This window comes from Schistocerca piceifrons, chromosome 2, assembly GCF_021461385.2.
Source record: "Schistocerca piceifrons isolate TAMUIC-IGC-003096 chromosome 2, iqSchPice1.1, whole genome shotgun sequence".
Taxonomy (NCBI): Eukaryota; Metazoa; Arthropoda; class Insecta; order Orthoptera; family Acrididae; genus Schistocerca; species Schistocerca piceifrons.
Window position 1 is genome coordinate 1080864153 of NC_060139.1, and position 144179 is coordinate 1081008331.

General features: G+C 39.7%; 1 protein-coding gene across 1 annotated transcript; it reads left to right on the plus strand.

The window, feature by feature from the left end:
* Positions 1-238: 238 nt before the first annotated feature.
* Positions 239-112355, plus strand: LOC124777247 (acetyl-CoA acetyltransferase, mitochondrial). The gene is made up of 9 exons (XM_047252574.1): positions 239-387; positions 36324-36470; positions 51338-51452; positions 59040-59233; positions 81125-81329; positions 84192-84277; positions 86247-86435; positions 86724-86881; positions 111542-112355. The coding sequence occupies exons 1-9, from the start codon at positions 349-351 to the stop codon at positions 111660-111662; spliced, it is 1254 nt and encodes a 417-aa protein (XP_047108530.1). The 5' UTR covers positions 239-348; the 3' UTR covers positions 111663-112355.
* The last annotated feature ends 31824 nt before the right edge of the window (positions 112356-144179 follow it).

A 144179-nucleotide genomic window follows, 5' to 3' on the forward strand; every position in this document is an offset into this window, starting at 1 on the left:
CTAAGCGCTACACTATATGAATGTGCACAGTGCTAGTATTTTTCGCATTCTTGTGGTATAGTCTTTAAATATTACTTGAGCTTGTGGTATTATTAGTTTAATGTCAATCTTTTATCGAACGTAAATGGGGTTTGTTTATTATGATATATTATTTTGCTTCGAAAACATTTTCGTTCACGTCGTTTATTTGCGAAGGTAGTACGGTATAGTATTATGTAAACTTAATGATACAGCAGAATGTGTATCTGTATCGTAGTTGGTGAGAATGCTGTTAAGTAACACGTGTCAGATAACAGCTGTTGGCTGTTGTGCAGTGAGGTCGGGGTTCAGAAAGCGTCGCAGTCCGCAATGAGAAACATGGGAGTGTTTTTAAGGTTATCGCGTTTGGTAAGGAAAGAAGTTTTAAAGTACAACATTAAAGAAGAGAATATATTATTGTCATTAGGCTTTACGCTGAATGTGACTTGTGCACCTTCCCGCATGATCGTAGCCTATAGTTTCTTGAGGTAGAAAATACGTTGTTTACAAGTATCTTCCGAGTGTAACATTAGTACTGTTCGTTTGAGAGTGTCAAAGAATTGTATTGTACCTTCTCCTTGAAAACTCGTGTATTTACAAAAGAAAACAGTGGGAGTTGTCTGTATTCAGTCTCATTCAATTTCACGTACAGGGTTTCACAATCTGGTTCATTGACTCAGTTTCGTAAAGGGATTCACAATCTGATTCACTGGCTCAGTTTCGTAATTATTATGAAACCGTGTATTTTTTTCGTAAGAAACATGGGAAAACATTCTCCAACTGGATGCATCTCAGCGACATTGCTTTCTGTGATACTTGGAAATTGTAAACGACGTCCTTCCAGATTATCTACGTGCTGTGTTTTAAGTGAACTTTCGAGCAGATTGGGAAGTCAGACGTTTCGTACAAACCAATTTGTTCCGAAAGAACATAACGAATCAAAGGACTATGTTAATAAGAAAGTAGTAAAATTAACACGAATCTTTACTTCAGTTCTTGCACAGTAACGTTTATGTGATGGTGGCGAATTTTGGCTCTTTCCACTGCTTCCTAGTAGGTAAATGGAAGACAAAAAAGTGATAATATGAGCAGCAAATTTTTGACATTTTGGTAAACTTTTATGTGCTCTTTATTCTGTGGAGTCATTGCAGTGTCAGTGCTCTAATCCTTTTAATATATCTTAACAGTCACAGAATGCTTTGTCACGTCTTTGTTTCAATCTTCACCCTAGAAGTTATGTATTTGAGGAGTCCTCCAACACAGTGACATACAAATGGCTTTGACTGTAAGAGCAGTAATCCATAAATAAGAATTTTTCAACTATATGGTAACAGATAAGATGGAATCAGAATAATGTAATTAATATGTAGAAAACCTTGTCAGTCTCGGGCTGGTTCTTTGAGTGTATTTTGTAGGTACATCAATGAAATAAGTTAAACATGTGAAATGAAGAGAATTTAAATATTTGAGAAACATCCCAGGCATCTGTGAACAGCTCTGATGTTATCACTGTAATGCATTACAAAGAATACTGCAAAACATTGAAACAAGTAATCTAGAAGTCTAGGCAGTTTTATTATATGAAAAACGTAATTACATAAGGCAACAAAACAAAAACCATATGGGATGTGGTGAAGAGACAGACAGATGGGGCCAGAATGGAAGGGGAACATAGCACTAAAAATAAATGAGACATTGGTAACAAGTGCATGTAGCGTTCCAAACTTCTTAAACAAGTACTTTATTTCTGTTACTGACAACTTGGCATTATGAGATTCAGTAAACAGTGCAATGGAATATCTGAGATCATCTCTACAAATAACTTAAGTAAAATGGAAGTGACACACACTTCTTTCTGAGAAGTAGCATAAATCATAAAATCCTTAACATCGAAGTATTCTAATGGCTATGATAACACACCAACAAAGTTAGTGTTCACGTGATTTGAGTTCTGCCTTAAATTATTCGCATAACCAATCTCTTATCAGTGGAACATTTCCAGAATACAGAAGTTAAGCCTCTTTACAAGAAGGGCCGTAAAGAGGCACCGTCAGAATATTGACCAATTTCACTTCTTAAACATCTGACTGCTAATAATATATTGTCTAAGTCACAACTTGGGTTCCTTAAGTGTTCTGATATACAGAAGGCTATTTACGGTGAGAATGTACTTAAGTCATTGAGTAACAAATTACAGGCTACTGGCATTTTCTGTGACTTGTCAGAAGCCTTTAACTGTTTGAATCACAGCATTGTCTTAAGTAAATTAGAATATTATGGTGTCACTGGTAGTGGTGCAAAATGGTTCAAGTCTTACCCAACTAACAAGAAACAAATACCTGTGGAGTAAGCAATCAGTCTTCATCTGATTGGGAATTAATTACATGTTGTGTTTCTCAAGGTTCCGTCTTGGATCTATTGGTTTTTTTCTTGTGTACATTAATGACCTCTCGTCTGTCACACTGTTGGGTGCTAGGTTTGTTTTGTTTGCAAGTGATACAAACATAGCAATAAATAGCAAGTCAAATATAGATTTAGAAATATTTGCTAATCAAATTTTCACTGGCAGTAATAAATGGTGTAAAGCTAATTCACTGTGACTAAACTTTGAAAAGACCCACTAATGCAGTTCAGAGTCTGTAAGAGATTTCCTTCAAGCTTGCATATAACATGTGAAGACAGGCAGCTAGAAGAGGTTGACGGTGTTAAATTTCTGGGCTAGTAATAAATTCAGTTGGGAAGAGCATACTACAGAATTGCTGAAGCACTTAAACAAGTCTGTATTTGCAATGCGAATGCTGTTAGATATAGGAAATATAAAGGCAAAAACTTGCATACTTTGCTTGCTTTCATTCTGTTATGTCATATGGGATCATGTTTTGGGTAACTCATCAAGCTGAGCAAAATTTTTTAGCAGTGTAAAAGCATGTAATAAAACTCACTTTGGTGTAATTTCAAGAACACCACGTAGAAACATATTCAAAGAAGGTATTTTCATTGCTGCCTTCTTAATATATTTATTCCTTAATGTAATTTGTTGCAAATAATATGTGTCTATTTCCATCAAATTGCTTAATAGGTAGTATCAACACTAGAAATAAGAACAATTTACATTAAGATCTAAAATCACCAACCTTAGTACAAAACAGGTCCAATATTCAGTAACATACATTTTCAATAAATCGCCAACAATCTTTTTTAAATAAAGCACAGTTTAAAAAGAGTTTCAAAAACTTTTCTGATTGGCAGCTCCTTCTACTTTTAACAAATAAAAATAAAGTAATAATAATAATATGTTAGATATAGAAGAAAAATTTCAGCCAACATATATAGAATACAAAGACCATATATAGAATACAAAGACCATTCTTGCATAGACCACCAAATAACCCACAAGTCGAAACAACAATAAAAACTATCAACACAATCATTCACAACAGAATAAATGAAAATACAACTATGGAAGAGTTACAACTACTGGTTTATATAGGAGCACTCACTACACTAAATATACACACTAGGCAGAGATCAGATCAAACCAACACACAGAAGAAACCCACAAAACCAGCATGGCAACACAGGCTACAGATCAGAATAGAAAAACTGAGAAGAGACATCGGATAGCTAACACAGTTTATAAGAAATGAAATATCAGACAAAAAATGAAAAAGATTAGGTAAAATCTCACAACAAGAAGCGACAGAGCAATTAGATGAAAAGAAGCAGAAATTACAAGCATTGGCCAAACGACTTAGAGGATACAAAAAAAGTGAAAAGCGAAGGAAACAAAACCAAACATTCAACACAAACCAAAAGAAATTTTATCAGACAATAGATAACACACACATAAAAATAGACAACCCACCAAACATAACAGACATGGAACACTTCTGGAGCAACATATGGCCAAACCCGGTACAGCATAACAGGCATGCACGGTGGATACAAACAGAAACAGATGCATACAAGATGATACCACAAATGCCTGAAGTGATAATTTTGCAACATGAAGTCACCCAAGCAATTAATTCTGCTCACAATTGGAAAGCCCCTGGAATAGATAAAATAGCAAATTTCTGGCTAAAGAAGTTCACCTCAACACATTCACATCTAACTAAATTATTTAACAGTTACATTGCAGACCCATTCACATTCCCTGATACACTTACACATGGAATAACTTATCTGAAACCTAAAGATCAAGCAGACACAGCAAACCCAGCAAAATATCGCCCCATAACATGCCTACCAACAATATACAAAACATTAACTTCAGTCATTACGCAGAAATAAAACATGTATTCATTTCAACATATACATTACGATATGAACGACACTTACATAAAATTCTAGGTAAATAATTGCAGATAATTCACAGATCAGAGCGACTTATTAATTCTGCGCCTCTTTTCTGCAAATAAGTATCAATATTGCTAACTGTGGAGCCACACAAAATATTACATCCTTTTAGGACAACGAATGACATAAGAGTGCTGATACCTACTGGCTGCGACAAGAGAGTGGTGTTAATTCCTTTGTTTTGCTTTCTCTTCTCTTAAAAAATCGACACATGTAATCTAAGTTCAGTAAATTAAATATCTTCTGTGCTCGAGTGCAAATGGTTCCTTAAATACTCTATAGATGAATATCTTAACAGGGGCTGTTAGACCTGCTTATGTAAATATGTCTGTTAGATTGTTCTGACAGCACTTGGTCATAACAATCAAGATTGGGTATTTTGTGTATGATAAAATTATTAAAAGTGCATGAGCATATCTGCTTCTGATAGTGTATTAATTCTGTAAATATTAGCAGTTCCAGTTTACTGTAATGTATTCACATATCCTGACAACCTCCTGTGAAATGATCAGTTAAGTATTATATTCAAATGTTCTACGTTTTTTGTATCATACTTTCTGACATGCTCCACACCCACAAAAATCATCTCATTTTTGGATCTGTGGAATGAAGACTGGATCTGATCTGATCTAATCTAAGAAATAGGTAGCAATAATAAGTTTCAGAAGGTAAATGTTCTTGGGATACTTTACTGGTCAGGCTACCACCACAAGATTTCAAGATGTACATTGTAACTAGGTTTGTTTAAACATTGCAGTACAGTACTAAGCATGGTCCTATTCAAGCTAAGATCTTCCCTTCCTCCAACTTCTGAACTGGCATTAACCAATTATAGGTGACCTATAATTTAATGTAAACTCCAAACCCAAATTGGCATTTTTTTCAAAGACACATGTTGCCAGAGGTGAAACGAGAAGGGACAGAAAAAAAAATCCTAAAGAAGAACGAGATACATTTAGAGACAGAGCTCAAACTTGAGATGAACAAGGATGGGGAAGAAAATGAGCCATGTCCTTTTCAAAGAACCATCCCAATATTCATAAGAAGTGATTTAAGGAAGTACAGAAAATTAATTCTAAATAGCTGGTTAGGGATTTTAACCTGCTCCTTCCAAGTGTGTCTCCACTGTCTCGGCTATTGTCACTGTGCCAGGTGCCTGTTGATGTCAGAATACCTGAACCAAATGTCTTCACTCTTTTGAACTTAATACCATGGCTAATTGTGTGAGTTTACTGCCATTGTCATGTGTATTGCACCTGCACATGTCAGTAAGCACTCACAAATGGCTTTTTGAGCTCAAACTAGGTGTGTAACTAAGAAGAGGTGTAAATAAATATGGGCTAAGTAGAAAAATTACCCTTTCATTTAAGACTTATTTATTGCAAATTGCTATAGACATTTGCTGCTTCTATAATTTTTTCTGAGTTACAAGCCAGATGATTTAACAATATGAAAGTCTACAAACAAAAAGACAGTTTATGGAAACTGACTCCAGTTGTGAAAGCCTACAGACATACTAGAGCAAAGATCCGTGGTGTAAAAGGTCATTGTTTTCATTCTGACACTGAGCACAGGCTCAAGGGGAGGGGGAATCCTTAATCCTGCATGCAAGTATGGAAATTTTAGCTGTCATGTCCAAATCTGTAAGGTGTTTTCATTATCATTAGCAGTTTACTCATTGCCAAGTGTGACGACATGTCTCTCAATTCATTTCTTAGGTACCTGAATAGTCGACTAGATGTCCCCGCAGCCATCTTCAGCTCTTCTTAATATAAGTAGCTTTGACTGACATGGGAAGATCAACTTCTTGTGATTCTAATCTAATGAAATAATTTGTTCTCCTGTTTGTCCATGGTATCTAAAATATGCTCCTCCAACACCACTTCTCGAAGGCATCGATTCGGCCCTTGTTGCTAGCTTTCATGGTCCAGGTCTTGTAGCTGTACAAGAACAGAGGGAACACCAATGAGTCCACCAAGTGCATTTATGTTGTTTTGGATATTGCCTGTTCTGCTAGATTTTAGTGGGTTTAATCATTGAGACTTAGCCAAGAACAATTAATCTTTTTATTTCTTCATCACAATTTCCTGTGTCATTGATTAGAGGTTCTATGTATACATTTCACTTACTACCTACACATCTTGTAAGTAGCCTGTAAGTTGGATGTAATCTAAACTCTGTCAGTTAATAACCATTAGTTAGGTCGTCTTCATGTTTATCTCTAGACTGAAATTAAAGTAATAATCTTCACTCAGAAAACAGATCACGAACTTCTCGCTCACTTCCTGCAATAATAGTAGTATCATCAGCTAAACATAGAGTCTGCATCTACATTTATACTCCCCAAACCACCGCGAAATGTATGGCAGAGTAAATGTCCCGTTATACCAGTCATTAGGGTAACTTCCTATTCTATCATATATGTTTTAATTGCTCTGAGCATGCATTAGTTATTCTAATCTTATCCTCACGATCTCTATGTGAGTGATAGGGGTTGTAGTATATTCCTAGAGTCTTCCAGTTCAGTTCTGAATAATTTCATGTGAAATCACCCAGTGGCCATTGCCCTTATGTCACAGATTTTTCTGAAAATTTGGTGTAAGAATGTACATAATGAGTTAGGGTTAAAATATTTTTTCTGGAATTTTTTGACCAAAATTGTAATTAGGAGACCATTTTGAAATGTGGGTCCCTTCTACCAATTGGCATTGAGAAATGAAGTGCCTTATAAAATTGTAACCACTATAAATTTATTATTTATGAATCAATTTTATTCAATTTGGTGTCATTGGAAAGTAAAAGAATAGAGCTATAATAAAAAAAATTATTAAAGTGCTGTTTCTAAGCAATAAATGTTTGAAAATTTGTGATTTCAGCAGAATCACAAGTTTCACCATCTGAATTTTTGTTTCAAGTAATTCCTACTGCCATACTTTTCAACATATAAAAAAAAATTAGAAGGGTGTTTGTCCTCTGATGTTAGATCTTATACTTTTTCAATAATGCTGTAATAATTAATTGCTTCAAATAGCAAATCAACAATACATGAAACAACAATGGAAAATTCAGTCTAGCAGCAACACTCACATGCAACACAGGCTGCGTGTGTTAGGTTTTTGTGTGTCTGTGCACTTTATAAATCTGAAGGACTTTGTCTTGATTTTGTCCTTCTTACATAAGCAGCCATTCTGTCTGGTACTTAGAGAACAAGAAAAAAGTTTCAAACCAACCAGTTCTTTTCTGCAACATACACAGTTGATTAAAAATCGCAATGGAAAACAAATGTTCTTTAGGTTTTGGGTCAGCAGTTGTGTGTCTGAAGAAAAGCGGTAGCAGGGAAGAGCTCGATTTAATAGATATGTCAAGTCTGAATGAAGCTGATACTGAATTATTGAAGCAAAGAAGCACCTGTGAAAATATTAAGTGTGTTTGTTCTTCGCACAAAAGGCTATATTTGGGAACATTTGAAGACAAAGAATTTGCTGTGACCCTTTTATGAAGCTTGGTAAAAAGCCTGCTAAGAAATCTTTGAAACCTATTTCTTTAACCATGGCAATGAAATGTAAAACCCTTGGACTTATCCCAGGTACCAAGCTGTGCATAACATGCCGTAAGGACATTCTATCTCCTATGGGGGATAACCTTCCAGGAATGGATGAATGTGAAGTTGAAGATCAAGAATATACACCAGATCCATCCACAGCTCTTCAGAAACTTAACGAAAGTTGTGAACTACTTGAAATTCCACCATTTAAGGTTACCAAGAGAGCACAAGACAGGCGCCCAGAATACATTCGATCGAAGTCTCGTTGCTTAGCTTTAAAATTCCGGCAAACAGCATCAGAAGTGCTACATGTTCCAGTGAAAAAAGTGTCTGAGGAAACTGGCAGTGCTGAATATACAGACTGTAATATTTTAATGCAAAAACTTAAAGAGAAATTCAGCAGAAGTTCTGTTAAAGAAAAACTACAAATACTTACCTTAGCACCAGCTTCATGGAGTAAAGAAAAAATCCAAATGTTTTTTAACACTACTGAATACATGGTAAAGAAATTGAGGGTATTGCTAAAATAAGATGGTATTTTGTCAAAAGGGAGTTATAAAATGGGAAACAGAATATGTAAGGACGTGGAAAAACGTGTCCAGAATTTTTACTGTGAAGATGATATAAGTCGCATTTCTGCTAATAAAAAAGACTGTCTGGCAAAAGAGTGTATAAGATAAAAAGACTACTCAGCTTTCAGAGAAAAATACCCTGAAGATAAAATTGGTTTTACTAAATTTTGTGAACTTAGGCCAAAAGAATGTGTTACTGTAAACAGTCGTGTAATGCATAACATATGTGTATGCATGTATCACCAAAATGTAAAACTGTTAATGCATGCTACACATGTGAAAGAACCATACACTGAACTTCTACAGAAACTTGTTGTTCTCAGTGTCCTGACGAATATGAACTGCGCAATTTTTTAATGGAGCTGGAGTCCTTAAAAGATTTTGAAAATGTTGTATTCAAAGATGGATCCAAACTGATCGACCTTTACTGGAGACATTAATGAAGATGACCGATGAATTTGTTGAGTATCTCATGCAAAAACTTCAAAATTTAACACAACATCATTAAGTATCAAAATCTGAGTCACTACTTCAAATCAACCCTCTCTGATACTACATGCATCATCATAGTGGATTTTGCAGAGAACTATACCTGTTTGCTTCAGGATGCTGCACAAAGATTTCACTGGCAGAACATTCAAGTCACCCTTCATCCTTTTGTGGTGTACTTTAAAACAGATGATTGCATTAAGTCAATGTCATTGTGTTGTATAAGTGACTTGTTTGCAGCATGATACACACACATTCTATGTTTTCTCTAGAAAACTGCTCTCACTTATGTATTGGACAATTACCACACATCCAGCATGTTATGTACTTCAGTGATGGCAGTTCTGCACAATATAAAAACTTAAAGAACTTTTTAAGTTTGTGCCATCACAAACAAGATCATGGAGTAACTGCAGAATGGAATTTTTTTGCCACTACTCATGGCAAAAATGCATGTGATGGAGTTGGTGGTACTATTAAATGTTTAGCAACTAGAGCAAGTTTACAGTGTCCATATGACAGTAACATTTTAAGTCCAAAAGATCTGTTTACATTTGCCAAAACACATGTTCCAGGAATAGAAACATTTTATGTTACAACAGAGGAGGTAACAAAGTTCACAAACATGTTACAAAAACGATATGAGACTGGTTCTACCATTCCTGGGACAAGAGTGAATCATTTTTTCAAACCACTGAATGAAAACAAGTTGCTGATAAAGTGTGTTTCATCATTTAAGTTCCTCATGGAATTCAAAACACTGCCTCTAACACAATTAAAGAAGAAACATTTTTCACAGCTATCTATGATAATCAGTGGTAGCTTGGAAAAATTCTAGAGATAAGTGAAGAACACAGAGATGCAAAAGTCAAGTTCATGAGTCCAAGTGGCCCTTCATCAAGTTATTCATGGCCACTTCACACTGAAGTTGCCGGATACCTTATGAAAACATTTTAATGACATTGCCTGCTCCTAGTGCAAGCACAAGTACTGGTTGTTTATATACTTTTGAATCAGACATAATATTGTCCATTGAAAACTTGTTTGACAGAATCAATGCTTTTTGGAATTTTATGAATGTGTTTTATGAGAACTGATCATCATTTGTGACCACTAGGTAAGAGTCACAAAATGAAACATGTACGAGGTGTGGCTAGAAAAAAACCGGACTAGTACTGGTGAAACAATAAAACGAATGCAATAAGGCTGAAAGTCGCGTGGCCTGTCACGTGACTCTCGCTCCGCCTGCTGCTCGAGTTTCATCTGCCTCCTGCACTCAGTCTGCCCGTGGCGTCTGTTTTAAGTAGTTGACGTTTTGTCTGTGCGTCAGAAAATGTTGAGTGTACAGAAAGATCAGCGTGTTAACATCAAATTTTGTTTCAAACAAGGAAAATCTGCAAGTGAAACGTTTGTAATGTTACAACAAGTGTACGGCGATGATTGTTTATCGCGAACACAAGTGTTTGAGTGGTTTAAACGATTTAAAGATGGCCGTGAAGACACCAGTGATGACACTCGCACTGGCAGACCACTGTCAGCAAAAACTGATGCAAACATTGAAAAAATCGGTAAACCTGTTCGACAAGATCGCCGTTTAACAATCAGAGCAGTGTCTGAGTTAACAGGAGTTGACAAGGAAAGTGTTAGGCAGATTCTTCATGAAAGTTTCAACATGAAAAAAGTGTGTTCAAAAATGGTTCCAAAGTGTCTCACAATTGAACAGAAGGAACGCCGAAGAATGATTTGTTCTGACATCCTGGAAAACATTGAAAGTGATCCCACCTTCTTACAAAATGTTATTACTTGCGATGAATCGTGGTTTTTTACTTACGATCCCGAAACTAAACGCCAATCGATGCATTGGAAAACTCCTGGTTCTCCACGACAAAAAAAAAGCACGAATGTCAAAATCGAAATTCAAGGCAATGATGATTTTTTTTTTTTTTTTTTTTTTTTACATCAAAGGGATTGTGCACATTGATTGGGTACCAGTGGGACAAACAGTGAATCAGCATTACTACATTAGCGTCCTGGCTACCCTATGTGAGCGAGTACGGAGAAAACGGAACGATTTGTGGAGAAAAAAAGTCATGGATCCTTCACCAAGACAATGCCCCAGCTCACAGTGCGTTGTCAGTGAAGAAGTTTTTGGCAAAACACAACATTCCCATCTTAGATCATCCACCCTACTCACCTGATTTGGCCCCCTGTGACTTTTTTCTTTTCCCTAAAGTCAAGTCAGCTTTGAAAGGAACTAGATTTGAGACTGTTGAAGCAGTAAAAGAAAAAGCGACGGAAGTAATGTATGGACTTACCGAAAATGATCTGCAGCATTGCTATGAACAGTGGAAAATTCGTATGGAGCGGTGTAGAGACCGAGGAGGAGAGTACATTGAAGGAGATAACATGAAATTGTAAATAATTGTAAATAAATGTTTTTTCCAGCATCAGTCCGGTTTTTTTTCTAGTCGCACCTCGTATATTATTATTTATGTTCTTACTGTTTTAAATGATTAAGCAGAACAAACACCCTTCTGATTTTTTTTTGTAGAAATGTATGACAATAGGGATTCTGTGAGACAAAATTTATATTGGTGAAACTTGTGATTTTGAGGGAAAAAATTGCTGATTTTGAAAAAAAAAAATTGAAAAAGACATTAATTACAGATTTGCGCATATTTATATGCACAGTTGCAGCATTTTTGTAGTTTAGTGATATAGTTGGTCCTTTTATCTTTCTAATGACACCCAATTGAATAAAATTGATTTATAAATAAGGGAGTTATAGTAGTACAAAACTTTCAACCTACCTTTTGTACTGATGCCAGATGGAGAAAATGCTAGAGATTTCAAAATAGCCCCCATGACTACAGTTTTGATCTAAAAAATCTGAAAAAAATATTTTATCACTTTCTATTTATGTACTTACTTACACTAAATTTTTACAAATATCTGTGACATGATGGCAACGAGATTTCTTTATTTTGGGTGATTTTAAATGAAATGAACCTTCCTTCAATATTTCTGTGACGCACTCCCATAGATCAAACCAACGTGTGACCATTTGTACTGACAATCTCTGTAAATGTTCAATATCTCCTGTTAGTCCTGTTTGGTAAGGGTCTGCCAGTTCCTGTCTCATTTGTTAGGGGCGTGACACTAACTTTGGTGCCACTAACAACCTTTACATATGACCACAATTTCTTTAGGTTTTGTGAAATATCATTTAACAGTATTCTGCCATGGTAGTCATTGAAGGCGTCGCACATTTCTCTCTTGACAGCCAAACGCATTTCATTCAGCATGTTTCTACCTACAGCCTTACACTTTGTTTTACACCTATTACACAATAATCTCTGTTTCTTTACAGCCAATTATGAACTGTTGTACTGGTTTCATGTGTTGCAGTGTACGGTCAACTATTCTTTTAAACTTAAGCCATAGTTCCTGTGCATGCTCCTACCCTGTGCTGAAAGTTCCACATTGCTCACTGAGATATGACATTACTGATTTTTTATGTAGTTTGGTGAAAATATAAGTCTTTCTGCTTGTTTTAGTTGTCTTTTATACTTTGGTAATCACTCTTCCCACAGCTGTGTCAGGTAACTGATGCTAGTTTTGGTGTGGACATCCTTAAAGAAATCAGATCAATTTGTTGCTATAATATCCAATATATTTCCATTATGAGTCAGGTTCCTAACTATCTGTTCAAGGTAGTTTTCAGAGAAGGCACGTAGTAATATTTCGCAGAATGTCTTATCATATCCACCACTAACAAATCTGTAATTTTGCCAATTAATTGTCTCTGCCAATGATTACAGTATGATTGGAGAAGTTATGTACAAGTGAACTGAGCAGATTGTTGATTTACTTGCCACCAATTGAAATTCCACCATCCCAGCTATCCATTGTATCCCGAGTGACATACTCTGCATTGATGTTATAGAACTGAGGTAACAATATGTAAACATGTCTGTCTCCATGTGTCACACCACATATCATAGCAACATCAAAAGCCTAAAAAAACTATGCTAAAGTCACAATATTTAATGCACAACATGACAATTTTCTGACAGGCTGTATGAATTTTCAAATCTACCAATAGTGTCATTTAGACCTTAATCTAAACCCCAACCATAATAATATCCTCAACATAGGAGGAGGGAGGGAGAGACACAAACCTTGCTGTTAAACTCTAATGTACTAGGTGTACAACTTTGCTTTCGCCGTTTTTCCCCAACATTTGAGGCGTTAATGAAACAAATTGGTTACATATGTATCATTCAAATTATTTTCCATTGCTGGCCACTACTTTCTCCCATCTTTTGGGCAGTGTACGAATCCCGCATCGAAAAAATTGTTCGTCTTTTGAAGCGATCCACGAACCGATCCAATTTGTGACTCCTTCGTGAGTTCCGAAGTGTTGATCAGCCAGGCCATGTGCCATTGATCTAAACAGGTAATAGAGAGAGCAATGTCTGGAAAATATGGCTGGTGGGGTAGGACTTCCCATTTTAATGTTTCCAAGTATGTGTTGACCTCTTTTGCAACGTCGGGTCGAGCATTGTCATGCTGCAAAGTCACTTTATCATGCCTCTCGCTGTATTGTGGCCGTTTGTCTTTTAATGCTCTTCTCAAACACATTAATTGTGTTCGATAATGAGCACCTGTGATTGTTTCACTTGGTTTTAACACCTCATAGTACACGACACCGAGCTGGTCCCTCCAAATGCAGAGCATGATTTTGGAGCTGCGAATATGCGGTTTGGCCGTCGACGTGGAAGCATGGCCGGGATATCCCCATGATTTTTTGCATTTAGGGTTATTGCAATGAATCCGTTTTTCATCCCCACTCACAATGTGATGCAGGCATCCCTTCTGTTTTTGCCTCTGAAACAACTGTTCACAAACACACAAATGCCATTCAATGTCTCTTAGTTTCAGCTCAAACGGGACCCAAGTTCCCTTTTCTGAGTCATGCCCATAGCCTTGAGACTTTTTGAAATGGCTTGCTGTGTCACTCTCACTAATCGTGCCAATTCTTCTTGAGTTTGACACGAGTCTTCACTCAGCAGTATCTCCAATTCTGCTTCTTCGAAAACATTCTCTCTTCCACCACTATGCCAGTCTACAATGTTAAAATCAATGTTCTTGAAGCCTTGAAACCACTCACAACACATTCTTTCACTAATAGCGTCCTTACCATATGTACTTGAGAGCATTCGATGAGACAGCTGCTGTTTTCTTCATATTGAAACAAAACAGTAACACCTCCCACAAATGACGAGAATTAGGTTCATAAACTGACATTTTCAATCAAGAACAACTTTATGATGCAGACACAAATCGACTAATATTTGAATGAGGTTATGTTGACCGAGGTCCAAGATAACTGCCTGACTCTGTGATATGTTTCTTTCTACCACTACTTACCATTGTCGCCACCTATTGGCAGATGGTGGAAAGCAAAGTAGTACACTTCGTTCTTCAGCAAATCATTGTTGGATTGTGAACAAACCATTGTAATTACATCTACTTGAGACATATTTTAAACTTCCTGGTGCACTTCATATTAACAGTAATAAAATGCGGTGGGTGGCATGATGTCACAGGGCCAAAAGGATGGGATACCACACTATAACTGTCCCTCTCATGCATATATTCAAATAGGTGATGCAACAGAGAAAACTACAACTAAGGCTATAGTCTGTTTCCTTTAAATCTACATTCAAGAAACCTTTAATGTAAAGGCTCTCACTAATTTCATTTCACTACTCACTCAGCCATTTCTGCTTGTAACATGTTCATGATTTCTACGGCCTTTGGCCTAAGTGTACAGGTAGTTGAACTCATGTCATCAGAGCAGATAGGTCTCCTAAATTTGTGTGTTAACACATACTTCAGCACTGAAGGAGACAGAGCGAGAGAGAGAGCTCAATGAGAAAAGTTTGATTTGTGCTAAAGTGATCACCATTTCCTTCCAACTGACTACTTCCCCAAATAGAGCCAATAATCAGTGTAGTGTCACAGATCAACGTGCTAGCGTGATGTGTTACCCAGCTTCTAGCCAGACAATGAATGAGGACTATGATGTTAAGCAGTATAGTGATTTAATAGTTAAGAGCAAGGAAGTATTAATAGTTTTGTTACATATTTTTGCATGTAGTGAGTGTACAAAAGGATGTCATGTGTCCCCAAGGTGGGATGTAGATCACAATAACTACAAGAGATGAAGTACTTGCATGGGCCACCTGTCCTTCAAATCAATTTCTTTTAGTGTTATCCTTGTTTCCTGGTCAGATGAATAATGTTTCTTGTTGTCCCAGGTCTGTGGTACCTTCCAGGTATCCTGTCTCATAGACAAATGGTTGTTTTAAATGTGTACCCTGCCTCAGGCACTTCATCTGGGCTTCCATGGGACCTGTGGTAGTAATCAAAGGCACCATGACAGCTGTTGATGGTGCCAACTTTATTGTGGACCACCTGCATTCTTTCAAACTTGATGTCTTCCCAGTGAAAATGGCATTTTCCAGGAGGATAACTATTTGTGTTACCAGGCAAGAATTGTGCTACAGGTTGTTTGAGGAGCATGATAGTGAACTGATGTCTGGGCCACCAAATTTGCTCGATATGAACTCTGTGGAATGAAACACTTCTGGGATGCTATGGGATGCCAGCTCTGCACCCATTGGCCCATAATTTACAGGAATTTAGGAACTTCGTGATGTGTAGACATATGGTGACGCATATCTCTATAACCTATGAAGGACTTGGCAGATCCGCCCCACAGAATTGCTGTTGCATTACATTCCAAAATTGACCAACATGCTATTAAGTAAGTGGTTGTAATACTTTGTTTGAGTACCATATGAACAAAACTACTGAATAAACACCGATACTGTTTACATTTACCTCTCAACAACAAGCTTTCACATCATTCAAATTATTTAGGTTGCCTAAACCAACACTACTCGTTGTATAGATGTGTATTCTAGGCTAATACAATCCCTAGATCATTTTCTTGATTCGAAAAAGTATAAAGGAAATTTACTGTTCAGGCAAATTGTCTTGCAAGCTTTTCACTCTCAGGCATTGATGCACTGGAGGAGGGGAGAGAGGGAGAGGGAGGGGGGGGGGGGAGAGGGAGGGGGAGAGAGAGAGAGAGAGAGAGAGAGAGAGAGAGAGAGAGAGAGAGAGAGAGAGAGAGAGAGAGAACACTTTAAATAAAAACTTGGAATATCCATGAACATGACACAAATGACACTAGACTCTTATTGGAAATTGATTCATAGAATATGATGAATGAATAGCAAATTCTATGCTTGATCATAATGCCATTATCAGGTTATTTGAAAAGGGGGGAAAAACACTACTACACATTTTCCTTTAAATTTCAAGCTGTGTTTTGTTCTTACTGCTTAGTAAAACTAAATGTATTCACTACTTCAGTTTAGTTCAGTTATTTGTATGTCACAAGGATCATAAGTGCAATCTCTCTGTATGATGTGCAACAAATGAGTTTTACACTTGGCAACATGCTGACCAATTACCTGAATGCTGTAAGTTTTTCTTATGATGTATATGTTCAAAATCCCTCTGCCCAATCCCCCACCATGCACACACACAAAGTCAGATTATATTTACACACTCAGAAATTCTTTCTTCTAGAGAGTAAGAATTGTCAAACAGATATGATTTCACTTTTTATCTGTTAACTTCTTTACATCACTGGGTAGATGGTCAAAGATTTTTTTTACTGCTGAATACTTCTTCTAGTATTATGTTCACAAATTTTACTGTTGTTTTCAAGTTGTGACTGTTTGTTAACAACAAACTCCATAAGGCTGTACATGTTGTCATTATGCCTTACTATTCAAAAATCTGTCTGCTATAGGTTCTAGAGAGGACAACACACATTATGCTCAGCTTCAGGCTTCTGTGCAACCATCACTTTCTTCCTCAGTGATGAGTCATACCAAATAAGAATAAAAATATGAACTTGAAGAGCTACGACATTTGAGAAGATCTATAATATACGACTTTCTCTGTTCCAGTTTCATATCAATATAAACACCTAAGAATTTTGAATATTCTGTTCCATGTATTGATTTATCATTTTGTATTATTTCTAATAATGTACTGCGCCTTGTGCAGTAATAGAATTATGTGTATTGTCGTTTATCTAAGTTCAGTATAAGTCCATTTGCAGAAAACCAGGCATTAATTTTCAATAAAGTTTGATTTACATTTTCAAGTGTTGCATTTTCTCCATTAGGCTTGACTATAATACTTGAACTGTCAGCAAAGAGAACAATTTCTACTTCTTGTTTATATGACAGCAAACCATTCATATATAACAAAAAGAAGAGTGGGTCCAATATTGATCCCTATGATACATTTGTATTGACCGTCTACATCTACATGTACATCCATACTCTGCAAAGTACATGTCAGGGGGAACTTTTCATTGTACCATTTATTAGGGGTTCTTCCCATTCTATTCATGTACAGAGCACAGGTAGAACGACTGATTTAAATTCCTCTGTGTGTGCTGTAACTAATCTACTCGTGTCCTCACGAACTCTGTTCGAGTGACACCTAGGGGGTGCAGCATATTCCTAAATTGATCTTTTAAAGCTGTTTTTTTTTAAGTAGGCTTTCTCAGGATAGTTTGTTTCTATCTTCAAGTGTTTGCCAGTTCAGTTTCTTCAGCATCTCCATGATGCTCTCCCATGGGTCACACAAATTGTGACTATTCATGCTGCCCTTCTCTGTACACATTCAATATCCTCCATCAGTCCTAGCTGGTATGGGCACCACGCGCTAGAATAAATTGTTTATAAGCAATCCCCTTTGTAGACTGTTTGCAATTCTTAACGTTTTGCCAATGAACCACAGCCTGCCACCTGCTTTACCCACAGCTGAGCCTATGCAATCGTTCCACTTCATACCCTTACAAGGTGTTCCACCAAAGTATTTGTATGAGCTGACCATTTCTAATATGAACATGTTGATGCTGTAGCCATAGGATACATCTTTTTTGTGAAATGCAGAATTTTACAATTCTGAACATTTAAAGCAAGTTGCCAACCTTCACACACTTTCAAATCTTACTAAGATCCAACTGGATATTTCTACAGTTTTTTTTTCAGATGGTTCTTCATTTTAGATAACTGCATCTTCTGCGAATAGTATGGGGTTACGCAAAGCATTATCTGAAAGATCATTAATGTTAAACATGAACAGAAAGGGACCCAACACCCTTGCTTGTGGTGCACTCGAGGTCACATATGCTGATAATTCTCATCCAAGATAAAACGTTGTCATGGAGAACGCCATTCTGTTCAAAATACCGCATTACATTCTGCTATTGGTGCCCCTCTTGTAGGCGGGTGTTCTTTCTTTCCACTACCAGCCCTGTTTTTTTTTTTTTTTTGTATGATGGATCTACAGTATATTATAGTTAAAAGAGGAGTTAACCCCGCTGCAAATTCTATGTAGAATCTCATAGGGATTGTTTGGTTTTATCGATTTCATCCGTTTCTCAAACCCAGTGACACTGATATTTATGTTGCTCATTTTTGCAGCGGTGCGATAATTAAACTCATATTCTCTTGTATTGTTCTAATTGATGGTAAAAGCTGTACAGCACCCATGTGAAATGCAAGCAACTTAATTCGAGATTGTGCAGTAAAAAACTAGTACTGAAAGTGGAGACAAGTCTTTCGAATTGAAAAACAAAATTGATATATTTTGTTTATTAATCCCTAAAGCATTTCTGAATGCATGAAGGAACCAAATTTTCAATTCTATCGTATCTTTCAGATTGACGTGTAATTTTTTTTACCAACACAGCACGCATTTCAACACTGAAGTCTTTCTTGGATGTTATGCTCTGGATTACGTGTTACAACCGAACCTGATTTTACATTTTTAATCACAGATTTATGGGATACATTATACCGTATGTTCAGTCACCAACAGATTCCACTACGATTGCATTTTTTGTTCTTTGGCTATGTCTTTTTAGTACTGAGAATTTTCTACATTTACGAAATCTGTTTTGGTGTTCATACGAGAGTTGCCGGTAATCGTCAGTTTTGCTGACACTAGCCTTGAAACATACCCCCTGTCGAGCAGATTAATGTTCAAGGACGCGGTGCTGTTTTTAGTTTTCCGTTATCACTTCACACTGAACCAGACAGCTTTCCTTGGCGAAAGTATCCGTCTTTGAGTATACTAAACTGTATATATCGTCGTAGGCTTTGGTGTTTCTCTCCACGGCGTAAAATAAATCCGATACTGACCACTGAGTCATCTCTAAGTTCAGAACTGGCACTTGTGGTTTAAAAATCCGATTGTACTAGGACCTAAACGTCGGAACTAGTACTAGTTATATATTGTTACTGAGAAACAAATTACTATAAACCATTTATGTGGAAAGAAACTGTACGTTTGCTGTCATTTATTATAGACAATTTCATTTTGTACATTCTATATTTTAATTTCTGCGTATGACAAATCCAATTGTAGACAATTTCATTTTGTATATTCTATAGTGTTAATTTCTGCGTATGACAAGTCCAATATCGTTTGTACTATGACACGGTGATAAATAAATAAATATTTCCTTATAATATATAACTAACAAAGTTGGTACACTGATACTACTGTACCGGTACTCAAATGTACTTTTTTCCATTAAAAGTACTGTCTTAAGCTGAAAAATAAAACAACTTCTCACATTTCAGCATGAGTGAGCAAAGGATTGAAACATTAGTAAAAATCTTCTAATGTGCATACTGAAATTGGACTATACTCGCACAGTTGTCGCTACGAAATAGCTACGCGTATTTGAGCGACACGAAAACTGGTTTTTGCCAGACTACAGCCACGAAGTTAGCCACGTATTCTGGCGCTGGTATACTTCGGATGGATCAGTAGTGGTAGACTAAGTCCGTCAGAGGACCAGCGGCGGCGAAATTAAAGGAGGGCACCGGTCTCATTAGAAATTGATGTATTTGTAGTACACATTTTGTAAAAAAACAATTACATAATATAAATGTGACGGCTGAAAAAGTATTTATAGTGCGTGTGCTGTATGCTCTAGTAATTTTAATATAATTATGAAAACATATACCGTAAGAGAGAGACTTTGAGCACGAATCATCATTTAGCACAGTAACCATTAGGTAGAGAGCAAGAAATAATAAAGAACAGAATAAGAAAATATATATCTTCAAACGAAGCCTATACTATTATAATGTAAGCTAGTTTCATAACTTAGTACGGGATAGTGCCGGTATCACTCGCGAACTGTAACTTTTCATCAGGTAAGCAGCAATGTGCACGACGGCTGTAATCGTCAGTTGATTGCTTTGTGTTACAGAAGCTGAGATCACTGTTGGTATTGGCATGTGAATAAAAATATACTGATAATAGCGAAACAAGGCATAGATGGCGACAGCACAGGTCTGTGACAAAGCACACAATAGTCTAGTCAACACTGGCTAATAGCCTACTCTGCACACTTGGCAACTAGCGTCTGCAAATCGGTACAGCACGTAGTATTACCAGTTATTTTATTTATTTATTTTATTGGCTTCTAGCATACAAACTTTTTAGCCATCACAAATAAATGTACTGATACACATAACAAGGTAACATTTTTTTTCTTCGTCATAGGCATACATTCACATGTTTTCAGATCAAAATTATTGTAATCAGGTTACAAAACACAGTTAACCGCTAAAAATTTATTTGTTAATTAAGTTCTTTAGTTAAGTTCAATTCATTTTAGATTTTTATGTCTTCTTTCGCAAGAAACCGGGATATGACATCGTATCTACTCCTGGTGGTGTCTCCGAAAATTGGGATCGTGCAAAGCGGCTGGCAGTGACCAAGTCTTAAGAGCTCCTTTAAAAAGTTGACTCTGCCTTTCTCATAGCGTCTACACTGAAATAAGATGTGATTTACATCACCAATTGTTTCCTCTTCACATTGACAGTAGGGTGTCTCCGATACGCCGATTCTATGTAAGTTGACAGGGGAAGATCCTTGATTGAGACGCATACTCACAATGGACGCTATAATTTTCCTTGAATGTTTGAAGTTCGCAAACCATGTTTGTCTTGGTATGGATTCTGTATGCGTGCAAGGCTTTTACCTATTGTTTGTTGGCTTTCAGTCCATTCTCCTGCCAGGAGAGAATCGCTTGTTGTTTTACTTTTAGGAGGTATTCTGTATATGGCAGTTTAATGTCCATAGGTCTTCCACTGTAAATCGCATCTCTAGGTAGTTGATCTGCTTTGTCATTGTATAGAATGCCGGAATGTGATTTGTCCCATACAAATTCTATAATTTGGCCAGTCTTCTTAGCTTTGTGATAATGATCCAGTATGTCGGGATGTATTTACTAGTTATTTTGTCCCAATTCCTGTAACTAATGGATTTAAGAACGCTTTGAGAGTCAGTGATTATTACTGCCTTGGGTATTTTGAGAGATCTTGCATATTTCATTGCCTCTATAATAGCGAAAGTTTCAGCAAGAAATATGGAAGCATCACCTGGTAGTTGAAACTTCCTTTCTTCTGCAGATTCTGGACAGAAGAAAGCACATCCGGTATGACTTTCCGTCCCTATTTTTGAGCCATCTGTATATAGTTTAAGGTACCCTGCCCACTTTTCTGCCAGGTACGATGTAGGCGAAAACTGCCCATATCCTTTTCCTTTGCTGGAATAGTCGACATATGTTACAGGAATATCGTGATAAGAGCTATGTGATAGTCATATAGGAACATTGGAAGAACCTCACTTCGAAGAGAGCACCAAGAAACCTCGCATGGGATTTTAGTGGTATTTTATGACCAGAAAGTCTAGCACTGTTCAAGTACCCTGGCATACTTTGGTTCGTGAAAGGAACAAGTACTGATTTTTCTGCCGAAATCTGTAACCCACAGCTACGCAATGATTGATCCAGTGTGCCCGTCGCATTTGATAGCTCACACACAGCCTGATCCATTCCTTTGGTCGACACATATACACAAATATCATCTGCATACTGGAGGATTTTAACTGGGAAAGGGATAGTCCTCGCCAGCTCTTTAGTATATAGTGCAAAGGGTAGGGGGCTGAGGATAGCTCCTTGTGGAAGACCTGTTGTAAGGCAACGTGGTCCAACTAATTTATTTCAGAACCGAACCCATATGTGTCTTTGAGCAAGAAAGTGCTGATTCCATAAATCAGTTGTGGCGGGATTCCAATGGTTTCCAACTTCTGTAGCAACACAGGTATAAGAACATTATCATACGCTCCAACTATATCCAGGAATAGAGCTGTTACATTCTCTTTTCTTTTTGTTGCGTCATAGCTCTCTGACGTTTCTAAACCCATACTGACTCGATGACAGGGTCTGATTTGATTCCAACCACCATTCCAAGCTATTTTTTACCAGGCTTTCTAAAGTTTTGCCAATACAGGAAGAAAGAGAAATAGGTCTATATGATTTGCCCTGCTCTTCATCCTTATGTGGTTTCACTATGGGTACCACTACTTGAGTTGTCCAATCTTCTATTAGCGTGTCATTCATCAATATTTGGTTAAATATCTGTAACAGTTTTCTGGACGCTGTGTCTGGGAGATTTTCTATGATCTGACAGTGTATACCTTACTCACCGGGTGTGGAAGTTACGCTCTTTTTAATGCCATTCACCAGTTCTTCATACGAAAACGGTGCCAGAAGCGGATGATTGTAATCCGTAATCCCGTTGCTAGAGGGGGGGGGGGGGGGCATATGGCTGCGAAAGCTGGTGAGATTAAATTCACAAAGTCTTCAAGCCATGCGTCACTTAATGGCTGACGCTTAGTATTACTAGTTACTTGTACTGGCCACACAAACCGCAATCGGTCCTTGGCTTCACTCATTCCAGACTTCCACACTTTCCTGTCATCTGCGTCTTCACCTCCCAGACGCAGTATCTGCATGTCTCCCATGGTATTATCCTTGCATCTCATTCTCGGCCGTCCCAGTGGTCTCTTTTCTTCTGCTTCCCATCCATTACAACCTTTATTTCCGTGTTCTCCCTTCTCCTCCTCACATGTCCGTAACATCTTAGTTTCTTAATTTTCACACTCGTTACGACGTCAGGCAGTGTCTATAATTGAGTTCTCTGTTTTTCCTTATTCTCCACTGTTCATTTTCTTTCACTGGTCCATATATTTTCCTCCGTACTTTATTTTCAAAAGTGACGAGTTTTTTCTCTGTTTTCTTTGTCAGGGTCCATGCCTCACATCCATAGCACACTATTGGCTTGTGATGGTTTGATATATTCCTATTTTTGCCTGGCTAGATAGTAACTTCGATCTTATGATGATGTGCATAGCTCCTAGGCATCTTCCCCCAGCTTGAATTCTGGTTACTGGCTCTTGTTCTATAAGGTTTTGTTGGTTGATGTTGACACTGAGGTACGTGAATGTGTCTGTCTTCTGTATTGTTAGATTTCCGATTTTTAGATGGTTTGGTCCTAAATGAGCTCTTCTTCCTACTGCCATGAACTTTGTTTTACTTTCATTTATACTTAGTGTTAGTCCTACTTTCTTAAATTCTTCAATTGGCATAGTCCCCATTTTCTACAGGTCTTCCACGTTCTTTTCTATCAGCACAATATCATCCGCAAAAGCCAGGACATCCATCTTTTTTCCTGTGGTGACTCCTGCATTTTCACACGTTACCCTCCTCAGGGTGTTGTTGAGGGCCAAGTTGAATGGGGTTGGTGATACAATATCTCCCTGTCTCACTCATGTTTTTACTTCAAATGCTTCTGAGAAATCCCCCTGCACTTTCACTCTACACTTCGATCCCATCACACACATTTTAGTTAGCTTTACCAGCTTTTCAGGTGTCACATACTGTGCCATTATCCTCCACATTTCCTCTCTTACTATGCTCTCATATGCTTTGTTGAAATCTATAAACAGGCAAAAGGTTTCATGACTGTACTGCCATTTCTTATCTGACATTTGTCTTAGTGCGAATATTGGTCGATTGTTGATTTACCGTTTATGAACCCTGCTTGTGCTGTGTGTAATATTTCCTCAATGTATGGGTTTGAGCCCGTTCAGTAGATTTCTGGTATTACCTTATAGCATGTGTATACAAGAGATATCCCTCTGTAGTCCCGTGTCAGCGTTTTGTCTCCTCTCTTGTATATGGGACATATTGCAGCAGTTTCCCATTCCTCCAGCATTACTTCTTTTCTATATACGTCTTTTATCATATCGGCCAACCATTCATGTATCTTCTCTCCCCTTCTTTGATGAGCTCTGCTGGTGTCATGTATACGTCAGAGGCCTTCCCATATTTTTTTTAGTCATTTCGTTGCCTCCTTCACCTCCATCACAGTTAGTTCCTCGATTAATGGTTGTACGGTCTGATTTTCTGTCTTGTTTTCATTCTTGTAGGTATCTAGCGGGTTGTTGAGCAGTTTTTTGAAGTATTTCCTCCAGTTCTCTAAATTTCCTTCATTCGTAGTGATCAGTTTTCCTTTCTCGTCCTTCATTACCACAGACTAAGCTCTGTACTCTTTTCTATAGCTATTCATTGTCCTGTAAAACTTTTTACCATTGTTCTGGTTATAGTCCTCCTCAGCCTTCTCTATCTGTTTATATATATATGAATGCTCCTTTCTCTCGCCATATTATACTCTTCATTTCTCTCGTGACTTTCCTGTATGTTGCTTGGTTTTCATGGTTGTTATTGTTCATCATTGTCTGTCTGGCTCTCCTACTACTTTTCTACATGTTTCATTGAACCATAATTTGCGCTTTATATTGCTATTATTATTATCGCCTAGTAGTTCATGTGCTGTCTCCCTCATAACTGTTATCTTCTTCCATTTTGTGTTGATATCATCTTCTTTTGTTGTCATTCTCTAATTCAGCGAATCTATTTGTAAGTTTCCCCTTAAACTGTTTATTCATCTCCTTCTCCTGTTTTAGCCTATTCACAACTACTCCTTGGGTTCTTTTATCACTGATGTTCTTACTTGGTGGTTTTGGTAGTGATTTTTTCATCTTTATTAGCACAAAATAATGGTCTGATCCTATCTCAGCGCCTCTCATTGTCCTAATATCTGTTATAGCCTTTCTATGTTTTTTTCTATCAAATCATTGCCTATTTGGTTCCTAGTTAATCCATCCAGTGAGGCCCATGTCTTTATGGGGGAATGATGTACTTGCTATTTTTATGTTTCTAGCTGTTGCGAAGTTGATAAGCCTCATACCATTATCATCTGATTCAGTGTGAAGGCTGAACATGCCTATATATGCTTGTCATTGTTGTTCTTGTCCTATTTTGGCATTTAAGTCTCCCACCACAATTCTGATGTCGTACTGTGGTAATCTGGAGTACATCTGGTCTAAGGTGTCATAGAATTTGTCTTTTATGTCCTCCTCCTCCTCCTCAGTTTGGGCATGGACATTTATAAATGCCTTTGAATCGGATGTGGTATATTCTTTCATTGACATTTTTTAGCGTCATCACATTGGCCATTATATTGTTATGAACTGCAAATCCTGTCCCAAACATATGGTGACCATGCTTGTTACCACTGTAAATGATCAGATAGTTTTTCTCTCTGTGCATACTTTGTCCAGGCCATCTTATCTCTTGCAAGACTGTAATATCCATCTTGTACTCTGTCAGTTCTTCATCAAGTATCTTTGTCATGCAGCGTACAGTGTTTTTATGTTCCATGTACCTATTCGTAGTCCTTTATTCATAAGCTTGGATCGTTTTCCGTTATATCCATTCCAATTCAAGGCGGGCTATGAGTGTATAGGAACCTGTCAGTTTTTGTACAATGTTGGATGGTTAACTCAAAGATTAACCCTCCCACTTTATCTGGCCATGGGACTGGCTGGAACGCTAGTGTTACCAACGACCTAAAAATATATCCTATTTCATATGTGCAGTTTAATTAAGAACCTCCCCATGCACAAAACTAATAGCATCTTTCATGACTATGATACAAGATCAAAATACAACTTGAGTGTAGTACAAAATGGGGTACACAGCTGTAGCACAATGGCGTTTAAATGCTCTCCCATAGGACATAAAAATTATTACCAGTATAATGCCATAATTTAAGAGCAGCTAAACTGAAGAATTATCTTCTGGAAAACTCTTTTTTGCTCTCTTGATGAATTGTTAGATGTAAATATTTGCACAATGTCACTAAGATATGACGTCTTGTACTTGTAATATTTGCTATTACCACATTTTAACTGAACATAACCTATGTCAGCAGGAAATTTTCGCTCAGCCTAATGATGTAAAATTCTAGCAAATCTATAACATGTAATATGGAATAATTGTATTTTATTATTTAATTGCTTTATACCTCCGTTTCACTGTCGGAAATGCCGAAGCTGGTAATTACTAGCATATTTTGTTCCTATGCACGTATTATAATTTGTGTCTATTAGCATTTGAAATCTGTTACATATAATCACGACTGGTTCCATATCTGTTGTGCATTGGATCAATGGAACACGAAGAAATAAATGCCATAAATCTCCATACTGGTATCATCAAGAACTAGTAGTCCACGTGCCAAGTTACTACAGGCCTATAGTACCCACATAATAGTTATTATTCGTATTGTTATAGTAAATGTTTTTGTGCTTTTATTTTTCTGAAATTCTTAACGATGTCGCTGAAATCTATTGCATTTGAAACTTTCCCGCTGATAAAATGGAAAGATTGGCCAGTCCTTCTTGACTCACTGTAGAGCGAAAATAATTTTATTTTAGTTTAAAACTTCTCTCTCATGGTGCGACCAAGGCACGTTTACTCAAGAAGTACTGGGTTATAACTGATGCATGGTAATTATCCACTGACATCCCATTTAGTTACAAACTGAAGGATTTGTTGGACTCGCTCGTATCGGCTGCATGTAGATGCCTAAGATACCTTTTTGCAGCACCCGCACCTTAACAGACATATCATAAATTTCTATCAAATTCTCCACTGCCACAGCCAGAGGATCATCAGAATAAATTTTATTTAAACAGTCTAGAAACTTTTGGTGATTTACTTCACGACGATGGACTTCTTGAGTCGATAATCCAGCGCCATGAGCTAATTCATCCGGCATTTTTTTTTTTAAATTACTTTCCGTCTTCCTAGTCGGTAAGTATTAATGTCACTATCACTGCATTTTTTAGTGCCAAAAGTAATAACGTCATCAAAGACTCATTCAGGGCTTTTAATTTGGCGAGTCCTTCATCCAAAGTCAGTTTCGGAGACTGTAGACAGGCGCTATAGTTGGACTACGTCTACTTTCTCCAATACCGCGTGCAAAAAGTTGAGACAGGCCAAGAAGTTAGTCACATACAACTGGAAGGAGCAGGTTTGCTGCGGATTAGTATCAAGGTTTGCCTTGGATGGATCTCGCATACCCGTATTTTCCAAAGTGCTCACAATTGTTTCCACTTTCCTTTTTTGACTGACTGAATTGTAATGAGCACTCCAGCGAGTATCAGAAAAAACACGTTTCCAACTTCTTCCTTTTTGTTTTCTCTGCAAGTAATTCCCAGGTATATGTAGAAGACGAGAAGCATTGAACTTCTCGACAGTTCAAAAATAGTTGATGGTAGAGGAAACATTAGAATCCATGAGCTCCACATAGAGTTTGTGAATAATGATAACAGTTACTAAAGAGAAATTTTGAAAGACGTCTCGAATTTTTCGGTGTACTCATCTATGTACACCTGACAATGACTCGGCATTGTCATAACTAGTAATGCGGCGTAAGTGTGATAACAAGCAGAAGCAGAAACAGACATCAAAAGCCAATTTTAGTGGAAGTGTATATATTAAGAAAAATTAACAATTCTTTACCAGGCACCGTTTTTTATTATATTAATGCTTAACATTTATCAGTGGAAGATTGTGTGTAACAAAAAGTAATTTTGACGCTTTTTCACCTGCAATCAATTTCGATGTTCTTCGTATAATAGGTCAGCTCCACTGAATAACTGTTCACTAGCTACCCTGCTGGTAGACGCCTATAATGGCAACAGATGGTAGTGTTTGTGTCCTTTTGATTTCCACCACATTAGCGGACCAGCCTTTAGAGGAAGTTTCTTTTTCTTTTTTGTACTCTGATTTTGATGCTACAATCAAACCTATTAGCTTGTCGGTTTCGTTAGTCGTAGTCGGGTCTTGCTTACCTTCGATCATACGAATTCTAATGTTTGTAACGATGTTTCTAATTGAGACTCTGTGATTAAGCCACAACTTGTTGAAAGCCGATTTTTCAATTTCAAATCGCCACCTTTTAGTTAGTAGGAATGCAGTCATCTTGAGATGAGTTTGGGTCTCTGTCTTTCATCATCGTCATCATCATCATCAAATTTTGGACTCAACTTGGTATGTGACGATGCCACTGACTTGTATCGCGGATCTAAATACGTTGTAATGGTGTACTTACCGTTTTTGGTATGTTCTTCTAATCTCATGGTTGAATTCAATTAATCACCTGATTTTCTTGTAAAATTGTTCTGTAGTATCAGTTTTTGTTTTTTTGCTGTAAAGTCGTCACAAGAACTTGAATTAACGTGAAAAGCTCACTTGAAAATTGAGTTTCTAGTAATTCCTTCGAATAGTTTCGTTACTTCCAAAATTTTTTGAATATTTGTCCAGTCTTCAGTGGAGGTCATCGTGATTTGATTTGAAAATAAGTACAGAATTAACGAATCCTTGAGCTCTGAAAATCGTTGCATCATATCGAAAATGCTGTTCCAGCTGGAAATAGAAGAAATTAACAGGATTTTCGTAAAAACAGAACACTCAATACATATACTAAAGATTCACCATAAAATTAAAATTCATGTATATATATTTAACCATATTTACTGTGTTGGGCAATTCTGAATGACAGATGAAGCGCAATGATTAAGGCATTCCCTTTGAATTTTTGCCAGCTCGGTTTGTGCGACCAAGGAATGATTTAAAGGGATGGAATTTTCTTTTTTCAGTTTGGCAGTAAAGTAGTTGGAACCACCCCTGTGGTTCGAATACAGAGTTGTATCTGATGTATTGCACAATTCACATCATCAAAACCAGACAACTGCAGTGCTTCAATCATGTTAAATACACGATTACGAACAATACTATGCACTGCTTGATGATTTATGCTCTATTCTTGAAGTATCGTTTCAAATTTAGTCGATATTACGTTATCTATAAGACACCCAGTCGTGACTTAACATTTAAAAATTCGTTTGAAATGCCATGAGAAATCAAACTAAGTAATGAAATTCCGGAATGTAGATCAGACTATATGTCGGCTGCAAAAGATATTTTTTCAAATTCTTAAAGTAAATTTTTGACCTTTCTCGCCAGCTTATTGTAAAAGTTATCGCAGAAATAAGAACTAAAAAAATCACGACCTCTCAGTTTATACTTTGGAAGAGCAGCATTCATTACTCTACGAAAGCCACCCTCGACAAAATTAAACTATAAGTTCTGGAGGGCAATCATTTCAGCAAACACACGATCCGTTTGTTGACACCTTACGTGTGAGAAATCCCAATAATCATTTACTTGCAGACTTTGTTGCAATGTAAGTGGTTGTTGTTAAGCGTCTTTGGCCGGAGTAAAAGAAACCTATAACGACACAATAAAAATAGTAAACTACCACAAGAAATTAAATACGTTAAAAGTAAAAAAAAAAAAAATCAACGTTGTTAAGTGGAACACGTCAGTAATTCGCAGCGAGTCCAGTTATAGCGACAATTACAAATGAAACGCTTCTGAACCAACTTATAAATCACGCTGCAGTTTCTCAGTAGGGTGTTCATTTTTAAAATTGGATTTTATTCTCCATATTGGATACTAGGTTTTGATAACTGTACTTACAACCATTAGTGTTTATTTTAGAACTGATGTTGGTAAAGAAGTTACCGACACCTGGTGTGCAATATGGAGCATAAAATGCAGTAAATAAATTAACATCGTACTGAGTAAATGCAACGTGACTGGTGACTGGTTACGTGAGTGCCATCATTCTTCTATAGATAAATGGAAGTTGAAATTCTTAGACAAGTTTTTTTAATGGAGTGCGTTAACTTTTTTCAGTGCTCACCTCAGACTGGATGAGGACTGGGACGTAAAACGTGTTTAAATTTTGTGCAGTTCTGCCAACATACACTCCTGCGCAGCTCACGTAGTACAGTGATGTATTTATTCCGTGCCACACATTGTTAAATTCTTAAATCGTTAAGTGCTGGCAGCAACAAGAAAAGACATATTATCTGTCGACTTGTACCAACACGACCCGACCAGAATCGAGGGAAGGGTGAGATTTTTAAAATGTTATCGTATTGTGAATCATTCGGATTAAACAGTTTCGCAAAATCAGTGGACACAGCTCATCCTGCAATAATCGAACTATGTTATTCTTTATATTTATGTAATAACGTTATCGTATTATGAAATCATTTGGATAAAACAGTTTCGCAACAGTATTGGACACAGCTCACCCTGCAATAATCGAACCATGTTCGTTTTTATATTTATGTAATTATGTAGTCGGAACTATATTGTTAGTATCGACTACATTATTATATACATATTGACTAACCTTTTGTTTCTTCGCCTCCACTGAAAGTTTGATATTTTCATCTAACTTCTCAAACTCTGCAAATTTCTCGAATGTAATGATTTCCACCGGCCAGAGTGGCCGAGCGGTTCTGGGCGCTTCAGTCCGGAACCGTGCTGCTGCTACGGTCGCAAGTTAGAATCTTGCCTCGGGCATGGATGTGTGTGATGTCCTTAGGTTAGGTTTAAGTAGTTCTATGGGACTGATGACTTCAGATGTTAAGTCCCATAGTGCTCATAGCCATTTTTTGTAATGATTTAAGATGACTTCTGTGCGGTGGTCGTACGCCCTTTTCGTGAATATACTTTTTCACCGATTTTGCATTTGGCACTCAAATCAATAACCTCAACGAAATAGTCCCAAATAAGACTTATTTTTGGTTTCATTATTGCACTCCAACACGACCCGACCAGACCAGAACCTAGGGAAGGGTGAGATCTTTAAAATGTTATCGTATTGTGAATCATTCGGATAAAACAGTTTCGCAACAGCAGTTCTGCCAACATACACTCGTGGTCTCTCTGTTATACAGCAGTAGGGAAAGGCAACAACCTTGTCTAACACCTCGTCCAATGCTGCTTCCTTCTGACATTTCATTTCCAGTCCTTATCCTTACTTTCTGGTGTAAATATAGATTCTGTATAAGTCTCTTTCCAATCTGCTCCTTTCCTCTTCAAGATATCCATCAGCTTGTTCCACTGAACTCTGTCAAAAGCCTTTTCTAAATCTATAAAAACAGCAAAAATTTCTTTACCCCTTTCCATATATATTTTCCCCTATAGTTCTTAAAGGCAAATAGCATCTCTTGTTCCTTTTCCTCTTCTAAATCCGAACTGCTTCTCTGCAATCCCTCTAGCCAGCTTGCCATATAACCTTCTATTCAACACTCTCGGCAAGACTTTAGCTGCATGAGAAATTAGGCTGATGGTCCGGTGCTCTTCACATTTTTTAGTATTTCTATTTTTCTCTATTGGTATCATAACTGTTGCAGCGAAGTCCTCAGGCCATTCCCCTTTGTCATATATCTCATTACAGAGGTAGACTATATCTTTTCTTGCCTTGTTTCCCAGACTCTTCAACGGTTCTACTGGCAAATCATCTATTCCACATGCCTTCCTATTCTTCATCTCCTCCAGCGCCTTTTCTACTTCTGCTTCCAAGATGGTAAATCCCTTTCCATCTTCCAGCACATATTGCTCCTCTTCAACCTTAATTTCATTTTGCATTTTATCCCCCTTATACAGACATTCAATATATTCTTGCCATCTGTTCAAAACCTCCTGTGGTTCTTCTGTTAAGTACCATCCGCTCTTTCTATTTTCATGCTATTCCTCTTTGTTTTATATTCAAAAACTATCTCACTAGCCAGTCTGTACATCATTTCACACTTTCCCTCTCTCCATTTCGTCGCATTTCTGTTTCATCCATTTTTCTCTTGCTTCATTTTCTCTTCTTAATTCATTATTCAGTTTCCTGTACCTCTTTTTGCCTTCTTCAGTTTCTACATTTTTCCACTTTCTGCGCTCTTCCATCTTTTTCAACATGTTTTCTGTTATCCATTCTTTCCTGGTGCTTTGGGATACTCTAATTCCTAGTACTACTTTGGCAGAGTCCATGAGTCCTTCCCTCATTTTTATCCACTTGTCATTAACACTTCCATCAACACTACCTCTTTGCCATTTTTCCATAAATCTGTTATCCAAATCTGATGCCTTTCCTACCTCTTTGAGTCTTTCTATATTTAGTCTTTCCTTTGCTTTACCTCTCCAGACTTTTTTCAACTTCACTTGTATCTCTCCCACCACTAGGTTGTGGTCTGAATTTATATCCGCTCTTGGATAAGCTTCAGGATTCTTCAAACAGTTCCTAAACCTTTTTTGTATCAGGATGTAGTCCAGCTGATATCTTTCCCTATTCAAATTTGAATCCATGTGTAACGTCTCCTTTTGTGGTGTTCAAATAATGTGTTACCCACTGCTAATGAATTTTCTTTACAGAAACTAATTAGTCGTTCACCTCTCTCATTTCTTATTCCTAATCCAAATTTTCCTACTGAATCTTCATCTCTTCCTTCACCCACCACTGCATTCCAGTCCCCCATGATGATGATGCAGGCATTTCTATTTTCTTCCTCGATGAGTTCTTGTATTTTCTCATAATATTCTTCCACTTTCTCATCTCTGTGCTGGCTGGTTGCCATATATACCTGTATTAATACCAAATCTTTTGAACTACCCTTCAGTTGTATCATCATCCGTCTTCCATCAATATATTGTACCTTCATTACCTTATTTTTCAACTTTCGTCCTATCAGTATTCCTACTCCGTTTTCACTACTCGTGATTTCCCCTGAGTAAAAGAGTTTATAATCTCCACTTTCTATCTCCCCATTCTCTCTCCATCTCATTCCACACAAACCGAGGGCATCTAATATGTTCCATTTCATCTCCTGTTTTGCATTCTCTAGCTTTCCTGCTTGCAGAAGTGTCCTCACATTCCATGTTCCAATCCGTATCTTTCCTCCTTTCACTGTCCCTTTCTTCCTTTCAAATATGTCTACTCTCAATGTGTTCCCCTCCCGGAGATCTGAATGAGGGGAAGTTTTAACTCCAGAATCTTTCACATGGAGAGACATACCATGTACTTACGACAACATAGTTCAAATTGATTGCCCTCGTTGTTATTCTTCAATTCGTTTGATGTTCGATTTACGAAATAAATTACCACATAATTTCCCTATTGTACGGGTCTGTTATTTGTTTCGCGCTGAAGCCGCCATAGAACGAGCGTAGTGCATTCCTTTTAGGTGCTGAGTAACTGGATAAAAATTATTCGATAACGGGTACATTAAGCAGAAATAAACCTTGCAAAACTTTTTTCAATGGTTAGTTCCGGCTTGTAAGGTCTAGACAACTCTGGTATTGAGCTTGATGTCTACAATTGGTAAAACCATTTGCTTAAATCTAGTTGACTCTATTCTAGTTCATTTAATTCGATTTCCGTATTCAAGAAATAAACTGTATAATAATTATATGTAACCTTTGAAAATGTAATTTTTAGAGTGTAATCGTTTGGTTAAAAAATTAATAAATCACTTACATACTCATTTTTAAACTGTACTTGTAGCACACTCGTATAGATGTCATAGTATTAAAAACAGTTTCATGTAGAATAACTGCGTCTAGCAGACAGCTGATTATCATTCAACAGGTCTCAAGTTTCATACAATATTTACAAAAATTCTAAAAATTCTGAAGACATCCACTGATAATCGCCATGGCCTGATAAGAGGTATGTGTATTTCTTGCATACATATGGGGCCTCGAACTCCAAACTTGCTCTTATCTGCTGAACATATTTTGGCGATTAAAAGTGGTCTGGTTCTGAGGATCTCCAAATCTCGAAGCCCTCAATATTTGGAAGCTCCCCAAGGCCAGACAACCTGGGAGGCCATCCCCTCCATCTAGCCTGCCCACTTAATCAACCCCTGTGTATCCGGAAATCGTGGAATCACCTGCCTGTGATGGCCCAATGGGCTAACGCACCATGACAATTTGCCAGAGGTTACAGGTTCGAATCCTGTCTCGGGCATGGTTGTTTTGTCGTTGATCTAATATGTAACGTAGTACAGAAAACAGTGTGATGGTGGTGGTAATAGAACAATGAAAGGCACTAGCCTGAGTGTTTTCAAAACGTGTTGTTTGGGCATGTTCCACACTGTCGCCTGATAAACAAAGTAAGAGCCTACGGAATATCAGACCAGCTGTGTGGCTGGATTATAGAGTTTTTAGCAAACAGAACACAGCATGTTGTTATCAATGGAGAGACGTCTACAGACATTAAGGTAACCTCTGGCGTGCCACAGGGGAGTATTATGGGACCATTGTTTTTCACAATAGATATAAATGACCTAGTAGATAGTGTCGGAAGTTCCATGCGGCTTTTCGCGGATGATGCTGTAGTACACAGAGAAGTTACAGCATTAGAAAATTGTAGCGAAATGCAGGAAGATCTGCAGTGGATAGGCACTTGGTGCAGGGAGTGGCAACTGACCCTTAACATATACAAATGCAATGTATTGCGAATACATAGAAAGAAGGATCCTTTATTGTACGAATGCATGATAGCGGAACAAACACTGGTAGCTGTTAGTTCTGTAAAATATCTGGGAGTATGTGTGCGAAACGATTTGAAGTGGAATGATCACATAAAATTAATTGTTGGTAAGGCGGGTACCAGGTTGAGATTCATTGGGAAAGTCCTTAGAAGATGTAGTCCATCAACAAAGGAGGTGGCTTACAAAACACTCGTTCGACCTATACTTGAGTATTGCTCATCAGTGTGGGATCCGTACCAGATCCGGTTGACGGAGGAGATAGAGAAGATCCAAAGAAGAGCGGCGCGTTTCGGCACAGGGTTATTTGGTAACCGTAATAGCGTTACGGAGATGTTTAGCAAACTCAAGTGGCAGACTCTGTAAGAGAGGCGCTCTGCATCGCGGTGTAGCTTGCTGTCCAGGTTTCGAGAGGGTGCGTTTCTGGATGAGGTATCGAATATATTGCTTACCCGTACTTATACCTCCCGAGGAGATCACGAATGTAAAATTAGAGAGATTCGAGCGCGCACGGATGCTTTCCGGCACTCGCTCTTCCCGCGAACCATATGCGACTGGAACAGAGAAGGGAGTTAATGACAGTGGCAAAGTGTCCTCCGCCACGCACCGTTGGGTGGCTTGCAGAATATAAATGTAGATGTAGATGTGCTGAGGTGTCCATTTGGTTCGTCAGCTGATCTCGACCTCCAGGCACTCTGTGTTCCAACTTCCTCGGTTGCAGTCATCAACACGCTCATGAACACATTTTGGTCCTTTCGTGTAATGGACCATTTTTTAAGTGAATACATATTGTACTTTGAACTGTGAGTGTTGCTATAAAGTTGGGACATTTGGCATCCAATGTAAGCATTATGTTGGATGGGTCATAACACCCATTAAAATTGGTATGTTTTGTGAGAATTGGGACTAATAGCATAACTATTCCCCTCACTCGTCTTGCTATCGTTGTGTTCTTCTTCTTCTTCTTCTTCTTCTTCTTCTTCTTCTTCTTATTATTATTATTATTATTAATTTTTTTGTGTCTGCATTGATATTATACGGTGTCATTTCTTAATTAAAAACATGTGATAACACCATAACTTTTACTAGTTTAATATTAATCTGCTTATAGACAGAGATATGCAGCCTGTTACAGAATGTTTAAAAATATTTCCAGTCTTTAGTAAATCTGTATGTAATGTTCCTTGAAACATCTTTGCAGCAATGACTCACTGACTTGACTCAGAACTATGCTTCGAAGGTTTTTCTGTGTGATGGGATTTATGGAACAAGATAAGTGTGTGTGGACGAATGACTAAAAGACTAAAGTTTTTCTTTCTGTTTGTGTCTTTTATGAATGTGCATTGGCTTTCCCGGCTTAGTAATTGATGATATTCACATCGAGTCTCCAGTCGGAACATAATGTCATATTGACACAATATTGCATTGCTAGATAGTAATGCTCTTTAACAATGTATAAGTTTGTGATGCTTGTGGTTGATACCCAATGACTTATTCTTACTTTTGTAAATGTTGCTTTCTCTATGGAAGAAAAATAATACTTCTTTGACTGTTTCCAATAGGCTCAGCTGGAGAGCACCCGGCACTACTCATCAGCTGTAAAGCTGAATGAAGTGTTCATAGTTTCATCAGCAAGAACACCGATGGGTCCATTTCGAGGAAGTATGGCATCACTGACTGCTCCGAAACTTGGTTCAATTGCTGTACAGGTAAAAATAAATAAATTACATCTTTTACCCCCTACATACTAAATTAACAAAACTACTTTTGAAATTTAATATCTGAAAGATCCACACTTGACAGCAAATAAAGGGTTGAAGTTGAAATCTGAATTCTTTGCCATCCTATGTAGCAGCCAGTTGTGCCAGCAGGCATTGTGTGCTATTCTTAAAACATATACATTCTTCGTAACTGCAAGCATGTGATGTTTTATTTCTGGATGATTGAGCAGAATATATTGGGTGTGATGTATGCTAAAAGACAAACCTATGGTTGGAAATAATGACTGGTATAAATCTTGGCACATCAGTCCGAACAGTTAGTTGGTAAGTTGAAAATGTCTGTACATTGGTAGAATTAGACTTAAATCTCACCTTAGGGTTGCATAGCCAGTGTCATTTTGAATAAAATCATTTTGGGTATTGGTCCACGTCATTGTGAAACACTAAAACATCTAAAATGCCAACTGGTGACTACAGTAAACAGGTTCAAATTGCTGTAGGTTGCAGTACTTCTGCAGAAATGTAGAGGCTTGCACAAGATAGACTTTGTGGAGAGCTGCATCAAACCGGTCATTGGACCAAAGACAAGAACATGTGTATAGTACTGGGCAAAGTTTTTCTAATGGTTGGTTGGTTGGTCAATTTGGAGGAGTTGGCCAAATCATGAGGTCATCAGTCCCATCAGATTAGGGAAGGAGTGGGAAGGAAATCAGCCACATCTTTTTAGAGAAACCATCCTGGTATTTGCCTGAAGCAATTTAGGGAAATCGCAAAAAACCTAAATCAGGATGGCCTGACATTGGTTTGAACCATCACTCTCCAAGATGTGAGATCAGTGCGCTAACCACTGTGCCACCTCACTCGGTGGTTTTTCTAATGGGTAAGAAATCGTGTCCTGTTCTTTACTACTACTACTGCTGCTGCTGCTAAACATTATTACACTTGCTGTGGGAAGATTTGACTACTCATTTTTATATTGGATTCATGTATATCATATTGTACAATGTCAGTATGTATCGGAGCAATAATCACTCATTGTTTGAGCTGGAAGGATGTCTCTTACAGCAGGGTATTCCAACATGTGCTGATAGTGAGCATAGGTGATCTTAAAAGAAATCTGCAGTCCTGACTACACAATTAAAGAAGTTATCATTCACTTTCTTCTGCATTGTGTCTATGAGGGACTTAAAAAAAGCCGAAGGACTGTAAATAGAAACTTGTACCTTTATTTCAAAATTATTTCGAAAGTACTGCCGAGTGCTGTTGAGGCACTTGTCCCACTGTGACATAACCCAGTGAATGGCTATCTCGTAATATTTCTGGGGCTGTGTTGTGAACCAGTTCCAAACATAATGCTTGATGCCCTTGTCTGAGGTGACTTGTTTGCTTCTCAGAAAGGCTCTGCAAAAATAGCGTAATTGCAGGGAGGCATGTCCAAACTTTTATGTAAGTTGACTGAGGTCCTTCCATTTGAATGTCTGCAAGAGGTGCTCGGCTGTGTTTGCTGTATGAGACTATGTGTTGTTGTGGACCAGAATGACCCTGTGGTTGACCTGCACCAGTCGTTTCGATTTGATTGCTTTGAAAAGGGTGCCCAAACTTTATGAGTAATGTTACGCATTTGCTGTTGTCCCATTGCCTGTGGATAGCAGCAAACATTCATGCTTCAAGTGGAGACTGCAAATTTTTTTGACTTGGGTTCGTCGAAGTGGTAACACAGTGTCTCATCTGCAGTGACAGCTTGTGACTGTCACTCATTCTCTTGCTTGGCTTAATGCTGCAAGTGTTACTGAATAATCCGCCTGCTGGGCAATGAAATCAGTAATAGGGTTTGGTGTTCCAGATTGTGCATCATTGACGGAAGACATCCATCCTTCTGGGCATTGCTTGTGCCATGACTTGCAGTGTAGACATGCAGGGGTGTCCGTACACTTATGCCATTCTTCAATGACTTTTAATTCCTCATATTCCTTCCGCTGTTATGCTGCACTACACCCCATTGCTCTTATGCTGAAGCCTCCTTTTCACTGTTTTCAACATGACTGAATGCAGAAGACTGTCAACACATGTTTGAATGTGTGCTATTGCCCGTGTAGCAGTGAGTTTGGGATCTCATTGCTCTTGTAGGGACCCCACCTTCTTCCACAAGCAATGACATTTTTCTGTCCTTTCACCAGTTTTCATTTTAAAGCATCTGGCTCTTTTCTTTTTGAATGCATTTTGCATAAATCTACAAGGGCTATTCAGAAAGTAGGGAACATTTTGGCATTAAAAAAAAACTAAGTGCAAGAAATACATTTTATTATATACATCTGAAAGAGCAACTGACATACTACTTTTCCACATAGTCGCCAAACTCACTGAGGCACTTATCGTATTGGTGGACAAGCTTTGAAAGACCTTCATCATAAAATTCTGTCACCTGAGACTTCAGCCAGCGAGTCACGCCCGCCTGGAGTTCCACGTCGTCATCAAAGCTCTGCGTTGCAAGCCAGTGGAAGTTGCTTGGCACAAGATTGGGGCTGTAGGGCGGATGAGGGGAAAATTTCCCATATGAATGAATTAAGGAGTTCTTTAGTGCAGTTTGCTGTGTGAGGTTGAGCATTGTCGTGCAAAAACAAAATTTTGGACGTCAGCTTTCCTTGGCGTTTGTTTTGAACTGCTCTTCTAAGGCTGTGCGAAGTTTGACAGTACTAGGTAGAATTTACGGTTGCTCCATGTTCGAGAAAATCAATAAGAAGCACACCTTGCCTATCTCAAAACACTGTCGCCATCAACTTCCTTGCTGACAAGGTTTGCAAACATTTTCCTGGTTTTTTTTTTTGGGGGGGGAGGGAGGGGGGGTCCTTGTGTGCCCCCACTCCGTGGACTGTAATTTCGTCTTGCAATTGACGTGTTTCATCCAAGTCGTATCACTGGTTATGATTTGATCCAGTAATGAATTTCCACGTTTGTGATGGGCCTCCAGAAATGTCAACATTGCCTCCATTCGCTGTTCTTTATGGTGCTCTGTAAGCATTTTGGGCACCCGACATACACAAAATTTGTGGTAGCCTAGCTTTTGAGTGACAATTTGGAACAAAAAAGGTCTGTGAAACTTGTGGAAAAGAAAGCAAAAGCTCCGTTATTGTGAAGCGACAATTTTCAAGAATCATTTCATCAACTTTAGCGACAAGATCGTCAGTCACAATGCTCAGGTGTCCACTCTTCTCTTCATCATGAACGTTGGTTCGGCCATTTTGAAACCGAAAGCACAATTTCCGGGTGAAACATTCACTCATCATTGTTTCCGTACACTTCACACAGTTCATGATAAATTTGTATAGATTTTAGGTTTTTCGGCAACAAAAACCATATCACAGACTGCATCTCACAACTGGTGGGATATTTGATTGCAGCGCACATTTCAGATTCGAATATCGAAAAAACTGGACCTGCAGAGACGTTCCTGCTGTCACTGATGGATGCCAAGTGAGCATGCCCATACCAAAATATACGCGATCGGTCTGTGCACTTAGTGGTGTCAGATGGAAACATTCCCTATTTTCTGAATAGCCCTCGTATATGTATATCATTTCCAAAACAGATGCCGTTCGTGAGTTCTTGGATAAGTCTATGTGTTAGAGTAAGAACAAACGTGTTTTATGGAACATAGTACTTTATAGAGCAACACATAAGATACAGGTTGTATGCAGCACTGAACTCCTTGCCTGGACAATAGTAATACAGGATAAAGAACAGTTCGAACACTTGTTTGCAATTGCTGAAATTATACTGTTCCTTTGGCGGCTCTTCATAGTGCGCCAGTGGTTTGACCCAGGTGGCCTCCCCATAAGCGACTGTATGGACACACAACCTCTGAAATTGTGTGTGTGTGTGTGTGTGTGTGTGTGGGGGGGGGGGGGGGGGCATGAGAGAGAGATCGGGATAAATTAACCTTATTGCAACATACGTGCATGTGCACTAGAATCTGAGAATTCAGCAATGGGAAAATCAATAGCATAATAATTGTCAAAAGGCAAAAAATAGAACAGTGTCTGTGATATTACTTCTGAGTGTAGACACTTCATATCTTGCACACTTCTGCACATCAATGGACAACCACTACATTCACCCCCTCCCTCAAGTGCTAATGATATTGGTGATTGCATTTAACTTGGGGGTCTCAATTGTATGACAAGAAGCCTTGCTGCTGCGGAGCCATCACAGCACTCGATGTCCAGGTTGATGAGTGGTGGGGTGGCAGGTGACTCTGTCTTGTTCTTAGGTGGCACGGCAGGCGATTTGCGTACATCATTGGAGGAAGTACTGAAGGCAGGTTTTTAGATGGTTGATGGAGATTGTCTTGAGGGTACCCATAACATTGATCTTAAATGTTTTGCCATCTCTGCTGAATACTGGGTATGGCACATTGTACAGTGGCTTCAAAAACTTGTGGATAGCCTTGTTCCAAACAAATACTGGATTGCACTTCAGCAGGTCAATTGAAATGAAAGGGTGGTGAGTCTCTTGGTGCAATAAGACAGAGCTGCCATATCTGTGAGCGCAGCGTGCTAACAAAATTGGAAGCATCGATGAGCATTGGGCATATTGCAAGGAGTGCACTGTGCAGTCTGATTGGTTGCCCGTACAGAATGCTAGCTGCAGTTGCTTTCAAATAACATCTCAGTCTAACACTGGGACTCGTGCCATCGAAGGTATACTTTAAACTGCTGATATAAGTGTTGTGCCAAACCACTCACTGCCAGGCATGCCGATTGGGCTGCACTTACAGACAACAAACTTCGGGCCCTGAAACCTCTTCCCGTGGCTTGGACGTCCTCCTCACGCCCTTCTCGGCGGGAGGAGGTCGTCTTGGCCCGGTTACGAATTGGCCACTGCCGGTTCAGCCATCGCCATCTGCTGACGGCTGCGCCGGCGCCGTTCTGCCCCTGTGGGCAATTGCTGACGGTCTGCCATATTTTAACGGTCTGTCCGGATCTTAACACCCTGCGTCTTGATCTTGGCCTGCCATGTACTGTAGAAGCCATTTTAGCGGATGACCCACGAGCAGCTGCTCGCGTTCTTCATTTTATCAATTTGACAACCCTCTCAAAGGACATTTGATTCTGCTGTTTTCCTTTTTTTAATCCTATGCCTGTCAGTCTGTCTTTTATCGTGTTTTCCGTTTCGTTCCTGTTTTAAACTTGTGACTCGCGGTGCATTCCTCACGTTGTCTGGGCGCTAATGACCGTTGAAGTTGTGCGCCACAAAAAAAAAAAAAAAAACCACACACACACACACACACACACACACACACACACACACACACACACACACACACACACACACACACACACACACACACCTCACTGCCAGGTAATAAGCCATTGTCCTTATGTACTTCATACCTAACCGGGAAGCTTATGCCTTGAACAGATAGGCCCACAGCTCATGGTCTCGCAGTCACGTTCTCGCTTCCCAAGCAGGGGGTCCCACATTCGATTCCCAGTGGGGTCAGGGATTTTCATCTGCCTCAAGATGACTGGGTGTTTGTGTTATCCTCATCATTTCATCATTATTCATGAAAGTGGCGAGATTGGGCTAGGCAAAGGTTGGGAATTTGTACGGGTGCTGATAACTGCGCAGTTGAGCGCCCCACATCATCATCATTGAACAGATAGGATTCAAACTGTTGGTGGTAATATGCGATGGTATGCCAGTACAGGTGATCCATCCCCAAAAGAGGAAGAGCATGGTTGTGATTGTGACTGTCTCAGCTGTGATGTCAGACATACGAAAGACCTCAGGCCAGTTAATAAATTGGTTGATGGTAGTGACAGCAGGATATCCTTCAGATTAAGCAGTAGTCCAATGTTGTCTATATGGACATAGTCAAATCCCTGGTTAGTTGGAACAAATGTGCCAAGGGGTGAACAATATTGCGAGTGATTTTATTTCACTGACGGACCTTGCATTGGTGAAGAAATGCCTTACTGTCTCTGCTGGTGTTAGGCTACATGAAAGTTCGTTTGAGCAAGTGTGGTGTAGCACAGTCCCCAGGATGACATAGGTTGTGCAGGGACGTGATTGCCTACTGTTGAAAGCCAATGGTCACAAATGGCTATATCTTCGAGCTGGAGATGTCACAGTGCAACAGCACATTCATTGGCAGCACTTGGATACAGTGGGGCAGCAGACTGGATAGCCATGCCAATTAATCTTGATGCTCATTGTCAGATTGTTGCACCCAGGGTAGTGCCTCATAGTAGACAGCACCTGAAATCACATGTATGGAGGAGACAGCATCTGCTGGGACATTAAGTTCTCCCTTGATGTTGACAGAGTAGGTTGTGAACTGTTCAATGAAATCCAAGTGGTGATGCTTTGTCTGGACATTGACAGGAGGCATATGTCCCGTGGTATGTGGTTTGTGAAAAAGTAAAATTTGACCTTCAAGTATGTGCCTGATTTCCTAATTGAAGTGCCACATACAGCTGACAATCGTACATAGACCAGCTCTGTTGTGATGGGACAACATTTTGCTGTATAACAGCAAGGGTTGCCACTCTTGATCTATGTGTTATTGTAGCACAGCACCTATTGCTCTCGCCAACGTGTCAGTCATTAAGGCAAGCGGTGCTTGTGGGTCAGAGTGCAGTAACAAAGCAGCCTCGGTGATAGCAGTCTTCACATTGTTGAAAGCTGTCTCAGTTTCATTATTCCACAGCAATTTCTCACTTAGTCTAGGTGAGCTGCACGCAACGGCATTCAGCGCAGCAATAAACAATGCATGATTATGCACGCAGTGATGATGGAAATCCGTAATCTGTAAAAATGGTCATAATTCATTAACAGTCACAGGTTGCAGATAGTTGACTATGGCACCTAATTTCTACTATGCAGCCAAATTCCGTGGGCATTGATTGTGAAGCACAAGAAGCAGACTTCTGAAGCTCTGAAGATACATTTTGAGGAGTTAATAAGTCCATGTGAATGAAGGCATGTAAATATCTGATACAGATGTTCCAGATGTCTGGCATTGGGACTGAACATGATTAGTATGTTATTAGTGTATACATAGCAAAAATCTAGATCTTGTGTCACCTCATCCATAAAATGTTGAAATGTCTGTGCGGCATTGCATAAGCCATGCCGCATTCTTGTACATTTGAAGAGGCCAGAGTGGTGATCGATGTTTTAGCTATGTCTTGTAATGATACAGGTACCGGTTAGTATGCACACACAGTGTCTAAAGTGGAGAAGATGTGCTTGCTGCAGATGTTTTATGTCTCCAGTATGCTGAATGTTAGTGATCAGGGATTGTCCTGGCACTGAGCAGCCGGTAGTTACCACACAAACGCCATCCTTTCGTCTTTTTGGAAACAACATGTATCAGTGAGTCCTAGCTGCAGCTTGCTTGTCAGCAGATTCCCTGCACAAGCATGAAAGACAATTCTTATTAGCCACTTTCAGCTTCTGTGGTGTCAAGCGGCGAGGTTGAGTGTGGATGGTTGGTCTTGGAGTCCTCAGGATATAATGTATGTTGAATGGCATATTGCTGCTAGCATAGTTAGTTGCTGGGTTTTCTCTTGGAACTGTTTTAGAAGTTCTACATAAGGAGAGTCACCACAGGTCATCTACAGCGATATTATCACACAATGTAAAAATGTATCAAGGAGATGACGATATCGAAGGACTGGTAGCAGACAACAAAATGGCAAAGTCAGTTCTGAGTACAGAATTTGTCACATTTTTTATGATAAACTGCCATTCCAACTTACAACATAGACCTAGGTCAGTGAGCATGTCATGCAACCGTATGTCTGCATTGCAGATCCATTAGTGGCAAAGAGGAGACAATCATCTCTGCTGTGGTTAGGCAGATGAAAGGATGGGTATATCAACACATTCACAGCTGTGTCTACCAAGACTGAAGCTTTGTGTAAAGGTCGATGATTAACAGTTGACGACTGCTGATCAGTAAGCCAGTTGTTGTCATTACTGACTTTCTACTGCATTTCTTATTTCACTCAAAGGACTGAATTTCTGTGCTTGAGAATCAAACCACCTGTGGTACCATAAAACTTTTGTTGACAAATGTGATTGGCTGTGTTTCGTTGATGAGTGGTGTCACTGCTGTCAGCTATTGGAATGCTGTGTTTGTAGTGCAGAAACTTGGGCTGTGCCTCTATTGCTGTAATAACAGCGACTGACTGTGAGCCAACAGCTACTACCACTGAGGATGGGTACATCTCTGCTATGCAATCTGAGGTTTGCACTAGCACCTGTAGATCTCCAGCACATACTGTGAGAATATTCTGTGTGTCTGGAGAGAGATGTGACAACCAGATGTTTCTCAGGATGCCCTCATTAATGGCATTGCTTATTGCTATCCGTAACCAGCACAACAGCTGTGAGGGAGTGAGGTCTCATAACTAATCTGTCCGCAGCAACATGTCAAGATGCTTTGCCTCAGATTGTGAAAAGTGAGTGGTCAGGGCATTCATAAGAGTCATATATTGGTCAGTGATCATAGGTGAGGTCAGAATATCTTGCACCTTGATAGCCGTATCTTCATTTTATCACAGTGACAATATAGCCATGCATGAAACATTGAACTGTGTTTTGTTGCCAGAAAGGCATTGGATTAATAATGACTCAGTTAATCAAAGCATTCGGGAGGGCATGTTGATGGACAGTATTGAGTCTGAGAATGCTACCACTCAGTATGCAGACGGCATGTGGTGCATGGCATGGCTGGCACAGTAGACTGGTGCTTGATGTTCAAAACAAGTTAGTGATGTAGTACATGGATAGTGTGTGGCACAGCTGGTGTGGTTGGTTTGCTCTTGATGTTCAGAATGGAACAGATGTCACGTCAGTTGATGTCAGTTGTCACCTGAGATTACATCGATTAGCACGTAAGATCATGTCAGTATCACCAAAATGTTGCAGTTCAGGTTGAATGAACTTTATTGTGTACATTGCAGTCTAAGAATTCAGTAACAACAAGATCAATAATGGAAAAATTATCAAAAGGCAAAGAATAAAGCAATGTCAGCGGAAGTGTAAAACTTTACATCCTGCACGCTACTACACACTGCTGCACAACCACTACGGAGCTATTAGAAGCTAATTTCTACATTTCTGCATTATTAGAGACTCCTGCATTAGGCATAACTTGTTTTAAAACAGCCAGTTGTGGTTTTTCTCAGGCTATCTTCTCTTGTAATGTTCCTTCTCGAACTTTTACAAGGAATTGATTGTACCTTTTTTGGCAAATCTATTTGTGTCGTCTTTGCTATATTGTTCTCATAAATTACCTTTCTTCTCCAGTTATTTGCAGTACTATTGGGTTGGTGGTTTTGCTCCACTAATTCTTTGTTTTATGTCTTCTGTGGTTCTTCCATCTGCATTTAGCTTAGTTCTTAAATATTTATGTGATCTTGTTTGTTTCTTATTTTATTTTCTCTAATTTTGATGTTTCTTTCTTCCAGTTCCTTGGAGCACATGAGTATTTCCGTTTCTTTAATTTCCACTTTGTACTCATTCCTTAGTACTGTGTCCAAAAAATGTTTTGGGCATATCTTTCATCTGGAGCTACCACAGCTATGTCATCTACAATCTAAGCATCTGTATTCTTTATCCATTTTTTTCTGATGCTTGTACGGTAGTGTTTGCAGTCATTTATTGCATGTCCTATGTAGATGTTGAATAGGGATGAGCACAGATTGCTTCAGTGTCTAATGCCTGTAAGAATTCTAGCTTCTTTTTGTATACTTATCATCTTTACTGTTGCTATTTTTTCTTTGTATAGTATTTTAATTGTTCTTCTGCCTCTACATTCTTGTGTAATCATATTTAGAATTTCCATTAGTTTGTTCCAGTTGACAATGTTGGATGCTTTTCTGAGTAGCTGTGTAAATTCTTATGTTGACCCTAAAGCTTTCTTCAGTTATACTGCAAAGACAGGACAGCTTCTTTTGTGACTCTACCTTCTTGGAAGCCAGATTTATCTTCAGCTAGATTGGCTTCAGTATTGTTTTTAATACGTCTGTGTATTATTCTTGTTATGCTCAAAGTCCTGTGACCTTTCCATGTGGCTATTATGTTCTTCTTTGGGATCTTTATTATGATAATTTTCCTAAAGTCTTCTGGGGTAATACTAGTTTCATATATATCAGTGAATGAGCCCTATATCAACTGTTATTTAGTACTTTTTAAAAAATTCTTCTTTTGCAATTTCAGGCCCCATTTTCATTTTTTGTACTTTATTTCCCTCTTCTGTTTCACTTAATTGTTCTGGCTCGTACAAGACACATCCAGAAAGTAAGTTTCCCCAATGTTGTTTCCTATAAAGTAGAAGTATTTAGCTGGGAAAATTTTGCATGTGCAGCAGATCTATGATGTAACAATCAAGTGGCCATCGGGCAGGTCCTGCCTGGTGCCAGCACTGCAGCAGCAGTGCTCTGAAATGATGTCCCTTATTCGTTCTCCTGCCACCTGCCAGGTTCGATCGGTGATGAGGTTCCCTAATGCATGAAACAGAGCACTTATCGAAATTGTCAGCTCCGTCAGGTCTACAGCATGAGCTAACAGATGCTGCATCACTGGTGTAGGCTTTTTTCCAAAGGTTGTCAAAGTGTCATTGATGAAGAGCGCAGTGGATGACTGTCCATCATCAATGATCACATAGTCGAGCTAGTGTGGTGGCACATCTTGGAGAAACGTCACTTCATGACTACAGAGCTCAGCAGCAATTTTCTGCAGATATCATGATCCTTGTTGCACAAAACTGCCACTGTGCACTTGCTGTCCGAGAAATTGGGTGCCGAAAAACCTGACAGCCGAGCACGAAACGAAATGCTTTGGAGCAGCACTGACATTTCTGCAGCAGTTGCATTCCTTGACAGGATCATCACAAGCAGTGAGACAGGAACTTCTCACTTGACCCTGGAAACCAAACAGCAGTCAATGCATTGGCATGAAAATGGATCTCTGGTCGAGATGAAATTCAAACAGACTGTGTCGGTGCAGAAAGTGATGTCCACAGCATTCTGGTACATGAAGGGCATTCTGCTTATTGACTTCCTGTCCAGAGGTGAAACAGTGAATGCTGAGTGTTACTGTGAAACAATGCATAAACTGCAGCATGCCAAGAGGTGTGAAGTGCTTACTGCAGGTATTGTGCTGCTCCATGACAATGCTCATCCCCATACGGCTTGGCGTGCATCAAATGTTTTGCAGAAGCTTGGCTGGGAGCTGTTTGATCATCCAGCATACAATCCTGATGTTTCTCCCAGTGATTCCCATCTTTTCTTGCACTTCAAGAAATTCCAGTCCTCCGGCCAGCATTTTGACAATGGTGATGATCTGAAGGCAATTGCCACATGCTGGTTTCATTCACAGGTGGTAGACTTCTATGACTTACACGACAGAGGATAATATGACAAATATCTCAATTATTTTGGTGACTATATCGAAAAATAGCTCAAATATTGCTGTATCTGAAGTTTTTCATGTAACTATATTGTTTTAAAAAATAAGGAAACTTATTTTCTGGATGCAGCTTATTGTACACCTCAATATATTGTTCTCATCTGTTAGCTACATCCTCTTTTTCTATAAGAATCCTTCCCTCTTTGGAGAGGACTGAATTATTGTGTTTTCATTTTCCAAAATGATTTCTTATCTGGTTGTGTTCCTTTACTGCATTTCCTTTTTGTAGTTTTCATACATTTCCTGCAGATTTTGTGATCATTTATCCATGGTTTCCTGGGTACATTTTGCAAGAGACATATTATGCCCTTTGTTGCCACTTCAATTGCCTTTTAGATTTTTCCAAGAGTGGTTTGTAGTTTGACCTATGTCATCTTTGAGGAGTACTTTCACTGAATTTCTGTAGTTTTCTCTGGTACTCAATATTTTTAATATATCTGTTACCCTTCTCTCAGTTTTTACTTTGAATCTGCAATTTATTTTCAGTTGCAGTTTATACTGCATTGCTGTTAGATTAAGGTTGCTTCACATATCAGTTACAGGGTAAGATTTACTTCGTTTAATTTGATTTCTTTGATTCTTATTGACAATAATGTAATCAATTTGATAGTGCCCTGTATCCTCTGGTTTTGGTGATGTATAATGTGTTCTTGGATGGTTCTAAAATAATGTTTTTGTGGGCACCAGCTGTTTCTCTGTGCAGGAGTCAAGTTGTCTTTGTCCTCTCTTGTATATGGCTCCTGTACCTTCTTGCCACTTCGGCTTCTTGTATGTCTCTTATGAGACACCCATTAAATGAAATTCTCTTTGTATTCCACATTCCTGCATTTTATGTTTTCCCACTTTTCATGTCCATATTTGTCGGTTTCAACAGAAGTCCTATTCTCTCTATACAATGCTTTCCTGTCATTAACGATTCCATGTTACAACATTTCCTGCATTATAAGTTATTTTTTAACATTGATTTTCATGTAGATTTCTGCAAAAATGCATTGTCTTCTTGCTCAGTCAGTCTTAGAAAAAAGCAGAAAATGCATCATTGATCATGTAATGTAGCATTAGCACAGTAAGTGAGATATTCACTGTCATTGTGTTGGGTCAGAGCCACCAGTACTATATAGGGTCACAGTGTTTGGAATGGTGGGAAAGTATCCTGAGTCACAGCTTTAATGATGAACACAATCTGATGAAAGTGATGAAGAAAGGAAGAAAGGAACATGCATTTGTGTGTGTGTGTGTGTGTGTGTGTGTGTGTGTGTGTGTGTGTGTGTGTGTGTTGTGTTTGTGTTTTAGCACTCAACTGCTGCCTTCATGATAATCACACAGGCAGTGGCTGAGTGCTGACACACACAAACGCTTGCATGCAGGAAGATTTCCTCTTCATTCCGATCATGTCCAGAGGTGTAAATAAAACATGGAAGCAAAAGTCTTTTGCGAAACTATGTTACAAAGATATTCATCTTCCAGTGTGGGATGTGTTGATGAGCATTATAAAATCAAAGTAAATAAAACTTGTAACACAATATTTACTAAAACACTTGAGTTCACAATTCTTCACAAACAGAGAACAGTAGGCATGAAATCTACAACTTGTTGTGTTTCCTATGCTTTCCTTTATTTCACTCTTTCCTATATTTTACACTTTTTTGAGACATTCTGCAGAAAAGTGTAAAAAGCATGTTTTACTATATTGAAGTTGTTCATTCACTTCTTGTGTTTCATCATAACTGTATCCAGATGTTGGCTATGTTGTCATATTTAAATAGCTTCTTCAATTTAATTGTGTTCTTATCTTAGTTACTATGTGTCATTAACCCACCTCTGAGACTCACTCCACTTGGAGTACTATTTTACCTCCAGGAACTTTAGTACCAGAAGACTACATCACAAACAAAGGTGGTTTTCTGCATTGAGCTGGTTAAGAGGTACCTTTTCCTTGCTTTGCGCACCACAGTAAGGCAGCCAGGTTGATGGTTGCTGTCTTCCCTTGTCTGTCTTCATTTTGTTGCTGCACATACTTTGTCTCCTCCTGTAGTCAATATCGTTAGTGCTATTGCCTGACTGTAGGCTAGTTTATTTAAGGTTTACCCAAGTATTTAATTTCCTTTGTATCACCCATATCTGGAAAGCATTCCCCTATCTGCCATTTGGGCAAGTTTCTGATGGAGGAGAAAACTAGAAAAACCGCACAAGAGGTTTTGTACTGTCTACATTTCCATTCCTTTTTCTGTGTTGCTAGCCTCTGGTGTTCCCCTACTCTACTATGTGTGTCCTTCCCTCATCTCTGACTTGTTTAATGCACTCTCTACCACTTTCAACTGGTTGAGTTTTCGAGCGTCATAATGTTGTTAGTTTCCTTATCAGCCTACTCTGCAGTCTCACTCGACCCAGCGATTTGGGTTACTTTTATACTCAGTCCTTTTCCTCTTTCTTATCAGAAAATACCGTTTACAAAAGCTAGTATTTTGTTCTGTTATTTTCATGTTCATCTGCTTCTCACTTTCTCTTTTTTACTGTAATTTCTGCATGAATATCCTTGACACTGTACTGTGGCTCTGTTTAGTCTTGCATGTCTCTCGTATCTATATACATTGCTGTAGCTGTTGTCTTCTTCTTTTTCCTGTACATTTCAGTTCATTCCCCTGTTCGTTTATGGTTTAGCAGATTCCCTGTTTCCACAGTGTTCCTGTTTCTATTTCCTTTCTCTGTCGCGTTACCTTATTCAACCTTCCCTCCAGTCAAATATCTTCTCTAGTAACCTTCATTTATTTTAATCTGTTTATTTATCTTATTTCCTAACTCTTTGTCATCTTTTTCACTTATTTACTGTCCCTCTCCATTGCCCTTACTACTGCTCCTTGTATGTAGTATGTTCTTGTCAAGTGTGTACCTTTACTCTCACATGTGGTACCATAAGTTGGCCTTTCAAAACTGTTGCATATCCTGGTCATTTGAACTTTGTTGTCCTTTTGCATGATCCCAAGGGCCTAATATTAAATATTTTTGTAGCATGTTTTAGTAGTTTCTATACTTTGGTTTCATGTTTCCTGCATTCATTTATAATGTTTTGACAGTTAGCTCCCTTTGAGAAAGTATGACTTACACTTAATGTCTTATTTAAGATTGTTGTAATGTGCATGGGTATGAAAGATTAAGAAAATGTGAAGAACTCTCAGAACATGTTTAAGCAGTTATTTCATAATTGCGGGAGTAGATCTACAGCTGTTGATAACATAGTGGTTTAAAACGACAACTGTATCTATATTGATTTGGCCACAGTTTAATTGCAAAAACAATTTACTTCTCACATGTAAGTTGTTGTATAATGTACTACTTTTATTTACAGTTCATTATATAGCCCTACTATTTCACAGGCTGCAATAGAGAGAGCTGGAATTCAAAAGGACGAAGTGAAGGAAGTTTTCATGGGGAATGTTTGCCAAGGGGGAGTTGGCCAGGCTCCAGCAAGGCAAGCGGCTTTGTTTGCAGGTATGGTGTAAATTCTTGAACAGGACATAGTCTGTGTTTTGACTGAATGCTAAAGTTTGTGAATAGTTAAAAAAAAAATTGAGTAACACGATCAGTTGTTCTTTTATTTTCAATATTTTTGGTTTTGATCAAAAATAAAAATGTTGATGCTGTTATTTGGTTCCAAGTAATAACTAGGATTGTGGAACATGCCACATGATGATCACACTCGGGACTAGAAACTTAATGAAGAGTTATGCATTCACTAAAGGAGGTGTACCACAAATTAGGTGCATGACAATACACAAATAAATATAGTTGCAGAGCTGTACATGATATCTTTGTTGGAGATTTTATGATGACTTGAAGCCCTCGAATGCTGCAGCCAGTCTCTAAATATCATTATGCAGATGACTCGACATATTCCTGATAAACCTCCCATCATGTGATTTGCACCTGGAGGCAGTTCATCCATAGGGCACATGCTATGAGCCTGAGGCTGTCAGGGACCTCACAGGCACGCTGCCCAGTTTTTCAAGAGAAAATTCATCATTTGTAGTTTTAAACTGAAAATAGTAATATTGTTTAGGCTTATGTGTACATGATTGTGCAATGGTTTTAAAGCACTGGACATAATAGGTCAGTGGATAAATTTGTGTGTATTTTCAAATGTTTGAAGAATACCTGTCATAATTCTATGTATTACACCAGATTTTATGTTTTGTAAATTAGAACAAATGTTTCTTTTTATAGGTTCCATACCACTGTGACCTGCGGTCCATTATTACATATTATTGTGAGTTTGCACTACAGTATTGTTGACAAATTGATTGCTCCAACATTGTCAACAAAGCCCACCCAAAACACATTTTTTTATACAACCTCGCATCAAAAAGTGCAGGCTGCTAAGTTGAGAGTAGGACAACTAGAATATTCTATCTCATTTAGTGTTGCATGTGCAATCGTGTATTGTAATCCTTTCACAAATTTTGAGTTCATTCACAGTGTGCCCTTACAGTATGTCTGTCTGTCTGTCATGTTTCAAGACATTTTTTGGTTTCCATGTATGGTTCAAAGTTCATCCCATTCAGTTACACCATTGTGTTTATTCTCTCTTGCCAACTCTTGCAGTATGAGGTTTCCAACTTCTGCTGCCAAGCACAACATAGGTCAGGAATTTCTCCTATCAGTAATTTCTCCTAACATTATGTACCAATGTTTTACTGTGTTACATAGTGCTGTAGTGTATGCTGCAAAATATTTTTTTAATTGAAGACTGGAACTTTATGTATGTTTCTTTACCAGAAATTTTCGGCAGTCGATATATGTTTCAAAAAACTCGTAACACTGAACTGCATTAGCTCGATTTTGTTAGTTCTATTGGTTTCTGTCATAAGCCATCATCTGGTATAGAACTCACTTAAAACATTTATTTGTCATGAATATCGAAACACAAAGCTTTTAATATTTTAATCCATATGAACCACATTGTTGTCTCATATGAATAGGATGATAGCTGCCCTTGTAAATACTATCAATGAGTTTTTTATTATGTGTTTCATGTGGACTAAAATATTCAATGCTTTGTGTTTAAATATTCATGACAAATGAAATGTTTTAAGTGATTTTTGTACCAGATGATGGCCTACAGCTGAATCCGTTAGTACGAGGGTAATCCTAAAAGTAAGGTCTCCTATTTTTTTATAAGTACATATGTCTGTCTGTCATGTTTCAAGACATTTTTTGGTTTCCACGTATGGTTCAAAGTTCATCCCATTGTGTTTATTCTCTCTTGCCAACTCTTGCAGTATGAGGTTTCCAACTTCTACTGCCAAGCACAACATAGGTCAGGAATTTCTCCTATCAGTAATTTCTCCTAACATTATGTACCAATGTTTTACTGTGTTACATAGTGCTGTAGTGTATGCTGCAAAATATTTTTTTAATTGAAGACTTTATTTCTACAATGGTTTACACCAGTTTACAGCTTGACCATTTAGCTATTTTTCTACATAATCAGCATTTCTGTCGATGCATTTTTGTAGACACTGTGGCAGTTTTTGTATGCCCATGTCATACCAGCTCACCGCCATGCTGTTCAGAAAGTTATGAACCTCTTCTTTCACCTCGTCATCGGAGCTGAATTGCTGGTACCACAATTAATGCTGACAGATACTCTGAGTCTCTAAAAAGACTCAAATGGGCAATTCAGAACCAGAGAAAAGAAATATTGAGCAAGGGCGTATTTATTCTCCATGACAGCGCTTGCCCACACATTGCTCAGCAAACCGTTGCTCTCCTGCAGCAGTTTCAGCTCTGATGACGAGGTGAAAGAAGAGGTTCATAACTTTCTGAACAGCATGGCGGTGAGCTGGTATAACATGGGCATAGAGAAACTGTCTCAGTGTCTACAAAAATGCATCAACAGAAATGGTGAAAATAGCTAAATGTTCAAGCTGTAAACTGATGTAAACCATTGTAGAAATAAACATGTCCATATACTTATTTAAAAAAAAAAAAAGGGGGGGGGGGACCTTACTTTTGGGATTACCCCCACGGGGTCCTACTCTTTTGTGGATATTTGCATGGTGATCACGGGACCCCGAGCTAGTGTGGCTCTTGCCTTTCTGGGCTCCATACCTTCCTTTTCCACATCCCCCTCCCCATCTCTTCCCTTCCTCTTCTCCCTCTTGAGGAGTATGTTTCGTGCCTACATCCAGAGATGGATGCTTGTAAGACATAGTTTCTCTTCTTTGCTGGACAGTCTCTGTCCTCCCTTTGTCCTACTCTTTTCCTTGCCTCTTCTCTTTACCCTCTTCTCCACTGCAGCGTTAGACCCCTCGCTTCTTTCCTTTTATTTGTTCCTCCCTTTCTCTTCCTTTCCTCCCTGTCCTTGTCTGAAGGCCGACCCACATGTTCCCACGCGTAGCCGGTGACGGGGTAAAGCATAATTCCTCATCCCGGGTAGGGAGGTAGGACGTGTACTTAGCCCCTAGTAAAGGCCAAATCCAGGGAGGGGTGATTACCCAAGCTCGTACCTTCTGAACATGCCGATTGTCCGTTTCTCAGGAGGTGTGAACAATCACCTAAGCCAGGAGTGCCCTCAGAGAGGCTCCCCACGAGGAAGGAGCGCACCATCAGAGACGCCAGTAATCATGGGGGATTCTTCCGCAATGGTTTCCTCTACGTCTACAACTTCCGCTCACAAGTGAAAGATGAGTCTCAGCCCGCTCACAAGTGAAAGATGAGTCTCAGCCACAGACAATGCTCCCAACAGTACCACATTTCCTAGTTGCTTCTTGGTATGACGAAGGTCAAGACTTCTCCACAGTCAACTCTTTCATTATTCAGAAAGGTATCGACACAATTGCAGGTCCTGAAAAGTCTTGTTCCCGATTAAGAAATGGCATCTTGTTGTTAGAAACAGTCAGTGCCCTCCAGGCACAAAATTGCTGTGAACTCCACTGCTACACACCTTCCCTGTCCAGGTGGAATCACACCACACTTTAAATTCATCACGCGGGGTGGTTTATACACACTCACTTGACGGATCGTCCAATGAGGAAATTCAAAACTACCTGTCTGACCAGGGCGTAATGGCTGTTCATAGAGTTATGAAAAGGGTTGACACGAACCTCATTCCTACCCGCACTGTCTTCTTGACATTTGACAAAGTTCAACTTCCATCGAACTTTAAAGCAGGATATGATATAATTTCATTTCGCCCTTACATTCCCAACGCTACATGTTGATATCAGTGTCAACGGTTTAATCATACCAGCCAGTTGTGTTCCAATCCGGCCAATTGCGTTACATGTGGCAGGGATACCCGTGAGGGTGATTGTCCACCTCCATCCCCTCATTGCATCAACTGTATGGGTGACCGTGTCGCTTCCTCTAGAGATTGCCCTATTTTCAAAGATGAACGAATTATTCAGGAAATCTGAGTGAAGGAAAAGGTGTCTGCATTTGCTACTCATAAGTTATTCGCCAGTCAAAAGCCCACTGTGCCTCCAGCAGGTAAATATAGCACTGTCCTTGCATCTCCTCGGCCTACTAAGGAGGCAGCCACGCAGACTTGCGATCTCACCTTTAGTGCCATGGTCGTCAGATCGGCCAGTGCAAAGATCGCCCATTCAACCTCCGCACTATTACCTGCTCACTTTATGGCTCACCCGTCATTGGCTCCTGCTAAATCACGAGCCCCAAAATCAGACGCCCAGACTTCCAAAAAAGAGCCTACACGCGAAGACTTTTTATGTATCCCGACTTCACAACCATTGATTCCTCCCTCATCTCAACATTCTGTTTCCAAGAAGGCTCATAAGAAACAAAGTTCCTCTCCTCCTCCGCCATGGCATGTTTTCCCTCATTTCCAGTCAGTCCAGTTTGATCTCCCCTCTGTTGATGGCACTCCGGCATATGGGGGACTTCTGATTCTTCTCCATGATACTGTCCATTATCACCCAATCCCTTTAAATAGTTCCTTCCAAGCTGTTGCTGTCTGTCTTTCCCTTTCTGGATACACCTTCTCTCTTTTTACTGTATACATTCCATTGTCCACACTGATGGCAAGAGCTGATCTCCTTCATATCCTTGGTCAGCTCCCACCCCCCTATTTGCTGGTTGGGGACTTAAATGCCCACCATCTGCTTTGGGGATCTCCGCGTCCTTGTCCGCATGGCTCTCTATTGATTGACCTCTTCCATCAAGCAGATCTTTTTTGCCTCAACACTGGGGAACCTACATTTTTGTTTGCCCCACGACAAATTTCTCTCATTTGGACCTATCTGTTGGTACTGTTCAGCTAGCTTGGCACTTTGAATGGTTTGCTCTTGCTGATACACACTCGAGTGACCATTTTCCATGTGTCCTTCAATTACAGCCACAACTGCCATCTATGCACCCAAGACGCTTGAAGTTTTCCCAAGCCGATTGGACACTTTTCTCCTCTCTAGTGACATTCGATGACAGTCACTTTCCTAGCGTCGACGATCAAGTCTCTCATGTTACAGAAGTTATTCTTACAGTTGCGGAATGTTCAATACCTTGCACCTCCGATTTGCTCCAGGTGGCTGGAGTCCCGAAACCTTTTAACACTTGCCCAATGCGGTTTCCGAAAGCATCGTTCTGTAGTTGACCATCTTGTTGCTCTCTCCACTTATATCATGAACCATTTTCTCAGGAAATGCCAAACGGTAGCAATATTTTTTGATCTGGAGAGAGCATACGATATGTGTTGGAGGACAGACATCCTCCGCACACTGTTCTCTTGGGGGTTTCGAGGTCGGCTACCTCTTTTTATTCGTGAATTTATGACAGAGCACACATTTCAGGTGCGGGTGAACACTACTCTCTCTCGTACTTTCTCCCAAGAAAACAGGGTGCCCCAGGGCTCCGTGCCAAGTGTTGTACTGTTTGCCATCGCCATAAATCCAATTGTGGACTGTCTCCTTCCTGATGTCCTGGGCTCCTGCTTTGTCGACGATTTTGTGATCTACTACAGCTCTCAACAGACCAGCCTTCTTGAACAATGTCTTCAAGGATGTCTTGATCACCTCCACTCATGGAGCATCGGAACCGGTTTCCACTTTTCCCCCAGTAAGACTGCCTGTGTAAATTTTTGGCGACGTATGGAGCTTCCTCTGCCTTCCCTACATCTAGGCCCTGTCGACCTTCCGTTCATGGATGTAGCTAAATTCTTAGGACTTACATTTGACAGAAAACTGTGCTGGTCCTCCCACGTTTCATATCTGTCTGAGATCCATCAACACCCTCGGTGTTCTGAATGGTAGCTCCTGGGGAGCAGACCAAGTGGTCCTTCTCCACTCTATCGCACCTTAGTGTGCTCGAAATTGGACTATGGAAGCATAGTTTACTCCTCTGCTCAGCCGTCTATTCTTTGGTGTCCCAACTCTGTCTACCACCACAGATTGCATTTAGCATCTGGAGTTTTTTACACCAGCCACATGGACTGCCTTCATGCTGAGACTGCTGAACCTCCGCTGTCCAATCGGCGAGCTGTCGGTGAGTCGTCATGCTAGTCATCTGTCTTCTATGCTTGCTCATCTGGCCCATGTCCGTTTCTTCGACACCTCCTTGGATTTAGGGTATGCAGGCCACCCTTCCGCTCTGCTACCATCAGGAATCTGCTTACATGAACTGCTATGTTCTCTTTCCTTCCACTTTCCTAAAACTTTCTTGACAACTGGGGCTATGGTGCAACCTAGGCAATGCCCTCGGACCTGCCTGCTCCGTGACCTCTGTCAGCTTCCCAAAGATAGTACCCCTTCTCTCGTTTATCGTTGGGCATTTGCTGCTCTATGCGCACGAATGGAGGATGCCACATTCATTTACACTGATGGCTCAAAAACAACATTCGGCGTTGGGAGTGCCTATATTGTTGGCGACACTCCTAATAGATTTCGGCTTCCTGACCAGTGTTTGGTTTTTTCTGTGGATCTTTACGCTGTTCTCCAGCCTGTCCAATACATCCGTTGCCATAAGCGGATTCAGTATATTATATGCTTGGATTCGCTCAGTTCTCTCCTCGGCCTCCAACCTCTTTATCCTGTCCACCCTCTGGTTCACCGGATTCAGGACTGCCTCCACTTGCTCCACTCGGGGCGTCTCCGTGGCGTTCCTCTTGATCCCAGGACACGTTGGTACCCGTGGAAATGAGGTGGCCGATATAGCGGCCAAGGCTGCAGGCTCTCTCTTCAGCCTGCTGTTCGCTTGGTTCCCTTCACCGATCTACAGAGTGTTTTATGTTATTCTGTTGCTCTTTTATGGCACACACATTGGTCTACACTTCCCGATTGCAGGACGTGAAACCTTTTCCATGTGTTTGGACCTCGTCCTCCTGACTTCGTCATCGGGAGGAGGTAATTTTAACTGGTCTCCTGATAGGGCACTGTCTTTTTAGCCATCGGCATCTTTTAAGTGGTGATCCTCCCCCGCTTTGTCCCCACTGCTCTCAACTGTGGACAGTGAGACACCTTTTACTTCAGTGCCCCTATTTTACTCGGCTATGCACCCTTTTACAGTTGTCACCTGATATATCTTCCCTTTTAGCAGATGACACGCGCTCAGCCGATCGCATCCTCGAGTTTATCAGTGTTAGTGAGATGACATCGGTCATTTGAAGCTCTTCTGTTTTTAGTTGCTCCCATTTTTGAGTTTCACTCTCATTGCTGCTGTTTTCCCATTCAGTTTTTTACCCTGCCCTAAGCCACAGAACGGGTGCTTATGACCGTAGCAGTTTTGCGCCCTAAAACCATAACAAAAAAAAAAAAAAAAGTGTTTCAAACTGTATGCCAACCTGGGGCTGGGATTTTTCAAGGGCAGTTCTCATAACAGCTGAACTATCCGGGCAGTTACTCATGAGTCACCTTTTCAGAAATGTCTCATGTAGCATGGTTTGAAGAAACTATTGTTGGGGATGAACAAGATTAAATTTAAGCAATAATAATTTAATGAGAACTAAATTGCATTCACTACTGATGTCACTGTTTCTTTAGTGAAAACCATTTTCCTGTTCATTGGGCCATGAAGTTCGCATTGCTCTTTACCAAAATTTGTTTGAGTGTTGTAATTAAACTTTTACAGGTCTGCCCAAGTCTACAATATGCACAACAGTAAATAAGGTTTGTGCATCGGGAATGAAAGCTATAATGCTGGCAAGCCAAAGTTTGATGTGTGGCCATCAGGAAGTTGCCCTTGCAGGTGGCATGGAATCTATGTCAAATGTACCATTTTACATGAAGAGAGGAGAAACAAGTTATGGAGGTGTCAATCTTGTGGTAAGTGTACATTGTTTAAATTGTTTCAGAGAGTCACTTAATACATTACTTACAAACAACTGGCAATATTTTGTTTTTCCAGCAATGTGCTTCACCAGTAGATCAGTAGGCAGACTATCTGTAGCTTGAAAGAATACATATGATGAAAATCAGTAATCATCTGTATTGCCAAAACTGAATATATTCCAATTTGACAAAACCAGCTTTTTGTGAGAGCTGAAGATTAAAGAAAATATGACACCAAATGGCTCTATAGCTAATGGCTTAACATTTATGTACATTGAATATGTAGAAAAAATTAAAAAATTGTGCCAGATGGGACTTAGCTGGATGCATTTTCATGTCAGTCCATTTAATTCATTCCATTTATGTTGACCTTTATTGCAATACTTATTCAGTATCACTCCAAATACAAACTCTGGAGTAAATTCTTTCTTGTAATCTTATTTATAAGAGTTTTTGGCCTCTTGATCAAACCCAATAATAAGGATGGAGGGTTGTCATATTACCAGATGGCAGTTAGCTGCTCCTTGCAGAGATCCCCTATGATCTGTCATGAAGAGTGATTTATAAAATTTGCTACATTGTAGGTTGAACAATTTAGTGCATTGATGGAATCTGCAAATGAAAGCTATATAGAATGGTGATGATTGTAGAAAATACAAGAACTGGTGTTCTTGAGAGACTGTGAGGAGCTGTTGTGGAATGCCCCTCCCCTGTTACTTGCACTGTAATTAGTACAGATTGTGGGTATGGTGCTTGTCCTGTGAACCCCTGTGATCAGCTTAATCTATGTTTATATTTATATAATAGAGGGAAACGTTCCACGTGGGAATTCCCTCTTTCCTGATGAAGCAACCGTGGGTTGCGAAAGCTTGAAATTTGTGTGTGTGTGTTTGTGTTTGTTTGTTATTGTCTCTATCAATGTACCAACGTTTTCGTTTGGTAAGTTACAGAATCTTAGATATATGTTTATATTTACATATATATTTTTATCTGCAACTGTACAGTGCATAGCAGAAGCTGTTTTGTACTACATTGGCCTGTCCCTGTCTAGAGATAACAAAGTGAAGATCGTGGTGCATGATCCTCTGATTGTAGGACACTGTGATCCATACAGTTTGTGTACATAATCCAGTCAGAATCAAATGAATGATACTACATATGCATGCTCAGTCAGTTAGAAATCTACCCATGCAAACTAAGTTGACAAGGCACTAAATGAAACCTGTAGGATTATTACAATATGTTTGAAAACTAAGCCACTTGTAAAACTCTACCAGCTTGCAGGCATAGCAGCACCAAATACTCATCAGGAAGTTGCCACCAATGTGGAGAGAACTCTCCAGGCTTATCAGGAAAACCATATCAGCAACTTTGCTTCATTTACATACTGTACATTCTGCCAGCAGTGCAGCAGGTGACTCAGCTTTCAGCTTTCTGCTTTCCTTGAATCTAACCCACTTGTGATATGAGTCTTTGCATGGCAAAGTGAAGAAGTCTGCCATAAAAAGTCCACAACAAAGAACTGTGGCAGTGAGTCTCAACAATGCATCGCAGTGCGCACTAAGCTTAATAAGAAGAGTGTTGTAATGTGAGTTAAACATGTAGACCATTAATATTTTTTCCTGTTTTTTCTTTTGTTTGTGCCACATCAGCCAGCCTTCGTTTCATATTGAGACACACACACACACACACACACACACACACACACACACACACACGCACACACGCATATTTGCATACAGTATCTACATTGGTTTTAAACATTTAACTTACATCATGATGTGATCCCATCGTTGACATGAGATGTCATTCCAAATACCAGTTTAGTGTGGAACACACAACATTCATTCCTCCACACAACTTTCCTGATGTGCACTGCTTGTGTTGTGCAAGTTACATGAAAGTGACTATATTGACTTACTTAACATTGTTCTCTGAATTTTATTTGTTTGCAGTCAAGTCATTTGACTGTAGATACTTAATGATACTGATGAGAAGCTGGACTGTGCTGCTAGTTGCCTCATGAAATGCTTGTAAGGAGCAAGTTTTGTATAGATTTATGTTGTAGCATCATCAAAATATAGTTGGCATCGTAAGTTGTTACTTAAAATTAGAATGTTCATTTATAATATTATAAATCAGTCTCAACAAATTCCTTATGTATTGCACATTTAAACAGTCAGTTAATTCAATATCCTCCATGGAAAAAGATATTCGCTTTTATCTTGAGGAAAAGAGATCATATGAGCTGATAAGAAGATTCAGTTCAATGTTTTCAACTGTCTGAACCTTCAGTTTGTATTTTGTTTTGTTTGTTTATATCTGTTCTAGAGTTCTCATACAACTTCTGAAACAAGTAATGAGCTCTCAATTTATGTTTGCTGGAATGAGGACATATAATCATTAGCTTCAAAGATGTCAGCTGTACCTAGAGGTGCAGTACACATTTCAGAATTCCATTACTCTGTCATCTTCATTTCATTTAGTTTTGTTTCTTGTCTGTTTAGGGAGAGTTAAGGGAATACAGAGTGAACATCGGAACGCACTTTGGGATAATGCAGGTTAGAAATTAAAGTTAGTGTTTGTGATTGAAGAGCAGGAAGAGCAGAAAGGATCATAGATGTAGTAGTAGCAAAGTACTTTTTCGTGGGCAGATGAGAAGAAAATTGGGATTTTGTTGGAGATTTTAATTTGGTAATTGTTGCTGTAATTGGTAGTGGGCCACATAGTAGACGCTCTTGAGGTGGTTTGTCACAGTTGGTTAGCATAGAAGTAATTCACACATACTTTTTTAAAAGTAGATTTTTGTAAGAGCTGTTCATGTTGATATTTGAACCTTAGTGGTTGGGTAAAACATGCTTTTACAAAAAAAAAAAAAAAAAAAAAAAAAAAATGTTTGCAGTGAAACCAGATTGCATGGATATTGTCTAAGGCATGTGTAGTTAGACATACTGCAAGTTTGGGGCATTCCAGTTGGCTGTTTCATTATATCAGTTCCTTTTTTAAATTCCCAGATTTATCTGGTTATAAGATGAGGTTTTTTCCCAAATTTGGCATTAGAAAAATGCAGGATCATCTTACGTTTGTTGATTACATTATTGCTGCTGAGGTTAACATTTTTGTGTTGTATAATAGATTAATACAATGTTTGGCAACTGGGGTGACATGCAGATTTATTTGGAATATTTTGGATGGCTTAGAGGGAGAACAGTGACACTAGACTGATTGAGAACTAAGACAAATGTGAGAAAGACTGGTGAGCTGCTTGCATCATACTGCCAACCTTGGGAACGTACACCATGTACATTGGCTTTTCATGAACATCTGCCACAATTAAACTGCCTGAATCCATTTGTAGTCTGAACTGATTTGACTTTAAAATGGGACAGATAATGTGTAGATTTTGCGGGAGACAGTGAAAGTCTACTTAGAAGCTAGTGGCATGCTTACATGTTTTGCACAGCAATGATGTCAGTGCTTGCCATGAGGTATGATACGAACAAAAGGGGGTGTGTCATAGTCTGGTTCTTTGCAGCAAATGTAAGAGCAACGAGCAGACAAGCAAGAGACAAAGGAATATTGTTACATTATCACATCAGTATCGATACTAAATCTGCTTATATATACAGGATGTTACAAAAAGGTACGGCCAAACTTTCAGGAAACATTCCTCACACACAAAGAAAGGAAATATGTTATATGGACATGTGTCCGGAAACGCTTACTTTCCATGTTAGAGCTCATTTTATTACTTCTCTTCAAATCACATTAATCATGGAATGGAAACACACAGCAACAGAACGTACCAGCGTGACTTCAAACACTTTGTTACAGGAAATGTTCAAAATGTCCTCCGTTAGCGAGGATACATGCATCCACCCTCCGTCGCATGCAATCCCTGATGCGCTGATGCAGCCCTGGAGAATGGCGTATTATCACAGCCGTCCACAATATGAGCACGAAGAGTCTCTACATTTGGTACCATAGTTGCGTAGACAAGAGCTTTCAAAGGCCCCCGTAAATGAAAGTCAAGAGGGTTGAGGTCAGGAGAGCGTGGAGGCCATGGAATTGGCCATCGGTCACTGAATCTGTTGTTGAGAAGGGTACGAACACTTCGACTGAAATGTGCCGAAGCTCCATTGTGCATGAACCACACGTTGTGTTGTACTTGTAAAGGCACACGGTCTAGCAGGACAGGTAGAGTATCCTGTATGAAATCATGATAACATGCTCCATTGAGCGTAGGTGGATGAGACTAAAATGAGCTCTAACGTGGAAATTAAGCATTTCCGGACACATGTCCACATAACATCTTTTCTTTATTTGTGTGTGAGGATTGTTTCCTGAAAGTTTGGCCGTACCTTTTTGTAACACCCTGTATTTGGAAAAAACAGCTGCGTCCTCAGGTCCCACAGTAACCAGAACCCCAGAAATTACAACATATTGAGAAGAAACAGAAAAATATTTGTGACAACAGAGATTATAAATTTCATTGCTACTTATATGTGGAAATACATTGCCTCTTTTTCTCACCTCTCATTGATTAACTGAAACTGTCATGTCCTTGACAACACACAGTTGTCACATTGCTAGTCTGTGAATGTTAGATAGACATCATCGTCACTGATGGTGGCCCAATGTAGAATTTAGCACAGCATACAAATTAATGCTAATGGAAATATGTTCACACAGAATACGAACTGCAGCACATGAAATAAAATGTGAGCTTCAGTGAAGGTGCCAAAGTTGATACTGCTCTGCCATACTGTTATTTTTCAAGGCTGGCTGCTGTGTTAATCAGAGGTTGTAAGATTTCTGCTGATTCAGCTGTAGAGAACTGAGAGGACAATGTATTGTTGTCATTCAGTTTCCTTATATTGTAAATGCAGTAAGAATAGTAAATTGTAGCAACTGATAGTGGTTGATGATGACAGCTGTGACTCTGTTGAGGAACATGGATCTATGAGTTCACAGCTGGTTCATGCAGAAAATAGAATGCTAATTTAAAGTTAATGGTGAATCATGAGGCAGAGGCTACAAACAACTCTGCAGCAGGAAGGAAAATTTGAGACCGCATAAGTAAATTTTTGTAAGCGGTGTCAGATGAAGAACAAATTAAAGAATTGCAGATAATGAGGAGGGGACCGAAACTGGAAATGTTTCATGAATTGGAGTACCATGTTTTTCAGTACATGCAAGAGATATTTAGTGAAGGCTTCCCAATTACTCAATAAATCATCCAAACTGGAACAGAAGAATAATTTTGATAAGAAGAAGAATAAGAAGAAGGAGGAGGAGGAGGAGGGTTGGGCTTACATCTTACATTAAAATGCAGAAAAATGCTTGCTCAGCAATTTCCCTTGGCATAAGATGAGAGCCGGCTGGTGTGGCCAAGTGGTTCCAAGTGCTTCAGTCTGGAACCGTGCGACCACTACGGTCGCAGGTTTGAATCCTGCCTCGAGCATGGATGTGTGTGATGTCCTCAAGTTAGTTAGGTTTAAGTAGTTCTAAGTTCTAGGGGACTGATGATTTAAGATTTTATCTCCCATAGTGCTCAGATCCATTTGAACCATAAGATGAGTATCGTATAATCAATCTACAGAACTTTGCTAGGCCATATATGTTATCAAATGTTACTGTTGATGTGAAGGGTATTAATAGTGTTCCTGTAAGTTCTGGCAGTGAAAAGTCCAGAATAACAGTAATACTGGGCGCACTAGCAGATGGAAGATGGTTCCATCCACATGGCATACTTTGCAGGAAAAAGATACTGAAATAAAAACTGCCTGCAAGACTTATAGTTAGAAGCCAACAAAGAGGTTGATGACAAATGACTTGATGCTAGATTGATTGAAGGTTGTTTGGAGCAGAATACCAAGCTCTTTCCTAAACAGAAGGAAAACATTGGTGCTCACTTCTTTCAGGGAACACTACAGCCAGGAAGTTAAGGATCTGATACCAAAGTACCACACATTCATGGTAATAATTTTGTGCAGCCTGACTTTACAACTTCAAGTAATGGATATTGTTGTGAACAGACCTTTTAAAGCTCACATGTAACAGTTGAGTGACTTCTTGGAGACAGTGCCCATGCTACAGGGGGAAGTTAAAGAAATACTCAACATCCATGCTGAGCCAGTGGGCCCTTACTGCCTGGGTCAGAATCTCAAGTGAATCTGTTATAACAGTAGTCAAAGAGTGCTGCATAATCCAATGCTATGGATGGCTCAGATGACAATATACTATGGAAGGAGTGATGGAAAGAAAGAAATGCCAGTGGGCTTACAAATGGAGATACTGATACCAGTGACGATGATTAACTTTTGTAGGCAGGTTCTTTCTATCAGTAAATAGTTTGTAGTTTTGATTATTCAGAATATGTGAAAGATAAAATTTTTTCTAAAAGCTTCTGAAGAAAAAAAGAAAAATGTTATCGTATAATACTCCGGTAAATCATGGTTCCAAAGTTCAATGGATTTTTATGTAATTTAATAACAGACTGATCATACTTTTATTGTTTTTAACTGCAACATAATTATTCTTTGCGTATTATATTTTATATGAAATTAAAATTTTCTCCGTATCTAAAAAATATAATTTCTCTGTTGGATAGATCCATATTAATTCAAAACTTATTATGCATGTGATGGACTGGATGTCAGGGATGATTAAGGGAAAGATACTTTCATAATCTGGGTTAAGAGTAATTTCGTCTTTGGTTTCATTAATTTGTTTAATATGTTATGATAAAAAGCTAAATTCCCTTCTCCATTCTATTTTTAGAAATTATTTCCATCAACAAATCAAAACTATTTTCCATTTTCAAGTTGGATACTACTTCTTTGTTTCTTTCTTTAAAGGATTAAGCTATTGATGTTCCAAACTCTCAAACAAAAGTCCCTTCCTTTCCAACATCTTCCAATATCTGTCTGTCCCATTCAGGTTGTAGTTAAGGATCTTCTGGAAAAATTTTGAAATTTGTTACTAATAATAATCTGCACAAATCATTGCAATAAAGGCTCTTCCATCTTTTCACAGATGCTTACAAATCTCAGCAGTAAGTATCTTTTAGATTAGATTAATACTAGTTCCATGGATCATGAATACAATATTTCGTAATGATGTGGAACGAGTCGAATTTTCCAATACATGACATAATTAGATTAATTTAACAACATACTTAAGTTAATATAACAACTTTATTTTTTGTGTTTTTTGTTTTTCTTTATTTTTTATTTTATTTATTTTTTTTATTTTTTTATATATATTTTTTTTCTTAATTTATATCTAAAAATTCCTCTATGGAGTAGAAGGAGTTGTCATTCAGAAATTCTTTTAATTTCTTCTTAAATACTTGTTGGTTATCTGTCAGACTTTTGATACTATTTGGTAAGTGACCAAAGACTTTAGTGCCAGTATAATTCACCCCTTTCTGTGCCAAAGTTAGATTTAATCTTGAATAGTGAAGATCGTCCTTTCTCCTAGTATTGTAGTTATGCACACTGTTATTACTTTTGAATTGGGTTTGGTTGTTAATAACAAATTTCATAAGAGAGTATATATACTGAGAAGCTACTGTGAATATCCTTAAATAAATGTCTGCAGGATGATCTTGGGTGGACTCCAGCTATTATTCTGATTACACGCTTTTGTGCAATAAATACTTTATTCCTCAGTGATGAATTACCCCAAAATATGATGCCATATGAAAGCAGTGAGTGAAAATAGGCGTAGTAAGCTAATTTACTAAGATGTTTATCACCAAAATTTGCAATGACCCTTATTGCATAAGTAGCTGAACTCAAACGTTTCAGCAGATCATCAATGTGTTTCTTCCAATTTAATCTCTCAACAATGGACATACCTAAAAATTTGGAATATTCTACCTTAGCTATGTGCTTCTGATTAAGGTCTATATTTATTAATGGCGTCATACCATTCACTGTACGGAACTGTATGTACTGTGTCTTATCAAAATTCAGTGAGAGACCGTTTACAAGGAACCACTTAGTAATTTTCTGAAAGACAGTATTGACAATTTCATCAGTTAATTCTTGTTTCTCAGGTGTGATTACTATACTTGTATCATCAGCGAAGAGAACTAACTTTGCCTCTTCATGAATATAGAATGGCAAGTCATTAATATACAATAAGAACAACAAAGGACCAAGACTGACCCTTGTGGAACCCCATTCTTGATAGTTCCCCAGTTTGAGGAATGTGCTGATCTTTGCATGTTACGAGAACTACTTATTTCAACTTTCTGCACTCTTCCAGTTAGGTACAAATTAAACCATTTGTGCACTGTCCCACTCATGCCACAATACTTGAGCTTGTCTAGCAGAATTTCATGATTTACACAATCAAAAGCCTTTGAGAGATCACAAAAAATCCCAATGGGTGGTGTTCGGTTATTCAGATCATTCAAAATTTGACTGGTGAAAGCATATATGGCATTTTCTGTTGAAAAACCTTTCTGGAAACCAAACTGACATTTTGTTAGTACTTCATTTTTACAGATATGTGAAGCTACTCTTGAATACATTACTTTCTCAAAAATTTTGGATAAGGCTGTTAGAAGGGAGATTGGATGGTAATTGTTGACATCAGATCTATCCCCCTTTTTATGCAAAGGTATAACAATAGCATATTTCAGTCTATCAGGGAAAATGCCCTGTTCTAGAGAGCTGTTACACAGGTGGCTGAGAATCTTACTTATCTGTTGAGAACAAGCTTTTAGTATTTTGCTGGAAATGCCATCAATTCCATGTGAGTTTTTGCTTTTAAGCAAGTTTATTATTTTCCTAATTTCAGAGGGAGAAGTGGGTGAGATTTCAATTGTATCAAATTGCATAGGTATGGCCTCTTCCATTAACAGCCTAGCATCTTCTAATGAACACCTGGATCCTACTATATCCACAACATTTAGAAAATGATTATTAAAAATATTTTCAACTTCTGACTTTTTGTTCGTAAAGTTTTCATTCAATTTGATGGTAATACTGTCTTCCTGTGCTCTTGGTTGGCCTGTTTCTCTTTTAATAATATTCCAAATTGTTTTAATTTTATTATCAGAGTTGCTGATTTCAGACATGATACACATACTCCTGGATTTTTTAATAACTTTTATTAATATAACACAGTAGTTTTTATAATTTTTGATAGTTTCTGGGTCACTACTCTTTCTTGCTGTCAGATATATTTCCCTTTTCCGGTTACAAGATATTTTTATACCCTTAGTAAGCCATGGTTTGTTACAAGGTTTCTTACGAGTATATTTAACTATTTTCTTGGGGAAGCAGTTTTCAAATGCATTTACGAAAATGTCATGAAATAAATTATATTTTAAATTGGCATCAGGTTCACGGTACACCTCATCCCAGTCTAACTGCTGTAGGCTTTCCCTGAAATTTGCAATTGTTAAATTGTTGACTGAACGTACTACTTTGGAGGACTGTTTAGTATTGCTGAATGGAGCTATGTCATATATTGTAACTAGCTGTGCACCATGATCAGAAAGACCATTCTCAACAGGCTGAGCATTTATCTGGTTAAACTTATCTTGGTCTATAAAGAAGTTATCTATCAGTGAGCTGCTATCCTTTACCACCCGAGTAGGAAAATCAATAACGGGTGTCAAATTGAAAGAACCGAGTAATACTTCAAGGTCATTTTTCCTATTACCCTCTTTCAGAGAATCTACATTGAAGTCCCCACAAATAATAATTTGCTTCCCCCTGTCTGACAGATAGCACAACAAGGAGTCCAAATTTTTCAGAAATAGATGAAAATTTCCTGATGGGGACCTATATACAGCTACAATTATAAATGTGTCTTTATTTAATTTAAGCTCACAGGCACATGCTTCTATATGTTTCTCTACACAAAACTTTTTTGTTTCTATACTTTTTGCACAATGATAACTTTTGACATATATGGCAACTCCTCCTTTCTCCATATTTTCTCTCATTACATGTGCAGAGAGCTTATAACCACTTACATTTACCTTATCCATATCAGTAACAATGTGATGCTCAGACAGGCATAGTATATCTATTTCATTCTCAGCTTCTAAATCTTCTAAACAAACCAGAAGCTCATCTACTTTATTCTTTAAACTCCCAATATTTTGATGAAATATACTTACATTATTTTTAATTATACTTTTATGAGAACCTTTCCTTATTCTAACATTTGCAGTACTCTCCTGTCTGAGTTTCTCATTGTGCTTAGGCCTAGTTCCTATACCAGTGGTCACATGGTGTTCAGAGAGGCAGATTATGTCAATTGGGTTGGGTGACTTTAATTCATCAATGCAATTACCTAGGACTGAGATACAACTTGGTGGAGATAAAATTTCTGGCGATTGGTGAAAATTTATAATTGATAGCTGTGATTGGTGATCCAATGTGCTAGAATTGTGCTGTTTAATTTCTTTCCTAAACTGAAGATTTGTTTCAATCCTGACCTCTCATAGAACTTGACATCTTTCTGTCTTACCTATCCTAAAAAAGGTGCTGCTCCAACACCTGTAACCACTGGTATTTTACCATCCATGGCAGTGCCTCCCCCCCTTAAATTTCCTGCTATTACCCCAGCCGGTTTCCCCTTCCCTTTCCTGTTGAGATGTAGGCCGTGCCTGGTATAGTCCCACCTACTGAGATAATCAACAGGAACCACACCAATATGAGCCCCCGCACCCGACCCAAGCAGCCGTTCCAACTCCAAATTAACTCTCCCAACAGAAGAGTTCAAATGAGGCCGGTCATGGCGTCTCAGGACAGATACAAATTCAACATTGGTGTGTCTCGATGCCGACGCAATCTTTACCAGGTCACACTCTATACTGTACCCAGGATCTCTGTCGATGCTGTTCCCTGGCCCTCCCACAATAACCACGGTGTCTTCCCTGGTAAATCCTTTACAGAGTGAACCTAAATCCTCTGTCACCTGATCCAGACTAGCACTTGGTTTGAAAAAATTTGTGACCTGGTATTCTGGTCCTAATTCCTCCTGCAGAAGTTGGCCTACACCTCTGGCATGAGAACTGCCTAACAACAAAACTTTCTTCCTTTTCGATGACTTTCCTACATTCTTTTTCAATTTCCTATTGAAAGTTTGTTGTGTCCTGTCTACACCTACCTCTGCTTGAGGCTCATCAGTTTCTAACTGAAGCAACAGGTCAAACTTATTTTTGACATTCACCACAAAACTGTCAGACTTAGTTCTAGGCCTGTTCCTTCTGCTACCTGTTGCCACTTCCCACCTCTCTTTGCCCTTCTCTCTCCTTAACCTGTCCAGATCTTCCCTAGCCTGATCTAGCTCAGCCTGAAGGGCAGCAATTTTCCCCTCCTGTTCCACTATCTTCCTATCTCTGCTGCAAATCCTACATAACCACTGATGAGCCTGATCCACTTTCCCAACACCCACGCCACTGCAGTCCCCCCCAGTGAAAAAAACTACTGCATCCATCACACCAAACCCCGGAACTAACAATTCTACGGCAAGTCAGGCACTTTTCACTCATGGCAAAAATAATACTTTAACTAGAATAAATCAATTAAATTACCGAAAATCAAAAGAGACGTTACAAGAATTAAGCCTATTCACAAATGTATATAAGCAAGTTTCTGATTTAAAATTCCGCTGTTTTTCTGAGATCTGTATTAAAACAACGAAGGTATTCGCTATTTATTATATATTTCACTCGATGGAATGAAAAAAGGACAATTAATCGAGATACTTTAACTTTGATTCTCCAAAAACGTTACGAGAATTAGGCCTATAAACAAATGTACACTCCTGGAAATTGAAATAAGAACACCGTGAATTCATTGTCCCAGGAAGGGGAAACTTTATTGACACATTCCTGGGGTCAGATACATCACATGATCACACTGACAGAACCACAGGCACATAGACACAGGCAACAGAACATGCACAATGTCGGCACTAGTACAGTGTATATCCACCTTTCGCAGCAATGCAGGCTGCTATTCTCCCATGGAGACGATCGTAGAGATGCTGGATGTAGCCCTGTGGAACGGCTTGCCATGCCATTTCCACCTGGCGCCTCAGTTGGACCAGCGTTCGTGCTGGACGTGCAGACCGCGTGAGACGACGCTTCATCCAGTCCCAAACATGCTCAATGGGGGACAGATCCGGAGATCTTGCTGGCCAGGGTAGTTGACTTACACCTTCTAGAGCACGTTGGGTGGCACGGGATACATGCGGACGTGCATTGTCCTGTTGGAACAGCAAGTTCCCTTGCCGGTCTAGGAATGGTAGAACGATGGGTTCGATGACGGTTTGGATGTACCGTGCACTATTCAGTGTCCCCTCGACGATCACCAGTGGTGTACGGCCAGTGTAGGAGATCGCTCCCCACACCATGATGCCGGGTGTTGGCCCTGTGTGCCTCGGTCGTATGCAGTCCTGATTGTGGCGCTCACCTGCACGGCGCCAAACACACATACGACCATCATTGGCACCAAGGCAGAAGCGACTCTCATCGCTGAAGACGACACGTCTCCATTTGTCCCTCCATTCACGCCTGTCGCGACACCACTGGAGGCGGGCTGCACGATGTTGGGGCGTGAGCGGAAGACGGCCTAACGGTGTGCGGGACCGTAGCCCAGCTTCATGGAGACGGTTGCGAATGGTCCTCGCCGATACCCCAGGAGCAACAGTGTCCCTAATTTGCTGGGAAGTGGCGGTGCGGTCCCCTACGGCACTGCGTAGGATCCTACGGTCTTGGCGTGCATCCGTGCGTCGCTGCGGTCCGGTCCCAGGTCGACGGGCACATGCACCTTCCGCCGACCACTGGCGACAACATCGATGTACTGTGGAGACCTCACGCCCCACGTGTTGAGCAATTCGGCGGTACGTCCACCCGGCCTCCCACATGCCCACTATACGCCCTCACTCAAAGTCCGTCAACTGCACATACGGTTCACGTCCACGCTGTCGCGGCATGCTACCAGTGTTAAAGACTGCGATGGAGCACCGTATGCCACGGCAAACTGGCTGACACTGACGGCGGTGGTGCACAAATGCTGCGCAGCTAGCGCCATTCGACGGCCAACACCGCGGTTCCTGGTGTGTCCGCTGTGCCGTGCGTGTGATCATTGCTTGTACAGCCCTCTCGCAGTGTGCGGAGAAAGTATGGTGGGTCTGACACACCGGTGTCAATGTGTTCTTTTTTCCATTTCCAGGAGTGTATATAGGCAAGTTTCTGATATAAAGTTACGCTGTTTTTCTGAAATCTGTATTAAAACAATGAAGTTATACGCTATTTACGGTAGTTTACTTATTTGTTACCGAGAAACTAGTTAAATTACCTTGAAACAAGAAACAAACACGTTTACAAAATTTAAGCCTAAGAGCGACTTCGCGAAGTTACGATCTTTTCGTGTTTTCTGAAAAAATACGCAAAGAAAAGTCAAACCTTTAACGGCAAGACTAAACGATACACTAATGCACGTATTTAATTTGTTGTCAGCGTTAAACTAAATTATATTCCTGTCTAAATCACTTAACTTTCTGGAAATGGTTTCTGGCGTCACTTACTCGGCGGCCATCTTGGATCAACATGTGAAGGTACTGTTACTGCATTGCCATGTTGTTTGCATTCGACAGAGAAAGTTCAGTTGTGTCGGTAACTGAAGTACTATACACTATTAATAAACCTTATTCACATTTATGTATTAATTATAACTGCTGTTAGACAAAATATCTTACTTGTCATAGCTCAAGCAGAAGGGATACCAGTATCAGGCACAGGCATTTGGAATACTTCAGCATGAGGATACACTTCAGGTGAAAAATATGCACTTCAGGTGAAAAATATGTCTAGGATGATAACTGAAATGTCAATACCAATCTCTCTCTATTGGAGAAGCTTACAAAAAAGTGAGTGTATTCTGAGCCTTAAGTTTCCTTTCAACTGTAATACCATTTGTTGGACTTGAAGACTGACACTACAGTAAAACTGTTCTTTGGTCATCTTTATTTATGAATTAAAATTATATCAAGATGTCATTAATTAATCTGATTTGTGGCACAGTATGAGAAAATAAGGGTTGGTGAATAAAGCAGTAAAGAGTCAACAACCCAGAGGTTTGGAGTATGTTCCCTGGCTTCTTAAAGGATTCTCCTAGATTACTCTTACTTTCATGTGTGACAGTAGGGTGTGAATGGGAATGAGCCAGGTTGTACTGTGTTTAAGATATCATCTTCAAAAATAGGTTCTTCTAAACTGGCTGGATGAGCTCATTCTCATTCAGTATGCTGAAGCTGATTAATATGTGCTTTATCTTCATCATTTCATTAAAAAATCAAAATTTCTCTTCCAGAACAATTGATGCAAACAAAAATGCTCTTTTGTTAAATTTTTTAAAATTTTCCATTGATCTCTGCGTCTTAGCCTCTTCTTATCCAATTGCGTGCTGATGGAAAGCTATCCACGAAAGCAGAAATTCCTTAATGGTTTTGTTGCTACTTTCCATGTCTGATAAATGTGTCAATCTTCATTAATTTTAATTTGATTTTTAGCGTCAAAATTAAATTTCATACTACTTGGCGTGACTCACGGAAGCAGGGGGAAAGGAATGTGATCTGCTGAGTGACTTGAAGAAAAACTGTTCTCACTGGCAACAAATAGTGTATCAGGGAATCTTGGAATCTTTCTCAAACAGATTGAAGCAATGTTATCAAAATTGTACAGAAAAAAAAATTCAGCCATAATACTAGGCGACTTTAATGTAAATTTCCTGAATGAAAGTTATGACAGAATGGAGCTGGAGCAACTAATGAGCTGTTTATCTACCGCAAGTAGTTGAATTTCCCACTAGGATAACTGACCACTCCAGTACTCTAATTGATAATGTGTTTGTTGATAAGTCTAGGCACAGTAGCTTGACAGCCAGTCAAGTCGTAAATGGGCTGTCAGACTGTGATGCTATACTTCTGACAATCCCCCATTTAAATCTTAACAGAAAACCAAAAGCTATCTGGAAAAATGTGAGACCAATAAATAAAGAAACAATGGAGACATACAGGCAGAAGCTACAGTTAGTTGACTGGTCTGAAGTATTCAACTCAGCAGATGTCAACACAAAATTTAATGTATTTATTAATTTAACATCAAATCTTTTTGAGGAGGTGTTTCCAAATAAGAGTCAGAGAAAATCAATGTAACCCTGCATTTAAGCCATGGATTACCCAGGGCATCAAAATTTCATGTAAAACAAAAAGAGAATTGTATGCCTCAGCCAGACAGTCTAACAATACTGCAGTGATGGAGCAATATAAAGTGTACTCTAAGATATTAAGGAAGGTGATCCAGAAATCTAAAAGTATGTATCTAAAAAAGGAATTTGACAAATCAAATAACAAAATGAAAGCCATATGGAAATATGTTAAAAGCGAGACGGGGAAAAGCCTATCTGCCAAAGAAGTGATTAGCTTAAGAACTGGGAGCCTTTCGGTGGATGCTCCCGAAATGGTGGCTAATATCTTTAACAATCATTTCCTAACAGTCACCAACCAAATGGGATGCCAGGGTTCTGTAAAGAAAGCTACATAATACTTGCATAACACCTTAACTAACAAAATATATGAGATGCATCTTCTAAAAACTACAGTGATAGAATTAGAAAAAATAATTATGTCTTTAAAATGTAAAAATTCTGCTGGAGTTGACAACATTTCCAGCAAGTTACTGAAATACTGTTGTAAAGAAATAAGTACAGTCCTCTGATATTAGTAATACGTCATTGGAAGATGGTGTTTTTCCCGACAGGCTAAAATATGGGCTTATACGACCAATTTATAAAAAGGGAGAAAAGACTGAGGCTACAAACTATCGACCAATTTCATTACTCTCAGTTTTCTCCAAGGTACTAGATAAATAGATGCATAGTAGAATGGTTGAGCATCTTAGTAAATATAACATCCTCAGCAGTAGCCAGTTTGGCTTTCGGAAAGGGGTATCAACTGTGGATGCAATACATGCCTTTGTTGACAATGTTAGGGAAGCCATAAATAATAATATGATGACGGTTGGAATATTTTGTGACCTGTCAAAAGCTTTTGACGGTGTAAGTCACCTTATTCTCTTGAGTAAAGCCAAGACCCTAGGAATGGGTGGAACCGTAGGCACGTGGCTTGAATCCTATCTGTGTGGTAGAAAGTAGAAGTAATCATGGAAGGACTGCATGATGCCAGGTATCTTCAGAATGGGACTCCATTACTGCAGGAGTACCCCAAGGCTCAGTATTGGACCCACTGCTCTTTCTGATATTTATAAATGACTTATTAGCACTATGTACAGAATATGGGAAAATACTAGTGTTTGCTGACGACACCACTTTATCAGTTAATAATCTCTCAGGGAATGTGTCAAATGAGGCTGCAAATAAAGCTTTTGCAGATTTGACAAACTGGTTTGAAACCAATGGCCTTACAGTCAACCTAAAAAAGACAAATTACATTCATTTCTCTTCTAACACAAATGTTACTAATGAAATGAACCTAAAAATGGGTGAGCACGAGATTTTGAAGGTTGAGTCCTCCAAATTCTTGTGTCTGCATATAGATAGCAAAATGAAGTGGCACCACCATATTCAAGATCTGAGCAAAAGGCTAAGCTCAGCAACGTTTGCCTTAAGAATAATTTCAGACACTGGGGAAATGAGCACAATAAAAACTGCATATTTTGGCAGTTTTCACCAACTTATGGCCTATGGTATAATATTTTGGGGAAATCAACCAATAGCAAAAAAAGTGTTCCATGCACAGAAGCGAGCAATAAGAATTGTGTGTGGAGTACATCCTAGGCACTCGTGCAGGGATCTGTTTAGAGCTCTACAAATCCTTACAACACCTGGCCAATATATTTTTTCCCTGATGTGCTTTGTTTCAAAAAATAGCAACTTATTCAAAATCAATAGCTCATACCACAGTTATAACACCCGAAGGAAACTGGATATCCATTATGAGCTAAAAACGAAAAGCATGGTCCAGAAGGGGGTATTATACAGTGGCACCAAGATTTTTAATGCCCTCCCACTGCACATTAAAGAGCTGGTTGGAAAGATGGCCAAGTTTAAAGAAAATCTGAAGCAGTTCCTTTTAGATGAATCTTGTTACAGTATTGATGAATTTCTTAGCAAAAATGCATAGAATCTCTTGTTTGTGCTTAGACCTGACTGTGTGACCTCTAAAATTGATTAATCATACTCTGTAAGTACAGAGTAACTTAATACAATACCCAAATTTATGTATGACTGTATATTCTTTCAGATGTCCTGTATCTTAACTAATATGTAAGGGTAAATGCTAAACTTCACAGTTTCTTTAATCTAATGATAAGATCAATGCATCTGTGCACAAAACAATAATCTGTAAAAACCTTGACTCGTTCTATGTCCAGGGATATTTTCCCATATGGATCTATGGAACACGAAATAAATAAATAAATAAAAACAAATAAAAAGTATGTGCAGGATACTGTTAACTGTTCACCCACAGTATCAATGTAACTCTAATATTCATTCATATTTACTTGGAAAATGAATGGTGTCTGTATGCTACCTAATATAGCACATTTAGGCTCATTGTTTGTACTTCTAATTATCTAACAGAGCTCATAATTCATTGTTGTTGTTGTGGTCTTCAGTCCTGAGACTGGTTTGATGCAGCTCTCCATGCTACTCTATCCTGTGCAAGCTTCTTCATCTCCCAGTACCTACTGCAACCTACATCCTTCTGAATCTGCTTAGTGTATTGATATATTGGTCTCCCTCTACGATTTTTACCCTCCACGCTGCCCTCCAATGCTAAATTTGTGATCCCTTGATGCCTCAAAACATGTCCTACCAACTGATCCCTTCTTCTAGTCAAGTTGTGCCACAAACTTCTCTTCTCCCCAATCCTATTCAATACCTCCTCATTAGTTACGTGATCTACCCACCTTATCTTCAGCATTCTTCTGTAGCACCACATTTCGAAAGCTTCTATTCTCTTCTTGTCCAAACTGGTTATCGTCCATGTTTCACTTCCATACATGGCTACACTCCATACAAATACTTTCAGAAACGACTTCCTGACAATTAAATCTATACTCGATGTTAACAAATTTCTCTTCTTCAGAAACGATTTCCTTGCCATTGCTAGTCTACATTTTATATCCTCTCTACATCGACCATCATCAGTTATTTTACTCCCTAAATAGCAAAACTCCTTTACTACTTCAAGTGTCTCATTACCTAATCTAATCCCCTCAGCATCACCCGATTTAATTTGACTACATTCCATTATCCTCGTTTTGCTTTTGTTGATGTTCATCTTATGTCCTCCTTTCAAGACACTGTCCATTCCGTTCAACTGCTCTTCCAAGTCCTTTGCTGTCTCTGACAGAATTACAATGTCATCGGCGAACCTCAAAGTTTTTACTTCTTCTCCATGAATTTTAATACCTACTCCGAATTTTTCTTTTGTTTCCTTTACTGCTTGCTCAATATACAGATTGAATAACATCGGGGAGAGGCTACAACCCTGTCTCACTCCTTTCCCAACCACTGCTTCCCTCTCATGCACCTCGACTCTTATAACTGCCATCTGGTTTCTGTACAAATTGTAAATAGCCTTTCGCTCCCTGTATTTTACCCCTGCCACCTTCAGAATTTGAAAGAGAGTATTCCAGATAACGTTGTCAAAAGCTTTATCTAAGTCTACAAATGCTAGAAACGTAGGTTTGCCTTTTCTTAATCTTTCTTCTAAGATAAGTCGTAAGGTTAGCATTGCCTCACGTGTTCCAACATTTCTACGGAATCCAAACTGATCTTCCCCGAGGTCCGCTTCTACTAGTTTTTCCATTCGTCTGTAAAGAATTCGCATTAGTATTTTGCAGCTGTGACTTATTAAACTGATAGTTCGGTAATTTTCACATCTGTCAACACCTGCTTTCTTTGGGATTGGAATTATTATATTCTTCTTGAAGTCTGTGGGTATTTCGCCTGTCTCATACATCTTGCTCACCAGATGGTAGAGTTTTGTCATGACTGGCTCTCCCAAGGCCATCAGTAGTTCTAATGGAATGTTGTCTACTCCCGGGGCCTTGTTTCGACTCAGGTCTTTCAGTGCTCTGTCAAACTCTTCACGCAGTATCTTATCTCCCATTTCATCTTCATCTACATCCTCTTCCATTTCCATAATATTGTCCTCAAGTACATCGCCCCTGTATAAACCCTCTATATACTCCTTCCACCTTTCTGCCTTCCCTTCTTTGCTTAGAACTGGGTTGCCATCTGAGCTCTTGATATTCATACAAGTGGTTCTCTTCTCTCCAAAGGTCTCTTTAATTTTCCTGTAGGCAGTATCTATCTTACCTCTAGTGAGACAAGCCTCTACATCCTTACATTTGTCCTCTAGCCATCCCTGCTTAGCCATTTTGCACTTCCTGTCGATCTCATTTTTGAGACGTTTGTATTCCTTTTTGCCTGTTTCATTTACTGCATTTTTATATTTTCTCCTTTCATCAATTAAATTCAATATTTCTTCTGTTACCCAAGGATTTCTATTAGCCCTCGTCTTTTTACCTACTTGATTGTCTGCTGCCTTCACTACTTCATCCCTTAGACATACCCATTCTTCTTCTACTGTGTTTCTTTCCCCCATTCCTGTCAATTGTTCCCTTATGCTCTCCCTGAAACTCTCTACAACCTCTGGTTCTTTCAGTTTATCCAGGTCCCATCTCCTTAAATTCCCACCTTTTTGCAGTTTGTTCAGTTTCAATCTGCAGTTCATAACCAATATATTGTGGTCAGAATCCACATCTGCCCCTGGAAATGTCTTACAGTTTAAAACCTGGTTCCTAAATCTCTTTCTTACCATTATATAATCTATCTGATACCTTTTACTATCTCCAGGATTCTTCCAGGTATACAACCTTCTTTTATGATTCTTGAACCAGGTGTTAGCTATGATTAAGTTATGCTCTGTGCAAAATTCTACAAGGCGGCTTCCTCTTTCATTTCTTCCCCCCAATCCATATTCACCTACTATGTTTCCTTCTCTCCCTTTTCCTACTGACGAATTCCAGTCACCCATGACTATTAAATTTTCGTCTCCCTTCACTACCTGAATAATTTCTTTTATCTCGTCATACATTTCATCAATTTCTTCATCATCTGCAGAGCTAGTTGGCATATAAACTTGTACTACTGTAGTAGGCATGGGCTTTGTGTCTATCTTGGCCACAATAATGCGTTCACTATGCTGTTTGTAGTAGCTAACCCGCACTCCTATTTTTTTATTCATTATTAAACCTACTCCTGCATTACCCCTATTTGATTTTGTATTTATAAACCTGTAATCACCTGACCAAAAGTCTTGTTCCTCCTGCCACCAAACTTCACTAATTCCCACTATATCTAACTTTAACCTATCCATTTCCCTTTTTAAATTTTCTAACCTACCTGCCCGATTAAGGGATCTGACATTCCACACTCCGATCCGTAGAACGCCAGTTTTCTTTCTCCTGATAACGACGTCCTCTTGAGTAGTCCCCGCCCGGAGATCCGAATGGGGGACTATTTTACCTCCGGAATATTTTACCCAAGAGGACGCCATCATCATTTAATCATACAGTAAAGCTGCATGTCCTCGGGAAAAATTACGGCTGTAGTTTCCCCTTGCTTTCAGCCGTTCGCAGTACCAGCACAGCAAGGCCATTTTGGTTAATGTTACAAGGCCAGATCAGTCAATCATCCAGATTGTTGCCCCTGCAACTACTGAAAAGGCTGCTGCCCCTCTTCAGGAACCACATGTTTGTCTGGCCTCTCAACAGATACCCCTCCGTTATGGTTGCACCTACGGTACGGCCATCTGTATCGCTGAGGCATGCAAGCCTCCCCACCAATGGCAAGGTCCATGGTTCATGGGGGGAGGTCATAATTCATATAACTTTAATATCAACGAGATATTGAACCTAAACCATTCCTTCTTTCACTCATTCCATCTTTCCTTCTTTCTATGTCCTATATCCTGTAGTGTAGCCACAAAACAAAATTTCATTTATGAGGTACTGTAATTAGGTACAAATTATTCAGCTTTTCGTGACCATAATTTTCCATCATTTTCAAAACATATCGGCGAAGGATTCATCACTAAAAGGTCTGAATGCGGGTGTGTTTGAAACATTTTAAACAAGTGGACTTTGTGATTCATTTAAATTTCCTTCCATTTCAGAGTGAAAGGCCAATCATCAGTCAGCAAAATCTACCTGTTCCAGGCTACCTAATCCCTCCTTCCCCCCTTTTTGGAGGCTCAGCCAGTAATAGGCTGGTGAATTTGGCAATTAGCAATTATTATAATTGGTATATTTTGAAGAAATAATATAAATTCATTATGAAAATTGAGTAATACTCAAGGTAGCAGGAGGTGAACTACAAATCAGCAATATATTACCATCAAAATGACATAGATGATTGGGAAATTCTTGTTTTCTAACATAGTGAATTAGTGAGTTTAAGGTATAAGGATATGCCACATTCTTTAAAAAGAAAAATATATGAAAGAGTTCCAATCTGGATGTTAAGAAATATTGAAAGTGATCATTACTAGTATTCTGTGTAATTTAAAAAACGACTGCAATATTTATTTTTGAATACCTAGTTGTGCAACATTCAAGAGTTAAATGTAGAACTAACGGTATTGTGACTGTTTTGTTGAAGGCTTTTACTAAACAATAATTAGGAGTAAGGTACAAATGTTTTCATTCTTGTAAGTATATCATACTGCATTAAGTGGTATTTGTTTATTCCTATTGTATTTTTCAATACTTCAGTCTGTTTCAGAAGTTACATGTTTCTCGTCTTGCAGGACGGTGTTGTTTTTGACGGACTGCTTGATGTTTACCATCACATCCATATGGGAAACTGTGCTGAAAATACAGCTAAGAATTATGGGTTTTCTCGTGAAGATCAAGACCAATATGCATTAAACAGCTACAAGAAAAGTGCAGAGGCATACAAAACAGGGGCGTACAAAGATGAATTGGTACCTGTTAGTGTACCACAGAAGAAAGGTGAGTATTTAACTTTCACATGTCTGCAATTAGTTGACACAATGGTCCAATTATTTAGGTATTAAAAGAGCATAGACAGGAAATATGTGAAGGTGCAACTGATGGCTGTGAACGTATAGTATTTGAAAAAGTACACCTCACAGACCGCCCTGTCCATAGAAATCATAAGGGGGAGTTCTAAGCTGGATATTTAGAACCAATATTGATAATAGCTGGTTAAGAAGTGAGTAGAGAAAAGCAGTCGATGTCATTTTTCTTCTGTTTTAGGTTCCATGGAAAGATAGACAAGTTCTACTCTTGTATGTTTTCAGCCAGGATGTGACCTACCATTTGTAATTAGCCAGGCTTTGACCTACCACTTGTAATTTCACAGATTAAAGAAACTGTGCTGTATCATATTAGTGAAATCTTAATTTTGTAACCAAAAAGTAGTTTCTATATAATTTCCTGAAGTTTTCTGTGAAGGAGCTAATGACGAGAGCAAGTGATTTTTTCGTCAGCTATTCCCGAAGAAACACTGGATGTTGGCCTGCTATGTAAAAGTTTGTTGTTATTAGATAAGCTACAGTCATTCAACATATGAACTATTAAGAACTTCCAGTCACTGATTTTAAGCAACTATAGTCTCTGACTAGAGGGACTGATTGGCACTGTCCCACGTTGCCTCCATTGCCTTTTGAGTGTGCTGTGATGAGTACTAATTTTACTACAGCTTGTGGCTTTCAGAAATAGTAATTCCCCTTCAGTTTTTCATTGTTTTTCTTAAGATTCCCTACTACTTTCTTCCTCCCCTCCCTCTGTGTATGCACACATTTTCTGTCTCGCCCACGTGTCCTGGTAGACCTGACTGCGTTATATTTAAAGCTTTGTTTTTTGCTCTAAATTTTAGATTTTAGGTTATCACAAAATTGTAAATATATGATAGCTAAATATTAATTGTGAAATAAGGGAATAAAGAAAAAAATGGAACCTAAGACAACTAAATATCTCGAAAATGACACATCGCACAAAAAAAGTTTTGAGGTCAAAGTTGATATTCGTAAAGGGGATATCTGCCTGTGCTAAAACTGGCATCCTCCTGACCACTGCTCCTGCATGGGCAAGGTCAACTTTGTATTTTCGTATGGAAATTCCCCAGTTTTATTGCATATTTGGATTCTACACCAAAAAATATGTATGGTTCATTCAAACCATTGTTTCCCATTCTTGATAGATGTTCCTGTTTTTGCAACTAAGAACCATCACATGTGGTTCTACGTTTCATTTACAATGTAAATTTTACATTATGTAGGGCCTGCAGCATAGCATGTCATAATAAGACACAATGAAAATGAAAGCTTCAAAACTGGCTGCAGTAAGGTAATATATTTTTAATATTTTGCAGGATAGGCCTATTTAGGCTTATTGTCATTATCAAGTGACATCTAGTTGGAAGTGACAGCCATATGGCATCTATAGTAATTTTTTTCTCTGTTAAGTATAATATTTTTTGTAGTTACGAAATGTAAAAAATAAGTTTTTGGCAGATATTTTGGCATTTCAGTATTTTGACAGTTCTTTGGCATAATACTGTATACATGTATAGCATATAGCACATGTGGGATGTCAAAATATCTGTCAAAAACATATTTTTTTATGTTCTGTAATTACAAAAAATATTATACTTATCACTACTTGACAAAAAAAATACTACAAGTGCGATATGGTTGTCAATTCCAACTAGACATCCATTGATAATGGCAGTAAGCCAAAACACACCTGTCGTGTGAAATATTAAAAATATGTTACTTCATTGCAGCTAGTTTTGGAGCTTTCATTTGCATTATGATGTAAATGTGATATTTTGTGTTCTAATAGTTGATACTGGTTTTCAAGTGTTGTAAATATGATTGTACAGTAAAAATAATATGGCAAGACATTTACACATCTGGCAGATGAGCTACTTGCATGGTAACATAGTTATCTGTTCCCTATGAGGTTGATTATGGCAAGTCCCCAAACCATCAGAATGCATGATTTTGGTGGCTACCCTCAGAACCTGCCATCAGGATGACTAATTCCTGTATGTGTATTTTTCCATCCAGCTGCCATAACACTCGTGGTGGCTGTTTTGGCCATTGGTGGAATACAAACCACAGTCATTGTAATAGAATAAAATGTCCATGACATTATAGTAACAGGCACATCTGCCATGGATACTCACTGAAATCAACCACCTCAATGGTGAGGGCAAAGGGACTCAGAGATATCAAGCATCTCAGTGGGAACAGAAAAATATTATATCCAGGTTGTTGTTCCTGCACGACACTAAATGTAGTTTCTAACCAGACATTGAAACGGCTAACTGTATTGTTCTGTACACTCAAATTTGCAACATTAAAGTAAATTTCAAACATAAATATCAACCATTAGAACACCAAGGCTGACATTTACTTTGTATGAAACGTGGAATCAAATGTGTTGATTGCAAAAACAGGCACACTTGATATTTGTCGATTACAGCACCAGCTAGCATGAATCGGAAGCAATGGTCTGAATAAACCATACATAGTTTTTGGCATAGAAACCAAATAAACAGTAATAGGGGAAAAGGAGGGGGGGGGGGGGGGGGGGGAGGGCTTCCCATTTGAAAATACAGAGTTGACCTCACCCCATATAGAAAGGGTGGTTAGGAGGTGGCCAGTTGTAGCACTGACTGATGTCCCAGTTACTGATATTAACTTTTCACCTTAAACAGTCTTTTTGTATGCCGTGTCAATTTAGAGATATTTACTTGTCTCAAGTTAAAACATACACCCTGTATAGCAGTGGCATTGCATTTGTATTTTACTGTTTTTTGTTTTTTTTTTTGTCCTCTTGCAGGGAAGCCAGACCTAGTTATTTCTGAAGATGAAGAATTCAGAAGGGTCGACTTTGATAAGTTTACAAAACTTAAACCAGCATTTCAGGTAAGGCATTCATTAAATTTGTTCTTCCTCTCTGTAGTAATGTCACTTGATATATAAAAAGTGTTGCTTAAATGCTGGTATTCTGTTATCTAATAGTCCCAGGTTACTTTCAGTTCTTCAGGCCTTACACTTTTGTCATTTAACCATGTTTGCTTCTAGAAGAAAATCAGTTTAGGAGCAAAAAGAATTTATGTTCCTCAGGGCTCTCCCTCAGCTGTGTTATGATATTAAAGAATCCTTCATCTGCTTTAGTGTGGACCATTCAGCATTATTAAGCATATTTATTTCCTCTTCATGTGGAATTGAACATTGTCATTCTATTATTAATTTAAAACTCCCCACTGAAGTGGTTTTCCCCTCTTATGTTGTTGGAAGTGCCAGCTCTAGAAGCATGTTTGTGGTGCTCACTGGGCTACATGCCTGGCTATTATTCCAAAGGCCTGGGGGGTTTGATTGTCAGTTGACCCTAGGGGTTTTTGTTCCGTCACTTTACCACTTCTTTCACTTCTGAAGTGATTTCTATAAGTGAGAAATGTTGAGTTCAGCCACAATTCAGGGGCTACATCTAATTGTAGGTCCTCCAAAACCTGATTAAGTTTGTGTGAAGGTTATAAGAACTGTGGTGTTGGAACCACCCTTCAGATTGAAGACAGATTTACTTACATGCAGCTTTCCCATAATATTGAAATCTTCCAGCTTATTTCTGAGCATGTGCATCAGATTGATATATGAGGTGAAACTGCAGTTAGTCTCCTACAAATTTGTGACAGGGCAGGATTGCTTCTCTTATAGAATCAGTGATATGCTGATAATAAAAAAAATGTTTTGAAATTTGTGTTTATACAATATAAAAAGGAAAGAATCATGTGGCATTATTGACAGGGAGACCCTCAGAGGTAATTTCATCTGCGAGATTGGAAAGAGTTTTCTTCTTCTGCACACATTGGGCACTTTCTACATGGTGTATGAGACTTGTTTTCAGTGTATCTGTCGAGTGCAGGTGACTGTAGTGGCTCTGTGGTATCATGATTGTTTTTTTTTAATGATGATGAGAGCAGGAAAAGGTTGAGTCCCAAAGCTAGCACATAACAGCTCCCCTTGAATAGCATGAAGGGGCCTGTCAGGTGTAATGTTGTTATCAAATAGGTGAATCACCATTTAAAGTGTCAGGTGCTCTCACTTTATGATTTCTAAGACACTGCAGCTATGTTTGAAGCTGAATCCATGACACTGGTACCAAGTCTGGTAGTCTTGAATTTCACACCATCACCTCTCCTCCCCTTGCCATCCAAACAATTGTGGTTAAAATTTCTTCTACCATCAGCACTAAAAATGACTGCTTCATGGTCATAAACCACCACATATGCATGTCAGTTAACTCTGCTAAAGATATCCAACATAAATTCATAGTGTTGACATTTTGATTTCAATACGTCTTTCATAAGGACCTCTGGATGGCTGACTGACATCATGCACTCTTCTCCTTATTAAAATGTCCTTGAGCATCATACTAATTTAAATGTACTGGTTTGTAACTGCTTTGTATAAATATGTCAGATGGCATTACAATCAGACAAGGTGGCACCCTGTTTGTGGACATTATTTTGTTTTTCTTCTTTATTGTGAAAGCATGTGAGCGTTTGAATTATTACAACTCTTACTTAATGCAGTGAATATTATCAGTTGAGTTAAGATCTAGTTTGTGTGAGCTGGAATATGCTGAACATTTTTTAAAAGTCTCTTTATGCTGGTGTGTTTTCTGCTTATGTTCAAGAAAAGTATGTGGTTGTATCCATTATATTATATGTGGGAATATACTTTGTGACGAAAGCTAAATTGGATGATTTTGACATGTCTTGATTCAGATTTGACTTTGACTGGTTACCACAGAGTTCACTTGTGATATGAATAATAGCTGTGTATGGGAGGTATAAATATTTTGGTATTTATTTTATTTTTTACTTTTCAGAAAGAGAATGGCACAGTAACTGCTGGAAATGCATCTACACTAAATGACGGAGCAGCAGCATGTGTCCTCATGACAGAATCTGCTCTGAAAAAATTTGGCTGTAAACCATTAGCAAGAGTGGTTGCTTTTAAGGATGCAGCAACAGAACCTATAGATTTTCCAATTGCACCTGCTTTTGCTATTCCAAAGGTACATTTCCACATTGCTCACAATTAATGAATGTTTTTGTAGTTTAAGGTTACAAGAATATATATGATAGAGACTATACATTTCTTGCAGCTGGTTTTGTTGATGATGTATTCTATTACCCATTCCATTTCTGTAAGGTCTTCCTTCACAGTAGTGAAGAAATAAATAAAGGATTTATTTTCTGCTCTCTGATTGTTACATATTCAATGTTGAGCACACTGTAATACATTAATGAATCTACTTATTTTTTTTGTAAATGGTTGGTTAAAAAAGATGTTTCCATTTCAGTTGCTGGAGACCAGTGGTGTGAAAAAAGATGACATTGCCCTTTGGGAAATAAATGAGGCATTTAGTGTTGTTGTTCTAGCTAACATCAAGATACTAGACCTTGATCCAAGTAAGGTCAATGTGCATGGTGGAGCAGTGAGCTTGGGTCATCCTATAGGGTATGTGTTAATCTGATTTTAGTACAAGTGACATTAATAGTTGTTGTTCTGTATTCTTCATAGATAATGCTTATGTGAAGAAGTAACACATTGTGTACTTTCTTAAAGTTTGTACCTCGGACATCTTTGTGGTACTAATGTTTTCATTACGGAAACTGTTCCTGCTCTCTGGAAACCTGTTGTTTAAATTTCCAGTACTGTATTTGCAGTATTTTACTCAGCTCAGTGTAATAAATAAACATCATTTGCTCATAATACTCATGATGATGAACAGTCAATTACACATTATAGCTTTCGGCCAAATCCTTCATACACACACACACACACACACACACACACACACACACACACACACACACACACACACAGAGAGAGAGAGAGAGAGAGAGAGAGAGAGAGAGAGAGAGAGAGATTCACACAAGCAAACACACCTCATGCACCCATGACTGCTACCACTGCAGCTCTGACTGGAATGTCACTGCTGTCAAGTGAATAGCAATCTGGAGTGGGTGGGGAAAGCAGGGTATGGGTGGGGTGGGGGTGGGGGGATGAATGCAGCCTGGCGGGGCATGCAGGGACAACATGGCAACCTGCCCCCCCCCCCCCCCCCCCCCCACCCCCTCTCCCCCCATGGGGCTCCCTTTGATAGGTTCATGCTTGGCTACCATGGGACCCCAGCCTTTGCAACATCTTTTCAGTTACATGCTGTGTGTCTATCTGCTTGCTATTTTTTTCCTCTCCCTTGGGGAACATGTCTGGGATGTTGTTGCAAATGTGTTCTGCATATTCAGTTGCCGATATCAGAACAGTATCTCCACTGTCTTTCATTCCTTCCTTCTTTCTTTCTTTTTTGGTTTTTGATTCCTCTTCTCTTATCTTTCCTCTGCTTCAGTGTTTGAGGTTCTGCTTCAGTGTTTGAGGTTCTGCTTCAGTGTTTGAGGTTCTGCTTCAGTGTTTGAGGTTCCTCTTTTTATTCTTCCTCCCTGTGCACTTCTGAAGGCCAGCCCACATGCTTGATACATAACAAGTGACTGGGTAATGCGTAATTCCCAGTCCCAGGTTGAAAGGTAGGGTTCGTACATACCCCCTGGTAAAGGCAGGCCCAGGGAGGGTTGATTGCCTGAGTTGCTGCTGTCCTAAATTACCAATTGGTCCCTCTGTCAGGTGTTCGGGAGGTGTGAAATGAAGCGTGATCAATCACCTAAGGCAGGTGCGCCCCCTTCTGAGGGGGGGCCCCAGTTGGAAGGAGTGCACTATCGGAGACACTGGCAATCGTGGGGGATTTTCTTGCAATCATCTTTTTCACTGTCAGTGTCTACCAAACATAAATATAATGAGGCTAATGATTCAAAGACCCTCCCTACTGCACCACTGTTCCTCGTGGTTTCACATACTGAAGATGGTCTGGCCTATGCTTTGGTAAACCCATTGATTATTCAGAAAGGTGTTGATTCAATTACTGTCTTTCTGAAATCCTGCTCTCATTTACAAAATGGCACTTTGCATTTGAAGACTACTTCTGAATCTCAAGCACAACAACTGCTTGCAGCTTCGGTCCTCCATGGCTATCCTTTTCATGTTGAGGTCCATCAAATGCTGAATTCTTCCCGTGGTGTTATTTACACTAGGTTGCTTAATGATCTGACTGAGGCACAAATCCAAACATGCCTCTCTAATTAGGGCGTCAATGCAGTCCATTGGCTGATGGAAAAAAGTAGATGAATCCTTAGTGTCCCACTTTTGATAGAGTGATTCTTTTGTCAAAGCTCAATGCAGGCTATGAAGTTATCACAGTATGACTGTACATTCTGAAGCCGATGCGCTGCTACACTCGAGAGTCCTATTGATACCCGACCAAATGTGTAACCTGTAGTAGGGATCCTCATGAGGGCAATTGTCTGCCTCCTTTTCCCCACTGTGCCAACTGTAATGGTGACCATGCTGCCTCGTCCCATGAATGACCCATGTATCTTGATGAGCAGGCTGTCCAGGAGATTTGGGTGAAGGAAATAGTGCGTCACTTGCAAGTTGTTGGATAGTCAGAAACCTTGCGTTCTAACATCTGACACCTACAGTACTGTTCTTGCTACATCTCGCTCCACAAAGGGCGTGGCCATGTGGACACACAACCTCAGATTTAGCACTGCAGTTCTGAAATCACCCAGTGTTATGGTAGAACCCCTGTCTCCTCCTCCAGCTGTGCAACAAGCCACCAAACTTTCGCCTCATGAGGCAAAGTCACCTGCTACGCAAACAGCAGGCCGGAAAGGACAGAAGGAATACTCCCATGAAGACTTCCTACGTCCCTCCAGCCAACAAACATCTGAGTCTTTCTCTGCCAACTAGAAAATCTCCAAGATGTCAAACAGAGTGAAACGGTCTTCTCCTTCACTGACTCGGAGATCCACTTCGACTGCGTCACCATGTGATACCCTCCCCCCAACTGACCTCTTTCTTGCCAGTGCGCACCCCCAACCATTTTTCTGCACTGCACTCCGCAGACCGACAGAAGGAAAATGCCGACATCTCTGTAGTACTCGTGGAGCAGGATCCTCCTGCCTCTGTGCCCTGTAGCAGTGAATTTCCCAAGGCTGGCACTTGGGAGCTGCTGAGGTGACACCCCTTCATTTTTTCCTTATCATGATTCTCCTCCAATGGAACATTTGTGGCCTTCGATCCAACAAAGAGGACTTATAGCTGCTCACAGCGCATTGCCAATTCCTGTAAGAGTTCAGGCAGTGTTTGTGCATTCGCACAGAAGAAGAAGATGGTCGAGTGGCCGGTGAGCCTTAACTATATATATACTAAAATGGTATCTGTTCTTTCGGACATGCAACGGGCCGCGAGTAATGAGTATAATGGGCGAGGGCACTGCAAATGTAGTGCAGGACAATACGTTCACAATGTGGGTTTCACGGGAGGTGTGCCAGAGAGAAATCCCTGTAGTCCCGCTATCCTCTGTGTCCTCAGTAGCTCAGATGGATAGAGCGTCTGCCGTGTAAGCTGGAGATCCCGGGTTCGAGTCTCGGTCAGGGCACACATTTCCATCTGTCCCCGTTGACGTATGTAAACGCCTCTAAGCAGCTAAGAGTGTTCATTTCATTGTAATTTCATTCTAACGAACTGCATGGTCACTGATGGTATCTGTTCTTTCGGACATGCAGGGGCAGCAGTCTGGATGATAGACAGATCTGGCCTTGTAACATTGACCAAAACGGCCTTGCTGTGCTGGTACTGTGAACAGCTGAAAGCAAGGGGAAACTAGAACCATAATTTTTCCCGAGGGCGTGCAGCTTTACTGTATGGTTAAATGGTGATGGTGTCCTCTTGTGTAAAATATTCCGGATGTAAAATAGTCCTCCATTCAGATCTCCGGGCGGGGGCTACTCAGGAAGACTTCATTATCAGGACAAGGAAAACTGGCGTTCTATGGATCGAAACGAGGAATGTCAGATACCTTAAGTGGGGAGGTAGGTTAGAAAAATTAAAAAGGGAAATGGATAGATTAAAGTTAGATATAGTGGGAATTAGTGAAGTTTGGTGGCAGGAGGAACAAGACTTCTGGTGAAGTGAATGTACGGTTACAAATACAAAATCAAAAAGGGGTAATGCAGGAGTAGGTTTAATAATGAATAAAAAAATAGAAGCATGTGCGAGCTACTATGAACAGTATAGTGAATGCATTATTGTAGCCAAGATAGATATGAAGCTCACACCTACCACAGTAATACAAGTTTATATGCCAACTAGCTCCACAAATGACGAAGAGATTGAAGAAATATGTGATGAGATAAAAGAAATTATTCAGATAGTGAAACGGAGACAAAAATTTAATATCATGGGGGACTGGAATTCGATAGTAGGAAAAGGAAGAGAAGGAAAAGTAGTAGGTGAATATGGAGTGGGGGTAAGGAATGAAAGAGGAAGCCGTCTGGTAGAACTTTGCACAGAGCAAAGCTTAATCATAGTTAACGCTTCATTTAAGAATCATGAAAGAAGATTGTATACATGGAAGAGGCCTGGAGACACTGAAAGGTTTCAGATAGACTATATAATGACAAGACAGTGATGTAGGAAACAGGTTTTAAATTGTAAGACATTTCTAGGGGCAGATGTGGACTCTGACCACTATCTGTTCATTATGAACTGTTGATTAAAACTCAAGAAACTGAAAAAAGGTGAGAATTTAAGGAGATGGGACGTGGATAAACTGAAAGAACCAGAAGTCGTGGAGAGTTTCAGAGAGAGCATTATGTAACAATTAACAAGAACGGGGGAAAGAAATACAGTGGAATAGCTATGGGTAGCTTTGAGAGATCAAATAGTGAAGGCAGCAGAGGATCAAGTAGGTAAAAAGACAAAGGCTAGTAGAAATCCTTGGGTAACAGAAGAGATTTTGAATTTAATTGATGAAAGAAATAAATATAAAAATGCAGTAAATGAAGCAGGCAAGAAGGAATACAAACGTCTCAAAAATGAGATGAACAGGAAGTGCAAAATGGCTAAGCAGGGATGGCTAGAGGAGAAATGTAAGGACGTAGAGGCTTATCTCACTAGGGGTGAGATAGATACTGCCTACAGGAAAATTAAGGAGACCTTTGGAAAAAAGAGAACCACTTGCATGAATATCAAGAGCTCAGATGGAAACCCAGTTCTAAGCAAAGAAGGGAAAGCAGAAAGGTGGAAGGAGTATATAGAGGGTCTATACAAAGGCAATGTACTTGAGGGAAATATTATGGAAATGTAATAGGATGTAGATAAAGATGAAATGATGTAGATAAAGATGAAATGATGTAGATAAAGATGAAATGGGAAATATGATACTGGTTGAAGAATTTGACAGAGCACTGAAAGACCTAAGTCGAAACAAGGCCCTGGGAGTAGACAACATTCCATTAGAACTACTGGTAGCTGTGGGAGAGCCAGCCCAGACCAAATTCCTCCACCTGGTGAGCAAGATGTGTGAGACAGGTGAAATACCTATAGACGTCAGGAAGAATATAATAATTCCAATCCCAAAGAAAGCAGGCACTGACGGGTGTGCAAATTACCGAACTATCAGCTTAATAAGTCACTGGTGCAAAATACTAACATGAATTCTTTACAGATGAAAGGAAAAACTGATAGAAGTTGACCTCAGGAAAGGTCAGTTTGGATTCCATAGAAATATTGGAACACTTGAGACAATACTGACCCTACGACTTGCCTTAGAAGATAGACTTACATTTCTAACATTTGTAGACTTAAAAGAAAGCTTTTGGAAATATTGACTGGAATACTCGCTCTCAAATTCTGAGGGTGGCAGGGGTAAAATACAGGGAGCAAGGACTATTTACAATTTGTACAGAAACCAGATGGCATTTATGAGAGTCGAGGGGCATGAAAGGGAAGCAGTGGTTGGGAAGGGCATGAGACAGGGTTGTAACCTCTTCCTGATGTTATTCAATCTGTATATTGATCAAGCAGTAAAGGAAACAAAAGAAAAATTTGAAGTAAGAATTAAAATCCATGGAGAAGAAATAAAAATTTTGAGGTTTGCTAATGACATTGTAATTCTGTCAGAGACAGCAAAGGACCTGGAAGAGGAATGGAATGGTCTTGAAAGGAAGATATAAAATGAACATCAATAAAAGCAAAACGAGGATAATGGAATGTAATCGAATTGAATCAGGTGATACTGAGGGAATTAGACTAGGAAATGAGACATTTAAAGTGGTAGATGAGTTTTACTATTTGGGGAGCAAAGTAACTGATGATGGCCAAAGTAAAGAGGATATAAAATGTAGACTGGCAATGGCAAGAAAGCGTTTCTGAAGGGGAGAAATTTGTTCACATCGAGTATAGATTTAAGAGTGAGGAAGTCTCTTCTGAAAATATTTGTGTAGAGTAAGGCCATGTATGGTAGTGAAAAATTGACAATAAATATTTGAGACAAGAAGAGAATAGAGAGTCTTTCAGAATGTGGTGCTACAGAAGAATGCTGAATATTAGATGGATAGATCACGTAACTAATGAAGAGGTACTGAATAGAATTGGGGAGAAGAGAAATTTGTGGCACAACTTGACTAGAAGAAGGGATCGGTTGGTAGGACAAGTTCTGAGGCATCAAAGGATCATCAATTCATTATTGGAGGGCAGTGTGGAGGGTAAAAATCATAGAGGGAGACAAAGAGATGAATACACTTAGCAAATTCAGAAGGATGTAGGTTGCAGTAGGTACTGGGAGATGAAACAGGGAAAATAAGGAAGAAGAGAAATATAAGGCATAGATCAGATCTATATATTGGTAATTGGAATGTAAGATCCCTATATTGACCAGGAGCACTGAAAGTAATGCTGGATGAAATAATGAATCTGAAGCAAAGTATAATAGCACTACTAAAAATTAGATGGGCAGGGCTTGGAGTTTTAGAGAAGAAAGAGGCAAATATATTCTATAGCTGCAGTGAAAGAAATCATGAGCTGAGGAGAGGATTTGTTGTACACCATCAATTAAGGCATCAGGTAATGGGGTTTACACCCATTAGTCCAAGATTATCAACACTCAGGATAAAGGGGAAATTCTTTAACCATTCCATAATTAATCCCCATGCACCAGCAGAAGTATCCGAAGAAGAAGAGAAAGAAGTATTCTATGAATCTTGGGAAAGAGTATATGATGAGTGCCCAGGGCATGATATAACAGCTGGAGACCTAAATGTTCAGGTGGGAAAAGAACAGATTTATAGACCGATAATTGGCCCCCACAGCAAACATGCAACACGTAATGAGAACGGAATGAGGCTTATACTGTTCGCAGCATCTAGAAATATGGTAACAGGATCAACACTGTTCCCACAAAAGAAATGAATAAGGGAACATGGAAATCACTGGATGGAAACACAATAAACCAGATCGACCATGTGTCAATAGATTTCAGACACAAATTGGACCTACTGGACGTGAGGAGTCTCTGAGGCCCAAACATAGATACAGATCATTTTCTGGTATGGACACGGGTGAGAGCAAGGATGTCTAATGCAGCGAAAGCAGTCAGACGCAGGGCACAGAAATATATTACAACTTTAGAATTAGTGAAAGTTAGAGAACAGTATCAGGAGAAGATAACTTGGATTCTGGAAAATGCTGGAGAATATAACAATATCGAAGATCAGTGGGAAGTGATAAAAAAGATGATGGGGACATTGGCAAGAGAGATACTTGGAATTGGGACGAGACAAGTAAGACCATCATGGTTTGATACTGAATGTGAAATAGTAACTGAAAAAAAGAACAAAGCATATAGAAGGACACTGCAATCACACTGTACAAGGAGGATAGTAGAAGAAAAATGGAGGATTGAAAACAGGACTCGCCAAAGAAGAAAAGAGACAATGGATGAAAGCAAGTGTCAAAGAAATTGAGCTCATGAGAAGCAAAAATGAAATGAGAAAATTCTACAGAAAGATGAAAGCGGCGCAGAAGCCTTTTGGTAGTAAAACAAGCTTAATAAAAGATGAGACAGGGAATATTATAATAAGTGAAGAGAAGGGAATATGCGAAAGATGGTGCAGGTATTTTGATACTCTCCTCAACCCTAGAATAACTATACCAGGGAATCCAACAGAAATGAATGGGGAAGAGGATCCAGACAACAGTACCCCACCAAATACAGAAGTAGTGAAAACTGCCATAAAGAAATTGAAGGCAGAGAGCTGGAACGAAGCCTTCTGAGAATGGTCACCAGAATACGAGAAGAGGAGAAAATTCCCCAACAGTGGAAAGAGGGTATCATATGTCCCATATATAAGAAAGGAGATAAGATGGAGTGTGGCAATTACAGAGGGATCACACTACTTAATTTGGGATATAAAATATTCTCTAATATACTATTCGACAGAATACTCCCAATCATACAGAGGGAGATGGGGCCATACCAATGCGGATTCCTTCCCAAGAAGTCAACTACAGATCAAATATTCACCTTAAGACAAATCCTGGAAAAACAAACAAATACGGGGTTAGCATGCATGACCTCTTTATAGATTTCAAACCAGCTTATGATAGCATAAATAGAGAGCAGTTATATCAAGCTCTAGATGAACTGGGAATCTCGAGTAAGTTGGTAAGGCTGGTGAAACTGACAATGAGTGAAACACAAGGTAGTGTAAGAATAGGAGGAATGGTGTCCAATGCATTGAATATTAAAAATGGAGTGCGACAAGGGGATGCATTGGCATGTCTTCTCTTTAATGCTGCCCTGGAGAAGGTGATGAGAAACGCAGATCTTCTGAATAGTGGAACGATCTTCTATAAATCAGTGCAGATACTGGCTTATGCGGATGACATAGATATAATAGCAAGAACTCAAAAAGCAATGGAAGAGACATTTACAGCTCTCGAACAGGCTAGTAGGAACATGGGGTTGGTTCTTAATGAACAAGAAACAAAATGTATGGCGGCTGGAAAAGCACATAGAGAAAAGATGCCAAATGCAATAACAATGGGCAGTTATACGTTTGATAGAGTTGAACATTTCAAGTACCCGGGCCCGACAGTTATGCATCTAAATGATACCTTATATGAAATTAAGCAGAGATTAATGCTAGCCAGTAGAGCCTATTTTGCCCTAACAAGACTTCTATCCTCAAGGTTCCTGACTCATACCACTAAATTAACTGTCTATAAATCACTTATATGACCATTGCTTACATAAGCCTCTGAAGCCTGGACATTAACAGCTAAAGATATTAACACTGGATGCATTTGAAAGAAAAGTACTTAGAATAATTATCAGCCCAATCTGTGAAAGAGGAAGATGGAGGAGGAGATACAACCATAAGTTGTATATCATATATAAAGACCGACCCATCAGGAGGATAGTGGAAATCATCCAGACTGAGGTGGGCGGGACATGTGGCTCGCATGAATGTTAGAGAAGTACCAAAAAAAATATTACAGGGAAAGCCAGGAGGGCAGAGAGGACATGGTCAACCAAGAGCCAAATGGAAAGGTGCAGCAATCAAAGATCTTAAGAAGATGGGCTATAGAAACTGGAGATTTTTGGTAAAGGACCGAGAGAAATGGAAGGAAAGTGAGGAAGAGGCAAAGGCTCATCATGAGCTGTAGTGCCAGGAAAGAAGAAGAAGACTGAATAGAATTGGGGAGAAGAGGAATTGGTGGCACAACTTGACAAGAAGAAGGGATTGGTTGGTAGGACATGTTCTGAGGTATCAAGGGATCACCAGTTTAGTATTGGAGGACAGTGTGGAGGGTAAAAATCATAGAGGGAGACCAAGAGGTGAATACACTAAGCAGATTCAGAAGGATGTAAGTTGCTGTAGTTACTTGGAGATCTTGCTTGCACAGGACAGAGTAGTGTGGAGAGCTGCATCAAACCAGTCTCTGGACTGAAGACCACAAAAACAACATTCTTATTTGTATTTGCCATCGGAGTTATCGGCCGTTTTAGCAAATGATGTGCAGGCTGTTGGCCGCGTTTTACTTTTTATACGTCGTACCCATATGGCGAAGTACATTTAATCTTTAGTTCAGGACCTCCATTTCTCTATGGCATATTTTATAGACCTTTCTCCTCTTTCCTGTTTTTAGCTGTCTTCTCTTCCATCAATTGGGATTTACATGTAGTCATTTTTCACTGCTCTCTTTGTCTTCGTGTTCTTCAGTCCTGACATGGGCATTTATTACCCTTGTTGTTTTTGCACCCTAAAACAAAACAAAACAAATGTCAGCCTGACAAGACTGCCAGTGCAGTGTTGGGAGGTATAGCGTGTATTTGGGGGGGGGGGGGGGGGGGAGGTGATGAGCAGGGGAGGGGGAAAGATGCACGTGGTCGGCACATAATGAGAGTGACGGCATGTGAAAATGGAGGAGGTGATAGGACAGAAGGAGTGGGAAGTGATGGATGGAGGGTGTGAGGACAATAGTTTACCCCAGGTTGAGGCCAGGTTAATTTCAGCAGCAGAGAAAGTGTTGTAAGGATAATGTCCATCTGTGCATTTCAGAAATGCTGGTGATATTGGGATGGATCCTGATGTCCCTAGTTCTGAAGCAGCCATTGCAAACAATCATGTAATATTCGGCTGCATGTTGTGCCACAACATGGTTTACTTTGCTCTTGGCCACAGTTTGGTGATGGCTGTTCATCCTAGTGGACATCTGGTTGGTAGTCACACCAATATAAAAAGATATATAGTGGTTGCAGCAGAGCTTACATAACACATAGCTGCTTTCACAGGTGAGCCAACATTTGATGGGGGTAAGATAAGCCTGTGACACGACTGGAATAGGAAGCACATGGTGGGTGTATTCGGCAGGTCATGCATCTGGGTCTTCCATGGACATGAGTTGCAGTGAATACTTGATGGAAAGTCTCTGAAATTGTCTGACTCATTCACCCATAAGCTCTGCCACAGTGATCCCATCCCTGAAATCCAACATAACCTCCAATACCTGCTTAAGGCCTTATCCGTGCACATCCACCTTCTGCATGCTGCCCAAAACTGGCAAACCTAACAACCTTGGATGCCCCACTGAACTGGTTATTGTGCTCCCTACTAAAAGGATTTCAAGCCTCATTAACAGACACCTCCAACCAGTTGCCCATAATCTAATCTCCCACGTCATAGATACCAACCGCATCCTTCACCAACTCTCCCTCAATCCTAACCCTTTACTTCCTGGTTCCCTGTTGGTCACTCTTGATGCAATTTACTTATGCACCAACATCCCTCATGCCCATGGTCTAGCCACAATTGAACACAACTTTCCACAATATCCTTCAGACTCCAAATCCACTATCTCATTCCTCATACACAAAACTAACTTTATCCTATCCCACAGCTACTTCTTCTTTGAAGGGAAGATATATAAACACATCTGCAACACAGTCATGGGCACCTAGCTGACACCCTCCTATGCCACTCTGTTTATGAGCCATCTATAGGAAACATTCCTAGCTTCCCAAAACCCCAAACTCCTGATGTGGTTCAGGTTCATTGATGATATCTTCATGATCTGGACTCAGGGCCAACATACCCTATCATCATTCCTTCACAACCTCAACACTTTCTCTCCCATCCGCTTCACCTGACCCTCCTTAACCAAACATGTTACATTCCTGGATGCCAACATCCTCCTTTCTGATGGCTCCATCCACATCTCCGCCCACATTAAACGCGTCAACCACCAATAGTACCTGTATTTTGACAACTGCTATTCCTTCCACACCAAAAAATACCTCTTATACAGCCTGGGGATAGTGTATCTGCAGTGACCAGTACTCCCTTTCCCAGTATGCTGAAAGCATCACAGACCTTCACAGATTGGCACTATACTCTGGACCTAGTCTACAGATAGTTTTTCTGTGCTCTCCCCACACACCCCCAATTCTCCCACCAACCTCAAGAGCCAGCTACAAGAGAGTGCCCCCACCATCACCTAGTATCACCTTGGACTGTAATAACTGAACCACATCTTTTGTCATGGCTTTCTATCATTGTACCCTGAAATGAAGGGTATCCTACCAAAGATGTTGCATTGCCCATTCAACCTCCATAACATCCTAGTCCATCCCTATGCCACTCCCAATCCCAACCCCTGGCCACAGGGATCATATACCTGTAGAAGACCAAAGTGCAAGACCTGCCCAATCCATCCATCCAGCAGCACTTCCTATTGCAGTCCTGTCACAGACTTATCTTACCACATCAAAGGCCAGACCACCTGTGAAAGCAGCCATGTCATATACCAACTCTGCTGCAACAATTTCACAGCTTTTTATTTTGGTATGACCACCAACCAGCTGTCCACTAGGTTAAATGGAATTAAATAAAATGCTAATCACAACAAGGATAAATAGCTGCTCACCATAAAGATGAGACAACGAAAAGACTGTTACACATTAAGCTTTCAGGCAAAGTCTTCATCAGAAAAGAAAAACACATATGCAAGTGCACCATACACACACGACTGCTACCTCTGGCTGCCCTGCTTGCATTGTTGTATTGAATTATACTAAAAGATACAATATTCTCAGATAGGTCTAGCCTGAGCAGCCAGAGATGGTGGTGATGTGTGGGTGAGATGTGCTTACTTGTGTGAATGTCTGTATGTGTTTTTCTTTTCTGATGAAGGCTTGATCAAAAGCGTAATGTGCAAGAATCTTTCAATCTATCTTTTCCATAATTGTTGATAAATAAAGATCAGAAAGCACTCCCCATGGCACAGTATCTCTCCAAACCTGCTGAAAAGTTTTGTTGTGAAAAATATTCCACATATTTTAACAAGGAATAGATAGTGAGCAAAGGGCATTGAAAACATGATCATTTGTCAGTGCATTGCCTGTGTTCCTGTCAGCAATTTAGTGAAATATGAAGTTTATTACAACTGCATTCACCATGTTATCAGCTTCCGAAGCTACAAAAAACACCAATTGTGCCAAGTTTTTGATACCACATATCATAAAATTGACAAGTCTGATTGTATAATTGTTTACATCACTGAAAAGAGTGCATTTCAGTATACCAGAAACACCTATTTTCATTTTTGTGTTATTTCAATTAAAATGTGAAAAAATTTCTTACATTTTGGGACTTACAGTATGTTTAATTAAATACTATTTGCTAATTTAGTGGCCAAATATTTCTGTTCCCTGTTTCCTTTATGGAGTGAGTTTGGAAAATTATTACACTGAATTATTCTCGACATTTCAAGTGAGGTTACTGTCCAGCATTGTAATGTAGCCACTTGTCTTAGTTCTATCAGCTGTGGATGTGTAAGAAGATCAGTTAAATCTTTGCAGTTTCGAAAATGTTCATGATATTTACTGTGTAGCAAGTTTGTAAAGATCTAAAAACTGTGAAAGGATTTTAGAAAAGCAGCTGCTTAATTGGTAAAGTAGTTTATACTTGGATGGAGCTGCACATACATGCATTCATCATGAAGCATTGCTCTTACACAAATATGAATTATTACAAAGATCAAGTTTTAACCATTTTGGCAAAAGAATCATACAAATTGAAAATGTCTGTTTTCAGTTACTTTGTATGTCTGCCTGATCCAAAATCAGATCTGGAAGAGTGCCTGTCGTCTAGAAAAGATTTCTCCTCAAAGAGAATCCTACAGGTGACATTGATGGGACCAATATTACTGAAGGTGTTAACTGTTGCTGGAATATTGCCACTGATTTCAACCAAATGCTCCATGAGTGAAAAAGGCAATGCAAAGTGGAAGGTGTATCAGATTGATGCAATAATTAAGAAAATTACAACAATTTGTGGACATAATTGCAGTGAGTTGGAGCAACCGAGTTCAAACACTTTCTTCAGAGTAGAATCATCACTACATTGCTAAGCATCAAACTAAGAATTTGCAAGTGGTTAAGCTGGTTATATTGATGTATTTTGCTGAAAACTACTCCTTTATTGCTGAAAATACAGTTAGAGGACTTCACTGGGAAAGTAGCAAAGCAGATCTGCACCCTCTCTCATTAATTATTAGGATAATGACAGATTAAAAAGTATCAGTTACTGCATAATCAGTGATTGCTTACAATATGATACAGTTGTGGTGTGTCTCTCTTTGGTCACACTGATAACATTAATTACCACAGAAACTGAGTCGTGCTGGGGTAGCTCAGATGTTAGAGCACTTGCCCGCAAAAGGCAAAGGTCTCGAGTTCGAGTCTCGGTCCAGTACACAGTTTGAATCTGCCAGGAACTTTCATACCAGTGCACACTCTGCTGCAGAGTGAAAATCTCATTCTGATTATCAGAGAATTGTAAAATAGTATGCTGCTTGATTTTTTTTTTATTTTAATGTTGTTGTTGTTGTTGTTGTTGTTGTTGTTGTTGTTGTTGTTGTTTTCGTTTTCTTCAGTCCAAAGACTGGTTTGATGCAGCTCTCCATACTACTATATCCTGTGGAAGCCTCTTCATCTCCGAGAAACTATTGCATCCTATATCCTTCTGAATCTGCTTAATGTATTCATCTCTTGGTCTCCTCCTAAGATTTTTTTACTCTCCAAGTTTCCCTCCAGTACTAAATTGTTGATCTCTTGATGCCTCAGAATTTGTCCTACCAGCTGATCCCTTCTTCTAGTCAGGTTGTGCCACAAATTTCTCTTGTCTCCAATTCTATTCAGTACCTCCTCAATAGTTATGTGATCTACCCATCCATTCCTTAGTATTCTTCTGTAGCACCACATTTCAAAAGCTTCTATTCCCTTCTTGTCTACACTGTTTATTATCCATGTTTCACTTCCATTCGTGGCTACTCTCCATACAAATATTTTCAGAAATGACTTAAATCTATACTTGAATGTTAACAAATTTTTGTTCTTCAGAAATGCTTTTCTTGCCATAACCAGTCTACATTTTGTGTCCTCCCTACTTCGCCCATCATCAGTTATTTTGCTCCTCAAATAGAAAACACATCTACTACTTTAAGTGTCTCATTTCCTAATCTAATTCCCTCAGTATCACCTGATTTAATTCGACTACATTCCATTATCCTCATTTTGAGGACACTGTCCATTCTGTTCAACTGCTCTTTCAAGTTCTTTGCTGTCTCTGACAGAATTAAATGTCATTGGCAAACCTCAGAGTTTTTAGTTCTTCTCCATGGACTTTAATTCCTAGTCCTAATTTTTCTTTTGTTTCCTTTACTGCTTGCTCAGTATACAGATTGAATAACATCAGGAAAACGTTACAATCCTGTCTCCCTCCCTTCTCAACTACTGCTTCCTTTTTGTGCCCCTCGACTCTTGTAACTGCCATCTGGTTTCTGTACAAATTGTAAATAGTCTTTCACTCCCTGTATTTTAACCCTGCCACCTTTATAGTTGGAGAGAGAATATTCCGGTTAACATTGTCAAAAGCTTTCTCTAAGTCCACAAATGCCATAAACGTAGGTTTGGCTTTCCTTAACCTATCTTCTGTTAGAAGTTGTAGGTTCGGTATTGCCTTGCATGTTCCTGCATTTCTCCAGAATCCAAACTGATCTTCCCCAAGGCTGGCTTCTATCAGTTCTTCCATTCTTCTGTAAAGGAGAACTGTGACTTATTAAACTGATAGTTCAGTAATTTTCACACCTTCAACACCTACTTTCTTTGGAATTGGTATTATATTCTTCTAGAAGTCTAAGGGTATTTCACCTGTCTCATACATCTTGCTTATCAGATGAGAGAGTTTTCTCATGGCTGGCTCTCCAAAGGCTATCAGTAACCCTAAGGGAATGTTGTCTCTTCCCAGAGTCTTGTTTCGACTTAAGTCTTTCAGTGCTTTGTCAAATTCTTCACACAGTATCATATCTCCCTTCTCATCTTCATCTATGTCCTCTTCTATTTCCATAATATTTCCCTCAAGTACACACCTCTTACATAGACCCTCTATATACCCCTCCACCTTTCTACTTTCCCTTCTGTGATTATTTTATTATATAAGCTTATTTCAAATTAATTGCCTTAATCAGAACATGTCTTGATGTTGTAGATGCACATATGTCAACTTTGATTTGAACCATTATTGCTGTCTGTAGTTGCGGTTGTAATATTATTTTCAGCAACATTTCAAATTTGCTTGATAATTTCCTATTGAACATATATTACAATACTTTTTTACTATCAGACAGTTATTGAAATTCAAGTTTGTTATTCAGTTGTTTACTCGGGTATATAAAATGAAATGCATCGTCTCAGAAATTTGCTATTTTAGTGATGGTTCTGCTGCTATATATAGACATTTTTGAGAAGTTTCTTTATCTTTGCTATCATCAAAGGGATTTTTAACATCAGTGCATAATAGATGTTTTTTTACAATCTATGGCGAAGCACTACTTGATGAGATTGGAGGCACAGTTAATGGTTAGCAGTAAGAGCTTCTTCAAAAGCTAGTAGAAAACCAAATTTTAATGCTGGGTGATTTATTCAAATTGCACAGAAAATTTTCCTGGCACTGAATTTATCTGTGTTGTGGACTGACAAGACAGCCAGTCCACAGTGACGGGTAACCGAAAGGCACACGTTTAAACTCACGCAGGCTGGCGTGAGGTCTGAAACAGGATACGTAATGAATGCTATAAAGAAAAGTATGTAGCTTCTGGAATACTTAACTTTAATCCATCAATTGTACACATCGTTCTTGATGAGACATGCTTCATACGATAACTATCAATTGCTATGGCGCCTTGCTAGGTCGTAGCCATTGACTTATCTGAAGGCTATTCTAACTATCTTCTCTGCAAATAAACGAGGCTTCGTCAGTGTTGCATCACTAGCTAAGTCGTCCGTACAACTGGGGCGAGTGCTAGTAAGTCTCTCGAGACCTGCCGTATGGTGGCGCTCGGTCTGCGATCACTGACAGTGGCGACACGCAGGTCCGACATGTACTAATGGACCGCGGCCGATTTAAAGCTACCACCTAGCAAGTGTGGTGTCTGGCAGTGACACCACATTCCTCCCCCGCAAATCGGCGAACGGTTGTGTTATAAGGCTTCCGCCCGCCGTGGGGAGGACCCCATGTTGACGTATGCGATGAAGTGGGAAGCCTAACAACAGGCGAGGCTGTGCCACCCGCACCCTGCTATTTGGTCCGAGGGGAGCTAGGAAACGCCTGAAAACCTAGTCCAGGGTGCACGCCAACATGCGGTGTATGCGCCCGTAAAGAGACAGGAGGGGCCGAAGATTCGACCTCCATCTGGGCGGAGCACCCGACGGGCGAAGACGACAGATGGTCCAGAGCCGGCAAGAGTTCCAAGTCAGAGGACAGCTGGTCACGGGAAGCGATCGGCGGCACGTGACCCAGGGAGGCGCTTGGCGGCTGCAGCGAAGCGTCCACTGCGGGCGGCGCCGGCGGGAGAACAGGCGGCGGCGGCGGCGGCGGCGGCGTGTCGCCATGGGGCAAAATGGAAGGCAGCGCCGGTAACACCTGGGGATGAGGCGAGCCAGTAGATGGGTCCCCAGGGCGCTGACTGGATGGCACCGTCGCTGAAAGCAGACGGGGAGCGGCAGAACCCGTGCGACGACAGAGGTGCAGCTGATTGAGATGCCGACGCACCTCACCAGAGGCCCCCAAAACCAGATACATAGCGCGGCCGAGGCAGCGAAGAATGCGCCCTGCTAGCCAACGCCGTGAACTGCGATGGTTGCGATGGTACACAACGTCGCCTGGAGCAATAGCAGGTGGCTGCCGCTGCACAGGAACCTGATGTGGCGGATGCAACAAAGACATCAAGGTTCGATGAGGACGACCATGGAGCAACTCAGCCGGCGAGCGACCATCTCGGGGCTGAGAGCGATACGAAGACAAAATGAGCAACAACGCGTCCTCCCGAGAATGCGACTCTTTCAACTTCAACATCTGTGACTTGAAAGTCCGGACCAATCGTTCAGCGGCACCGTTTGACTGAGGTGAAAACGGCGCGGATGTCAGATGTTGAATACCATTGGCCTTGCAGAATGACTGAAATTCTGCGGACAGGAATTGTGGGCCATTGTCGGAAACAATAGTCTGCACACGTTCAATTACACATTGTGATTCTAAACCGTGTAATGTTCTTGCAACCTCATCGCGCAATGCGTGGGGAACAGTGCACGCTTGGGAAAATTTCGGTTGCGCGTTTACTTGCAGTTCCAAATGTGCTTTATAGTTCTTAGCGCAACCAAGGCCCGGTGCAAAAATGTCTGCAAATTCTTCACATAGACAAGAAACACTGTCTGAAGGCACAGTCTGGTTCACTGATAGTACCTGATTGACTATAGACATGTTAAACAACTGAAATAAATCTAAACCAAACAAGTTCACTGCAGCAGAAGAACGAAGAACATAAAATGACACAAGTTTTGTTTGTCCCTTGTATGTGGCAAGAAGGCTGCACTGTGTCCTAACACAGGGATCGTGTGACCTGAATATGTAGTTAGCTTAACATTTGCGGCACGCAAGGGAGGTGTGCCCAGCTGTTTGTAAGTGTCTTTATTGATCAATGAAACTGCAGCTCCGGTATCGAGCTGGAATGGGATCACGTTGCCATTAATGTCCAAGTCTACAAAAAGTTTATTGTCCTGCTGACGACAAGAGTTACTGTCTCGTGCAATTTGAACAGACACTGGTACAGAATCACTCGCGACTTGACGCGATTTCCGTCGATGTCGACGCACACTTTTTGTGGGACGAACACAGTCACTGTTAGAAAGATTAGCAGTGGGCGGAGTGGAATTAACTACATGAATGTCCATGGGTGAAGGTTCACGAGCCTGAGTATTCTTGGTACGATTCCAGCGCGAAGCAAAGGGCCTGGAATTGTTGTGAGTGTCTGATCTGAGCTTTTTCTGACAAACACTCTGAACATGTCCTTCTTTATTACAGAAAAAGCAAATAGCTTGGCATGACGGGCAATTTTCACGCGAATGTCTAGTAGCACACCGCGGGCATGATTTCACTGCATTTGCTTGCTGCCGCGGGACACGTGGTTGAGATCGTGGCGGCAGCTGCGCGGACGAGTGCGAGGGCTGTTTACTGTTCCGTGCAGCTCGCCCGGCGGGCCGGTTAATGTGACACACAGCTGGCAAAGTTTCAAATGATTCCTGAGCAAAGTCAAGCGTGTCTTGCCTATCCAATATGTCTATCACTTGTTGAAGGGAGGGATTGACTAGTTTCAAAATTTGCTCCCGTATACGAACATCAGAAACGTTCTGTGCAATTGCATCACGTACCATAGTATCTGAATAAGGGAGTCCACATTCACACTCAAAAGCACAATCCCTAGTAAGGCCTTGCAAAGTTGCAACCCACTCCCGATTAGTTTGACCGGCCGTACGTTTTGTACGAAAGAACGTATACCTTTTTGCGACTACATTAACTGATTCCTTGAAATAGGCATCTAAAGCAGACAAAATTTCGTCGTAGGACAGAGTTGCTACGTCGCGTCGGGGAAATAATTTCACTATCACACGGTACGTTTGCACCCCTACACACGCCAATAAATGAGGCTGCCGCTCGTTACCTTGAATTCTGTAGGCGGTGAGATGAAATCCAAATTGGCGTGACCACTCCGTCCAGGTTTCCATCGCCGCATCGAAGTGTCGAAACGGTGGTGCAACTGCATGTTGTGGCTGTGGTAGCGGTGGAGCGGCGGCTGCCGCATCGTTTTGCATTGCACGTTGACCTTGGACGAGCTGTCCAAGGGCATCCAATAATGCCTGCATCTGCTGATTCTGCAAGCGATAAAATTCGGACAGTACATCTGCAGATTGTGGCGAAGCCATGACACAAGTAATCTAAGCAAGGATAAAGAACAAGACCCTGTTTTGACTCGTCGCCAAAAAATGTTGTGGACTGACAAGACAGCCAGTCCACAGTGACGGGTAACCGAAAGGCACGCGTTTAAACTCACGCAGGCTGGCGTGAGGTCTGAAACAGGATACATAATGAATGCTATAAAGAAAAGTATGTAGCTTCTGGAATACTTAACTTTAATCCATCAATTGTATACATCGTTCTTGATGAGACATGCTTCATACGATAACTATCAATTGCTATGGCACCTTGCTAGGTCGTAGCCATTGACTTAGCTGAAGGCTATTCTAACTATCTTCTCTGCAAATAAACGAGGCTTCGTCAGTGTTGCATCACTAGCTAAGTCGTCCGTACAACTGGGGCGAGTGCTAGTAAGTCTCTCGAGACCTGCCGTATGGTGGCGCTCGGTCAGCGATCACTGACAGTGGCGACACGCGGGTCCGACATGTACTAATGGACCGCGGCTGATTTAAAGCTACCACCTAGCAAGTGTGGTGTCTGGCGGTGACACCACAATCTGTATCAAAAATTAGTGAAAAAACAGATCATCATTGGGAAAAGTAATTTGAAAATGGATCTGCTGTTTCTGGTACAAGGAATCTCCACCTTCTTTTGCCAACTGATGAGACAGGGCTTCTGATTAGCAGTGTACCAAATGACAGAGGATCCTTTATTCCTTTGTGACCAATGCAGGCCAGTGTACAAATACGACATACAGGTATGTTGACACTGCTGAATCCCAGTCTGATCAGTATGTTGCTTGTGTATACAAGGGAATATGGTGGATTAGAAATATCAGTGAATTTTCAGATGAAGGCAGAGATGCACTAACTAACTTAGTGCATGCTTATGGAGCTGCTCAATCCTCCTTGTGGCCTTCTAAGAAGAGATGTTTGTGGATTAAAGAGTAGATAATCTCAGTAATTCCAACTCACAAAGTGCAACTAGGATTTGCCAGCAGCAAATGTTAAAAATATCAGCAACAAATTCTGGACACTGAACTGAATTATAAAGAATTATGGTTTGGAAACTAGAAACAGTCACAAGTGTGGCTTGGGAACTATAAGATGCTCATGTTATGGGTTTGGAACCTTGAATAAAGATTTACACCCACAAGTGACTTTGTTTGCTGTTGGGTGTGGCATATTTTCTCATTTACACAATACACCAGCTGCTGCCATGTCCACCATGATACAAAGTTCTTGATGTAGAAACACATATTTGCTTACAGGTGGCATGATCACATTCACATATTCTCTCAATGCAAACCCCAGCATAAGTACAGAACTTGTGGCCTGCTGTCTAAAGAACTTCAACTTTTAACAGTCAATAAATGCTTTGAAAGTGGTTACCATTTATAGTATGCTTGCCCGTTCTGCACATTTCACCATTAATGTGAGGTTTTGAATTAAGACTAGCAGCTAAACGTAATTCCGCTCCCTGCTACAGCTGAATTAAGAGATATCAAGATGGATGAGTGCAAATCTCTTCCCCCCCCCCCCCCTCCCCCCCCCCCCCCCCCCCCCAGAATGAGTGTTCACATTCTCTGCCATGACTGGCTGGAACATACTGTAACCAATCAGTATCACAGTTTACCACAGACAAAATGGTTATTTCCCTCTTCAACCAATCTCCAACTCCAAATTTACTTCAATCAGTTTCCAAACAATATATTTCCTGAAAATCAAATAAACTGAAAATAAACTCTTCACTAGTCTTCAGAATGCAAGTAAAGATTTTGCTTCTGCAATCCCTAACTGGCTTCTTTCAACACATTGTACCTTGTAGATGATGCACTGATCTATATGATTCACTCTCTCATTCAGAATTAAGGGAATGGAAATGAAGTCCCATGCTTCTTGACAGAGTGTAGGGAATGATGTGGAAGACCCGCACTGCTGTATAGGCAAGGTTCTAATGGAGGTGGTTTGCTGTTGCCTTCCTCCAACCATAGTGGGGATTTAATGATGACGATGAAGAAGACGACAAACCACCACCACCCAGTCATCGTGGGGTGCTGCATTCACATCCTCACTTATTTTGTCAGTGTAATAAATGAAAATAGTTGTCATACAAATGAAAATAGTAATTACTGTTAGGAAACTGAAATTTACTGCTCTAGACATAATACAGTTTAATAAACTATTTAGCTACAAAATGTTTTCAAGTCATCCAATACATATTAAGATGTCCATTTGTTGTTTTCCGTATAAAATTTATGTTTTCAGGTAATTTTAATATCTCCAAAATTATTTTAATGAAAATAATCAATTATTGAAAATGTAAGTATTGATAAAAATCTATTTACCAAGTGGTGGCAGGAGAACAAACATGTAAAACTTGTTAAAGTTTGCAAGCTTTTGGAGCCAGTGGCTCCTTCTGGTAGAAGGAAGAGGGCTGAAGATAAAAGATGGTTGATTCGCATGGTTTAGGAAAAGGGGTAGAGTTTGGAAAAGTAGTCCACAATCCCAGGTCAGGGGAGGCTTGTTGGAAGGTATGCATTGATTGTTGGGGGGACTGCACTGGATAGCATTTGAAAACCTGGTAGCCTAAAGGTGGAAGACGGAAATTACTGCCAAAACAACATGCATGAGTTAATAATAGCGAAAAGCTAAGAGCATTGTATATGATTGAGGCAGGGGCAGGGGAGGGGGAGGGGGCTGAAAAATAGACAGTTCAGAAAATGAAAGATGTGGAAAACTAAAAAGGAGTTAAGAAAAGAGTAGTTACTGTGAAGAAATGCTGAGATCCACCTGACCTTAATTTGCATTAGTTTCTTCAGAATCAGCATTTCTTCACAGTAACTGTTCTCTTTCTTTACTCCCTTTTGGTTTTCTACATCTTTCATTTTCTGAACTGTCTATTATTTTTCACTGCCCCCCCCCCTCCACCTCTCACACATACAATGCACTTAGCTTTTTCGCTCTTATTAACTCATGCACAATGTTTTGGCAATAATCTCTGTCTTACGTATTACCCTATCTTCCACATTTTCAAATCTTGTAGTTCACAACAATCAGTCCGTCCTCCTTATCCCTTCTCATCCCTTCTCCTGCCACCACTTGGTGAGTAATTTTTTATCTATCCAATGACATTATATTTCCAATATTAATTTAAGTAAGATACTGAAATTGGTTTTACAGTTAACTATTGTCATTTTGAAAGGTTTATGAAATTTCATCCTGATTGATGTGTTGTAAATGACAAACTGCCTGTTGGCTTCTGTCTCGAGTTCTTTGGCTGACTGGAAGCTGAAGCTTTGACAATGTCAGCCACTCATGCTGACAAAACATCAGAAAAATCATCCGACAAACGTTGGCTAAAGAACCTGAGGTAGAAGTCAATGTGCAGTTTGTTAACAAGCAGCCACAAAAGCCTTAACAATTTTGTACTGTAAATGACTTCATTAATTCATAGGTCGATGAGTAATTAAAACAATCTGTAAAGTTTAAGTGCATGGATCGGCCTGCAACCACAAGTGATAAGTGGTAACATTTCCCAGCATGGGGACTCATTCAATAGGGCACCAGAACCACTGAGACAAATCTTACAGCTATCCTAATCATCAACGCATAGTGCTATGCCACAGTGTTTCTGATAAGCTTTTCAGTGGTGTAAATGATTATAAAATCAGAGGTGTCATTTTTAAGATATGGTGTCTAGTATAAGCTAAGTATTGTACATTTGATATGTTTGGTAACTTTGGAGGTTGATAACATAGTGAATACAATTGTAAGAAAGTTCACAATTCATTAAATTGCTGACTGGTCCACAGACAACACACTGACAAATTATCACATTTCCAGTGCTCTTTACTCACTGCAGATTACTTGTTACAATGTGTGGAAAATTTCTCACAGCACAACTTTAGTGCCATAGAACTGATTTCTAATCTTCATTTAGATTATTTCTGATTTCTGCACAAAACATTGTCAGGATGTTAATTTGGATGATCCTAGCTCTGTCATGTAAGGAACAATGACTTGCAAAGTTGAGAATTATATTGCATACTTCAATTTTAGAAGAATTTAAAATAGCTCTAGAACTCACAACATGTGACAGATGGAGCTGAAACTTGGCTAAAATTCATTCAGGTCCATTAGATACATTCTCTACAGATTTAAATTTGGTCAAAAATGGGAGGGGAAGGGGAGAGGAGAATCTTGCAGACTGAGTTATTTGACACAGAATGACCCCCAAAGTAACAAGCAGTGTATTCATTGCATGTATGCAACACAATTAGTCACTATCAGAGGCAATGCAACAATTATTTCTATGGCAGAAAATTAACACTTTGCCATCCGCACGTCTCATACAAATTTATTCGCTTGGCGCTGGCAGCGCTAATTCGGATTACTTGGATTGTCACCAACCTTTCTTGATGTTATTGGAAGATTATAAATTGTTAAGTTTTTCCAATCTCATCATTAGTTCTTATAAGTTCTCAACGCTGTTCCCCTACTTTCATGAAATTTTGAAGATATACATACGTAAATAAATACAAAAGTTCTTTGTTTCATATATTTGTTTATTTGCATTGTCTTTGGTATTTAGTATTTCTCTTTCATATGATATGCAGCAAAACAGTCTCCAAGATGTAGTGCAACTCCACAAGACTTGCACATTAAGTTTGTTGTTCTTTTTTTTGTTTTTTGAACGTACATGGCAGTTCCTTTATTTTTGTTTATTCGTTTTGGAAATACATAGCCTATTAGTTGGTGTTGCTTTATGTGACGGGAAAGTCTGTCAACCGGATCATGATGAGATGTACGTGATGTAGTGGCAACCTCCAAGTTTTGCTCCGCGCATTCATCGTAAATAATCGTATCATCTCTCTTGTCTGCCATGATAAAAGGGCACAAGTACTTATAAAAGCAAAAAACTAGTTGATGTGTGTAACCTATTGTTACCTAAACAAAACACCAACAGAATAAAAAAGATACTAAAATGCTGTTGTCGGCCACTGTGCACTATGCTCATGACATCACTGTGGTGTCGCCGGCCACTGAGTGATAGTATGCACACGACACTACTGTGGTGTTGCCAGCTGTTGACCGCTATTTCACGCAAAAGACAACTGTTATGTCGCTGGATCGCAGAGTGTTAATAATGAGGTCTTGCATCAGTCCTGAAAATTTTTCAAATAATGTTTCACGATGTTTAATGAGCCAGTTTGGCTCTTCTTCCTTGTTGGGGAAATGTTGAAGGCTTGTGCCCCAGCTGTGACTGTGGGTAGTTCTGAAAATACATGGAAATTATTGTAGCACATAATTACTTTTAGATTGCACTGTAACATACAGAAATTAATCAACTCACTGTAAAATATACTACACAGTGTTTAATTTTGCATTTTAATCTTACATTCCAGCATGTCTGGAGCTCGCATAACGTTACATCTAGTTCATGCACTAAAGCCTGGTCAAAAAGGAGTTGCGTCAATATGTAATGGAGGTGGTGGAGCGTCTTCAATTTTAATTGAGAAACTATAACTGCAAGGATATGAGGAAGATTGAAGAAAAAAGGAAACTGAAGAGTAATTAAGAGGAATTTATTCAGTTATCATTTTCATGCACAAGAATTACAGAGAAGGTCCAAAATTTTTAATTTTTTTGTGTCATTTTAATCACATCATTAATTTTAAGTGTTACTTTACAAAATGTACAAAGTATTATCTTTGCTAATTATCTCTCAGCACCATATTTGACTGAACCAGGTGAAAGGCAAAGTCTGTCAAGTCAATTGTAAACTGTATTTTCACCTGTCTGATTCAGTTTTGCCTTATTCTTTATTATAACAAAATGGTTTATAATTCTTTCAACTTGGTCAAGAGTCCTCTCTTGCCAACAATGTTTGAAGCTAATGTAAAAGAGCAGTCAAGTCAAATTAAAGAGATTGTGATACAACTGGTACACCAGCTTTCACATTTATCTTTGACTGCATTAGTTTTGGAGGTATTGTATTAAGTTTGTATGAGCTACTGTTTTTTGTCTTGTGTTTCATTCTTGTTAAGAGAAGTGTACAACTTATAATGAAGACTGAACTGTTTTAGATGTAATATAAATGTACAGTACTAAATCCGGCTACCTGTTCTTGTCGTCATTTTTATTATTTTTGTACTATTAGATATTTTTGCGTATGTAAGGAAGCATGTTTAAAATGCAATAAAAATGATTATTCTTCTATTGCCTTTTTGTATTTAAAGATACAGTGTCTAAGTCCCTTCTGTCTTTTGTTTGTAATACATATTCACTGTTAACATTAAAATTCTGCTGATCTTATGTCTGCTTTGCTGTGAGCTTTTCAAAATACATCAGAATTAAATTAACCTCTTTGTGCCTGAATAAATTTCTTCATGGAGGAAAAAAGATTGAAAAATTATGTCACTTTAGAAGTATCCAAAACACTCAGGACATGGCAGCACATGTAAGAAGTGTTGGTAGCTTCATGTAGAATCTGCACCTACCAGCACTGGCACTCAAAAACAGTTAACATTACAGTTTTTAGAGTCACACTGGTGTGATGCGAATTCACGACACTGGCATTAAGAGGTTAATTCTGACAATGCACTTTGATGGTTCTCTTGATTCCCTCTTATATGAATTAAGTGATAGAAGAGTAATGAGCCTATCAAAAATTGGTAATTCCCTGCACCACAAATTATGATGACATCCTATGTAGTGAATTGCACACAGTAACATGTACATTCATCAGAAAATTAAATCATTTTTCCATATAAAAAAAGGAAAAAAATGGCAGGAGGACACACTATGTTTTTATTAAAGGTATTTTCTTTTCCTCTTTAGCGATGACTATGACACATTTGGAAATCCGTTCCTTTAGCCTAGTGGTTTCATCTGTGGCAATATATTTAATCTTGTGTTCTCTTCATTGTACCTAAGTCTTGTAGGAGCAGTTAGGCTTGACCTCACTTTTATTACTGTAAATCATATGAGTTAACATTTATTATTGTTCACAACCATGATTCAAAGTCTAAAAGTGGCAAACATTTTTTTTTAACCTTAGGGGGGAACTAGCTATTTATTAGAAACAGTTCTTAAAATGGGAAGAAAAATTGCAGGAATCAATATGTGTGTGTGTGTGTGTGTGTGTGTGTGTGTGTGTGTGTGTGTGTGTGTGTGTGTTGAGAGAGGGGTGGGGGGTGGGGGTTTATTAGTCATAGTACTGTTGTTGGTGGTGGTGGTGGTGGTGGTGGTGGTGGTGGTGGCGGCGGCGGTGGTAATAAGTAGCCACATATAGATGAATAACATCAGTAACTTTCTTTTATTGTACTAGTGCTTACTCCCAGTGTTTGCTGAAGTCACATAAAAATATTGGGGCAGACACTGTGTAATGTTGCCTCTCCCATCCCCCCTCTGTACACTTCTTTCTCTCTTCTTATTTCAGATGTGAGAGATATAGTTCTTGGAGCTTATTCTCTTGACAAATTTCTGTTTGTGTGTATTCCACATTTCCTCAATTCCTCAAGTGGAGATACACTACTGAGAAAAAATAGCAAACATGTTGTATACTGTTCACTACAATGGATGTTGTGTAGTAACTTAAGGTGTGTCTGAAAAATATTGTTTACAATGCATTTTGATAATATTTCTAAAGGCCACTCTGAAAAAAGAAAGAGAATGTGAGCACCCATCAGAGTTACTATACGGTTTATGTAATGTAAGTCTAATTGTGCGCTTTCATTAAATGTGTGTGGACCACTATAAAATTAATGTAAATAAATGACACTACACACACAAAAGGGGGGAGGGAGGGGGGGGGGGAGGAGACAACAGCCCAAGTACCTATCTCACTGAGTGGCAAGTAGCTGAACTTATTTACTCATTGCTTTCTTCATTCATTTACATATAGATCTGTGACCTTTAATTACATTACAGCAGCTTATCATCTGGTACCAAACATGAACAACTACAGTTCTGACACACATTTTTTTCACACTTTGGTGAAATTAAGAACACTTTGATGGACAGCAAATACCAGGAATTTAATTAATACTAACTTTCACAAGGAGCTAGTGATGGACAGGCTACTCCAAGACAAGTAACTAATAATAGTAATAATAATAATAATAATAATAATAATGTACCATAGAATGTGTTTCCAGTATTCACTATGGCTTTGAATTACTCTTTGATAATACCAATCTGTGACGGAATATGCAACACACTTAACACTTTCGCTGCGGCTGACGCTTATAAGCGCCAAAACAAGCCACGAGCCAGTGCAGCTGATGCTTATAAGCGTCCGCACTCACTGTCTAGTTGCAGCGTCTAAGTTAGCATCAAAGGGTGTGAACGTTTGTTTTGTGTGGTCAGTTATCAAACGTATATTGTTCGTAATGGCGACTAATGGACCGACACCTGGTCCTTCCAATGTGAAAAGGAGCAGGAAAAGAGTTAAATTGACAGAGGAACAGTTACTTAGTGTACTAAATGACAGTGATTTTCTGTGTAGTGAGGACAAGGCATACCACGGAGATTGACCTTTAGAGGCTGCAGAAGAATTGCAGAGTGATGATAGCGTGGAATCACAGCTTTAGAATCTGTTTCGTGACAGTTCCGCTACTAAATTGACGACCTCAATCTTAAAAATGCGCATTTGAAGTAAATATAATTTCAAATGAATCCAGTTTCCTTTTTTTTCCTTCATAAGAATTTGCGTTTTGGAATCCAAATTTTTCCGGAATGCGGTGGACTTGTTGCTTGTTTGAATTGTATTTTTTGTTACATTATCAACAAATCACGAACATTTGAATGACACCTGTGACCCCTATAGGTGTCAGACAGCAAACAGACTTTAAAACATGACCACAATACAGTCAAAGCTTATTTGAAGTAATGCATCTAAGTTGACATCATTAAATCAGTATAGAACATGATCCTACAGATCTTACAAGGTCCTGACATCAGCCTCTAGCTCAAGTGTGCTTAGGAGCGTCGGCTCTGAGCAGTACCTGCCGTTTCAGAGTTTTACCGGCCCGCACTCGCACGTTGCTGGGCCGCACTGGAGAGTTGCACGCCTGCACCGATGCCACAACGAAAGTGTTAATTAGAAGAAGGCTGTTGTATCACACGGGAACTTAATACATATTGATGTACAGGACCTTAAAGGAGAGTGCGAGGACACTAGTGGGGTGGATCCAAGAGGTAAGTAACAAGGAGAATCGCCTATTAGAAGCCAAAAAGATACATGCTGTTCATAAACTGTGAAGCTTTGTGTCATCATCTGCTTCAGTTATGAGTGCCACTGGTGGGAGGATGTGTCATTTTCCCCCCTCCCAATATTTTCTGAAAATAAATTTCAATTTTTTGAGTTTTAGTTGACAAAAAGTGACATTGTTGAACAAATATACCCAAGCTGAAATTATTACACATACTAAAAACTCTTGTGCAGTAAGAATTAGTGGTTTGCAGGATTTACTCATGCACCAGTAAATGAAACCAGTTCATATTTTCACCAAAAAGACAATATCCAAAGTTTTAATTAATTGTGTTGGCACAACTGAGTGATGAAGGAGCAGGGTAGATAAGCATGAATCTGTTCGGTTTTTTTGTAACTCTGTATGAGGGGTTGCCAGCAGGCAGACAGCCAACAATTGGACACAACGAGACAATCACGTACAGTTTTGTGCTCGTGCTTTTTAGTAATGAAGTTGTAGTCAGTGCATGTGTCAAGGAACTTCTATGAAGAGAGTTCAAGCCATTCATCAGTACTGCTTTTTTTTTTTTTTTTTTAAAAAAAAGGCAAAGGAATGCTGGTAAGTAACTATTTATTGCAAAAGTATTCCAAATTACCCAATTTTAGCCCTATAGTGTATGTATCACACTTTTGCTAATGTTAACTCAGTAGAAGAAAACTATGCAGTGCGAATTTTTGAAGGGTATCCTTTAAAGTAATGGGTTTCCAGCTTTACCCATGTTTTAAAAGCATAGGTCTGTAGTTTAAACTATGGAATACAATTTTTTTTTCTGGTGATTATTTTCGCTTTTGTGAACTGATTTTAATTATCAAATTATACGGTACTTAAAAAGATCTAAAGATCTTCATCTGTTACTTTTACACTTAAAATTGCAAAATATGTTTTAAATCAGGCTCAAATGGGCATACTTGGAAATGATGGTCTCAGACATCCAAAATGCTCCAAAACATGGTTTTATGTCCCAATTTTCTCAACTTTTTTCAAGGGGATCTCCAGTTGAGACCGCCTTCCATCTATACCATATCTTCTAACTCCCCCCACCTGCCATTAATTCAGTGCTGCTGACGACTGTGACTTCAGTTGCCAAAAAAGACTTATTAACAGGCTCTCAAAGATGGACTCTGTCAACTGAAGCTGCCACAAATATCTCCACACGCAATTGCTCTTGCAGTGGTGGAGACGCCACAAAAATAGTTGAGTCTGTTGCTCACTAACCTTACTCCACAAGCCACAAATACAACCCCACAGGTATCTGGACTGAATGTCAGTAGTGTGTCCCCACTGAAATCACCACCATCTCCAAAGACGGAAAGAGACATGGTGAAGCAGTTGAAAGCAGAAGGAAACAACCTAATGCCATCAAACTGCACTGCACTGGTCTTATGTGATATATAGAATGGAAATACAGGCGATATGGGCATAGAAATCTGCCAGAGGGAACAAATGAGCTCTTTCACCAACCACCCTCTGGATACAGCATCCCCAGCCCGATAGATAGGAAGTGGGAAGGAGAAAATAATACCTCACCATTAAAATGGCTTCCATTTTACAGTGGAATGTAACCTGATGCATGTGGAGGAAATCACACTTTTAGAACAGGGCAGACTTTTTTGCTTGTGTTAACAGAAAACACATTTTAAATTATCCCTCCTCCCAGTGCTAGGACGTTGTAGCCTGTACAGAAAGGATGACCTTAGTAGGGGAAGACATAAAGGAGGAGTCACCCATCTTTGAAGATGATGTTTACCTCTCTGTGACTCTCCCCTAACACTCCAGCTTCCAAGCAGTTGCTGCAGTGGTGCACATGCCACACAGGATGACCATATGCTCTTGTTACTTGACACCTAACACAGCCCTAGAGGCTCTCAGCAACCTCATCACACAGCTCCTTCAATGACTTCTCTGTTTTGCGGAGAATTCTATGCACACCATATAGTATCGTTTTGGTGCTCAGCCACCACCACATGCTCCTGTAGTCGAGCTGTTGTTGACAGAAAATGCAGGGGTCGGACAAAAATATGGAAACACCATGAGAAATGCATGTTTGAACATAAATGCATATGCTAGCCAAAGATGCAGATCATGATTTTGTAGTTGACCATGAATGGCAATGTCCTCAGTACACTGTCGCCGGTCCCTCAGACGCCATGGCTAGCACTAGCACCAGTGCTCAATTGGAGGCAGCAGGTGACCCAGCGGTGTAATCTGCCTTCCAAGTCCCGTCACGCCTTTCTCAGACATGGACAATACCACCCTCCAGTGGAACTGCAGCGGTTTCTTCCACCATCTAGCTGAGCTCCGACAGCTTATCAGCCTTCACCCTTTCTTCTGCATTGATATTCAGGAAACTTGGTTTCCAGCAATGCGAACACCTGCCCTCCGTAGCTATCGGGGTTGTTATAAGAACCGGGCAGCTTATGATAGGGTGTCTGGTGGCGTCTGCATATATGTCCTTAACTCTCTTCACAGCGAGTCTGTTCCTCTACAAACAGCTTTAGAGGCTGTCGCTGTTCGGGTGTGGACACCACAGGCTGTTACCGTCTGCAGTCTTTACCTTCCACCGGATGGTGATGTCGCGCAGAATGTCCTGGCTGCACTGATAGCCTAATTGCCGCCACCTTTCCTGTTGCTGGGCGACTTCAATGCCCATAACCCTGTGTGGGGTGGGTCGGTGGCGACAGGTCGAGGCGCAACCATTGAGCGTTTATTGGCACAGCTCGATCTTTCGCTTTTAAATGATGGTTCCTTCACACACTTCAGCGTGGCGCATGGCACATACTCCGCCATCGATCTTTCGATCTGCAGCCCTAGCCTCTTACCGTCTGTCGACTGGAGTGTGCATGACGACCTGTGTGGTAGTGACCACTTTCCGATCTTCCTGTCACTGCCACAGCGTCAGTCCTCTGGGTAGCCTTGCAGGTGGGCTCTGAATAAGGCTGACTGGGACTTGTTTTCCTCCACTGCCGCTATTGAGCCTCTCTCTAGTGATGACATTGATGCTGTGGTTCAATCGGTCACCACCGGCATCGTTACTGCCGCCGAATCTGCCATTCCCCGTTCTTCTGGGTCCCCTCGGCGGCCGACTGTGCCTTGGTGATCGCCTGAGATCGCTGAAGTGATTAAAAATCGCCGGCAGGCGCTCCAGCGTCACAAGCGGTATCCCTCCATCGAACACCTTATCGCCTTCAAACAGCTGCGTGCGCGAGCCCGCCGCCTTATCCGCCAACGCAAGCAGGAGTGCTGGGAGCAGTGTGTGTCCAACATTGGCCTCCATGTCACTCCATCGCAGGTCTGGGCCAAGATTCGACGCGTCTACGGCTTTCAGACCCCTGTCAGCATCCCTGCGCTCTCACTGAATGGAACAGTTTGTATTGACTCCGACGTCACTGCAATCCGCTTGGCAGAGCATTTTGCTATGAGTTCCGCTTCTGCGAATTACCCCCTGGCCTTCCGCTCCATTAAAGAGCGGATGGAACGTCGGAGCCTTTCGTTTTGCACCCACCATCCAGAATCGTACAATGTTCCATTCAGTGAGTGGGAATTTTGCAGTGCCCTAGCCGCTTGCCCTGATACCGCTCCTGGGCCAGATGGCACCCACTGTCAGATGCTGAAAGGCCTTTCAGTGGACTGCCAGTGACGGCTCCTCGACCTTTACAACCGTCTCTGGGTCGAGGGTGAGTTTCTGTCGCAATGGCGGGAAAGTATTGTTATCCCCATTTTGAAACCAGGCAAGAACCCTTTGGAGGTGGACAACTACTGTCCCATTAACCTCACCAACGTTCTTTGCAAGTTGCTTGAATGGATGGTGAGCCAGCGATTGAATTGGGTTCTGGAGTCTTGGGGCCTTCTGGCTCCGTCTCAGGGTGGGTTCCATAAAGGCCGCTCCGCTGCCGACAATCTGGTGAGCCTGGAGTCGGCCATCCGTACTGCCTTTGCCTGCCGTCAGCACCTGGTCGCTGTCTTTTTCGAAATGCGGAAGGCGTACGATACGACATGGCATCATCACATCCTTTCTGCGCTTCATGGATGGGGTCTTCGGGGCCTTCTGCTGATCTTTATCAGAAATTTTCTGTCGTATCGTACCTTCCGCGTGCAAGTCGCGGCCTCCCATAGTTCCTCCCATGTTTGGGAGAACGGTGTGCCACAGGGATCTGTTTTAAGTGTATGCCTGTTTTTAATAGCCATTAACAGACTCGCTGCGGTGGTGGGAACCTCTGTCTCAGCAAGAACCTCTGTCTCAGCATCCTTGTATGCTGGCAACTTCTGCCTTTACTACAGCTCTATTGGCATTGCAGGTGCTGAACGTCAGCTACAGGGCACTATCCATAAGGCACAGTCTTGGGCTGTAGCTCATGGGTTCCAGTTTTCGGCAGCCAAGACCTGTGTTATGCATTTCTGCCGGCGATGCACTGTCCACCAGGAGCCGTGGCTTTATCTTGACGGCGAACTTCTTGCAGTGGTGGAGTCACACAGGTTTTTGGGGTGGTTTTTGATGCCCGGTTGACTTGGCTGCCTCATATCCGGTAGCTTAAACAGGCGTGTTGGTGGCATCTAAATGCTCTGTGATGCTTGAGCCACACCCGCTGGGGCGCCGACCGATCTACCCTATTACAGCTCTACCAGGCGTTAATCCAGTCCCGTCTGGATTATGGGAGCCTGGCTTATGGCTCAGCATCCCCATCTGCGTTGCGGGTGCTGGACCCAATCCTCCACAGCTGGATACGCCTTGCCACTGGTGCTTTCCGGACCAGCCCAGTGGACAGCATACTTGCGGAGGCGGGTGTCCCTCCATTGCGGTTAAGGCGCCAAAATTTACTGGCCACTTATGCTGCCCATGTTTTTAGCTTGCCCGGGCATCCAAACTATCGTCTCCTGTTCCTGCAATCGGTCGTCGGCCAGCACGTCGGCCCTGGTCAGGTTGTACGATCGCTGTCCGCGTCAGAGAGCTTTTCTCCGGGCTTAGGGTTTTCACTGTTCCACCTCCTTTTCAGGCCACTTTGCATACACCCCCATGGTGTGTTCCTCGCCCTTGCCTTCGGCTCAACTTGGCACAGGGCCCGAAGGACTCAGTCCCTCCAGAGGCCTTCCGCCGCCGCTTTTATTCCACCCTGGCCATGTATCAGGGCTCTGGCATTGTTTACACTGACGGCTCGATGGTTGCTGGTCGTGTTGGTTATGGGCTAACTCTAGGGGACCATTCCGAACAACGCTCATTCCCAGCTGGCTGCAGCATTTACACTGCTGAGCTGGTCGCCATCTTACATACCTTAGAGTATATCCGCTCCTGCTCAGGTGAGTCCTTTGTGCTCTGTAGCGATTCCCTGAGCGGTTTATGAGCTCTCGACCAGTGTTTCCATCGTTCTTGTCTGGTGATGGCTGTCCAGGAGTCATTGCATACTCTTGCCCATTGCGGCCGCTCTGTGGTCTTTGTGTGGACCTCAGGCCATGTTGGGATACCCGGAAATGAGAATGTTGACCGCCTGGTGAAAGAGGCCATCTCTGGACATTGGCCTCCCGGAGACTGATTTGCGAGCAGCCCTCCGCCGAAAGGTTTTTGCGCTCTGGGACGCTGAATGTCGCGATCTAACCACGCCCAATAAACTCCGTGCTCTAAAGGACACGACGACTGTGTGGCGTTCCTCCATGCGAGCCAACCGCAGCGACTCCGTTGTCCTTTGTCGGCTCCATATTGGCCACACCCGGGTGACACACGGTTATTTATTGCGTCGTGAGGACCCGCCTCTCTGTCGCTGCGGGGCGGTTTTGACTGTGGTGAACATTTTATTGTCTTGTCCACTTTTAGCTGTGCTCAGGCAGACCTTTGCGCTGCCTGATACGCTCCCTGCCCTTTTAACTGATGACCCTGCTATGGCTGACTTAGTTTTACGTTTTATTCGGGCAGGGGGTTTTTATCATTTAATCTGAGTGTTTCTGTTTTATTTTATTGTCTTGTGTTGATTCTGGCCTACGATTTTAAACTGAGTTTTTAATGTGTTCTTGGTGGTTGGCTTTTCCTTTTTTATCTCTATGGTCGGCCGACCACCATCACACTCAGTGTGATTTTAATTTGTTTTGTCTGTTCTTTGAGTTTTTCTTGTCCTGTGTCATCTGTTGTCTCCATTATCCGTTTTTTTTAACTCTGTGTTGGTGTTTTTAAGTTTTGGAACAAGGGACCGATGACCATTGCTGTCTGGTCCCTTAAACCCACAAACCAACCAACCAACCTCAGTACACTGGAACTGTCAGTCATGGTCAGAATAGTGTTCTGTGTGGTTGTGAATGCATTATGTTGAAGCTAAGGATCTCATTTGTGAGAAAATTGTTGGTGTCCATATGACAGGTTTGAGCCTTGCGTGGCTTGTGTTCATGCCATCTGTTATTTAACACCCTGTTTTTACCATACTGCCACCTCGTTATCTTAATTTTGATTACTGGTGTCACTGAGTTGCTGCCTTGCCTGCCCGTGTCCGGCAGCAGCAGCGCTTATCGATATAGGCCCTAGCGTATTATCTATGTTGGACTGCTAGTACTTCCTGGTCATCGTGTGTCGTCCAATGGGTTGTAACATGCCAGCAGTGCAATTCAGACCAAGCAATGAAGTCAGTTGCAACGCGCCAGCTGTGGAGTTCGGACCTGGTAGTCGGACAATTGGGATGCGGCAGAAGTTCAGACGGGTTGGAGCAGCAGTTAGGCTAGGATAGCCATGACTCACCCAACTGTTGCCGACACACATGGCTGGAGCTGGTTCGGTTGATCGTCGGTTGGTCATCTTGCCGCACGACGTGTATTTGTTCGCCGATCGCTTATGGGTTGGCAGTGTGTGTCTCAACTCTTGGTTCGTCCTGTTGATTGCACTGTCACTGCTGTTAGTATTGGTCACGTTCTTCGTCCAAGTGTTTGTGAAATTGTGTGTAGCCTGTGATGTTCACTGCCAAGTTGTTTTAGTGCTGTCTCCGTGCTGATGTGTGGCAGTTGGTCGGTTGGCGCAGTCGCGTTGTTTCACCAGTGGGGCATGCAGCACCAGGGAGGTGCAGATAGCCATCATTCGCTGATGATTACCGACACACATGATTTGAGTGGGTAGCATTGTCTAGTTCTTCGTGCAAGTGTTCATGAAACTGTGTGTAGTTTATGTGATTTGACTGACCAGTTATTTAAAGGTTGTTGGCGTACTGGCTCTGAGTTGATTGGTTGGAGCAGCGAGGAATTCTCGACAGGGGATAGTTTGGCCGGGGCCCGCTGGCTGTCTCTGCCTGGTGTCGGAGTGTGTGGCGCTGTTCCCATTGCTATGAGGTCCATGGCTCACCGACACTGGAGACGAGCGTTGAGTTTTGATTTAACCTACCAGCAAGTCAAGACTGTTCACGTTGTGTCATTTGAAGTTCGTTGTCGCCTGTCGGGACATTCCCATGAGCAATGACATGGATTTTAGGTTGGAAAATTCTAGTTTCACTGTATTTGGTTATTTGAACTGAAGTGCACCAGTGGAATCCTCTGCCTTGTGGCCATTAACGTTCCGGTTACCTGCCCTGGCCGTTGACGTAAATTTCAGGCAGTTAGTTTCCTCCTCATGTTGTTGCTGTCTGACATGGTGTGTAGTTTGACAGCTCCATGTATGATTGGTTGTAGGCACCAATATCTTCTACGCTGTTCCGTTGAACTCCGTGTTGTGCCCTGCTCGGGTGAAGTGGAAGTTTATCTTGTCGGTGGGTCCACTGACCGTCAGTCGGTTGGATTGCCGTCAGATCGTGAATTGTTGGCCCAACTTCCTCTCACCTAAGCGAGCGTTAGTATTTGAATTAGAGGCCGACCCTCAAACATTTGAGTGGCCTTGTGTGTACTGCCCTATTTTTTAAATATGTTCTTGTTGTTTGTCCTTGTATGGCTTATAGCTTTTTTGAATTTTTTTGCTCTGAAGGCCTTCAGTCTAGCCCAAAGAACTGTTTCACGTAAGGCCATTGGCATTTTAAAAATTTTAATGTTGAATTTTAAGTCTTGGGCCTTCAGCCGATTGAGTTTGAGTTGTTTGCTCTAAGCCTTCAGCGTAAATTAAAGAACGGTTTCACGTAAGGCCTTTGGCATTTAAAAAAAATTAATTTTATGGAGTTTTAAGTGGTAGGCCTTCAGCCAATTTGAATTTAACTTGTTACTTCATCTTAACTAAAGAACTGATTTAAGATAAGGCTTGCCTTTTAAATTTATGATGATGCTTGCGTTTTAAGTTATTGGCCTTCAGCCGTTTTAAATTAAAGTCGCTTTCAGCTGGCAATTAAGTCCCAAAGATTAAAGCTGGGTGTTTAAATTTTTTTTTTTTGTTTGGTATCTTGTAATGTTTAATCAAATAATAAAGTTGTTTGTTCGAGTGTAACTGACAGCCCCTTATTTTGGCCCCTTTCCACTATCTAACTATCTAAGCAGGGCGTTTCAAGGTGCTTCCGTAACCAAGTTAGCTGAAGTGTTTGGTGTTTTAAGAGACACTTTATCGAAGATTTACGTCGCATATGGAGAAAGCCAAAAATATCACCCACTAAGTCACAACACTGACATAAGAGTGTGTTGAGCAAGCATGATGGATGGTCATTGAAGAGGATCATGATGAAAAATAAGATAATGGCATAAGCAGAAGTTGCTGCAGAACTGAACTTTGCAATTATGAACCTAGTCAGCAGCAAAATAACTTGAAGGGAGCTCTGTAAACAGGAGATTGCACGGCAAGCTGGAACTACAAAACCACTCATCACTGAGGCAAATGCCCTTAACAAGAAAAATGTAAATGCCCTTAACAAGAAAAATGTGGTACTCAAGCCATACAACCTGGACCATGGAGCAATGGAAGAAAGTTGGATGAATCTTGTTTCACCATGTTTCCAACTTGTGGACAAGTTTACTCCCTTTACTCCCTTGAGTGAAACATCGTGGAGGGGGGGGGGGGGGGGGGGGAGGAGGCGGTGTTCTGATGATTTGTGCATCCTTATCCTTATCACAGTATTCCAAGCCCCTTGGTTACTCTGCAATGTCGCACTGCTTCCAAGGATTATGTGACCATTGTAGGTGATGAGGTCCATCCCACGGTACAATAAAAAGTTTTCAGTGGTGCTGATCCAGAGTCAGACAGTATTTTTTTGAAAGAATACACTGCCTTTTGACTATATTTCTGTATTTTTTGTATACAGTCAAGATTCTGGCTTTCTTACTATTATTGAGTACAATGAAAAAACACGAATATGCAAACAGTAAGATACACAGTAAAAAATATCAGTTTTTTTACTATGTGTCTGCCTATTCACATATTTCTGCTTTTTAGCTATAATGGGATGAAAACCAAAATGTAGGTTGTATGCAAGAAAAAAATGCAGATATATACCATCAAATGATGGTGTATTCCATGGTAAAATATTTCTTCCCCAATAGTGATACTGTGTACCAAGATTACTGCACCCAGGTTCACGCAGCTCACGTGTTGCAGGACTGGTTTTGCGAGCAAAACTCTCTCTCTCTCTCTCTCTCTCTCTCTCTCTCTCTCTCTCTCTCTCTCTCTCTCCCCCCCCCCCCCCCCCCTCAGGATTGGGTGGATCATATCACCAAAGGGATCCAGAATGAGAATGCCACTGATTCATCTGTGCTGAAGTTATCAGACAATGACAAAGAGACCGCTTGTGCTGAAATTATCAGACAATGATAAAGACTGCTTGTGCTTAGGTGGAGTGACAAATGTCACTCTGTAGATCCACAGCCTTGCAGTCTTACATTCAACAAATTTGTCAGTAACACAATAATGTAATCAGGTCTGAATGAAAATTCCTTCAAGTGAAATCACAATTGTATATATTCTCTCACTTCTGGATAAGCAAAGAACAATTTTGCACATATTTTCATACACTAACAATGTATTTCACGTGGGTACTATGGAGGCAAGTTACAGTCTTGCCACCCCATGTCTGATCATCATACTCCCAGAAAAGAGTAACATGAACCAAAGACACAAAATACGATATTCCAGTGCCTGTGTTACTCTGATTACTATACAAAGTGCCTTTGGACATGCATGCACAATTGCAAATAAGGACAACTGCCAACTGCAGAACGGAATGACAACAATGAAAATTTCTGCTGGACCAGACACATGCATATCTGAAGGAACACTGCGTCGTGATTTGGACAAATAACACAGGCACTGGAATATCATATTTAACAGGTGACACTGGGCAAGTGACTTTCAAGTACATCATCTGACCTGTATGAAAAGGATGTACAAGTTCAGGTTGAGGTTGTAGACGCATGGCTGATGACATAAGGAAGTTTGTGTCTGGCCATGAGTCATGCACAGACAGCCAAATGATAAGGCAACCACTCACGATAAATGGGAAATCCAGGTTCAGGTCCCAGTCTGGCACAAATTTTCATTGTCGTCATTCCGTTTTACAGCTGATGGTTGTCCTTATTGGTAATTACGATTACATTTAACGAAAGACACAAAAAGTCTTACTTCGACAGATCATAGTATATTATCCATATCAATACTTGTTCACAGATGACATGTATGTATAACAGTTTATACATCAAATAATAATTGCATTTTTGTTATGTATGAGTAATCAATTAATTTTAGAAACAAATTATAATGGGTTTTCAGAATACAGGACTATCAAGTAGCATGAAATATGAAATAAAGGTTTCCAACTAGTTTTACACAGAAAAACATGTTTTGAAAATGAAACAATATTATAAGAACAAAAGGTGTAGTGTGTTGTACGTTCACTACACCAAAACTGCCATCCACTGCCGTCTGCACGGGTGTACACTTGTTGTAACATCAAGGCACTAATTTTCAATAAATTTTAAAATCGATGAAGTAATTCTCTCAGCATTCACTATAGTTAGCTCTGAAAACCCTAAAAATTCTTCTTTCACAATAAAGTTTAATTACTTACCTACAAATCATACTCCCCTGTGAGTTATTATTTGCTACTAATGTTGGCCATTCCACCAGCCAATAATGAAAGTTCTGGTGAACCTTTTCCTCATCAACAACATCATGTTGTAACACAGAACCACACATACTTACTAAATTGTCTGAACTTTGAGTGATCTATATTTTGCTTTTCCACTATGATTTTGTAAATGATCCACCAACACTTTGTCACCCACACTCAAACAAGAGTTGTTGTTGTTGTTGTGGTCTTCAGTTCTGAGACTGGTTTGATGCAGCTCTCCATGCTACTCTATCCTGTGCAAGCTTCTTCATCTCCCAGTACCTACTGCAACCTACATCCTTCTGAATCTGCTTAGTGTATTCATCTCTTGGTCTCCCCCTACGATTTTTACCCTCCATGCTGCCCTCCAATTCTAAATTGGTGATCCCTTGATGTCTCAGAACATGTCCTACCAACCGATCCCTTCTTCTGGTCAAGTATCTATACAAGAGTATATCTCGAAAATTTCCTTCATTTGAATTCTTTCCTCTAATGCATGTATCATGAGTGCCATAAAATAAAGTAGCAAGAATTGATTTCAGTTTTTTATCTGTTGGTGTTTACAAGCTCTGTGATCCCACTGCAGTAGTGGATACATATTGGGGGGGGGGGGGGCACACGGGGTGCGTGCCCCCCCTCCCATCCCCCTTGCAAGGTCTCTCACATTGCCACCCACACCGCCCCCGCCAGTCAGCCCGCACGCTATTCGTTCATTTCTTTCATCAGTCAACTCGACTGAATCGAGTTATCGAGTTGTTGTACTTTCCTATGTAGCATGCACATCCATGTCATCATATGTTATCCGTTTCTGGCTGGCACATAGATAGCTAACACATACTTACGAGAAAAGTCATAGCCATTCTAGTGATCTCGATACGTTATTCTGTCTGGAATTTTTTTGAGAAAAGTCGCGAATAGTCTACTGGTTTCTAGTACAGAGAACCTTTGATAAATAGCCTTATAAATGTGGACTATTCTGAATAGATAGCTAGTTTATATTCAGAAGCAGAAATATTAATACTGAAGAATGAATAAGTAAAAAGTTCTAGTTGTAGCAAGTGCAAGTGCGAAGATTAGTCAAAAGTGAGAGTGATCAGTTGATTGTGAAGAATTAATAATAGTAATTCATAGTAATTTCTCAGTAAAAATATTGTTATGAGACTCATAACAACATTTTTACTAATAATGTAACAATAGTTTCCCATACCTAATTCGTAATATGAGTTAGGTGTGGGAAACTATTGATGCGTATATCGCCACTAATAGTGACTTTTGAGAAGGTTCCTAAAAACACATTATTACTATACAGGCCCCCCTATCAAATGCACTAGAAAGGAATGGAATTGCCAATAAAAGTTCCACATACATAAATTTCCAGATGATGTCATAATTGGAAACTCACCCTTATATTATATGTCGTAAGGTACATACTGGCTTGTTGCTTTCACAGTAGGTATTTGTCCAAACTCCATAAAAGTCTGGAAGCCACCATTCTGGCAGAAGGTGTTCTCAAAACAACTGAGCCACATATATAAGGGAAGCAGAGTTGCTGCCAGGCAGTCAGTTTGAAAGCTACAATCATCGCAATAACTTGAAAGTGATAAAAAGTGAACAACTGTGATTATTGGCTATTACCACAGACTTTAGTCAGTGTTGTGCTTAGTATATTAGAAATACTCACACTGACATTGGCTGTCCTATTGATGATGTAATTAACCAACTTGCAGGAAGAATAACTTGCCAGTAAGAATAGGTGCGTATAATTCATCATTTAAGGAAGAGAACTACAATTGGAACTTTTTTATATCATAAGATGGCATTGACCTCTATGTATGTATAATCAGTTTAAATAAAACTTTCTTAAACTTTGCATGTTACTTGATTATTTTTTATTATGATAAAAGTAAAGGTAGCTCATTTTATCTTTATCTATATGGGGATAAAACCGTATGGAGAATTGAAGAGGATGACAATGGAGAGAGGGACATGACTAAATTGACAAGGCATAGCCTTTAGTTCATGATGATGATGTGTTAGCCTCAAGTTGTAAGAATATGGAATAGTGTAGATATCACAACAGCTCTGTTCATTTTTTTTTTATGTAAATAGACAGTGTTGTTGCCCCGACTAGGTTACCAGTTGGCTTTGCCATGTTAAATGTTAGCACTTATGCATTGAAATATGCACAAAAATATCCAAAATTTACGCTGAAACAAGGAAAATATGCACCAAAAATATACTAATAAACACTTAAAATAAACGAATGTGCACCTAAAATCAAAGAATTGGAGAAACAGGAATCTGAAAATCTATTACGCATTTCTGACATTCGCAACAGTACTGGACCAATTCTGAAATCATTTTAGTTAAGTCTGTTATAGTAAATTGCTAAATATTTTTCTGAATATTTCAGAAAGGCCACCCTTACAACTGTCAAAATAATTGTCACATTTGGAAAAACCCCTCTGCATCACATTATGGTACAAAGTAGAACTTCACTGTCACAATGTCACTTCCAAAATAATCCTCTCAAAGTATGTCTGGAATCACAATGCATGATATAATGTTTTTCTTTAACTTACAAATTTAAGAGCAAGTAAGTATATGGCAGTTTTGAAATGTACTAAAAAAACTTACTGACAGTATTCCATATAAACTGAGAGAATCACAGATTACTACAGATATTGCAGTGGCTGTAATGACTGAGCATTTCACCATAATTTTTAGTTTTTAGGAAGAAATACTAGCTGGCTCAATGCAGGGTTTCCAGATTGCATTAAATGTTGATCTGTTTTTACATTCAAGACAAGCAGCCAGTGAGAGCTTTTGTAGAAATAAACTGTATTTATATGCTTTCTTAAATTTTGTTCCCATGATGCTTTATGACTGATGATCATGTTTATCTGTCTAATGATAAATAAAATGGGTAAAAGCCTATTAAATAACAAAAACATTATTTTAAAAACACCTAAATTTTCACTTTTCTTGCTTTTTGAGAGTGACAATCTTTCCTGGTTTCTCCATAGCAAGCAAATGTGCCATTTGTCTTTCCACTGCTAGCATGGTAAGATCCTTAGCTGCTCATTGTTCATTGAAGACATGAGATAGTTTTCAATTATCTTTAGCTTGGAAAAGCTAGGCACTGCAGAAGCTACAGATACTGATGGGCACAAAAATACTGTTAATGCAATTATTACATTTGCTAAAGGTCTTGAAAGTTCATTTCGGGGATGTGCTGAAGTACTTCTAAACATGTGTTCACAGTTTGTGGAAGCATAGGGGACAAAAGTTCCAATTCGTTTGGAAGATCCTGCAAATTTATGTCTCCTGAATACATTTAGGGACTCTCAAAGCTTCTGCAAGATTCCTACACCCTCTGCTGAGATTGGATTTCTTTGTTGCCAAGTTCTTAATGTCAAAAATATGAACATGTCACAGTAGCTCCTGAACAACTGGAACCTTTCCTTCAAAGACATAATACCAGTGTCTGTCACAACATAGCAAAAGTTTACCCTTAAGTGCCTGTCTTCCTCTGGATTGGGTTCATTCTTACTTCCATAAGAAAACTGCCTTGTAATAGTTGCAGATCTGGATTATGTTAACTCAGTAACATTTCCTAAAGATACAACCAATTCCTCTGCTTATTTTTTAGCTTTTTCAGAACCGTTGGTTCTATGTCCTTTAATAACACTAAGTCTTGATTTTATTGATTTTACTGTAGTGTTTAACTGCATACCTTCTTGCTGAACTGCTTTACTGACTCTGTTGACAGAGCAAGGGACACTATGCCAAATCACAGCACACAAGGAAGACTTAAATTCTGAGATTTCTTTCAACAGGCTAGATGCCCCATTGAAACACATTGGATCATTTCTGCATGTGTTCCTTATTGATTTACTATAAGTCTTGTGTGATTAAGCTCAGATTTTACAACCCAAACACTTTCAATCCTAGCCTTCCATTTTGCATCCCACAGTGACTTCAGGGCCAGATTTACATGATTCTTGAGTGCTTCTCAGCACTTCAAACAGTCAGAAAATAATGTGAACAATCTTTGAACTACACCAGAAAGTGTAGTGCAATTATAGATAACTTAACTACATCACTAACAACCACGTTCAGACTATGAGTACAGAAAGGGATACAATTAGCCCTAGAATTTTCTTCGATTATACGAGCTTGACTGCCATTCCTCTTTCCCTTTATGTTGCTCCTGTTGTTATAAGATTCTCCCCTACAATCAAAGCTGCCTGGTTTAAGGAGAAGCAGAATCAATAATGAAGATATTCTCAACAGTAATAGAGTCTATTAACATTTTAAATTTGAAAGATTTTGTTTTATTTTATAGGAAACCAGACTTTATTAAGTGAGAGCAAATATTCAGAGGTCTTAGGGCCGATGTGACTGCAGGGATTGTGGTAGCCTTAAACAGGCTCTGTTGTAGTTCACACATATGCCATGATGTTCCAAAGATCATGACATCATCATCCAGTGATGAGCATCCCTGCCCCCATGCTCCCTCTAATGCATGGCCAATGGCATGGAAGCAGACTCCGTATCTTTGTAATATGTTGATTGCAAGACTATAATCATTTGCTGTCCAGCATGAAATGCATCCAGCAGTGGCAGCAGCTGTAGCAGCAGCAGCAGCATCAGCGTCACCATCAGCAGCAGCGGTCAGGCGGGAAGAAGAAGACTGTCTGTATGTATTACATCAATCCATCTCTAATTATTATTACTCTTTCTTTTCTCAGACGTTATGTCTGGTTAAAAATGGAAAGTGACACGGACCTTGATCAAGCGTGACTTCCTTTTAACTGTACGGTATATGTTACATTGCATTTAGGAACTTTCGGGTAATTGAACATGTATCAATAATTACAGATTTCTGTAGTTGCATATATAAGTTTGGATGTAGCTGTATTGCGTTGATGTACTGGTGGATATTGTGTGGTATGACTCCTGTAGTTGATAGTATAATTGGTATAATGTCAACTTTATCCTGATGCCACATGTCCTTGACTTCCTCAGCCAGTTGGATGTATTTTTCAATTTTTTCTCCTGTTTTCTTCTGTATATTTGTTGTATTGGGTATGGATATTTTGATTAGTTGTGATAATTTCTTCTTTTTATTGGTGAGTTATCTGTTATAATGGTTCTGTTCCAGTATAATTTGTATTCATCATTCTCCAGTACATTTTGTGGTGCATAGTTGTATGTGGGAACATGTTGTTTTATATGTTTATGTTGTAAGGCAAGTTGTTGATGTATTATTTTTGCTACATTGTCGTGTCTTCTGGGGTATTCTGTATTTGCTAGTATTGTACATCTGCTTGTGATGTGTTCTACTGTTTCTATTTGTTGTTTGCAAAGTCTGCATTTATCTGTTGTGGTATTGGGATCTTTAATAATATGCTTGCTGTAATATCTGGTGTTTATTGTTTGATCCTGTACCGCAATCATGAATCCTTCCATCTCACTCTATATATTGCCTTTTCTTAGCCATGTGTTGGATGCATCTTGATCGATGTGTGGCTGTGTCAGATGATACGGGTGCTTGCCATGTAGAGTTTTCTTTTTCCAATTTACTTTGTTTGTATCTGTTGATGTTATGTTATCTAAAGGGTTGTAGAAGTGGTTATGAAATTGCAGTGGTGTAGCCGATGTATTTATATGAGTGATTGCTTTGTGTATTTTGCTAGTTTCTGCTCGTTCTAGAAAGAATTTTCTTAAATTGTCTACCTGTCCATAATGTAGGTTTTTTTATGTCGAAAATCCCCTTCCTCCTTCCTTTCTGCTTAATGTGAATCTTTCTGTTGCTAAAGGTATGTGATGTATTCTATATTTGTGGCATTGTGATCATGTAGGTGTATTGAGTGCTTCTTGGTCTGTGTTACTCCATTTCACTACTCCAAATGAGTAGGTCAATATTGGTATAGCATAAGTATTTATAGCTTTTGTCTTGTTTCTTGCTGTCAGTTCTGTTTTCAGTATTTTTGTTAGTCTTTGTCTACATTTTTCTTTTAGTTCTTCTTCAATATTTGTATTATCTATTCCCATTTTTTGTCTGTATCCTAGATATTTATAGGCATCTGTTTTTTCCATCGCTTCTATGCAGTCGCTGTGGTTATCCAATATGTAATCTTCTTGTTTAGTGTGTTTTCTCTTGACTATGCTATTTTTCTTACATTTGTCTGTTCCAAAAGCCAAATTTATATCATTGCTGAATATATCTGTTATCTTTAGTAATTGGTTGAGTTGTTGATTTGTTGCTGCCAGTAGTTTTAGATCATCCATGTGTAGCAGATGTGTGATTTTGTGTTGATATGTTCCAGTAATATTGTATCCATAATTTGCATTATTTAGCATGTTGGATAGTGGTTTCAGAGCAAGGCAGAACCAGAAAGGACTTAATGAGTCTCCTTGGTATATTCCACACTTAATCTGTATTAGCTGTGATGTGATATTATTTGAACTTATTTGGATATTAAGTGTGGTTTTCCAATTTTTCATTACTATGTTTCGGAACTGTATCAATTTAGGATCTACTTTGTATATTTCCAATATTCGTAGTAACCATGAGTGGGGTACACTATCAAAAGCTTTTTGGTAATCAATGTATGCCCTTTGTTTAGATTTAGCTTGATATGTCACCTCTGCATCTATTATCAGTTGCTGTTTACATCCTCGCGCTCCTTTGCAATAGCCTTTTTGTTCTTCATTTATAATTTTGTTCTGTGTTGTATGTGTCATTAATTTCTGTTTAATGACAGAAGTTAATACTTTGTATATTGTCGGTAGGCATGTTATGGGGCGATATTTTGCTGGGTTTGCTGTGTCTGCTTGATCTTTAGGTTTCAGATAAGTTATTCCATGTGTAAGTGTATCAGGGAATGTGTATGGGTCTGCAATGTAACTGTTAAATAATTTATATCAAAGATTATGAGACTTACCAAACAAAAGCGCTGGCAGGTCGATAGACACACAAACATACACACAAAATTCAAGCTTTCGCAACAAACGGTTGCTTCATCAGGAAAGAGGGAAGGAGAGGGAAAGACGAAAGGATGTGGGTTTTAAGGGAGAGGATAAGGAGTCATTCCAATCCCAGGAGTGGAAAGACTTACCTTAGGGGGAAAAAAGGACAGGTATACACTCGCACACACACACATATCCATCCGCACAGACACAGACTCAAGCAGACATCTCATATATATTTTTCCCACGTGGAATGTTTCCCTCTATTATATTCATGTTAAATAATTTAGTTAGATGTGAATGTGTTGAGGTGAACTTCTTTAGCCAGAAATTTGCTATTTTATCTTTTCCAGGGGCTTTCCAATTGTGAGTAGAATTAATTGCTCGGGTGACTTCATGTTGCAAAATTATCACTTCAGGCATTTGTGGTATCATCTTGTATGCCTCTGTTTCTGCTTGTATCCACCATGCATGCCTGTTATGCTGTACTGGGTTTGACCATATGTTGCTCCAGAAGTGTTCCATGTCTGTTATGTTTGGTGGGTTGTCTATTTTAATGTGTGTGTTATCTATTGTCTGATAAAATTTCTTTTGGTTTGTGTTGAATGTTTGGTTTTGTTTCCTTCGACTTATTATTATTATTATTATTATTATGCATGTATGCTTCATTACATTTGTTTGCTATTATTGTTACATTCCATGATTCAGTCCTGGACGAGAGCATGCAGCTGTTCCCTGCAGCACCACTGCAGCTGCAGCCCAGAGGGTGTTCTCCTAACCAAGCATTATTAGACAATGCCTTAGCATGAGCAGAACAGCAGCAAAGAGCCCCTGATCCAGTGCTGGATGAGGGCATACAGATGTTCTCAATCACAGCACACAGGATGACTTCTCGACCCGTCACACCTGATGCTGTCAGACTATGTCATAGCACAATCATATGAGCCGAGTCTCAGAAGTAAGCGCTTACTATTACAAACAAGTAAGTGCATAAACTACACACAAGTAAGTGCTTACCCCTACAACTTACACTTCCATTCTCTTTCTGTTCATAGTATCAACTGTGACGAGTCCTTTTAGTTCATTTTCTCAAGTTACTCATGGAAGTCAATGGTGCCGCTGGAGTTAAGTTTTTATTATTTACAACCAAAGTTGACAATTACAGTCTGTTGTCATGCCACTCACCTTAAATCATTTTAATTTGTTCTGTCCAAAATATCTCTCAAAGTCAATGAGAATTTAGTAGCAGACTAAAAGCAAGCATTATTTCGTCAGCCATTCTTTCACAAAAATTTACAGTTCCACTGTTGAAACAATGGCCTTCAATAACACTCAGTATTTGATTATCACTTTCATTAAGCATAATCATACAAAAAAAAGAAAAAAATTCAAAATTGAAAGCTAAAAGGAAATTCTATTTTCTAAATGCATTTGAACACTTTTTGAGTCGATTAATGCCATTACATTGTGATGAACCTGTACAGAGTGTGATACATGTGTATGAATTGGGCCTGTCAATTGGCCAGGTATTTTGATGGGGCCAAAGTTGGAGGTTGTACTCGCTCTGTGCATAGAAAAAGCCCTCTCCCAGTGCACTTGAACAGTGAGCTGTGGGGCATCAGCAGGAGAGGTTCCCTGTAAGGACGTTTGAGGGAATCACATGCGGTGGATGAGGACTCATCTCAACAGTTGATTTTCAGTGGTTGTTTTGATGTACCAGAGAGCAGCACAAGTGGCCAGTGAGGTGCTGATGTCAGCTGGGAGTGCACCATGAGTGTTTGAATTATTACTGTCTTCTACTTCAATCCACCACATTAACCACATGTTGAATATTTTGTTTGCTTGTTCTTTGAGAAGTGTGGCAGGAGTGTGGATTAATGTTTGTTTCTGTTATCTGTTGTAGAAGCAGGAAGGTTTATATGTAACCAATGAAATGTCCTGAGTCTAGTGTTTGGTTAGCATTATCAGCTGATGACTTGTGTTTACTGAAGACGAGTTTCTATGCCAACAGCAAAACGCACTGGTAAACCATCTGCAATGGAATAGGTAGTATAATTTTGATTTCCGAGTGCTAAAAAGGTGGCAGTCAGCTCAAGGTACAGTAAGTGATCACGTATTCTTGTTTCATTATTTCCAAGAGTAAAGTTGTGGGTTATTCTCTTGGATGACAAGTACATACAGCTCAAACCTAATTGGTTAAATTTTAAAAGGAACAGACAGTAGTCATGTTGCTCAAGGTGATTGTCGATTTCCAACTGAAATTATCTTTACTCTTATTATTTACCTAATAGAGCTTAAGGAAAATCAGCCTATCAATGCTGTAGCTCAAACTGGTTGGTGTCAGAGTTTGAATAGCCACATTGTCCCATAGATTTGGGCTGCTTTATAGAAAATTTCAAGGAGGGCTAGTGCCCAAATTTTAAGTCATTTATAGTTAGTATTTTAAAATGTGTGTTGTAATTTGTCTTGGTTCAGTTTTAGTCATGTATGTTATATTTTTAAAGGGTTGGATCCCAAGTCATTTTGGAAAACTTGCTAAATTTGAGATTTTAATTTTAGGTCATTAATTCCCAAGGACTACTGTCCATGTCCATGCAGCTTTCGGGTAAAAATTTTATTTGTCATCATCAAATTGTCTTTAAATTTCCTATGCTTTGCTGAAGGGGCTGGTGCCCATGTTTTGTAGCCCACAGATTTTCTCAAATAATAAATTTTAAAGGGGCTACTGTTTGGTGCTGTACGACCATTGCACTGCATATTTATTATGTACTTGTGTGGAATAATGGCTGTTGGTTTTGGTTTTGTGTCAGGTTGAAGATAACACAGCAGGTGACCACTTTGCAAATCTGAAGCTGTACTCATTGGCTTTAGGTCAAGATGTCATTGTCTGTTGTTATTACTCTGTTTTTAAAATATGTATGGCTGGTGCCTCAAAGTAATTAAATAAATCTTGCTAGTTCTGATGATAACCTTCGAAGCTTTTTAAAGTGCTGTCAATCAATAATGTTAACTGGCTTTTTAGTAAAACAAGTCATGATTTGAAATCGTGGTACAAGTAATCCTGTTGAATACAATAAGTACCAATCTATGTTCCCTAAATGATGTTAATAAATGTTTTGTAAATGTATTGTTCAGTGGCTTCCCACTCAAGGGCCATAGACACGGGTTCACAGGTAGATGCTGTGTTTCTTGACTTCCGCAAGGCGTTTGATACAGTTCCCCACAGTCGTTTAATGAAAAAAGTAAGAGCATATGGACTATCAGACCAATTGTGTGATGGGATTGAAGAGTTCCTAGATAACAGAACGCAGCATGTTGTTCTCAATGGAGAGAAGTCTTCTGAAGTAAGAGTGATTTCAGGTGTGCCGCAGGGGAGTGTCATAGGACCGTTGCTATTCACAATATACATAAATGACCTTATGGATGACATCGGAAGTTCACTGAGGCTTTTTGCATATGATGCTGTGGTGTATCGAGAGGTTGTAACAATGGAAAATTGTACTGAAATGCAGGAGGATCTGTGACGAATTGACGCATGGTGCAGGGAATGGCAATTGAATCTCAATGTAGACAAGTGTAATGTGCTGAGAATACATAGAAAGATAGATCCCTCATCATTTAGCTACAAAATAGCAGGTCAGCAACTGGAAGCAGTTAATTCCATAAGTTATCTGGGAGTACGCATTAGGAGCGATTTAAAATGGAATTATCATATAAAGTTGGTCGTCGGTAAAGCAGATGCCAGACTGAGATTCATTGGAAGAATCCTAAGAAAATGCAATCTGAAAACAAAGGAAGTAGGTTACAGTACGCTTGTTCGCCCACTGCTTGAATACTGCTCAGCAGTGTGGGATCCGTACCAGACAGGGTTGATAGAAGAGATAGAGAAGATCCAACGGAGAGCAGCGTGCTTCATTACAGGATCATTTAGTAATCGCGAAAGCGTTACGGAGATGATAGATAAACTCCAGTGGAAGACTCTGCAGGAGAGATGCTCAGTAGCTCGGTACGGGCTTTTGTTAAAGTTTCGAGAACATACCTTCACCAAAGAGTCAAGCAGTATATTGCTCCCTCCTACGTACATCTCGTGAAGAGACCATGAGGATAAAATCAGAGAGATTAGAGCTCACACAGAAGCATACCAACAATTCTTCTTTCCACGAACAATATGAGACTGGAATAGAAGGGAGAACCGATAGAGGTACTCAGGATACCCTCCGCCACGCACCGTCAGGTGGCTTGCGGAGTATGGATGTAGATGTAGATGTAGAAGGATCACTGTATCCAAGCTATCCCACTTTAACAGTTTTAAAAGGGTTGTTAGTTCCAAAGTAATTCCATCTATATCCATCCATCTACCTTCACCTATCCCGACACCCCACCCCCTTTCCTACCCAAGTCCATGTTTCCTTAGCTGTGTGGCCCTGACCATGTGATTGTTGCCTCACACCTGGTGAGTCAGTGCCACATGATAACTGTGTGGGGGAATCAACAGCTGTGCACACATAGTGGGTGACGTAGATGAATGCTACTCACACAGATTTGTCACACGAGCATAGATAGACCACAATGTGGACTTTATCAGTGTAGAGAAATGTATGACCCAGGGGTGTCCAGTGACACCATCATGCTACATTGTCGGGCCAACTGGTGTAGCCTATGGCATTTGGGAGGTTTAATAATTTTACCTCTTATAGGCCTGCTGCTCCAGCATCTGACCTTTGGCCTCCTGCTGTGATGCTTTTACCATTTCAGCTAAATAGCAGGAGCATCAGCTCACTCAGAAAAGAAACACTGTTCTGCATGGAGTGTGAATGGGTTGTAAATTAGCTGTACTTAAGGAGTGAAATTATGTAATTAAATGAGTTATTTAATTACCATGGTGTAGATTCTATTTAGCCTAGGTTATCCTTCACACATTCCCTCAACTTGCATAAACATAAATCTTTAAAAAACATTGAAACTTGGGAGTCATGAAATAGTACAAATAATACTGGAAATATACCGGAAGTTTAACACTATACATTTTGAAAATTAGTCATTAATAATAAGTAACATCTGGAATCACAATAACTACCAAAAATTGATCCACAATCGAATGGAATTATCTCAGTTTCAAAATTGTTAAGATGACCACCAGCAATAGTATATTAAGGCAGTTGTGTTCAGTATGTCTAGATATCACAAATGTTCAGATCATAGATATCTTAGTAATTACAGTTTTCCCCATCTTATTATTAAAGTTACAAGGACTCTTTCTTTTGTATGTCCAGGATGCAGTTTTTTTGTCTTTGTAATTTAGGAGTTTTTGTACACTTTTGTCTTTCTTTTAGTCTTTGCATTTTAAGAGCTTTTGCTTACATTTGTGTGTGTGTGTGTGTGTGTGTGTGTGTGTGTGTGTGTGTGTGTGTGTGTGTATGTCGAAAGCTAATTCATGTTTCTGACTGTTAGAGACAATGTGATGCAGTTGTAAGCTAAGAGAAATGTTGGTATTGTTTGCTAAGCACGTCATTCTTTGTTTTGCTTAGACTGACATTTTCAAAGTCTGAAAAAACAGTGTTTTATTATTAAGAGTTCTTGGTATTATGCTACCTGTGGGAGCCCTTTTTGAATTCTGTATAATTAACTGAGTTTGAAAGACTGGCTGTGTGCTGTTATACAGCATATCATTACATAAAGCTAATGTTCCCATATTTTTTTCACCAACATTCATAGTTTCTTTAAACACGGAATGATACATGAAATTACATGTATTTTGAGAGCACAGGACACAGATAAGGGGATAACATACATGTGCTGGCCTACATATTAAAAAAAATTCTTGGATGGCACAAGCTACTGACCTGTCTGAAGGAATCTAGAATTAATTAGTAGCCACTGGAGTTGTGAAGTCATTGCTAGTGTTCTGTCAGTATTACAAACTGTGCAACAATCAACAACTTTGAGTCTGAAATAATGAAGTTATATTGTTTGGTGGTGAAACAGAAGAGTGTGTATTATTAAATCCCCTCCTGTTGCAGCAATGAATTTCCAGTCCCATGCCATACATTTTGAGAGAAGAATCCAGTGTGTGTTTGTCCCAATAAAAGACTATGTACGTGTAGTAGACACCAGTAAGCAGTATTTACAATGTACAGAATGGTGGCTGTGTGTTGGTAACTCATCAGCAGTATCCTGTATCCATCATGTTTTGAGTAGATAATTTGCTCTGTAGTGAGAGGGATTATGAACTGCTGTGCTTTTTTCGTTTTTTTTTTTTCAGCTGACATTCTTTCTATTCTGTAGACAGCATTATCATTTCTATAAATTTACAAATGTTATAACAGCTCTACACATTACCATCTTCTATAAAATGCCTGTACTAGTCTTCTACTGTATTAAGTGTGCAACACTTCCACGGAAATTGGTGTCCTGTTCTGCAGTTGTTCCCATGGTCATGAACTGGAATCATGAAGCAAACCGCCACAGTAAAACTGGAACCAGATGTGAGGTGCTGCTGACGAGCATTCAGAGTACCGACGACTCAACACGACAATAGCATGCTGGAATTGTTCTCTTGGTATTAGCCAAGGATGAGAGCCTGAAAGCCTCTGAACTTGAGAACTAGTGAGTCAGCAGAAAACTTGCAGCTATCACTATGGTTCACAAACGTATTTCTGGACACTGGCTTCATATCTCTGCATGCGTAGCAAGCATGTAATTACAGAAAATAGCTGGACTCATTACGAGAAGCACAAGATACACAACAAGGGCACCTAATGTTATAAGTCTTATGTTTGTATATCGCGTAGCTGAAACATGTGGTCTGCGACACATAGTTGCCATGCTGTCTGCTGTCTACAGCTGTAAAATGTTCTCATAATGTGAGTTTCTACCAGCCACCTCGGCAGATCCCATGGAAAAAAAAGAGCCGGTACACTAAGATGATGATGAATGCTATGACCCCTCTGTATGTCCTGGTTGATCTACATCTACGTGGATACTCTGCAAATTAAAGGTTCATCGAACCACCTTCAAAATTCTCTAGATGCCATCAGCTCCCTTGAATAAGGGTGTTGTAGGTGTTACACTTGTAGAGACTATTTACATAAGTTAAGCTGATTTGTCCCTCATTACTGATGACGCTACATAGAATGGGTGTCAATGGGAAGAAGGGCACGTGGTCACATCTATCCCAAATGGGTAACTGATGTGTGTATCTGTGTCTGTCAACCGCACTGTTACAGCTCTGGCAGAACTTTCCATAGACTACGGCTATCATTTGTAGCTGCAGACTTCCTTGGAGTTCAATGTACCACTGACTGTGTGTGCATAGGGTGGATTGAACTGTTGTATAGAGTTGGGCATTGCTATACTTCTGTGTGTTTTCGATTAACCTTTCCTGTCACAACAGAATTTCAGAATGGTACCATACATTATTATTATTATTATTATTATTATTATTATTATTATTCTTTCCTTTCCCAGACGTTATGTGTGGTTAAAAATGGAAAGTGACGCAGACCTTGATCAAACATGACTTCCTTTCAACTGTACGGTATATGTTACATTGCATTTAGGAACTTTCGGGTAATTGAACATGTATCAATAATTACAGATTTCTCTAGTTGTATATATAAGTTTGGATGTAGCTGTATTGTGTTGATGTACTCGTGGATATTGTGTGGTATGACTCCTGTAGTTGATAGTATAATTGGTATAATGTCAACTTTATCCTGATGCCACATGTCCTTGACTTCCTCAGCCAGTAGGCTGTATTTTTCAATTTTTTCTCCTCTTTTCTTCTGTATATTTGTTGTATTGGGTATAGATATTTCGATTAGTTGTGTTAATTTCTTCATTTTATTGGTGAGTATGATGTCAGGTTTGTTATGTGGTGTTGTTTTATCTGTTATAATGGTTCTGTTCCAGTATAATTTGTATTCATCATTCTCCAGTACATTTTGTGGTGCATACTTGTATGTGGGAACATGTTGTTTTATTAGTTTATGTTGTATGGCAAGTTGTTGATGTATTATTTTTGCTACATTGTCATGTCTTCTGGGGTATTCTGTATTTGCTAGTATTGTACATCCGCTTGCGATGTGATCTACTGTTTCTATTTGTTGTTTGCACAGTCTGCGTTTATCAGTTGTGGTATTGGGATCTTTAATAATATGCTTGCTGTAATATCTGGTGTTTATTGTTTGATCCTGTATTGCAATCATGAATCCTTCCGTTTCACTGTACATATTGCCTTTTCTTAGCCATGTGTTGGATGCGTCTTGGTCGATGTGTGGCTGTGTTAGACGATACGGGTGCTTGCCATGTAGAGTTTTCTTTTTCCAATTTACTTTGTTTGTATCTGTTGATGTTATGTTATCTAAAGGGTTGTAGAAGTGGTTATGAAATTGCAGTGGTGTAGCCGATGTATTTATATGAGTGATTGCTTTGTGTATTTTGGTAGTTTCTGCTTGTTCTATAAAGAATTTTCTTAAATTGTCTACCTGTCCATAACGTAGGGTTCAAATTAATGATATGGATTTAATAGAGGGAAACATTCCACGTGGGAAAAATATATCTAAAAACAAAAATGATGTGACTTACCAAACGAAAGCGCTGGCAGGTCGATAGACACACAAACAAACACAAACATACACACAAAATTCAAGCTTTCGCAACCAACGGTTGCTTCATCAGGAAAGAGGGAAGGAGAGGGAAAGACGAAAGGATGTGGGTTTTATGGGAGAGGGTAAGGAGTCATTCCAATCCCGGGAGCGGAAAGACTTACCTCAGGGGAAAAAAAGGACAGGTATACACTCGCACACACACCCATATCCAACCGCACATACTCAGACACGAGCTAAATTGCTAAGCTTTAAGCACAGTGCTATCTGAAAAATGAATTCACATTTCTCTAATTGGTTGTACAGAACAACGTCTTGTTCTCTTTCTTCCCTTACTTAAATGTAAAAACTAGTTTTTACGGAGCTTTAAGCAGCCTAATAGACATAAGCAAAACGAAAGACTTTTACAGACTGGTATCTAGAAAACGAATCTGTTGGGCCAAGCTTTTAAGATACAAGAAGATACCATAAATTTCCATCGTTTAATTCTATGACTGACGAAAAATTACAACGCTTCTACTGCGTCGTAAGAGGACCTGACTTCTTGAATTCCTCATGTAGCATCGTTAAGTGCCAGACTGAAAGTGTATACTGCACAATGCACATATTTTGCAGTCTTATGTCTTTGTTGAATTCTTGTTCAGATAGCTTTGTGTATGCCCGATATTTTGGCGCAACCGTCATAACCCTGACCATTTAGTTAAAAGGTCAGTTAGTATTTCTTTTTCTCTTCCTAATGCTCTTTGATCTTTTATTTCACGGAAACTGAAAAAACTTATATTTATCTTCACGTCACAAGGCTTTCTGCTATAACATGTTTAAATTTCTGAGTTGACTGGTCTTGTTTGTAATGTAATGTTATATGTGTAATAACAGAAAATAATGAGGCAACGTTAATGTCATTAATAATTTTTTTTTCAACTGGACATTTTGAATTGAAGGGCTAAGGTATTTTTGCATGTAGGCCTATTTTGGTTTATTTATTAGATCGCATAATACCGAATTGTAGTTTGCGAGAAGTTTGATTGTTGCTAAAAAGTTTCTTCTGTTTGATTTTCCTATTTTCTCCTTGCGTCCCCAAAAACATACGCTATTGGGTTACACAGTGTTATCGTCATATTCACAATAATCTCAAGCACCTATTTTCACCCGTTATCACTTTTCTTTAGTTACGAATACATAGCGACGTCATCTGTGCTTCTCTTACACCACGAACTTAATACAACACATGCCTTCAGACGTGCAGATAGTTTCGGTCATACTATACATTTGGTTAGCCACCTCCAATTTCTAACCACCTCACTCGAAGCTGAAGGATTTTTTCAAACAAATAACTTCTTAGTTTTATCATTTATATCCAACTGATAATCTGCGCAATTGTTTGAATAATCTGCGATATTAACAGGCCTAATTACATTTATGTCGATTTTTGCTATCATCTCCTTTTCTTCCTTGATAATTGTTTATAACTTTTCACTTCAGAATACCACTCACTTTTGACACTGCAAACTTCTGTAACCATTGTGCTGAACTGGGTAGACTGCCCGTTATTACACCATTACTTCTTTCTCGATTATTGGCAGTGTGTATACGAAATTGTAATGCCTGTTGTAATGAATCATTATTTTTTTTCCTCTCGTTCTTACTTAATTACTCCTTGGCGCTACAGCCCATGAAGAGCTTTGGCCTCTCTGATGACCACAGCCCAATCTGACTATTTTCTGCTCGTTTCCTTCATCTCCTGACTCCAGTCAATCAAATCACTTTCCACATCCTCCAGCTATCGTTTGCGGGGTCTCCCTTTGCTCTTTTTGCCACCTGGATTTCCTGTGTAAACCTTTTTGACAGCTCAATTCTCCGACATTCGCTCTAAATGGCCAGCCATTCAATCAGTTACACTTAATTTCAGTCACCAAATCAGGTATCCTATACAGTTCTTCCAATTCCTTGTTTCTCCTTTTCCTCCATTGCCGCGCCTGATAAACGGCTCCAAAAATCTTTCTTAATATTTTCCTCTCCCGTCTTCTCCAGAGTTCTTCTTCTGCTACAGTCATTGTCCATGTTTCTGAGCCATACATTATACAGGGTGTTACAACAAGGTACGGCCAAACTTTCAGGAAACATCCTTCACACACAAATAAAGAAAAGATGTTATGTGGACATGAGTCCGGAAACGCTTAATTTCCATGTTAGAGCTCATTTTAGTTTCGTCAGTATGTACTGTACTTCCTC

Bases quoted from the DNA above. Each gene is read 5' to 3' on its own strand.
- LOC124777247 (XM_047252574.1), top strand. From the start codon at position 349: ATGAGAAACATGGGAGTGTTTTTAAGGTTATCGCGTTTG. The intron at 51,453-59,039 runs GTATGGTGTAAA...AAACTTTTACAG, and splicing joins GCAAGCGGCTTTGTTTGCAG to GTCTGCCCAAGTCTACAATA. The intron at 81,330-84,191 runs GTGAGTATTTAA...GTCCTCTTGCAG, and splicing joins TAGTGTACCACAGAAGAAAG to GGAAGCCAGACCTAGTTATT.